The 144,179-nt window shown below is 32.2% G+C and overlaps 4 protein-coding genes across 4 annotated transcripts in view; 2 read left to right on the forward strand and 2 right to left on the reverse strand.

Moving 5' to 3' along the window:
• Positions 1 to 3,599: 3,599 nt before the first annotated feature.
• LOC137933104 (uncharacterized) lies at positions 3,600 to 10,197 on the reverse strand. The gene has a single exon (XM_068776895.1). The coding sequence runs from the start codon at positions 10,192 to 10,194 to the stop codon at positions 9,913 to 9,915; it is 282 nt and encodes a 93-aa protein (XP_068632996.1). The 5' UTR covers positions 10,195 to 10,197; the 3' UTR covers positions 3,600 to 9,912.
• Positions 10,198 to 10,209: 12 nt separating this feature from the next.
• Positions 10,210 to 86,141, reverse strand: heca (headcase). Its single transcript, XM_068776894.1, has 5 exons — positions 85,493 to 86,141; positions 56,096 to 56,192; positions 14,150 to 14,338; positions 11,300 to 11,488; positions 10,210 to 10,476 (listed from the first exon to the last, which is right to left on the reverse strand). The coding sequence occupies exons 1-5, from the start codon at positions 86,080 to 86,082 to the stop codon at positions 10,306 to 10,308; spliced, it is 1,236 nt and encodes a 411-aa protein (XP_068632995.1). The 5' UTR covers positions 86,083 to 86,141; the 3' UTR covers positions 10,210 to 10,305.
• Positions 86,142 to 133,928: 47,787 nt separating this feature from the next.
• LOC137932655 (phenoloxidase-activating enzyme 1-like) lies at positions 133,929 to 138,700 on the forward strand. Its single transcript, XM_068776283.1, has 7 exons — positions 133,929 to 134,113; positions 135,281 to 135,483; positions 136,337 to 136,523; positions 136,608 to 136,716; positions 136,941 to 137,128; positions 137,520 to 137,612; positions 138,354 to 138,700. The coding sequence occupies exons 1-7, from the start codon at positions 134,062 to 134,064 to the stop codon at positions 138,665 to 138,667; spliced, it is 1,146 nt and encodes a 381-aa protein (XP_068632384.1). The 5' UTR covers positions 133,929 to 134,061; the 3' UTR covers positions 138,668 to 138,700.
• Positions 138,701 to 141,873: 3,173 nt separating this feature from the next.
• LOC137933074 (uncharacterized) overlaps positions 141,874 to 144,179 on the forward strand; it is a 3,699-nt gene continuing 1,393 nt past the window's right edge. The window contains exons 1-2 of the mRNA XM_068776830.1: positions 141,874 to 141,964; positions 142,985 to 143,161. Coding sequence (XP_068632931.1) covers positions 141,887 to 141,964; positions 142,985 to 143,161 — 255 coding nt within the window. The 5' untranslated portion in view covers positions 141,874 to 141,886. The remainder of the gene's footprint in view (positions 141,965 to 142,984; positions 143,162 to 144,179) is intronic.

A 144,179-nucleotide genomic window follows, 5' to 3' on the forward strand; every position in this document is an offset into this window, starting at 1 on the left:
CAAATAGACTAATTTAAAGTGCATTTTTTGCTATTATACCGCTTCAGACAGTGGGCGTTGAGTGGTGGACATTGAGTAACTAGTATCAAGAACCATACGATATTTAATTTGAAATATTATTCGTATAATTTGTATGGTACTAAAACATGGTCTCGGCACTGACGCGGAATTTTTCTACAAAATCTAAGCAGGTGTGAGGCAATCCGTAAAATAACAAGAGTATTCGATGTAGCATAGTTTTTTGAAAAGTAGAAGTGTCAGCCACATTCAACCGTTACCAAGCACCATGCAACAGTACAGCGCGTAGAACGGTTTGCGGCTAAAGTCTTTAGAGTAGTCTGGGCCCATCTAAAAGGTAGAGAAACGACCTTGTTAATAGACCTAGAAGACGCAGGATGCTGGCCGCTTCGAATCAGGCTTATTGAAATACTTTTGGCTATCAATGAGTCCCATGGCTGAAACGATGGCAATAATAATCATTATTTGTATATTTAATTTAAAAATTACTTCATTAATAATTACATGACAGATTTTTTTACCTCATAGCCTTACATGTATATGTTAAGATATAAGTCCATAACATGGTCTAATATCAGACTACTCCGCAATTTCATTTAAAACTATATCAAACTTGTTAGATGTCGCTGGTGTTGTTTATACAAGATTATTTAAACAATACTAAATACTGATTGTATCACCTTATAATGATCTTTTTCTAATGAAAGTACTAAGCTTAGTCTGGCTGTTTATATATAGTTTTTAAGTGTTTATACTATTCATATATACTTTTCAACAATGTTTATTAATCTCATGTTCAAATTAACCTATTCCTTTTGAAATTGTTAAAACACTAACGTGTTAATAAGTTAACCATTAAGTATAAATGGACACCAATGTACTTACTATTCGGTGGACACACCTAGTCTAAAAAGTTAATTATTATTATTAATTTTTAAGCTTATTATTATTATTTCACAACGACTACCGAATCAAATTAAATGGTGAGTACAGTTAGGTCATTGAGATAATTTCTTCAATAGTTTTATATGCGACTTTATAAAGTGTGCTCATTTTAGTGGTACGTATGTAATGTTAGTATAGATTGATAAGAAATAAGTGTAAAAACTTCAATTGGTGAATGTATGTATAGCTTTATTTACATTTGTATAAAGTGATCACAAAATATATTACTCGTGCAATCATTTATTATTTTCTTTTGAATGCGACAGGGCATGACTTTTGGGAGTACTAATTCTGGCGGAGCAGATAGTGAACAAAATTTATTTTTAATATGCAACAATCTGAACTTAAAACACGCTTTTCTTTACTATATTATCATTATGTTGTTTATTAACTCTGAAACCATTGATGGTATATAGGATGTACCATATATTACAGCAAATGAGATACATATTCAGTTTTTAAGAGATCCTACATGTATTTCCAATCAGCCTGTATGCTGGTAAATTGATTGTTGATAATAATGTAAGAGCACCTTTTACCGCGGTATGGAAAACCGGCATTAATTACCGATTCATCAGCTATTATAGTATTCCGATTGACGAATAATAGCTATGGTTGCACTATCATCATATACGCTGTATATTGGTTCGATAGATGATAGTGCAAGTTAAGACTGACACGAAAAATATTGCACTATTTTTTTAATAAATCGAGTCGATTTTGCGTACCGCGGTAATAGGTGCTTTAAGCTTCCTCTTTGTATTTTAAGCGAACAAAAATTATAGTGAATGTGTAAATATTTCACACAACCTTAGCCCAGAAAATTATATTTCACCAAAACTAATATAGACTAACTATAGTATTTTTATGCATATTAGTAATATTTCTCTTTATTTATATTATCGCTTTGATAGAATTGTTCAAACTTTTATTTAAAATATTTTAATTAGGTCAATAACTTGATGTAATGTGACTGCTTATAGGTTTATATACTTTAAAAGTAAGTGTATAGCTCATTTAATGTACTGTGCATTCTAAAAATCAAGTTTCTGAAACAATATAAAAATTTGGATTTACTACGCTTTAAAATTAAATTATTTTGTTTATTGTTTTGTCTGTTGTTATATGTTAATAAGATGATGAAAAAAATATTAATGGAGTGTGATTACCTTATACAGGATAATTGAAAATAAGTTTGTAAGTTTAAAATCCTTTTGTTGTTAATTGAGCGATATATCCTTTCACACCTTTAACTACTTTAACAATCACTATGTATAAAGCAAAGTATAAGATTTGTATTGTCCAAAATTTATTCAATATAGCTATAAGGAATTGGGTGTATCAAATAAAAAACTCATTAATTTTTTTTAAGTCTTTATTTATATTTTTATAAAGGTTTCATTGTATTTATCGTAGGTATAGTGTCATTTGAAATATATTTCAACGCTAATTAGCTTTCCAATTAGATAATGTGTAGTAGGCGTATACGTACATAACTAAAACTGGTAAGTAAAACATAAAAAATAAAAATAAAACATTTTGCTGCGCACAAGACACAAATCAAACAAAAAGCTTAAGAATAAATAATGTAAGTTGAATGCAATAAGAATTAATGAAAGGTAAATGTAACTAAGTATTGGGTTATTCATTGTGCATAAACTAGATAAAGATAAATTAATATAAAAATAATCCTTAATTGATACTTAAGGTAAAAGCTGCTAAACATAAAACGCGACGCACCAGCGTGCTGTGTGAGCACACGGTAAACGATTTTAGATTAAACTGTTTGTATCTTGGCCATCTACAATAAAAAACGCCCGTGGTTGGTAATAGACATCACACATACAAGTGTAATGTCTTACGTCAATTAGAACATCGTTTTTACACATATTTATTACATTTTAAATATCGACAAGTAGTAAAATTAGTTCTTATTTGTTCCAAAAGTTTATAATATGCCACATAATTGTTTTTGGAGCAAACTAGAATTACAAATGATTTAATAATAGGAAGTCGAATATTTGCACAACCCAGTCTCCGCGGAGACCGCGACGCGACTGCTCTCTAAAATAATTTCCAGTCAATAACATTCAAAACAAAATTGGACTAAACAACAAGGAATTTGTACTTTGGGAAATGTGATATTATAGAGAATCGACTAGGTCCTCATCAAATGAATATTAAATACTTAATAAACATTGTATTCATAATATATAATATAAGCAATATAAAACGTAACATAATCGGAAATACTAGACGATAATATAATTCTGCTAAATAACTGAAGTAATTCAGGTTTATCGCCAGGGTTGTAATGGAGCGAGTTATCGGCATGTCCGATCGATGCGGCGACAATCGCCCGATAACATCTTGAGCCGATGGGGTCGACTAGAAACGGCTGGGAGCGATCTCGGAGGGTATCGCCGTGTGAGACGTCCACTACAAAACTGACAATACAGAATTGTCTAACAATATATTATTAATCGAATAGAATTAAAAAACTTCGCTATGTTTTGTACCGAAAAACGTATCTAGCGTAGTTCCATCAAAATGATATGCTTGCGAACAGCAACACTTTGGTTAAGATCACAATCGCAGAAATGCTGCCCGCCCCTCGTCCCTAAACAAAAACAACGAAATGTTCCCCCGCCGCGTACCCACTACACATTCTGCTATTGATCAGTGTTGGCCGCTTGTTCGGTAGTCCTGCCTTGTATCCGTATTACATTAATTATAAATGTCACAACATCAAGCCGGTATAAAAAACACTAAGCCTAATAAAACTACTACCTGCGAAAACTCTTTTAGAGTAAACTTACAAGCTACGTTCGTAAAGTAACACGAAGCCCGTCGCTCGGACGGGCGCAATATCAGAGTCCGTATAAAATATAACATGTTTTTTTTTTCTCCTTAGTTTTATTACAATTTTCCGAAACAACCTTATATGTAGTCACGCTTTACCAACATTACAAAATAGACAATACATCGCTCACTATCGTTATGCATTATAGCTTTTCAATATCAATATCAAACGGAACTCCCTTTCGATTAAATACATCTTTATATACCATTATATTCTTATCGTCCTTAACAACTATATCCTCTTTGTGCCAATTCCTTACGCATCGACTGCGAACGTACAAAAATATACGTAGAGACGTATCAATGAATTTAAAAATAACATTAATTTTTTTCAATGGTATAATAAGTTATAATATAGTGAATATTTCAAACGACTTAAAATTAGTTGAAGCACTTAAAACTTATTTTAATTTATCCGATTGGCGTTTCCTTACTGAGCAACTTCGCGTCGTTCCTTCGTTTCTTTAGCTCCGAACCATATTTCAGAAAAATTGTAAGTAAACGAGAAGAGATCATAATCATCATAATAAACCACTTAATTTAAACCACACTTAATATTACGTGTGTAGATAATTAAATGTACCTACATAAGAAAAAAGGGAATCTTCAATAACACTAAAAAAGTTATATTCATTCATCCAAACATACTTTGCAATACAACATAAGATCTAGGTAAAGTATGCTTACAAAATTCGAAATAAATTTAACTCGGCAAAAATTGAAGCATGGAGAATTATTTGAAAATCTGCATTATTTATTTGTCGACGGGGAACATTTTATACTTGCCCGAAAGATGGCGTTAAGTATTACAGATTTAGAAAATGTTTAATTAGGTAAGAGATTACAGCGAAGATTAAAATAACTTTTACAAAGCATTATCAAATAGCAACTCACAATAGGCGTTAAGTTCTTAACCTAGTTATACATTGACCTCGCTATTGTGTGTCCAATATCAAGAAGAAATTATGCTAATAAAACTTGCAAAACTCTGAAATCAAATTCAGCTCGATCCGCTACAATTACTTCTTGACATTGTAAACACGTGCGGTTTTTACACAATAACTATTATCGCTGTGATACACGTGTGAGATCGAGTCTCAAATGTCTTATAAAAATACTACACCTACGATTCCAGTAAAAAACGTACATTAATTGATGTTTACGAATTAATACATAAATATATTAATAGAAAAAGTTATCACTAAATTACTTGTTACCTTTACGAAAGTACAAAAGTTTCTTTTTTTTCCTCTTTAACGTTATTACAAATTATGATGACACTCATACCCTGATGCACCCCGCGCATTACGTAGTAAACGTTAATCTAATTGCCACGCAATAACTTAATTATTATCTTTAACCAATTCGTAAGATTATCACCAATATAAACCGTACATACAAAAACTCTTCGTGTTATTTTATTCAAGACTTATAAAAAGCTTTGTTTTTTAATCAAATTTTATCGCGCGGTCAAATTTCGCAGCGGCTTGGAGGCGAATTTAGCGTCTCATTGGCAACTGTACCTTTAACAACTTTCGAATTTGTTGATGAGACAACTTGAAAGTGCAATTTCAGCCTTCGATGGGAAACTGAAACCTGAAAGCGTCAGCATCCAGTTCGTACCAATTGGTTACGTAATAATGCGACCGAGCGCTACATTAAGCCCTAAACTACACGTGTTTAATACAAAAGGTTAATAATACGTACTTACTACAATAAGTGTAGAAAACATCGAGTATCAAAATATAATTAACACGTTTTGATTTGCATCTTTCACTAACCAACAACAGCCGTATACTAGAATCAGCCAATGCGTTTTTTGAATTTTTTGAGCTTCAAATATGGACGCCGGGTGTCACTCGGAGCTTGAATGTCACGATTGTCAACTACGCGGGCTTTGCCTGGCAACGCCAGCAACGTTGCTTTAATAAAACGCACACAACCATGCTGCACATATCTACTCATAATGTTCTGTTCAACACTTAGACCTCCACTGGGTTCTATCACATATATGTTATTACAAAATGCGGACAGCAGTTATATCACATATCGCTGAAATGTTGAAGAGGGAGGTTTGATGCGGCGTATCGTTAATGAATAACAGAACTTTATAAGAAGACGCTAGACCTACTGTTTAACATTTCATGTTGAAGAGTTGTAGGCTGACAACACTGCGAATTAATGTAGACATAAAAAGGAAGATTTATGTTAATTGAACGTACCTATACGCGACGCAATGCTCCGCGCCTATGACCAGAATGTACACGATACTATAAAAAATACTCGCTCTACGCGAGACTACGATTAGGCAATAAGTAATACAATGAAAGTAATGCGATGATTATAATTATGATCACATGCACACATCCCATTCACACCAATGTTATTATCAAAAAAACCCTAACGTTAATAATAGAGGACTTAAGTGGAAAAAAGATCCAGATAGCCTAGACCCGACCGCAAGAAACTGCCGTGACTGGCATTTCCTTAGATCGATGTTTTAATACACTAGTAATAGTAATAAAAAGTACGAGACAAAGTAAATATACTAAAAGTAAATACGAGATATAGATTATTTTTATAATAATTAACAATTTTCACTTCTAAACTTACCAACGAAAGACAAAATTCATTTTAAAGCAATACAACTTAGTTACTTGTTAGGAGAAACAATCGAGGATTATGTTTAGGATTTACAGCAACTATTTTGTAAAGATTATCTAGATCAGTGTTAATTTTATAAGTATTTGTTTTACATTATAAAATTTGCAAAAGTAACAAATTGTTTCTTTGTACTTTTAAGCATTTCACTAAATAACACCACATTAAATTTAACATGAAGTAATTCGAATGTCGGCGTCTAAATAAATTGTCATTAATTACAAAATTCAACAAATATGTGCAAATAAACTAAGAAGTTGGCAACGTTCGTGTAATTACATTTATAAAAACTGAACAATTAACCGAGTGGCTAAAATATGAATAATCAAACACATTTCGTATCACTTTGGGGGTTAAATGAACTATGGAGTGACGCGATAGCATCTAAAAGAGAATAAAATCTATGTAAACCATTGTTCAATGTTGAAGACTATTGGAATAAGTAACAAAATTAAAGAAAGTAATCTTGACAAACCGTGAAATAATGAAAAGATATACCATCTCTATTGCAAATAACTTGAAAAGAGCACAATGGAAACATTTAAAAAAAAAACTGTAATAAGAAATCAGTAAAAACTCTATTTCCGTAAATAATAACGGTTTGTCAAGCATATTCTAGAACAGGTGTTCGTAAAACATTAAGTTGAATCCGGTTAGTATAACGTACTCTGCAACGAAGGCGCTTAACTTACAATTACACGATAAATTTAAAGATAAGAGAAGGTACTTTAGAGAATAAAGGAGCATTCTTGTACCACTATAATTTTCTATTTTAGTATCTAGGGAGGTAATGACAAAGATTCATTAAATGGAAACGATTATAAAATATCAAAAAAGAAAAAAATACCACACAAGGGACCGATATATATTGTTTTCTAAGCTATTTTAGATTACGAAATATAATGTTATTCGAATTTGTACCAGATAGAGGGTAGGGTAGTTAATCTGATATTTACAAAGCGCCGATGTAAACACATCTTAACGTCTACATAGATGGCTTTGTATTTGACTATTAAACAATTACGTCTCTATAATTTGTATCGCTTTCGCTAAATAAACGAATTGTAATGTCACTTCACTTTCTTATTTGTACATGGCCACCATCAGATGATCTGGTTCTTTTTTTTTTAATATTTTTCTAAATATACCAACAACAGCTCGTTTAATTTTTTTCAAATACTTTATTGATTACATACATTCAATTACAAATGTACATAGATTAAACTTTTTTTTTAAATATAATTCTATATTCGAACGAGCAAACTTCGATAAAATTAAAATTGATTAACATATGAAGTGTCATTACAACTCGCTGAAGTTAGTTTAAAATAATTAGGGATCTTTGATATTGTTGAAATTATGTACTATCGATTTATGGCTAATCTAGAAATATGCAATAATATATCTCATTAAATATTTTTAAGGTCAGCATCTGCATGTAAACTGCGTATTTACAATAATGTTATATCGTGCTATGATATATGTTGTTTTAGATATAATATCTTCAATCTTAAGAGTAACTTCGAAGCGAAGGATTATTAAAAATACTTAAAGGGGTTACTACAACCATACTAGACGAACTGGCTTTGGTGGTTGGGATTAAATATTGTATTATGACTTTTCTACAAAGGCCATTCTATACAACATATTTCTATTCATAAATACACAAATTTATTTTCTTTTGTAGATTTAAAATTCGTTCGTGAATTAAATATATTTCATATGCTTTTTTTTTAAGTTTAACCAACAAAGCCAGTTCGAAGCCCACTCAAACAGTGCCGAATGACAAAAATGATGGTTTATGAAGTGCAGTGATGCGGATGATAGCGTAATGAATGACGTGTCGATGATGACGTAAGATCTGGGTGTAATAATGTAAAGGAGAGGAGTGGGTTAAACAAGTCTCAATATGACACGCAAATGTATGGATGCGAGGTGTTAAATGGTAATGACAAGGCCTCAACCCCCCTTACATCCCAAATAAATTTCAACTACACCCATCTTGTGTCACAAAAAATTTTAGATTCAGTCGAGAGCAAAACGGTCTTACGACAGACAAACCCGTGCCAGGTTTAGACCGCAGCCTTTATTAGTTTTAAAAAAAATAGTAAATGGCAGTTTTGATACGTTAATTAGGACATTGCGAAAAATTTCGTCTAAAAAATTGTTAAGTCTTCTTTTTTATTATTGCCTAACACGCGACGCTGGTCACGCCATCAACTCGTTCGAGAACGTTCTAGAACGCTTACCTATCCGCACCACTTTGATCACTAATCCCTAAACACGCACTAAACTAGAAGTTTATCACTTGTAATCACGTTGCGAGTAAGTAGTAAGTATCAAATGTATCAAAAATCTTATCTAATTCTTCATTTAACGTTAAACAGTTATTGAGTAAATGTGCACATCACTTACATATATGTTTATTAAATGGTGAAGCGCTATGCTTACAAATAAATAGACATCCAGATTAATTATAAGAACTCCCTTAACCTAAAAAAAAAAAAAAAAACCAGCCGAAGCCGAATATTTTCATTAACGAAATAAAGTATAAAAGTATATTCTACCGCGATTAAACATGGCTTCAGTGGTTAGCGGACTTCATTTCTTTATTTTTAATTTAAAATTTTGTTTTTTTTTTTTACTGATGATATGGCACTATTCCGAAAAGTATTATTTTCTCACATGCATGTTTTCCGTTAACCACTGAAGAAAATAATATAAAAAAAGAACAAACGCAAAATAAAGACAACAATATTCCGATACATAACCTTACAATATATAATGACAAGCTAATCATATTATTGGTGACACAGCAATGACTTATAATTAAAATCCTTTACCATAATTAAGTGAAAAATTACAATATTACGTAAATGAAAAGTGATATTAAAGAAAAATAACCTAACATGGCATCTCCAACAAGTAGATGTCGCCTCCTGGTTCAAGTGCCATTTGGTGGGAGGAAATAAAGGATCGTAAAAAACCTACGAAAATATTGTATAACACTTAAGTTAAAAGTTAAAAATTTTGCTAAAATAAAACATAACTAATAAACTAAATTGAACTAAACAACACGCCACTCGAACTCCCCTATCAGATAGGGTGTATCAGTATCACTGAAAACGAAGGTAATCAATAATTTAAGAAAAAAAACTCCCCTTTATCTCCTTCAAAAGGAAAAATTCCCGATATGGTTCAATCGAAATAAATGACACAAAAATGCAATTTCTGGCGTCACTACACCGCTAATTTCTGTTTAAAATCAACATCTACCTTATTTAATCAACAAAGTGCAGTAATAAAATTAAAATAAAATCAATAGTACGATCTAAACCGATGCATAAAATTATTTTCAATAATACCAACTTAATTTAACAAAAATTATTACTAGAAGAACGTCCATTCACACCACCTCCAACACCCTTAAGCGATCTGATTGAGATATTCCATGAAGTCGTTGGAGAACAGCTGCATGTGATGCGGCTCCGGGACATGGCGGCGCGGGGCCCCGCAGTTAGCTGGCGCAATGGTCGGGGGAGCCGGCGGCTTGGGCCGAATAGTAGCCAAGTAGCGCTCGGCAAGCGACTCGCCCAGGCTCATTGCGAGGGTCTCTGGGCTCAGCCCGAGCAGCGACAGGGACTCCGTGATACTAGCGAGAGCGGGGGCGAGGTACTTGGATTCTTCGGGGTCCGGTCGCGAGGCCATGCTGGTGTTGACTACGGGGCGTAAGGCGGGTGGCGAGGCGCGACGAGGAGGGGTGGGCGCGAGCCAAGCTTCAGGGGAGGTGCCGGGGGAAGCCCCCGGCACCGCCGTCTGTTATGGCCACTGCTGGAACAGCGGGAAGGCCCGTTTTGTGAAGCAGTAGCCGAGCGGCTTCACGAAGTGCGCGTCCAGCGTCCGGCAGTGCGGGCACGTCACCGGGTGCGAGTAGTCCGAGTAGTTGAGCCGTTGCTGTGGGTGCAGCAGTGGCTTGTAGCAGTTGTTGCACTGGACACAAATAATACATTCATGTACACCAAAGTTTTGCATGAGTCGCGACCCATAGTGGTCACGAAGTTTTAACGAAGGGTACCAAATTTTAGGAATGCCAAGTTAAAGTGACCATGGGCAGGTCACATATCGTGTAGAACAAACAGCCGCTGGGGCTATATGGTTCTGAAATTGAAATCTTCGACCGGCAAGCGGCTTGTTAAAGTCGTCGGAAGACGCTGGATGCAAGGCGCTTCCAACCAGTCCTATTGGAAATCTATGACGCAGGCCTATGATCAACAGTGGACGCTCTATGGCTGGTGAAACAAAATTTAAGTAAAGTGAAAATAATATTCAAAATATTTTTTTTCAGTCCCTAGGTCTTCTTTGGGAGTATAGCTGTACTGAATATAAGAGGTGCAATAAACTAAAAAAAACAGTGATTAATTGTTCTCACGCCTAGGCATGCCTCATTTCCCATGAAATCGTTCGTAATAAGAAGTCCATCTCACAGTGACCAAGTGAAGACATACTTTTAAACGCAATAGTTAAGATCGGCCATCAATGGAGTTTTGTCTTATCGCGAACGGGTTGTAGAAGCGGAATTGCTTATTTTTAACATTTATTCGATTTATTTATTACGAGATCCTTCACAGCTCACAAATTGATACATAACAAATTATAAACACTAAATACACTACATACTTAAAACATGAAGAAAAACGAAACTGAATAATGTATTATGACGGTTTGTATGTTGAGTCTGTTCCAGTTTTACATAACATGTAACTTAAAAGTGGTGTAAATCGTGTGTGTAGATAAAATAACCAAAAAGATTAACCTTCAATCTTTCAGCGCAGCAGGGAGTCGCCATAAAGATGTCATAAGAGTACATGGTGCCGAGAACAAGGGAAGATCCATCCCACTTCTGGCCGCAGAATCGGCAGCGAATTGTACGCTCAGGATCATAGCGCTCCAAGCATCCCATGCACACGCACGTCAGATACTGCGTCCGGCCTTCTACCTTCACCTGCATATAAACAATAACACCAATCAATTAAGAAGCTCGTAACATTAATAAAGAGAAAAGATTTAAAAAGAGACTTGTGTAATTTATGTATCAATTAATACAAGTAAACACTATGATACACAAGAAATAGAGCAAAAAAGGGAAATAATTATAGTTTTTACAAATAAAGGCGAAGACGTTAAACTTTAAGGAATACAGATAGTAAAAAAATTACGAAGCTCTTTCGATAACGTAAATAGTAGTAGTGTCTTTAAAATGTGACAAACTGGCCCGTTCAAAATGTATAATTTCTCTCATAGCACGTATGAATAATTAAAAAGGAAAATACAAAAAGCAATCTATTATAAAACTTGAACTATAATTGTTAATTTATGCCCTTATTCCCGTTTCTTAATTCTTATATCACTAGTCAGTTATTTTTGTGGGGTAATGTAACTGATAATGATAAATCATTTGTGCTACAAAAGACAGCTGTTCGTGCTATCAATATATGAGAGGTGGTGACTCTCCTAGGGAAAAGTAATGTCTACGTTAAATAGATGTACATAAGATTAACACTAGAAATTAAGATACTTAGATACTGTAGGCTTCATAAAATTAGTAACTATTTTGTGGGTTACTATGGCATTAAAACACACTCCCGTGTATTTTCTCTAATTATCGCGTAATAAATTTAAGAAGTTTATTAAAAATAAGTTTGTAAAAAATCCTATACAGCGTAAAGAAATAAAGAACGTAAAGAATTGATCTATTACTGCTATAAGTATCGTGAAGGTGATCACAGAAAAGGTTTGTTGGTAGTCCTTCTCAGGTGAAAAGCCCACGCGACCTGTTGCGGTTGGAACCGTGATCGCATCAAGTTTTATTATTAAAGTGAAAGTCAATTTGATTTTAGTTCATTTAAAATGTCGTCTTTCAGCATTACTTTAAGCCTTAGTCCAACGGCTGAAATGATAATGATCTCTAAGTAGAAGTTTTGAACTTCATTAATATCAGCACCAATTAGGATCACGAAAAAAGTGCAAAAATACGTCGACTAATAGAAGTATACTCGTTCGCTAGGCAATCGCATGCTAATTCTAACATTAAACAAACAGAAGCATCCGAGAGGTATCACATTCGTCTCCTAATTCCTTGTATAAACAAGACGAGAAGTTCCCTCAGCGTGCGAGCCCAGACGGCCACGTTATACTATAGACTTAAATAAACTGCGGGATCTTATTTGAGTTTACGAGGGGTAACTTTGTAGCAATTTAAAAGGGAGGAATTAAAACAAGATACGTTTTATTGCTGTTTCCAAACAACACTACATAACACGTAATTAAATTAAGTTACATCTACTTTATCAAAGTTTTAAACTCAAAGCTTAATCCTGAACTTTCTCTGGTTATTACCTAAATTATTCATACTCGAAGTACATGTTCAAATAAAAAAAACATTCTTAATTATTACTCACGTTTTTTTTTATTACCAAAATAAAAATGAATATTTATTTAACCAGAGTTCTATCATAAAGTAAAGGAAATTTTTCTACACAGCAATCGTTTAATATCGCCATTCATCCCTGTAACATCCTTTTAATCTTTTTTAAATTACTTTACTAAATATAATGATTTTAATTACTTCCGGAAATATTGCTAATTAAGCTCATCATAGAAAAGATCAAGTTGCTGGATGTAAGCAGCATAAGACTGCCGCGATCTTTGCGGGGAGCCTATGCTTTGCAGTGAGCCTCTTTTGGCTGAGGTGATGATGAAGATGAACTCATCATTCTATTCTATAATATTTTTTTTCTCAAATGATTCAAGGTTTATTTATAACTATCATTCCCGGAACATGTGTTAACATTTTTCAAGAGTGATTACTTTAAAACACCATTTTCAATCACAGTTAGTTTTTTAAACATCTTACCCGTTACATAACTAGGTTATTAATGTTTAATAATCGATTACTTTTAATTTTTGTTTAACTGAAGCTCCATCGCGTAAAAATACATTGGAATTTTTTTTCAAAAATGTGTTCTGGTGTTTAAAAATCATCGCACGGAAGCTTCGTATACGAGTATATGTATATCACCCACTTAATATTTATACGTCATTATATCGAAACAACGATTGCATAAAACTGTGCTGACTTTTAAACTGAACTCAAATAAAATATAACTATTAAACATTATAACATAATTAATTGTGTTTAATTGTTAATTGTATCAAATAATACTTATATTTCCTTATCGGTATCGTCTGCGCCATGAATAACCGATATCATGACTATTCTTAATTATATATTATAAATATAATAAATAAAGTTTATTTTTATCAATGTAAGGTAACTGTTTTAGATATTTATAATACAAAAGATATTACCTCAAAAATTAATAAATAAACCGTAGATAAATAACGCTTTTTTGGTATTCAATTTTGTTAAATGTTTGATAGTTAAAACATAGTGTTGTTTTAACTATTTTCCTTAAGATTTTCCCATTTTTTCTTTCTATAAGAATTTCGCTCGTTTCCCCCATACGGATAAAAATATCGCCGAATCGGCCATCTCTCACGATTAATTTTTTTATTTATATAAAGAATTATTTAGTTCTTTTTGAAAACTAAATAGCGTTAAAAACTTAAGTGGGTAGAGATATAAAAGAAAATAAGTTTATACCTCAACAGCGCTGCTGGTATGTTGGCGGGGACTGAGGAAGAAGGTTCCGTCCACCAAAGGGTAGCGGTCGAACACGTCCAACGTTTCTTTGCACAAGGCGCACGAAACCCTCGGCTTGTGCTGACCAGCGAGGGTTGACAGGATGAATAGTCGCGTATCGTCATTGCCATGGTTGCCTTCGTCCTCGATCTGTAACAAAGAAATTACTATATACATTCTGTAATCTCTAGAAACTTCCATGGAAAGTTAAGTTGATCATTGGCCTTATACACGCGCAGTTGTTAAAACCGTGCCCGCAGTCACAATATTTCATATCCCTACATTTACATATTGCGATTAATGCATACACCCACGACACACCGCAGAAACTCTCCCTTCATAATAACGCAAGTAAATGTCTGCATAAAGTTGAATAATGAAAGGCTGAAAGGCAATTACGCTGAATTCGGAGTCGAAGTCAAACAAAAGGCTCGCGAGCGCCGCAGAGATCGATTGTGAGCGCGATTCGTTCACGTACGAGCAATTTACGAAAGCGAATAATAATGAAAGTTTAACGAGTTACTGCAGCGGGCTTAATTAAACATACTATGAACTGCCAAAGCAACCGGCCAACCGATTTGAATATGTACAACACGATGACAATTTTTATTCCGCTATTGCCCACAATTAGACGTTTACATCTAACAAACAATGATTTATATGACATTAATACGAAATTGGTATTGTAACAGTTGCTTCTCAAAGCATATTTAATAAAATATTCTTTATGATGTGAAAATGTCAATTCTCATATAAAGAAATAAAGACATTGCTACAATTAAAAGAAATAAAAATAAACTCCTAGAGCCTTAACCTCATATACGCATAGATAATAAAATTCCCTTAGATTTCATAGCTTTTGTAGTTTCAAACTTTCGTTTTTTAATATTAAATCTAAAATAAAAAATGATATAATAAAATAAATTTTATTACAACTTATAACATTTTATATTTGTTTGTGGAATCTTGTTTATAGACTCATTAACATGGTCGATGTTATAAAGAATACATCAAACATTGTTAAATTTCATTTGAAAAGAGCAACTGTTCAGTTTCTGGTCGGCTCTCCTTAGCAGATGAGCATACCGTGCCGGCGGTAACTTGCTACTCATAATGTTAAAATAATTGATGATTCAAAGGTGCATGTAAATGCCTACTTGTATAAAAATAACCTGAATTTCAATTATAATAACACATTTGGCAAAATGTCATTTACGCGCGAAATGCGTTGCGCATATTCAGCGAGCAACAACTCGCGCATACCAGAGAGTTTGATGCTAACATTCCTATTATTCTATTATTAGAATGACGTCGTGACACCAGGAACACATAAAACGTTGCCGGCGAGAGCGTTGACCTGAGTAAACTCAGTATGATTTGCAGCATAGGACAGTGCAGTTTGCCAAGAGACGAGCGGGAGGGGGCGGACCATCCGGCATAGCAAACACTGTGATATCTGCTTCCCAACTACGACGCGAAGATCGTCTATTTCAGTTAAGAGCTCTTAGTTTATGCGACTTACTGCGACTCTCGTGCAACTGTTAAATTCTATTCCATTTGCAAATTGCGATCATCGCATTCCGGTCGTCAATTTTGCAAATGATAAATAACTGCTCGCGTGAACCGTCTGTACTAGACACGTTTGATTGATTTATTCCGACGAGCAACAGCTCTTGCCGCGGTTACTTCATGATTGATAACGTTAAACAGACGCTTGCTCTAACCTGACGAATTATTGTTGAAGTTGATGGTTTCATGTAGTGAATTATGTGCTAAAGCCATTAAAAGGACGCGCCAGCAGGCGCCTTAGGACTAATGAGCGACAATTGAATTATTAATCGTCGCGCTCGCGAAAGTTTAGTGAGGCTGGAGGTCGCGGCCGACGAACTCGGCACGCAAGCGCAGTCTCGTGCGACTTTACTATTGTACACGAAATAAACAAATCACTAAACCATTAAATGTTATGTCATGCTATTCTTCCATAATAGCAACTATCGACTACTAAACATGATTGTATAAAACAAGTTATTATGGACATCTAACAGTAAGTAGAAAGTTCCTGTCTTCATCAAATAACGAACATACAGGACTCTCAAAAGGCGCAGACAATCAATCCTAATTCTAATTGCGTCGGCAGCATTTACATAGTGCAGAGAAACTTGGCAACATGTAAACTTAATGCTCTCTACGCTGAAATGTTTCTCCTCAACGCGAATTCAATGGCAGCGCCGCAAATGATCTGTACAAATTTATAAACCTTAATTAAATCTTTGCAAACAAATTAAAACCGGATTGAATGTTGCGTAAGTTCCGCGGCAAGTATCATTTATACGTCAGTCTATTCGTTTGTCTCGCTGTTCAAATAACAAAAGCGTGTAGAGCTCGTTTCGGAAGAGACGAGAGGAGTGGAGTGCGCTTCAAAGCTCGTTTGTACTCGACGTGCCGCAAAACGAATGTATACACATTAAAACTTTTCGAATTGAAGGTGACGCTATAATTGAACAGACGGTGAAGGTGCCTCCCCAAAAAATGGTGCGCTTTTGCTGCATGGAATGCGGACATGGAAATTTGCAACACGCAAACAATTGTCCTCGGCTCTGTCCCCTTGTCTGCGGCTACTGCCTTTTTCTCATAATTAAAATCCACGATCAAGTTTCTTACTCGCATAGCAGAGGTTAAACTCTTTAGTTTTTGTTTACCCCAACAAACAACTGTAAGTTACTCGTGTTACATTGTCAACGTTCGCTTTTGCATTGTTCCTCGTATTTGTCTACCGACTGTAATGTTTGAGAACGAGCTTTTAATATAAAACGTCGCCAACCCAAAGGTTGGATAATGATAATAAATCCGGATTGTTCCCAAGGGCGGCTTATTTTTAATTAGGCAAATGAAACTTTTCCCATTATATTCCGTCGTCGGAACCCGTAGCGTTAGTTCAAATAAAAATTAAATACGAAAAAGCGAAACGTTGAGCGGGAGAGAGTCGGGAAGCCGGCGTAAAAATGAGAAGCCTGCCCACAAATCCAATTAGCGGCAACAAGACACCCAATACCCCTACATCCAATAGTCGTGAAATATATAATTGAAAATTAAAATGTTCCGTCGCAAACTATCGCGGCTATTTATCGACGGTTGGCTGGGAACAACAATCATCGTTGTCTCCAAAGATAATAGAGTGGTTGGGTTAAGACTGACAAGCGTCGACGTTGCACGAATAGCAATTTTTCAGCGGTGCCATTTCGAACAATAAGTCTGCGAGCAGATGGTATTTGCGGTGCTCGATACATTTATGCCGCCAGTCGCAATGCGTTCCGCCTCGTGTTTGCCATTGTCTGAGAGCTTTACGTTAATACTCTGCTCTTTGTGTCAACAGATGCTTTCTACTTTAACACAATGTTAAACAAATAAAATCGCATACAATAAAAAAACACAAAACTGAAAAGAAATTCGTGCTAAAAATATGCAATATTAAATTTCATCCGAACGATATTGGTTTCGAGTTTGTGTTGAAAATTACAGATATCTACGGAACCATTACTCTCCGCTGTAACTCGCCCGAGTCTCATCAGTATTCGAACTGTCAAAGGATCCAGCGGTTTATGTAAATCTCGAGCATTTATTACTATAGCAACTTTGTAAACGTCGTTACATGGGAGCGAGTTCAGAGAATTTATGAAGCGGACAATTTATTAATATCCGCGTGAAGGAGTGTTATAAAGATATGAAAATTGAGCATAAAACTGCTGGGAATGCAGGCCCGGGAGGAATGTTCGCGAACGTATTTGCCGACGAAATTCCTCTAAAATCTTCAGCGATATAGGGTGTCGTAAAAATTCGCGTTGTTTCACACGAAATATTTCCTCGCGTGAATTAGCGTCACGTCTTGAACATTCCACACGCGACGTAGCGAATTTCGCGTTCAACAGCTCACATCGTGCTATAAAATTTTCATTTAAATTAGCACCACATAAATTTCATTTATTATGACAAAGCGGTACTGCGAGGAATCACCACTTCAACCGGATCAAAACAGATTATAGTAACAGTCGAAATATAGCTTTGCAACACTTCGCGTCTAACTTATAACTAGTTTGATCCCTTTAAACTCGAAAAACTATATGTCAATCATTCTTATTATTTCAAATATAGGTGTAAATCGTGAGGTCTATAAAACAAAGCATATTATTTGTGGTTAATTAAACGCCACGAATTGTAAAAAAAAATCATCGATTGCAACGAAGCTTGCTATAGTAACGCTCAAAGGTTTGTTATTATACTAATAATAATCTCGACGAGATCAAACCAGGAACAAGATCCGTAGACGATTAAACCTAACAGTGGACACTTTTCCCATTTCCTAGTAAGTTGAAGTAACAGTGGGCAGGGCATGTCGCGCAAAACAGATGGCTGCAGTAACCTGGTTTTAGACCACGGATTAGCAAGCGCAGCGAAGAACATCCGCTTTCAAGGTGAATAGTCAACCGTGTTAGTCGTCGGAAGACGCCGGAGGCAGTCAACTTCCAATCAGTCCTTTTGGAAATTGAAACGAGAGATTGGTAGACGATAGATGATGGCCGTTTCCATACACAATTTTTTTACTATAAATCCTTAAGGGAGATCTATTTTCAGCAGACAACCTACAGCTGAAATGATAATGATGATAATTTATAATTTATACCGTTTGAGTTTGTATCGAATAGAATAAAAACAACAAATACATAAGAAATGTTCGCCTGTGTTTCCGAGTTAAATAAAGTAAGATCAATGAATAGATCGCGTGTTAGATATTGATTTTTAAGAGGTCTATACTTTTAGACACTAAAGGACATTTTTAATAAAAAGGTCTGACAAACAATCAAAAAGTTTTGAAAAGAATTGATTGCCCGCTTGCAAGTTGCATTAGGACCTCGCTGAGTGAATAATGCGGACAAACAACAGAAAGAACTAACGTTTTAAATATATTTTGTCGCAGTCGCGACGTCTCATAGTGGTTACATGGAAAATTACTTATCCTGACTTAGTTTTATCGTCTGTCGTATTGTTATGTTGCTTACTAAGCGTTCAGCTAACGCGTCATTAGTGCCACAAGATAATGCTCGGCTACAGTTTATTGCTGTATTTTTATAAGAAACGAGCTTTGCAGATAAGCTAAACAAAGTACAATATTTGTTATATGAATGCACTTGCATTATTTTATAAAGACGTTTTAATAGTCTAAGCGTTGAGCATTGTTAACCAACAATTTCTGTGTAAGAAATTTTTCTCTTACGAGTAATAAAATTTGTAATTGTCATAACATAATGATTCTAAATTAATTGAAATAAATAATGGAAGTATGTATGTATTACCGATGTAAATTTGCCAGAAAAAAAAGAGGTTAGCCAAAAACCGATTTTATAAAACTCCATCCAAAACTGGGCGTATATTAAAAAAATATAATTTCAAGCTATAACTCTTGTCGGTATAAAACTTAGCGGAATCATTTTTGGCACGATTAAATTTACTTACAATGAATTTTATGAAATTACTCCACAAATGACAGCGCGAATTACGAAGGGGCAAGAAAGAGGTACAATTCTTTAAAAACTCGTACCATTCCTAACAACACATAAATTCATTATACGTCTTCGGTAATGACTTGGCACGAGTACTAAAGCCATATACCTAAAAATATACCGCATACAGATTATATAACAAAGTAGCGAATCGATAAACAAAAATGATTCACGGCCAGTAATAATGGCGCAGTTGATGTAGGTCGAGGGATGCCTACAGTGCGACGAGCACGTCCACCATTCTGTTTACAAATAACGCGGTACTCATCGTCTGGACAACATATAGCTTTATATGGTATTGATACGTTAAAATGTAAATATGAAGCTTAAAATAGAATCAACGGGAACGAGTAAAGTACAAATAAAACAATACGCACTGTTGTTTTGATAACCTTATTATCGCTTTGTTTATCCGATGAAGTGCACTTAAATATATTCCGTACTTTCAAAGGTCGAATATAATTGTCACGAAAGTCATTGCTTTTGTATCATTTCAAAATAATTAACTAAAATAACCTGTATATCTTAATTATTTGTATTCAAATATCTACAGTTACTCTTTTTGATTAATTATAACTACACGATACATTGATTGTAAGAAAATAATTCTGTATCAGCTATATTTATATATATATGATATACGATATACGATTTATTAACATTATTATTATATCAAAATAACAAAAAAGTAAATCAGAATATTATTTTTTTGGAACTTAGTAAATAAAATAGATAATAATCTGAAATAAAAGTAACATGACATAAAAATGTAACAGCGGTTTTCCGTTTTGTTCCCACGAGACAGTGAATTCATGTTACAGGACACGAACGATATACTAGATTTAAAAAAAGTTGCAAGTCCTTGAATATATTCTAAATATAGAATTTGAAATGCGCTGTTAAAACACAAGCCTTTTTGCGCATAAGGTGCCAGCGCATTGAGATAAACAATTGTGAATCTTCTGTCACGATACGACTGTCTTGTTCGTTTTGCGCGATACTCGAATGTAACAGACTCTTACAAATAAACTATATACAGTTCATACTTGAGAGTCATGTGTGCATCTCCTTATTACTTATAATCTATGATTTTTTTTATAAGTGTTAAATCACGAGATAGTACATGTTAAGCAACACATTATTTTTACCGGTATACTTCATGAATATATAAACTTCTGTACTGTGTAATTACGTATATTACTATTGCTTAATTGCAGTGTTTTTTCCTCTATTGTTATCTTGTTTTTTTTTTTTTAATTTAGATGAGTATAACATTTTTGTTTTACTAAAATTAAATGTACATGATATTGCACATATGCACCAGTTTTAAAATTTGCAATGTTTTGTATAACTTTGTGTTTACATTCTTGATATGTCTTATAAATTAATTAATAAAATAAATAATATAATTTTTTTCTATACTGTTATCGAACAAAATTATCGGTACGTACCTATATTTTATAATTCAAACACTGATATCATAAAAACATTTTAAGCTAATTTATCAGTTTGATATGATTCAATCATAAATATTAGTTTTTGTAAATAGATAAATACACTCAATAAAAATATCATAAGATCCTAATTAACAAAAGAGATAACTTACTGTATCATAATTATAAAATTTATTAATAACTACGCTATGTTTATTGAAACGAAAATCCATCTGATTCGAGCAAATACGAGAAGACCGCGGAAGAATTAAAAAAAAAAACAGATAAAACGACCGACTATGGAATAAGTAACCAATATAGAAGGCCAAACAAGTAAGACTTTTTCTAGGAAAGTTTGCAAACGATAAAGACTAAAAGTGTGTGTTTAATATTCTAAAGTAATAATTGTTTACTATTTATTTAAGAATGTAATTATATTGTAATAAAAATAGCGATGAGTATTGAAAAGAAAACCAAGGATAAAAAACGACGAAATATTCAAACTAAAATCAATCTTTCTTAGTAATTGTAGCCTAGTTAGTCGTGTTTTGTGTATAAATGTTCCTTGGTACATATTAATATATTTACTAATGATTATATTCAAATTTGTGTCAAAACAGAAATGAGGACATAAGTCGAAGAATTGCTCGTCTAAGGTGGCAGTGTGCAGGGCACATCGCTCGTGCAACCAACGGCCTTTTGGGGGAAAATTTCTTGACTGGCGACCACGAGCCTGTCTAGGCTATATTCGAATGTTGATGCGCGCTGTTAGCCGTTTTGGCTTTTACAACTTCATCGGACTCGGGGCTCGCGGATCCCAAAATCCGCGTGCTAATAAACTAACGCTACGAGCCGGTAGAATGGCGTGGGTTGGCCCTCCTCTAGATGGACTGACGACATAGTCAAGGTCGCGTGTACTTACTGGATGCGGCGCAGGACACACTTCTGTCATCACCACAAGATGATCCATACCTTGAACGGGATTTTTTTACATGACCACACATCGTGTTTAAACGTATTTTAGATTTAGTACTACTATAAATATACAATATAATTATAGTACTATATAAATAAAGAAGTAAATAAATAATAATCGTGTTTACATTACGAGAGAAACTTGAAGAAAATTATACAAGAAGGAAAGTAAACAAATAACGCATTAATAACTCAAAACGTATCTCCGTATTACGAACGTTCTGGTTGTAAAGCATCGTCTGTGCTTCGAATATCGTGTCCAGCCACGTGCACCGCCCAGCTGAGTCAACACGACGCCGACTATTCGAAAACATGCGATATTTCCACCGTTAATAATAAGTTCCATTATGCTTTAATCGTTCAGGTTTTAGTGGAACGTAAAATGGTATACATTGCAACAAAATCGACAGTCGCGGAAGATAAATACATGCATGCACGAACTTGTTGTTGAAAATATTTTTATACATTTACACCACGTTTTACTCACAGACTATTATAGATCATGTAATTTGATTTATATCGTCTGATATATCACTTTTTTTATAAACACTATTGGTTTGAAATATGCTATATACATATACAGAATGATTGGTTATAGGAAATAGCTTAGAGGTAAAAATATTGCTTATTTGCCGTCAATTAATGTTCTGTAAAACCTACCCAAAATCTATGGTTACAAAAAAAATAAAAAGCGTAATGATAATATAATGAAAAATGCGTTTTCAAAATTCTGATAACTACATATTAACATTATTTATTCTTCACTATTTGATCCTATAGACTACTGGCAAAAGTTAATTGCCTGTCGCATTTCAATAGAAAAAATAAATTTATGCAACGTAATTTGTAGTGATCAGATTATACTCGGAAAATTGGAAATAGGTGTATGTAGCTTTAAAGCTCTTTGCTGAAATGCAAATGTGCTGTAATTTGGCAATTTTAAAGCCTTTACATATATAGCCGATCAGCCTTTATGTTGCGCAATATTTATATTGATATTAAACTTAAAAAGCAAAATATGGAGATGGAATGATAAACGTAATAATTAAGATACTTATATAGAGTACGTTATCACTAGAGTTATCTTTTTAAATTTAAAATCGAGGTAATTAAAAGTTTCTTTCTACATACATAACATCCGGTCCACATTTAAATAAAAAATGTATTTATTTCAAGTTTTTAAGTGCTGGTCATTTATAAAATTCAATAGCAATAAAAAGCAAAAAGAGATTCGGAGATAATTCGCTAACTCAATCGTCTGGAGTTTCCAAGGCTAATGTTTAATCAAGCGACTACACGAAATTAATTGGCTGTACATCCAACCCAAATGCCGGATCAGACTAATCGGATTTCTAATATTTGATCTATTTTTTGTGAAAAACTTTCGTTGACAACTCTTATAATATATCAACAATATTATATCAACTTTAATCTAATGCTTCTAAGTATAACAATATATTAGTAAAGAAATTTGTTAATGTTTGATAAAAATTAAATGCCATGACTTATAATGTACTGTTAAAAGTAATAGAGACCTGCCGCAGTCAAATAAAAAAAAAACGAGTGTAATTTATTGCAGGGTGAATATTGATTTAATAATGTAATAATAAGGAACGATTTCACACAAAATTAGGATTTTTATTTCCGTACGCAATAAGATTATTAATTATGTGATTATATTTTCATTTTAATGTGTTATTGATATATATAAATGATCTTTTTTATTTACATTACGAAAAGTGTATTTTTCTAATTTACCCTCTATTTTTCTTATATTATCTCTTCATAAAAACCCTTTAAATGCTTTGGATAAAGTATAAAATTTTTTGGTGAATTGATCGTGCCACTTCGTCTTAGCAACATTTGTCAAATCATTTTTATATAAATAAAGATCGGTTCCAACGATTAAATCTTTAATTGCAATTTATTTGCAAAATAAATCTTGAAAGTTTTTAAAAATTTTCCTTGGTTTTAATTTTTTCCGCGACAACATGACACTTGGCCCTTTGACAAAAATATAAAAGGAAGTTCGAATTGGATTATGCCCTTTAGGACCATACAAAGGTCGCATTTGAAGACAACTGAAAGATATATTATCAGCACGAGATAACGAGTATAAACCAAGTATTTGCCGTGCACTGATAACCCTGCACTAGAGAAGCGTCACCCCGAACCTCTGTTATCAGTATTGTTTTGCAAAGTTGCCAACGGTTAGCCTTGTAAGCTTATCATTGCAACGAGAACAAGAGCGACAACAATGATAATGGCGAAATTAATAAATAACTCATAAAAAGTATAAACATTGCGATTGTTTATATATACAGGTGGTATCTAGCTGATAAATATGCTCAATAAAATAATTTATAAAAAAAATTAAAATTTACGATCTGACACAGCGCTTTAAAGCGACAAAAGTGATAAAAATCACCATGTTATATGTAAAATATAAAGCAAGACAACATTCGAATTCCGAACATTAAAACGTGACACAATTTAACGATGCAATTGAAATACAAATGGAGTATGGGACTTTCAATGCGGTATGCGACTTGTAAACAGGAACAGGTTGACCGCTGATAATAAGGGACTGCTTGTACGAGAATTTATTGGATAATACGTGTGTAAAGTGAGTAAGATTAAATAAAATACACAGCATCCTAATGGAGATAGTAGTTGAACTTCATCGTAGTGTTTGTATTTTTGTTATGTTTTATTACGCACGTAATAAAACGCTTTAATATATTTTTTCGATCTATAACTTTTTTAAAAAGTCTTAACTTTTATACTGTTTATTATCGGCAAACTTAGAGTCACTTAACAACTCACGAATAAGGCTATGCTCGAGATTTCGCGTCTAAGTCGAATCAGGAATGACGTTGACAAATCTGTTTAGATGAAGTAATAAATAAGGTAACATAGTACACTAATAAAGATGAAAGTCTAGAATCAATGAAGTTTACCAGTGTTTACTTATGTAAAGAAATACATTTTTCTCCCTTCTGGCCTCATTGGCAAGCCCGCATTCGCTTAGCAAGCTTTGCAGATCGATTAGATTTCTCTACGAGATCAAATTAGGAATGAGGAGAAACGTACACAAACGAAAGTAATCGACAAAGCCCAGCGAAATGGAAAAAATAAATTGGCAGTGAACAGGCCACATAGCGCGCTGAACAAATGGCCGCTATAAAATTCTGGTAAGAAGACCACGGACCAACAAGCGCAGAGTAGGACTTCCAACTTTATGGTGAACAGACTATCTTGTTAAAGTCTATTAGAAAAGTATACAGTCGAATTATGACCAACAGTAGACGTCTTACCGCAAAATAAAAATGATAATGAATTAGCCAAAACAAATAACCATGGGATCTTGTTTATTTGGGACAATTTTATAAAAACTATAAATAGTAATCTCATTAATAAATCATTCATCATTTCATCCTTTCATTAGTACTCTTGTTTGGATATCAAAAGACTCTTGGAATACATTTCGTAGCATCCTTTTTAACGGTGGGGTACCATAAAAAGAGACATTAGCTTATTACTCGATACTCACAATAGTTCTAATGAATGCAACAGTAACGCAAAAGGCACGGACTCGCTAACTAACAAAATTGCTCACAGCTCCGTGCCAGATTGGGGACTGTCGTCGTCATTTTCTCATTTGCATCAAACCATGACACTTAACTGATGGCGTCAACGAATTTGAAAACTAGTGTTGCCAGCTGAATATATAACAGAAGTTTTTTTATATAATAATTTGCATATAAATAGTCAGACGGACTTACTTCGATGTCAACTAAGGTAAAATGATTTATTACATAAAATAATTTAGTTATATATAACGATAAATTTATACAATAACCTATCAAAAAACCTAGGACTACTAAATAAATAGTAGTTTAATAAATTAATTATTATAACATTGTCATAGATTTATTTAAACTTTAAATTTTTACTGTTTTTGTACGAAATATATATACATGATAAATGCAACGAACCAACGAACGAATCACCCGGTATAAGTATCGGAAGAACACAATCAACATTTCTTGTGTACGATTAATCTAATATTGTACATATCCCACGTGATGTGTACATATACGATAAGGTATAAATAGAAAACGAGATATATTTTATTTAATTAAACATAAACACTGTTTAATTAAATTACCGATGATAGTATATTTATACTCGAAAATGAAATTGCTAATACTATATTTTAACTTATACCTGGCTACCCATACACGTAGCTAATTCGCATTTGGAATTTTCAAATCGGTAAAAGCTTATATGGGTTAAATGCGTGAGGTAACCATTTTCGTTTGTCACGCCTCATGACGGCATACGTTAAAAAATTCAACATACGTCTTTACAATGCAATAATAATATGACTTAAGGAAAAATCTGATATAATAAAAATTGAAGAATAAACTTGATGTTTTTTTTTAGTGATTCATTAAAAATCATAGAAAAATTAATCACACAATATTCATTGCTGTATCAAGAACACACGATATATTATTACATTCTTAGAATATTACAACACAAACGCATACTGTTATCAAATTATGTCATATCGTGTACTGTGATAATAATATGCTAGTCGTAGATAAAACTGTATCATATATGCCACCAAAAGTTTTAGATAAAATATTCCTTAATACGTATCAATCTTTATGTAGATTATTTTTTGTTTTAACAACCTAATTTTCCACAACATTTTTTGGCCAAATTTTTATGTCCTTCACAGTCGCTCAACGAGTTAAAGAGAGGGTGTTTGGGATTTATCTATGAAATCGAATCATTGAGGAGATCTGTAGAACGAAAGTATCCCGAAGTAGTCCAGTAGATTGGCATGTTTAAGTTACATTGAGCAGGCCACATAGCACACAAAACCCATTGCTGCTGGAGCCTTCTAGTTCTGGGGTATAGTAAACGTTTTTACTTGCCATTTTATCATTACGTTATTTATTATTTCTAAAAAAATTATTATCTCTAAAATCATTAATTTTTGCAAAAGATGTATAATACATTAATTGACAGCAAATGAGCTACATATCCACTTCTTTTAAGTTATGTGTAAAAATATCCCTATATAAAATCAGTCTGTATACACAGTATTCGGTAGGTAGTAATATATGTACTCAAATTAGTAGTCCGTTATAACAAATTAAATTAATATCATTAAGTATAATTTCTTAAACAAGTAATTGTGGTTACATGGATAAACGAATAATCGCCCACGTCTCGCCTACGTATAATTGAAACATCATTTATTCAACTCATTCTTAACTGTATTTAATAACGATAAGACCAAACACGCTCGACCTTTGTTTATTTAGATTTAAAAATAAACGAAGTAAATATAAATCCATGTGTGAGTCTCCATTTGTTTGCGCGGAAAATTTCTAGAATATTCGTTTGGTGTCAGCAACAGTATAGTTTTAGGTAAGCTTAAAAACAGACATATTAAAACCACATTAAAAAGCGTTGTAACGATGAGTATTGTCATTCTATATCTTATATAAACTAATTGGTTATGGGTGCATTTGCTGTCAATTAATGTATTATACACATTTTGTATGTGGTGTACCCTATCCAAAAATCAACAGTTTCAGAAATAAACGCAAATTTTAAAAGAAAAAGTAATTTCAAAATACGTATTTTACATATTAAAATAAACGATTGTTTAATATCTATTTCAGCAGGTTTTGTACTGCCTGATATCGGTCTTTCACATTCCTATAGAAAAAAAGTAATGTATTTCAGAGTGATCACTTTATACAGGGATAGTTGAAAATTTAACATTAAAATAGTGTCATTTATCAGCAAATAAGCTATACATTCACCCTTTCACTGTTTTTATTACGTTTTTATTTCAAACTATCTATCTTATATTATACATATAAAACTACACAGTTTTGTAATAAACCTAAACCCAAAATATATCGAAGTAATGACTTGAATCGTGATTACATTTGATAATAGATGTATGAATAGTGGAAGAGTAACGTTATTAATTCATTTGTTTTATCTAACTGCGTCGGTCTGTTTTGATAGTACAAATTCTGTCTTGGTAGCTAGTACGATATGAACACCAGAGTTTGATATGCGTAATTACATGAGCTACTTCGACATAAAAACGGATTAGAATAACAAACAATTACCATATATGTAACACATGAATCATACACAATTAAAAATGAATTATACATGCTGTGTGCGGGTTGACACGACGGGTTGACGTCGTTTCGGTCACGTACTGAGCGATATTAGTCGGCATTCATATAAATGTATTTAGATTGTACAATTCCGCGCGTAAATAACGCAGTTTTATGTGCAACTCACACTTAGGTACACGCACACATAGTTAACAGTAAACAGGCGTAGGCAAAGGTATTGATAAGGCGGCCGGTATCGCGGTCGCCGGGGATAACGGCCGAGCCAAGGCGAACCGATCGGTTGTAATAAACGCGTCCCTTACATAACACGCTTTGCGTTGCGACAACTCTATTCAGACGATTCACAAACCTAGGGCCGGTTCATACATAACTACTGTTTAAACAAATATATTATAAACTATTTTTCGACTATTCTTCCGACCACCTTTAACAGTTTACTATCTGCAGGAAAGAAAACGTCATCTCGAAAAGACAATTTTTAGTAATAAATTTCAACTGTTTTAAAAACTAGAAAAATAATTTAATTAAGACATACATTTCAAAAGTGGAGTGAAAGATTTTTAGTGTTTCATAATACGATATAAGCATAATTATATTATTTTTTACGTAGCTACGTGAACAACTTTGATGAAAATTATGAGATATAATAGGACTCATCACTAAAAAGATCGTAATTTTAAAAAAATGCAAAAACGGGTTGACAATTTATTAGAAAGAAATAGCAAAAATAATTCTTTATAAATTTATCTCCAAAAATTTTTAGTTGTTCAATTATAAGCATTTGTCCGGTCGTCATTGCAAAATTTTTTCATTTGTTTATTATTAAAATATATCTATGGTTAAAAATAAAAAAAAAGTCAACAATCAATTTTTTTCACACATAAAATGCTCTTAAATAAGGAAAAACTATTATTATTTTGATATATTAATTACCCAAAAAGATAACGTTAATTGTATTATAATGGATAACGTCTAGACATTATTAATGAGTATTTCATAACATACACGTATTAAATTTCTTAATTTATTCATATAAAGTAAAATAATAGGGAAATGTGTTGCTAACGGAAGATATCTATCTATGGGGATATTTCATACTCGCCACGTTTGACAGGCGGGTTGGCAATGGTAGTGGGATTATGATAGGCAGACGACGCTGCTGACCATCCCCTGGAAATATATTTGCGGGCAGTGGAAATCCCTCTGAATTATTTAAGACTGTATGCTGGAAATCAACCTGCGACCTACGATCGCAAGTTTCAGTCCTCCTCTACAGCTGAGCTACCACTGATCTTCTTATACCACAGAGTACAAAATTAAAAATCACTTTATTACTATAATTCTAGCGATGTACAAAATAGAAAAATGTTTTTTGTATGTAATTGTTTTTTACTGTTAAGACATTAAATCAACCAATAAAATTATTATTCTGATATATATTTTATTTGACTGCGACAGGGCGATAAATTTTGACAGTAGCCTGTTGGGACAGCTTGTTGACAGTAGCCAGCTAGTAAGAGTGATTGGTTATAAGTGTATACGCTTTGAATTTAGCTGAAAAGTGAGGTATACATTCACCCCGAATGTATACCTCACTTTTCAGCTAAAATCTTTTAACTTTTAATAATGAATGATGCGTTGGAATGCGTCAGGCCTATAACTTCTGGTAGCACAAAGTCTGTAGAGACGGATAATAAACAATAATTAATTTTAATATATGGTACTACGAATTTTGAAAACAATTTTTTTACATCACGTTATCAATCATTATGTACATATTAAAATACTTTACAAAGATTTACAAAATTACACACTTTAATAATGAACCATACGATGAAATTATAACTGAAATTGCGATTACATCTGATATTTAAATATATTAATAAATAGTAGGAGTATAACATAGGTGATAGTTACGATGCGTAATACGGAGCAAGCGCAAGTCAGACCGCGCCTTAAACCATTTCTATCGGTCATTGTACTCTAGAAAAGCTATGCGTTATGTAAGTTAACAAGTTGTTATCGCTGACGGCACTCTTCCAAATGCATAGAGATAAAACTTCAATAGCTATTCATTTAAGTATTACCGGCGAAAAGATAACAATTAACTGGCATTGCTTACATGTACAGACGGAAGCTTCGAGAACAATGCAATCAGCCGTTGCCCGCAGATTGTTGCTAGGCGCCTTATATACGATACTTCTAACATCGCACTATACTGTACATATCTGTACATGTGCTCACTAATTAATTTAAAATTAACAGCCAAAAATAATAAATACTTAAAATTTATTTTTCGTTAAATTGATAAAAAATACATTATACAAAGCAACAGGGAATTTAATCAATGGAGTGATTATATTAAAAATATTGTTATTGAAATAGGTGATACGTTACTATCATCTTGAAAGGTCTTTTAAAAAAGTTGTCACATGACAGTCCATATTTTTAATTTTATAGGAACAAAGTTTTATTTAATATCTCAAAGTTATACATTTTTGCAATTAAAATATAAATTACAAGTTATAACTTGCCTCTATCAAATAAATACAGCTTTGAAATTACAATCACAAGTTTACTTATAAGATATTTAAAAGCGTTCACGTCGTTTCTTAGGATTCGCTATATTGATTTAATTCAGAACGCCGGATTTTCCCGCGTGCGTGACTCAAAACACATTTCATTGGTTTCTACAACAAAGGTAATTGGTTATAAACGATTTCGGAAATGTAATCATGTGACATACCAATATATTGTATAAATAAAATAAACGAATTAAAAAACTCTTTATCGATGCATATTCACTAAGAGTTACACAAAATACGTAATGTCAAAGAAATCAAAAAGAAATTCACAGAAAAACATTTATGATAAGTCCCAAATATTCAAAATAAGGTGGAACTGGTTTAATTAAGGCATCACATGCGTTGGTAAAAGCGGTTGGCCTTCAAATTAACATGTTTAGTCCAACCGTCCTCATAATGAATCAATTATTATTAGATTAAAATGCAAATGAATGCGCCTTTGGCAATTGTTATGTTTCAAAAGAAAAATTACTTTCGATAATTAATTTCATATTTCGAAAACGTAATAATACAAAAACTTAAAATGTACATTATTAGATAACATATGTATTTGAAATAGTCAAAATAATTCAGAGCTATTTATTAAATTAAAAATATCTCTTAACAATAATCTTTTCAAAATGTAAATGTAATAAAATATTATATCACTAATACTGATTTTATTATGTACAAAACGTTTTTAGAAAAAAAAATGTTTACCTTCCGTTTTTCATCTAAATAAACATTAAAATTTTTTAATAAAAAGTTGGATCCCTTTTTCTTAATTTTTTTTATGATCTTTCATGATATTTTAATGATATATAATAATAATATTTAAACAATTATTTCTTCTCACATTTTGTAGAAATATTTTTCTTTTGATTAAAATAAAAAAATTGATTCTAAGATACGTATTCTAGCACATTTAAATATTCCCATAAATAATTGATATTTATTAAAACATCGTGGTCCATTTTTAAGATTTCAGGTTTAATAATCTATACCTATATTATGAACGCACACTTAGTATTCAATGTTTCATAACCTTACAGTCGGTCCAGGAGCCATAAAATAAAGCCTACTATCCTCGATTCCTCTACGAGTACAAATTTGGAATGGGGAGGCTGCTAGACGAATGTAACTGATCTAGCCCATCAGATAGGCAAGATGAAGTGGTACTGGGCAGGTCATATAGCGCGTTGAGTGTTGAGTGTAGACCTAGGGCCGGCAAGCGCAGCCTGGGAGATTCACTCACAGGGTTCTACGGATGCAGGGCGCTTACAGTGTGTCTTATTGGAAATCTATGGATGAGACACGTCCAGTTCTGGATCTAGGTCGCTCTACGATTGAATTTACCATAATGATGATAAGGACAGCTACGAAGCAAGATTCAATAAGACTTAAAAATATACGCGACATTAATTTGGTCAGCTCTCAATAAATAAATCTATGTAAAAACTTATAAACACAAGCTGATTAATTATTCCATTAATATATTAATAGTGACTAATCAGTTCGTGTAAAATAATACTGTAGTATTATTTAAAGAATAGTAAGGTGAGACGAATTCCAGTAAATACAACTTAACTTACGACTCTCAAGTAATTGAGAGTATAACGAGATAAAGAGTTATTAAAATTTCAAACGTGTTGGCAAAGTCGTCGTGGAAAATGCTCGCAATGTTTAAAATAGGCCCCTTTTATCTGCAGACGTCTTCGAAAACGGTAAAGGATTTTAAGAAGGCAAAATCGTGGAAAACGAAATAAATTCAATTGCAGTTTACGCTCAAACCCAATGCGAGGGAACGAATAGCGAAGATAGAAACATTTAGTATTTATTTACTGCACACGGTATAACTTTTATCTCTCATTCACGTTTTGTAGAGAAAATAAACTATAGTTAACACGTTTGTGTACAGGATGATTGGTTAATAGCAAAAAGCTTTTAAACCTATTTCCAATTACCCCATAGGAAGCGATCACTCTGAAATATGTTACATTTATTTATTTTTGCATTCAAATGAGTAAGGCCAACTTTTCATAGTACAAAATCTGCAGAAACAAGATCAACAAACCAACTGACGCTATTTGTAAGACATGGGCTTCGCCCAAAGATCGCCAGTCTTGTGCTGCCCGTGTCCAGTGACACAGAGTAAACAATTTAATTTTAACACCTACCCAAATTTTTTAATTTTCTTTTCTTACTATATTATTACGTTATTTATTATTTTTAGAACCATTGATTTTGAATAGGGTGTACCATACCAGTTTCTTCCTGCTTCTTCTCCATATAACACCTCTCAAAGCAGAGTAGAGTCAAAAATAAAATAGACTAAAAAAATAAGTTTACGATCAATAAGAGTTCTGTTAAAAGTTCCAATGTTGAATAAATTCATGTTATCTTTATATTATCCAATTTAATTGACAGCAAATGAGCTATACATCATTTCTTTAAAGTTTTTACACCTATAACTCTTCACCCTGTGCGCATATAAGTTGCGTCGTTATAATTTCGGTTTAAAATAAAGACACTGAAAATGTCTTGTTACATCATAAGATGCCACATAAATTTAACACAAATCTTTAAATGGTTATTTGAAAGTTAAAATAAACAACTGTTTAAGGAAAAGTATGGAAGAAATATTAATGATTAAGTTCAATAACCTCTGTGCAATTTACAGAATGGGCGAGCGAGCGTGAGGTGCGGTGCACCCCGATATGGCAGGTGTGTTATGTAAGCGGCGCAATCGCACGTATCGCTACCAAATGCCACTACGGTGCTCCTAAGCTGGTTCGCTCGGGCCAAGGCCTTGCAACAATTGAAAGTACATGTCGCCTTTTAGTAACTTTCGAAGTATAAAACTGATTAAAATAAATTTAAAATATTTTTAGGTTATTATTTTAAATTAAAATAAATAACCGAAACCTGTAAGCTTCTTTATGTCATCATTTCAGCTACTAATATCCACTCCTGCAAATGGGCCTCCACCATCGATTACCAATAAGACTGGTTGCAAGTTGACCACATTCTGCGTTTTCCGCAGACTCTAACAGGGCCCACCTTATGGGTAAAAAATATGAAATAACGTAATTTTGATAACGTACAAAAACATCTATTACAAAAAACAGTTAATTATGTTAAGTATGAATGAAATATTAAATCAAATACATAGTGAAAATATGATCGATCTCTTACGCCTGAAATGATGACATATTTAGTATATATATTGTTCATAAATTAATTATTAGTGTGTAGTAGTTTTGAGTTTTGAAACACTAAATATAAGAATTGTATCGAATGTTAATAGTTCAAATGTTTTTTGATATATTGCATATGGATTGTCATAAGTCACTCTGACCGAAGTTAAAGTCGTTAAGGTACCGTAGATTTTAAGAGCGTTCAACATTAAACATAAATTAGATAGTGCTGTCTAAATACAGAAGGACAGCGGGAGGCAGGCGACTACCGGGTGGTTAGGAACGACGAATAAGGAAGAGAGGGATGGTGTATAGTCTGTGGGGCGACCGAGAGGGCGGGAGGGCCTGCATCGCCTGCACACAGACATCGATCGATTAGCGGTCCTGCCACCGCCCGCCGCCAGCCAATATCGACCTTTGCTTTCGCGTTTAAAACTGGCCAATTGTTGCAATACAATTAATTTGTTTGCCATTGAAATGATGAGCCACCCGCATGCGCTTAGCGGTCAAAGTCGTGGCTATTTTTATGGCAATTTAAAAATAAAAATCGATATTCACAATAACATCCTACCTTTTTTCCAAACATTTTTTTTCATTTATAACGTATCTTACTTTAACGATATGTGAATCTCGGCACGAGCAAGTTGTAAAATCCCGAAATTCTTGAAAATTGTTTACTCTGGGGTAGACATATTTTCTAAACACTTAATTAACAAAAAGTATTTATTGAGGGTAGACAAATATAAATGACTTGCTTGTTGGTGGATATACGTAAAAATGCATCGACGGCAAATAGAAGAGATACCTGGTTTATCGCTGAAGAAGATTTCGCTGTTATTCGAATATAAGATTCTCTGAAACTGTGTTGTATTGAATGTTTGCTGTGATCTCCAAAATTTTATTACAGTAAATCTGATAAACTTTTAGAATCAACCTGATGTACCTCAAACAATCGATTTATGAATATTTGAAGTCTTGATGGTGGGTATAAACGACGACGCACCAACCGGCGTTACGCTAATTTTCTAGATTATTCGAAACTCTTGTGTATTTGTAGTGCGTTTTGATCATCAATATTATCATATCAGCTGACAGGCGCCCACAGCAAGACATAATCTTCGCCAAAGATCGAAACAATGGTCGGTCTTGCCCTGCGCATCCAGCGACTTCCCGCGATCTTATCTATGTCTTTGTCTCACATAGTGTAATGTGATTATTTATAATTTACTGTAATATATAATTTTGTAATAATCGAAATAATATTAATGAATAATAGACATCATTAATATTATTTCGATTATAAAGTCAACTACGCGAAGTCAGCTCAAATGTCAGGTTAAGCTGACTTCGCGCAGTTTTTAGAAACACAGCTGTGACTGTTTCTCTATGTGTTTTTGTCGTTTTTTTAGCTAGACTTATAACTAAAAATTAATAATGAATATAATTCAAACAACATAGATTTTTAAACATAAATGTCTACCCCGAATAATCGTACAATATCTTTATTGTTTATGCGTCTATATTACGTATTAGGTACGTATAATCAATGTAATGTTTCTCATTACACAGAGCGCGAAGCCCCAGGTGTGCTGCTTCGACTTCATCTCACGTTCGCGATGCCGGTGATCACTTATTTAACTTCGAGGTGTCGTGATTTCATAGAGCAGGCGACGCGCATTTTTTATTTATGAAATTTCTTTTGCAATAGCCGACGTTATGGAATAATTCCGATATGGCTTATAAGTATGCTATGAAAGATTTCTCGTGGAACATTCTTTAATTATTTCTGCTTCGACTTCTCTTAAGGTTGTAATTGAAAATATTTATTTAATATATATGATATATTATAAACAGGTATTAAGGATAAAACGATTATTGTAAATAGGTTTATTAAACATTTCTTAGAATTTTTAACTATGTTATAGGATTGACGGTAAAATTTCACAATTATAACATTAAATCATCAGTCGTTTAATTTTCATTATTCCAGTTAACATATCATCAAAGCAATAAAACGTTTAAGCACCTATTGGCGCGGTATAGAAAGACGACAATAACTACCAACGTATGAAATGTTATCATATATTCCGTTTTAATAACAATGCTTATAAACAGTAGTATATCGAAGATAAATGTCATAATTTGTCCGAAATATTATTATGTTAAGTTTTACAAAATATGATCATAGCATATCGGCATACTTTACATCGGCAATAATTGCGATAATGCATATCTCGGCAATAGGTCCCTTAGCTTTGTATTAAAGGAAAAATTAATAATTATCTCTCGTTTCCTTTGAATAAAGTGTTAACTTTAGCACTGTTAAGTTCAAGGTAAGCACTAGATGATTTATAATTTTCTCTGGGCTCCATAAAATAGTAACTCTTTTTTTTGGACAACTGCGTATTACAACACACATCCATGTAGTTTCTATGCATTGTTCTGTAATAAATTTAAAAAATATCAAACCAAAGCTTGTTAAAAATCTAGTAAAATTTAAGTATTTAAAATGATTCTAAAACTTAGGTAGGCTATTGTGACTTTCCACAGAAAATAATATCACCCATCTAGGTTCTTTCTTCTCTGTTCAGGTTGAGTTTGGTTGCTTTAACTTGAAAGATGCCATTACAGGGAAGCTCGAAATGGTACAAGTTTTGTCAAAATTTTTCTTTTATAGCATTTCTCTCATAATGTTAACAAGTGGTCACCGTAAAGGAGCAAATGTTTATAATATGTACAAATAAATTAATATTACAAATGGCAAAGTACACAGTAAAAATAATTTAAAATATATTCCGTTTTCTTAATTACTATATTCCCTACGTGGAATAAAATAATATAGTGTAATCAGTCAATACTAATTAGTAATAATTTATCCAGAAGTTCCTGACTTAGTTATCGGCTCGGTATTGCCACATAATTAAGTGTTCTTCAACGGAAAATAAAATTTTGCATTTAATTTAATTTGCAAAAATTCTAAAAAAAACATATTTTGATTTAAATGTTCAATTTGCTATTGTATTTGTTTTTATTATAAATTACCTTCATTCCATAAACAAGATGATTAGTTATTGGTGTAATAAATAGCTTTTTACTTTTTTTTCCAATCACTCTATAAAGTGCGACTCTGAAATGTTAATTAATATATTTTTACTATTAGAAAGCCACAGGACAATAACTTCTGGCAGTGCTATGTAGTGTATATTAATCAATATTTAAAAAAAAATCTTTTTTTATTACGTTATCTATTATTTTTGAAATTTTGATTTTTGCATAGGGTTGCTATTAACTGACAGCAAATGAGCAATACAATCACCCCATTTAAAGTTACATCTGTATCCAATGAGCCTGTACAGAAATATATGTAATTAATGATTATGTCCAAACTTTGATAACCTTCAAAATATTCTATCATTGATAAAACGTTAATATCTTCGTAATATAATTTTTAGAACTGCAATAGGATGTTAATATTATACTCTTTCTTATGGTTTCATAATAAAAAAAATACCAGACCGTCAAGTAAAGGAATTTCTTATCGCATTCGTACCTAGAAAATAAAACACTGTCTAGAACAGGGGTGTCAACCTCACGGCCCGAGATTAACATTTTTACAGCGTAATCAATATATTCGTTGGGTCAGTTTTGAAAATAGTTTTTACGATTTGAAAGAGATGTCAATTGTTAGGACTTAATAATTTAAATGTCTTCTTTTCAGCTGATGGATGCCCATTGCAAGGCATATCCCCTAAACATAGCAATTGCACTGCCTGCAGCAGTAACTTCTCGCATCCTTAACTATGTCGTCAGTCCATCTAGCACCTGGCTTATCAATGCCGTGTCTACGACTCGTGGTCGACACTTGAGAACCTCTCAGCCCCACCGTCCATTGGTTGCACGAGCGATACACCTCACCCACTTCCCCATCAGACGGGCAGTTCTTAGAACTACGTTGGTAACCTTGGTCCTTCTACATATCTCCTCATTTCCCATTCGATTATTTTATCTTCATATATGTTTATTACAATATAGTAATCAAAATAAAAATATTTGTTTCTATGAACATTTATTATTTTGCGGACCATCAAAGTTAACCCCTGGTTTAGAACTTTATCTGAAATGAAAGCATGCAAGTAATGTGTAAAGGGAAAGAGAACTTGTTACAGGAAGTAGCCGGAGTGGTGTAACCGGTGACATGCGTAGAAATTATTCGAACGATAACTGTCGCATATTTTTTATGGCACATTTATCATGATTTTTAGTTTGGCGTAGTAATTTTTAAATTTTTCATAATAATATAGTTAAATAATATACCAAGCGTTTTTAAGCACAATTATCGATTTTAAATATCTAAAAATATCTCATCTCGGTAATTTATGCGGACTATGCATATTGCAGTCAGTAATAGAAGTTTTTTCGTTATGTTACTTCGATGAAATCTTAACAGGAATATCGAAACCAATAAATTTCGTTTTCAAAAATCCTACAGTGTTAAAAATTCTGATAGTCGCTCTTTAAGACAAACAAAACGTATAAATACATATAGCTTTGTAATTGTTTTTGATTTCCTTTTAAAATACGTAAAGGCGAAAGACAGTTAACAATTGATTTTTAATTATTATAATTATAAGTAACCTACCTAATCAGATCCGTGTTAATAATACAAAATTTAATACTATTTCTCTTTAAGAATAAGCGCTGGTATGAAACTCGGCGAACAAAGCTTCATCTAAGTCAACAATGTGTTTAGTTTCTAGATTAGAGCAATCCCGCTCGACACCTAAACACGGATTTTAGATAACATTCAAACTCCAACCGCACTGAATATAAATGAGATTTTAGAACGCCACAGAACCCGTCTCAGGGCTCTTGTGCATAATTACTAGACATTAGGAACCTTCAACTGCATTTGAGACACGATTAATCGCTTTAATCGACGTTTATTATAAACTCCCGGTCAACATTGAGTTTGTTATTACTTTTTTGTGTTAATAAATCCGCTTGTACCCCGTGGGGATAAAAAATTACGTTCTTTGATATCGGGGCAAATCCGCGGCAACCAATGGGGTGCTCGTGGAGGGATCGCGTGTAGAGGGGCTCAAAACGCACCCCCGCTTCCCAGCTGTTTGCTTCTATTGCGATTTCAATGTCAAGTCCGATCAATACCGGCCGGGGATGTAAAATTTCGGCTGCTTTCGGCGTTTTCCGGGACGCCGGCACCCGAAGCCGCGGCCATACTAACCTACCGTAACTCGGGGTGCGTGTTCTCTAGACGATCAATAGCCGCCTAGTAAGGACCTGGCTCGATTTATAAATAACCTCGAACTTCACCTCGGGCGCTGCCATAGTATTTCGTAGCGAAAGTGTAGAAATACACCCAGTTACGTCACTGAAGTTAAGGTCACAATGAATACTGAAGGTAATTGATAAAATTTACATCCCAAGTAATACGAGAGATATAAAATATCAATATTTTCGAATGTGATCAAGCTATGTAATGCCGAGTGCTCATTATTTAGATGAGATGCACAATCTTCGATGAAGAGAAAGTTTAAATATCTCGATCAAACGTGACAATCGACTATTGAAGTAAATATTTCACTAAATTTCAATGTAAATCGCTCCGATTCGGGCTACGGTTTTGCTGAATATCAAAAAGAAATTGCGGGAAAACTGTTGGAGAGGAACTTGGAATTCGAAAAACAACGGCATTGGATTTCACCGCGTATATTTTAAAGGCAATGGAAATGCCAATATCTCGGCGCTTTATACCTCATCAGTATGCAAAGTGCGAAGTTAGAAGCTAGAAACTAGAAATATCCAAGATTGAATTTCCCGTTCCCGATTTAAATTCAAAAGATTAAAAATAGTACAGTCTACAGCAGAAATTAATGAAAAGAATACAAATTCAAGAGCGAGAAGATAAAGTGTAATGATGCTGGCGCGCTATTACGGAGAGTAAAGCGAGGAAAAGCGGTGGTATTAAGGGACGAAAACGAGCGGTTCATTACTGCAATACCGGCAATAACAATACGGCTAATAGTCCGCCGCGATCGTCTCAATCCCCGCTTCTACTTAAAAATTTTCACCGGCAAATCTTTGGCTTCTGGAACTAAGTAACACAACCCTTTTTTCTTGACTGTACCGGCCTCGTTTTAAAATTATACGGTGTCGTTTCCATACCATAACTCATAAGCGTATCTTACATGATCCGACAAAATAATACGCGCCTATGCACGTTGACAAACGACTATATACTTTACTTAATATTACGTGAACACTGCTGTTTTTGGACTACCGCATGTACCAATGAAACGATAAAATGACGCGTTATCGTCAGCATTCTTGCCACAAGCAGCACTTGATCATAACCTACAAAATATTGACTCTAAATCTATTAAATAATGGTTAAAATATGTGTAATGTAAATGTATATGGTAAAATACGAGTTTCATGCAATCCGTATGTGCTGCAGACAAAAAGCTAATTAATAAATAATTTACAGTCAAAAACTGTGTTCAAGGAAGTAATTAAAGTAAAGTTACACATTGCAAACTTATATAGAATCTTAAGTTAGTGGGGTAGGGTATTCGATATAACCTAGTGGTTTGACATTGGGGAGGTCATATAACAGCCTATATGGGCCTGACTGAAGTGGAGACCACGGACTGGCAAGGGCAGCATAAAACGTCCGCCCACAAGATGGACAGACGACCTGGTTGAGGTCACTGGAAGACGCTAGATTCAGGCTGCTTCTAACTGGTCCTTTTCGAAATCTGTATGAGACAGGACAAACAAGCAAAGTATATGAAACTAACCGTAATGAAACTTTACGCGAAAATAACAAGTATTTGACCACATTGATATTTAACAGAATAGATTTCTTATGAATCGTTACAAAACACCTTAAGGTTGAAACTCTGAAGATCAAACTTAAGAGACACAATTTGATTGTAAACAATTTAAAACTTTTCTAACACCTAAATGTACCTTAGTTCTAATAATAATAGTTTATAAGAACACCTATATTTGCACATTTTAGCGATGTATGTACTTTTTTTCGTCAAATATATATGTGGAAAATAAAGAAAAATATGAGGGTTGCCTTAACAATAAATATCCTTCGGCTGGAATTATGATGAGGATAACAAGTTATTAAAATATACAATACTATGTAACATTAATGAATCTTGTAATTATAGTAAAATAGTTGTTTTTAAGAAGTGATATTTCTACACAAGGAATATATTTTTCTTCATTATTATCTACCTATACGTATAAAATCATTATAAAGAAATAATATTATTACGAAAAACTTTAAGAGAGAAAATATTGACCTTGTGGTAACTTAGATTAAGACGAATATTCATATATTATAGTAAAATAAAAACTACTCTCGTATGCATTATTTTAAAGATATACACAAAATCGTTTATCTTGTTATTGATATATCGGAGGGTATATACATATCAATTTATTTGCGTGCTATTTTCATGTAAATGTAATTGCATCTAGTCAATAAAATCGCACTGAGTAATGCAGTCTGTAATAGCAAACGTAGGTACATCGAATTCCTAAGTACAAACTAATAATCATTTACAAGTGAACATTGTTTTGCGACAGAAAGCGTTATGTTTTAATATATTCCGTCAGGCCACTATTTAACCGCTTACCGTCATAACATGCACGACGTGTGGGTAGGTCACGTAGACAATGACATTATATATTTTTTTATTCGCGTTTCGTAACGACATACCTCTTTAATGACTAATTTAATGGGCGACTTGAGTGCTATTATTATTATGATTGCTGCAGTGTTTAAAGTAGTTGAAGTAAACAATTTGTTTATTTTCATACCTACGATTACTCTATTCATTTATTTTAATGATCTCCGATGGAGGACTTTACGTTACATTTATATAGAGTATATTATATGAACTGTAGCTTTTTTTTTTGATGAATCAATTTCCAGACCAGACTGAGTCTTTCTTTACAATAATAAATAATATTTGCCTTATTTTCTATTATCCTTGCGTGTTTATTTTTATTATAGCCAAGTTAATTTTTGGAATAGATTATCTTATTTTGTTTACTAACTTTTTTTTTTCCTTTTTATTGTTACGTAATTACATTTCATAGGTCCCGTCACTAAAAACCGCAATTATCGGTTTTAGTCAAAACGAAAAGTTCATTTGCTATAGTAATAAATCATTCACAATTAGTTAATTCACGGATAAACTAAAGCAATATTACGTTTGTGTAAAAGTTTGGTTTGTTTCTTTAGGCGTCAAGCCAACCAAAACTGGATCATATAAATTCGTGTCTAAACTTATACTTCTTGTAGTTAATAGGTGTTTTTGTAGCTGTTAAAACTGCCGTAATTATGATAAACGACTGTTGAAGTTTCGACAGAACTCGAACCGTACAATTTAATTTGTAACGTATTATTTTCTTTGACATTATTTTTATTTTAATATATACAATACACAATCATTGGTTTGCTTTAAGAAATGTCGTTTTGATTTATTGAAAAGCGTTTTTCATAGCTATAAAAGTGTCAGTTACAGTTATTTACCTATTACTTACTTCATAAAGTTAGAAGTCTTGTGGACAACTGTGTACAGTATTATAATACACTCATATAATGTCTGGGAAATATTATGTTATCAATTTAAGACGTTAATGACACAAAAGCTTGTTTAAAAAGTTTTATCATTCATTATAATTATTATTCACACTTAATTTTACACTAAAATATAATAGTCTAATTATAGTGTAAGGGATTTTTAAATGAAAAATAGTAGTCGTCATTTCAGCCCATAGACGTTTATTGCAACGCATACTCTTCCCCCAAAAATGTCTATGGAAGATATAACGTACTCGCCTCGTTTGTCAGGAGGGTTGGTGATCGGAGTGTACATTCTCGGTAGTTGAACTCGCAACTTACGACCGCCAGTCTCAGTCCTCTTCTGCTAGGCTACCACTGTTCAAATTAAAGCTACGAAAAATGAATTAGAGCATTAAATGTAATTTAAGTTTGCGAATTCTATTACTGTATTAAGGATATTATAAGTGCCCAGAATAAATAAAACGCTCTTCTCAGATCAAGGTGCGTTCGGAACCTTCATAGCTTTAGGTTAAAAAATTCCATATACAGGGGGGCAAAATATGATTTTAGCTTCCATCAAATTTAGTTGTTCTGTCATTCTTACGTACCTGATTTGTGTATGATAATTTGAATATATGTATAACATTAAGTTTTTACATCAGAAATTATTTTAATTGTTCAAGATTAGATGACTTACATTGTATGTTTATTAAGTATTATAAAAGCGTTGTTAATTTTTATTATAAACCAAACAACAAAAGTAAAGTTGAAACCCAACGTGAATTGGCGTAGATAGCTATTGCAGGTAATCTTTATTACATAATCAGTGATTATACATTATTTAAATGCATTTAAGATGTGTGCTTGATTACGCGGAAAAACTATAATCAAGGCATGGCGCTATCTTACTCGACACAGCAATTTATTAAAGCAATAATGTATCGGGGCCACACCTCGCAATTATATTTTGATTATGTGGATCGTTTAGAACAACACGGACTGGTATCACGTAAGGAAACTAGATACCGTACGAGCAGTTTTTATAATCACACATTGCGTTTTATATTTATCGCCTTGTTTATTATACAGGACCGCCAAATAAATCGTTTATTGCATTTATACATAAGTGATTGAGATAAATCGATTTATATTTTGCTTTGAAGTATGTATGGAATTTTAACAACAATGACAGTTATAAGTTTGTAAAGATTTTTGTTTTAAAGAGAGTTTTTAGTTAGCAAAATTGTTTTCGTGTTTGAATTAATAATATCATACCAAGCAGTCTTTATTTATTTATATAGTCATGCTGATCTTCTGTGAAATAAATTACCTGTGCCGATTAGAAGAGCCAAATTTATGACTAGCTTGATGTCATTTAATGTATGGTACTCCCTATCCAAAGATCAAAAGATTCGGAAGTAATAACGTACGAGTAATATGGTAATAAAAAATATTTCACCGAATTCTCATTTCTATATATTAGAGTTAATTATTACTTACAATCTGTCCCTGTAGATTTTATAGTATCAGAAGTTATTGACTCGTTGCATTTCAATAGAAAAAAGTACATATTTAAGAGTAATGAATTTATACAGGTTAGTTGAAAATAGATGTAAAGGTTTTCTGCTAGTAAATGAGTAATACATTTGCCAAGTTAAAGCTTTTACAATTATAACCAATCACTTGCATATTTATAAAAGAAGTAATTATGCATACTGTCGTCGTGAAATGATTTCGAAGCATAGAACGTTCACAATCGAATGATTGAATCGCAGGTAGCGAGTGCGATACGTAACAAATCGCACAACAGCAGCCATTAGTATTTACGATTCTATGCGCTAGAGATTTGCAAGCTGCAACGCAGCGACGTGCGCTGTATGTGGGGCGAGCGCGTGCAACGACCCCACGCCCGGCATCAGGGTCACTCGCGACTTCACGCTCTCGCAAACAGACACGAGACCACCATTGCATAACACCGTCACCGTATACCGCCTATTTACGATTTTATTAAACCGATTTTGGCACAAACTCAAGCACATGCTGCCCGAACGCTATTAGCGCAGTTATCGAGATAATATTAGTGCCTGCAGGGATCAACGACCGCTCTAGTTCTATTCTAGTAACCAGTCGCAACGACAAGTAGTAACAACAACGTTGTTTCGTGGAAAGCCGATTATTATCGTTGGAACAGAAAATCATTATTGCAAAATTCATAGTTTTAAAGTTGTGTTTTATTTCATATACACATTATAATATATACACTTATAAATAACATTTGGCATTATCTATCTCTAAACATAAGAGACTTCACCAACTTGAAATTAAAATTCCAAAAATTTTTCAATATTCGATGGATTACATCTTGTTGGATGATAAATGCCTCAAACCTGAGACGTTTAGGCGAAGGAAACTTAGCGCGATTATATAAGTTTTTTTTTTAAATATATGCCATTACATATGTGAAAAAACCATTATTCCTCAAGTATTTTTTTAATATAGCCATATAAATTTTCTGAATATACTGACTCATCACGATATCTCTGAAGACTGAAAACTTGTAATTTGGTATGAACATTACTTTCAGCTTATATAAACCAGCTAAGAAATTAAAGTTGCAAGATATTTGAGGAAGCGTTTATTATGTTCGCGAAGTGAACAGGGGTAGCTAGTTATGTATATTTATACACAATCTATAACGAAATAATTTAAATGAACATTAAATTAAACCAACGTTTAACTTGTTATTATTTTATTTTAATTACATTCATAACTTTTAAGTTAAGCCATAAGATCTATTATCAGTTAAATACTATCAATGTAAATGTATACAAAAACTTTATTTATAGTTTATGATGCTTATATTGTTAAACACTGCTAATTGTACTGCATTTTGGGATATCACCATTTATTATTCTTCATTTGATCTAAGCACTTTCCAACAACTCGTATCTATTCATGACTGCTGCACAGAAAGTAACATCGTACTCGTGAAATAAAAATTAACTATGACTAATCCTTGAAGAAGTATTTTTATTTCATAAAATATTTAATTGAGTATATAGATCAAAATTGAGTAGAATATTTATTTTAGTTTAAATTAAATTTAATTAGATAATAATTTTAAGTGGAGTTCGTAGCTAGGAATTTAGTAGGAAGTAGAAATGATAATGGACGTGTAGAGAGGCATTCATCTATCATATCTGGTCGCACACGCGGCGCGGCGTGGGTGACCGGCGTAGGACGGAAACTTGAATGCATTCACAGCCGTAACCGCACTACAGTTTGATAATGTACAAACTTATTTCATTTACATTCATACGTATAAGAATGATATACATGGACACTACAAAAAACTATGAATTAAATGTCCTTTACTGAAAAAGCGTACACAGTTGTCTATTCTTCTCCTTTTTAGCGGAAAAATTCCACTCAAAAAACGCCACGTTGACCGCACTTGCCCGATACCAGCGACCTCCCGCGACCTATACTATGTCCTTCGTCCACCTAATGGGGGCTTACCCATGCCGCATCAACCGCCTCATGGCTGCATAAGTGATGTACCCTTCCACCTGCCACTTCAGACGAGAAATTCTTCGAATTACGTCCGCAACTATGACGGTAACTCCTTAATGACTCTAAATTATCATGCAATAATTTTAAATTAATATTTAATTTTTTATCGTAGCGATCTTTGAGAGGCTTGTGCCTATCAATGGAAGCTTAGCTGACGTGATAATTATGAAGAATTTTAAATAATTCATCAAACAAAATATAGTTAAATAATCTTATAAGTGGATCTGTACTGTATAAGTGGATCGCTTTCTTATCCGTTAGGACAACAAGCTGTAATTTTTTTTAAATAAAGCTAGTCGTAATACGTAAGTAAAGTTTAGCTAAAATTTCTTCATTTTTCGCTTCACTTCAATTCTACAATAAAATACAAAAATTATTTAATAAAAATGATGAAACTATATACTATAAAACTCAATAATCAATCTTACGAACTGCGTGTGTTTCAATTAATGTTCGCGGTATCTTCCTTCAATTTTGATACATTGATACGACTCGAGCAGGAGGTAGATATAGAATAAACAATTTCCTCGTTTAGGTATGTGAAGTTAAACGTAATTTACGCTAATGGCGATCTGCTTTCGATCATTTTTATCAAGATAAAATTCACTTATTGAACTTTGGAACTCATGGCAGGATTCTTATAGATCATAACTTTCTTTTAAATTCAATTTATTTTTTATTCTACGCAGTTTCGCAATGTTCTTTAGTTGTGGAGAAGAAGCTTACGATCTTCCACAACAACAAGAACTATAAACAATCTTTAAAAAGTTTAAGAAGACCGATTTATGTATATACATTTTCTCTCAAATAAAACTTAAATGTACACAAAATAAAGCGACGTCATTGCCATGGATTCTTGTAATTTAAATGTTTATATCAGATGTTTATTTTTAATACGTGTTTTAAATTTAATAAATGGTAGTTTAATTAACAATATAATACACGGAAAAACTCACATTATTTTTGATCGCATTCGATAAATAAAAGTTATTTATATTTCGTTTTTATACCATAGATTTATATAAAAATAATCTTTAGTGACAATAAAGCTTGAGAATGGGTTACTTTTGCTACTTTAATACAGATATTTGTGATTTATCACAAAAACACTTTGGTTTTCTTAGATTAGGAAGTGGTTGTTGAACCTTGGTAGCTTCGTATTAAATAAGCTTTTTATATCGTACATAAATGATCACTATAGATTATACGAAGTCTAAAATAACATAAATAAACGTATAAACGTTCCGAGATAATATAACCCATCGGCTATCTATAGTGAATATTCCTTGGCTATATTTTCAACGGTTTAAAAGTGCGTCAAGAATCGGGGCCCATAACATTAGCAAGATATGTAAACAAGGCGCTTATCGAGATTGGTTTCAATGCGCTGCGATGCTAACAAAAACCGGCTTAAGACTCGTTGCCGTGTGTAGAAATAAGCTTGCGATAATTTAAAAAAAAAAAAAACTTGATCGGGGTATTACACGAAATGTTGGAGCGGACAAAGTTCGCACGGACTACCATTTACAGTGAGCCGTGTCGAAAGCTGCGCTGTGCTTAGAAAACGTGCATGAGTGCAACACATCAGTTTCGCCATCGGCTCTGAATGTTCGTAAATTCCGATCGACTTAAGGGTCTACTCAAAACCAATTACTTATCACGCATCTCTGCTAGGTAATAACGTACGAGGTCTTACGAAACGTACGATGTTTAAAACTAGTTCGCGCGGCGAGTTATCATTGCGTTGCAAGTTTTTCTGCTGCATGAAAGTTGCCCCGGCGGACCTATCGTGCAGCCAGCCCTATTGTATCTATTAGCCGCTACTTTCTCATTTCTTGCCGTTTACGGTCCGTTAAGAAAATCGAGATACATTTGTTCTGCCTATTTGTAGCGTCATGGGGAATCGTACCGTAATTGTTAACGATTATTTTTATTTATTTTTCTTCATTTCGTACTTTAAAAAACAGTAAACAGTAATTTTTGCCGTTAGAAAAAAATTACTTGAACATACGTTTTGTTTGATTCACACAAAAATGAAACAAAACATTAGATAGCCTATCATTTTTATATATTTTTGTCTATTTCGTACTTTAAAAAAACAGTACCATATACTTTTTCCGTAAGAAAAAAAATAATTAAGTTATTGGTTGCATATACTCGAAAACTAAAATAAGTACTTTTAAAAAGTGTTATAATTGTAATTAGTCATTTAGGTCTGCAAAGTACATCTTTAATTAACGTATATTCCGTTAAGTTGCATGCTACGTTGCTTACATTTTGCGTTTTCTTTAATTGTTTTCCGTTATGTTTAAGCAAATGCAGAATTTTTCTTTCGCATTTGTATATTTCAGACTCTATTGTACTTTTTAACCGTTCATTTTATATTGTAAAATAAAAACAGTGCGTTTAATTTGTAAGTGCTGTATATTTCTTTAATTCTGTCTGGAAGAAATTGTCGTTAGCGATGTCACTGCCATGTATAAATATACAACTAAGAGCGGATTACTGAATACATCACAATGTTACTTCTTCACAAAAGTTATTTTAATAAAATAATGAATGAATAAAGTAAATAATCAGCCCGTTGCATATTAAATCAGTAAATAAAGTTATTATGTGTTTTGCTCTGAAATCAAGACGATGGTTGAGAAAAAACGGTGATAATCCATATAGAGAGCCTTGATACGAGTGTCGGATGTCGACGACGCGTATTCTGTTACGCGAATGTCAGATCTCTTCGTATCGCCGACCGTATTTGTATAAATAAATCTTGCGTTTTCTAAACGCACGAACAGATTGTAGATAAAAAATAAATGTTTTAATTTTTAAATAAATCATAATTAATATTTAAAAGCCAATTTAAGGCAATTATAAGACGAATAGGTCAGGAGTATTAAAAATGGTGGGACGATAATAATAGCTTGAGACATTGTTTCTGCCGATGCGGAACTGTTAACAAATTGCCGTTTAATGCCAACGGGTACTAAGAAATAAAAGAATGTAAGTTTTTTTTTTGAACTCTTATGTTTGTTTATGAAATTTAAATACCGATGAGACAGCAATTTATATTTTCAGACCTTCACGGAGCAGGAAATTGGACATCATAAAAACGAAGTTTTCGCGACAGTGTCTTTAAGCATTACGAATTCACATCTTTAGTATAAATTGATGTAAAAAGCTTTTTAAAATTTGCAACAACTCGTGAAAACATCTTGTTTGTATGTTGTATCGAGTATAATTTAATATACACGTACCTTTTCGTTTACGGTTGGCATCCGTGAACCTTAATTCACCTGCGAATATAACGCTGACTTGAAATTTATGTTTACAAGAGAAACTTCTGAAGTAACTAATATTTTTTATAACTGTCGCTATTTTAATAAGGACTACAATAGAGGCTAAAATATTTTTTTATCTGTAGTATAATTTACTTAAAAAACTTAAGGAATGTATCGATTACTTAAAGATTGATAAAAAAATGGATCACACATGTCATTCGCGATCTGACCAGAAACGTTCAATCAGTGACAATATTATCTGACGTGTACATGTGAAACTACCGTGATTCAATGAGCTTAAGGCGCGTCCTATGGGAGCAAAACCGGTCCGCGTGATCAATATGCTGGTAGATTTCAAGCCACCATAAATAGCAGAAACGGTCGATGTTTTAACGACGCCGTCCTGCGAAAACGTGCTCCGTCTGACGTTGTTATCAATCAAGCTTACATTTTGTAATACATTGTATACAACAGTAATTATTTCTTATATACGCCACATTATCGTCGTTTTCAAAACCAATTTCAAATATTACCATATTCATCAGAATTTTCACCAAAAACATAGGGTCATTTTTATTAAAAATAACAAAGCTATTTTTTTACGTAAACTAGCTAGGCCGCGGTGATATACCATCAATTATTTTGGAGCACACTTTTCGGCAATTTCTAGTAAGATTCTTCACAGATCATGTTTCTGACTGACATTTGCTATTCAAATTTTGACGGTATTTTGTAGTCGCCCTCGAAATGTATCTTGAAATATGAATAGTTTAAAAACTCGTCACACAAAGGAATAAATTACATCAAGAATACATCCCGTTAAATAATGTTTGTCCATGTTTAAAACGCGAATATCAAATTTAATAAATTGTTACTTTTAAATGATACTGCAATATTTCTAACAGGTGTATCGGTAATGTAGGTTTATAATACAGGCAGAAATGAATTAGGTGTAAAGGCTTTATAGGGGTGAATTTTTAGCTCATTTGTCAGCAAAATGCTTTAAAGCTGTAACATGGATATCCAATCATTCTGAAATATGTTACAATGATTATTTTTATGGACTGAATTTGTGTGGCTACATAAATTATTTATGAAATCAATGTTTGGAATGCCTAATTCAAAAATCAGTGGTATTCGAAATAACATAGTGACAGTATAGCAAAAAAAGCGTTCGAATGACCACATATTTAAATTAACTATCGTTAACTATCTGTAATAAAGTTTCCACCTCTAGAAATTATAGACCTGTCGCATTCTAATTAAAAAAATGTAACATATTTCAGGGTAATCCCTTTATAAAGAGTAATCATAAATAAATGTAAAATCATATAGCAAAAAGTGCTGACAAATATATTCACCCCTTTTAAGCTATTAAACATATGACCGATTCTGTATATTGAAAGGTTCTTGCATGAAAAAGTAATAAATGAAATGTTAAAATAACTAAATCAAATACTAAACGTATTTTAATCGAATCATATACATGTACTTTGAATATAACAGACAATCTATGGCAGCGGAAATTGGATACAACCTCCACTTATAACACTAAATTTACACACAAAAACACGGATTTAATTTAGCACACACAAATACAAATTTGCGTAAAGCAAAGAGTAACAAAGGCTGGCCTTTAAAATAAATCATTCAATGTGAAGCAATTTTCATTGAATTAAGGCACGCAAATGAAATTTATGATTTTATTAACCCTCATTGCGGCTGATGGAATTTGAAAACAAAGGTTATAATTTATGAATCACATTGCAAAAGTTTCAACGTGGTTTTTGTTAATGAATCTTGTGACCAGTAATAGTAGTGAGGCCAAATGCATTACATGAAGAATTGGGCGCGTTTTGACGAAACTCTTTTTAACAACTTTGCTTATTTTACTTACGACATTTGTAAAACTTTATTATCATCATTTCAAACATAGAACGGATATCCACCCACTGTTAAGAATAAACCTCTCCTATAGATTATTAATATGATATTTGTAAGCGGCCTGCATCCAGCGACTTCCAAAGGTTTTACAATAGAAGGTAATTGAATAGTTGGCATTTATTATTAAAGAAGTAGAATATTTTAATGACTGCCATTACACAAGTCATTACTGATAAAACCTTGATCGTTATACGAGTCTAATAAAAATAAAAAACTGAGAGGAATTGTTAAAAATCTTTTTTTGTACAGGGTGATTAGAAAGATGTGCAGACGCTTTAAAGGGTGAATTATGATAAAAAAAAATCAACATTTTCGAAAATAATAAAAACGTTATCATATTATAGCACAAAAAAGGATTTTTAAAATTTGTACTACTACATATCAAAATTAATTATTCTTTAGAGATTTTATACTGCCAGAAGTTATTCTCCAGCACACCTATAAAATCAGTGAACATTTTAGAGGGCTTTATATTTGTTATTTGTCTTCTAATAAACTATATATTCACCCTTTTAAAGTTTTAACTACCTATTTCCAATCATTCTGTATTCACACGAAGTCAGAAAAGGCATACTGACCATTGTCCATCACCCTAACCCGGAGCAACTCGTAAATTTGCATTGGCGTTTAAAAAAAGAAGTCGCATATTCTGCGATTTTTCGCGCCAACATCCAAAATGGCGGACAATCGAAACGCTGCGCTTTGGCTGGAAACAATTAGTCAATCGGCGCGACAGTAAAAATATGCTTACTGCAACAAACGTCGGGTAGCAATAAATATCAAACAATCGCGGGTTAAAAATAGACAAGCGCGTCGGCCGGTGCAATGACCGTAGGTTGACATACAACGAGCTCAAGGCCTGCAGAGATTAGATACCAGCGCCGCATAACAAACATATAACGAGCGACAATTGCAAAATAATTCGACGTGAGCGCTGTACGGTAGTATAAAATCAAATGCTTCATTGTTCGATATGTATGGCTGGTCGTTGGCAAGGAAAAATGTTTACTCCAGGGCTGACGCATCGCTGCGATCCGTCGACGTTAAAAACATTATTAGACTGTCTTTGCGTACAATTATGAATCACTGCATAGACAAAATAACACGTGAATGAAATATAATAATAGTGAATGTGATTATATTTCATATTAACAGTAATTGTTTACCTGTTACTAGTAATAACTTTTAATGAAACTAATAAGATCATATGTAAAAGTTAATTAAATAAATTAGCCGGTGTACGTTAAAAAAATAAACAGAAACTTAAAATTTGCCTGGTTTAGCACAAAATATAAAGTTTTATATTTTTAACCTTAAGATGTTTCCAATGTCAAAAGTACCGTTATAATTTTATATTTGAATCTAAGCATACACTTTAAATTAATATATATGTATTAAATATCAACAATGTGTAAATTTAATGTTAAAAAAACATATTTTTTTTATAAAATAAAGACAGATCTCTTATTGGCGTCAAATTGAATCTACCCCCGTTCTGATAATAAATGTCCCAGACCTGAGAAGGATAGGCGAAATAAAGCAGGACTACAGAATTTCTAATAAGTATATACAATTACATATTTAATTGACATTGAAATAGCTCGGAGGCGGACACATCATTTCCAAAATGTGTTTCTTCTATGAAGTCATTTACGGTGTAGTCTTACAACACAAAATTTCTTTGACATTTTTTAAATCTAGCAATCAATACAAGCAATCTTTGAAAAATTCACTAATTTAGATAGCAATAAAGCCACTGAATTATAAAAAAGCGCAAAAGCGGGCTGCAATGCAAACGCATCGTAAACATTAAAACCTAATGTACATATGAAATGTTTTGTCGTTTCAAATTTCAGTCCTTGATTATAAAAATCCACAACATATGCGAGTGTGCGTAGTGTTTATGTAAAAGAAGCCGAAAGCGGCATCGCTTGGCCCGGCAAAGCGCCTAGTGGCACTATTAAATTACAATGAATTTACGTTTATTCGGTTACGAAAACGTATACGTGGACACGGTGACCATCATTTTATAACCATGCTTTGAATTTAAAATATTTAAAAAAAATAATAATATCATCTTTACTATCAATTTGGTTGCTACAACCGATATAAAATAACATTATTGTTAATGATTAAGTATCATAGGGTATATACACATTTTGTAAACGCCTGATTGTTAAAAAATAATTCATAGAAGATGGATGTACATAATAATAATTAATATTTTTATGCAAAAGTCAAAGATGCTATACAGAAACATACAGATTCAATTATCGTAGTAATTATAGACAGACAGAAAAGTTTACGGTTTTAGTAATGAATCTTGATGTGTTATTATTGTCATTAATTTTAAGTTCTACCCTTATTTTGTAAAACATTTTTCTATCTTTAAATAGGATACAAACACGAACAGTGAATAGAATTTAATGATGTAATTTCTTACATTATTAGTTAAGCTGTAAAAAGAGAAATCCAAAAAAAACGAGTAAATTCACCTTGTCACCCTAACAATGGTAGCAGCCATGCGGGCGCCTTCAGTGACAACACTTTATCGCGGAAAGTGTCAGGCCAATGTTTTTATGGCAGCAACACCAACAAAGGTAAACTTTGCAAGTCCCAACCTTTAATATTTTATTATTAAATCAAGAGATAAATTTCATGTCGATCGGTGCCTTAAAAAATACATACACATATCTACATGTTAAAATCTGAATAGCCTAAGTAAACCAAATGTTTGTTTTGTACTAGTTTCATATAATTTTAGAATTTTTGTAATAAATCTCCGTTTCAGCTCATAAAGACGCCCATTGCATGGCAGAGGCCTTCCCCAAATATATATATAGAGCGGGATGTAACATCATCGGCTTGCTTGGCGGACTAGTTGGCGATCGCTGTGTGGCATTATAGTACGCAGAACACGCTGCCTATCCCCTCGAAACTTGTTCGTGAGCAGTGGCAATCCTAGGTAATTTATGCAAAGTGAGAATTATTGAGGATTGTATCCCGGGAATCGAACTCGCGACGTGCGATCGCAAGACTGTCTTCTACCGCTTGGCTAGCACTTTTTGTAATGAATATCCTTTATACAATATAAGCGACTCGTAACTCTATATTTTTAATCGATATTTTATTATCTGACGAAACTTGGTTTTAACTTAGTTGAAACGCGAATAAGTTATCTGACTTTATAATAAAATTTAAGTAAAGAAAAGAATAATTTAAGTAATGTTTTTAAGTCTGATTTCGCTTTAAAATTAATGTTTGCGTTCTAATACTTACATAGCAATTTAGCGAGTATTTTTTATTTCACAGACAGAGAAATATTTAATTACATTTTTAATCCCAATCCTAGTGCCGTTAGAAACCTCTTTCTCCTTATAAAATAGTTCTTTGTGTAGTCTTATAATACGTGTGTGTTAACATTTAATGTAATACATCAAAATGTAATTAAATGTTTACTAACACATTACATGGTTTGATTCTTTACTGACCCTCTAGTTGGTAACCACAAACATAAAACTTCATTGACACGAAGTACTTGAAAAATAAATACAGCGGATCACACTAATATTTACTGCAGTAAACCTATTGACATAATTCGAGGGCCGTGACTTATTTATTACTTGTAACTAATAATCTGGACATATATTAATAAGGAATGATTTATATGAAATATGCTGAAAAACAGAAAAAAAACTTGATAATTCTCTTCGAATAAGCGCCTTCTCATCATCACTATTTGAACCGTAACGTCGGCAGCTGGACATAAAAAAAACTGTACGCTGTATATATGTAGTTTGAAAAGAACGAATTATTTTAAAAACTTGTACCAAGATTTGACAAATTAAAAAAAGAACACGCATGTTCTTATCAGAGTAATTATATTTAAATGATAGTACTCTCTCTACCTTAAAAAAAATAATGGCTATTAATATTGAATTTACAAGATACAGTTTAAAAAACACTGGCTTGCTATAAGCTGTACAGAAATGAAATTGGTAAAGTTATTGTGAAAATCATCAAACTAGCTTTTAGCGATGCATAGACTAAAACAGTTTAATTAAATTATTTTATGGTTGTCATTAAAAACGGCTGATGTAACAACAAAAAAAAATATAGAAAAAAGGAATTTGGTTGACTGTACAAATATTATAAGATAATACTAACAATACTATTATTAATATGTTAAGAAACAAAAACTTACGTAATCCAAACCATCGTTTACTTTTTAATCTGTACATATTTGGACTTATGAATTGCAATGTTGGACACGTATTAAAAATTAAAGGTCATGTTAACAAAAAAATTCCTGTACACAATATTATTACCGCGACATTTGCCATTTGTCTGTGATAATTTATGACGAAATGAACGCGTGCCAAAATTGATGAAGCATTTGAGACATAACATAAGGTTTATACATAAAAAAAAATGTACCACAATATTTAAATTTTTTAGATTTGCTTATTAACAAAAATAACCTGTTTTCTTAAAGTTGTTTAAAATTGTTGAATGTTCTAATGATGTTTGACGAAGCAAAAACAAACGGTACGAATTTGTTATGTGAAAATGTATATACACAGACAACGATCACTTACCTTGATCTGATAGGAGTTGACTTTATGCTTTGGCAAATGGTTGAAAGTTGAAAAATCCAGTCGCCTAGAGAATATGCCGTTAGCACCAGCACCGGCTCTGTAAAAAAAAATATATGTAAACATTCTGTCCAATAAAATCTAAAGAACCTGTAGTTAGAATCAAAATAAAACCAGTTTAGTACAGGATCGTTTTTGTTTCTTTTTGTCAGCACTATCTCTAGATAAAGAAAAAATAAAAGTAAATTTATCCGTTGTCTATATCAACTAAGAGCTTCAATGTATTCATGGAATGATTTTTTACCATTATTCGGTAAACCGGATAAATATTTGTAATAAATATATGTCTTTAGATACGAATATATAATATCTTAATATAGTGCTAACGAGGGAATTAACAGTTTATAGCACTCGGTAAATTACTACCAATAAAATAATGTAGAAATTAGTGTTTAATAAAGTGAAAGTCTTAAATAATATTGTTTATGTATATACATTTTTGTTGTATTTACCCATTAGAAAAATTGCATATAATGATAAAACGCTCTCGTGACTCAGCTGGGTGAAGAAAGATCCGTATCAAATAGCAAAATCCCTCTCCCAACTGTCTGCGAATTAAATTAGAATTGAAAAAATATAGTGCTACCGAAACTGTTATACCGCGCCTTAGGTATGCGCGCGGCGAGACAGGGGAGGGGAGTATCAGCAACTCCGTTCCGTTAGCACGCTGTTAATAATGCTCGTGGCGGTAGCGCTTATTAGCCTATATGTGGCAGACTTTTAGAAGTACTTAGCCTCCCCAAGGTTAAGACTTTGCTAAATACTGTAATGTAATATAAGCAGCGATGTAGCCGAGATTTGTCCCTTACGAGAACCCTGGAATAGATATATTCCACTCGTTTCTGATGACGTCCCCAGCCGAGATCCACTTTTGGAAGCTCATGTGACCAGTCACTCTAATGCGCGTCCTCACAATTCGGTGATAAGCAGTGTATCTAAGATCGTTACGGAGCCCTAGTACCGTTAAGGAATGTAAGTTAAGTGTATGTAGCGGCTACACCTCAACAACAATGTCTAAGACAAAAAATATATGTGGTTTGTAAATAGACATAAATCGATAGTATTGTGTGAGTTTTAGTAGATAGAAGTCGGAAATAAGGCACTGCTTCCGTAACATCAGGAATATGTTTTAATTTTAAAATGAAAGGATGCTTTTATCCTTTTTTTAAAATAAAGTATTATATTTACCAAGTATAAATGTAAAATCGGTAATGCAAAACAAAAATAGGTGTTTAAAATTCTAAAATATTGCAGCATTCGTGTAAATCAACGCGCGTCGCGTTCGGCGCCGCAAATCGTGTTCACGAAGGAATAAAGCGTGTTGTAAACCCATCTCATTATACGAATCAAAATCCAATTTGCAATAGTTCAATTTGCAAACGGCCAAAGTGACATTTCGTGCAGAGGGATTTGATAGATTTAATAATTACAGTAACATAGATTTACGTCGAACATGCAGACTTGAACGGCGGTTTTCCTCGCCTGCATTGCCAGGAAATCGGGAACAAAGACAGTTTTATTAACAGCTCTTCCCGTTGCCATTTGATTCGGGGGTTATGTTGCCTCCACTCAATCGTTCCGTATCGAATGCATTTTTTTTTATTAAATAGCAAACGACTTCAAAACACCGTAAAACTACACACAGTTATAATAATGTCTCGGAATTTTTTTTTTTTTTATATATAAAATTATACAGAATGATTGGTTCTTCGTGTAAAAGCTTTAAAGGGATGAATGTGTAGCTGATTAATGATTAAAAAAACTTTCAAACGTTTACCCTTATTACCAATCACCACGTACAAAGTCATTATCCTAAAATAAATATTTTTTTTTCTATTGGAATGCAACTAGCCAATTTAAGTTGGTTAAGTTCTTTGAAAAAATCTCCAGGGACATATGTGAACGATAAATAATTTTAATAGGTAGTAATCCGAATTAGAAAAAAGCTTTTTTGTACTATAATACTATATTGTTTTAACGTTGTTAATTATTTTTTCAATATTAACCATCGATTTTAAGATAAGAGTGTACAAAAATTTCCATCAATTAAACTGTACACTCACCACTATAAAGCTTTTTTTAAAAAACAAGCAGTACACGCAATTTCATATATTTAGGTTTGAAATTACATAATAATTATTGACTTAAAATCTATAAGTTAGTAATGGAAAAATATACGATATTAAAAACATAGGTAATATTGTCATAAAGGATGACCTTAATCATTCGAAAAAAAAAATGGAGAGGGAATATTCCACGTTTAAACTAAAAATATTATTTTTCTACGATGCAAATGTAGCGCCAAGCAAAAACGAAACACGAGCTCCCAAGGTTGCGCGAAAAAACTTGTTTTTTTCATTGCCAAGGCCAACCGAATTAGATACCGGGTCTCGTATCTCACCGGGGCGTGTCAACATAGCATTGTGTTTACATTCGGGCAGCGATAAAAAAACACTGCGATATGCTCGAGGTGAATATTTTTATCTCGATAACGAATTTTAATTTAACTTCATTTAGAATATACGTCAGAATTATGTCAAATTTATTACCATGTTACAAGTTTTTGTGAGACGTGTTTTTGATTTTAATAAAGGCAGTGTGAAAAATTTGCATATCAATATTATAGTGTTAGCAATAATTAAGGTGGTTAAGTGAGTTTCTCTTGCAAATGATTGTTCAAATATAATGTAATCTTGAAAAAGACAGTAGTAGAAACATTGCTTAATAAAATGGGCTGTTGTGTCATAGACACCGTTTGACGAGTATTCTATTAAGAAAGCTGTATATTGAGTGTGTATTTAGATTTGATCCATTAACTAATTTCTTTCTATTGTATTTTTTTTTCGGTATACAGCAGAACATGTTTAGAACAAAAGTCGATAATTCTCAATACTACTATAAAAGCAAAGTAATCCTTAGATTATTATAAATATAAATATTATTACATATTTATAATAAACAAATAATATCTAATAATATATAATATTATACATTTTTATAAAAAAGTATTCCCACGATGTGTTCTATTAAACTTTAACACCTTACATAAGTTTAAATTATACTATATACATTAATGTGTAAGCTGTTAAATAAAAAAGTAAGGGTTACTCATGAGAACAAGGTAACGGAAGTGCGCTTGGTTTAATGTAGGTAACCTTGGAACGCACAATGCCACAGTTATTTTGAATTTATTCAACGGAATAGAATACATAACATTGTTCTTGGTATTCGTTCATATATATATGTATATACCAGCTGTCCACTGCCGGCTACGTGTGGCACAGTCTTTTTGTAAGGGTAATTGTAACGAATATTCTAACCAACTTTTTGCCAATAACAAAGAGATACAGTTTGAAAACATATATTTTTCAAATGAACGCCCCTCAACTCTTATGGCTGTAATTTTTAAAATTCCGTTCTTAGCTGTGCTCTGCTCGGCGAAAGGAATATTCTTACCAAATTTCAAGGCGTTAAACCTTATAGCGGCAGAGATATTGTGATGAGTCCGTACATATGTGGAAATCTCTTTCATATATATAAATAAATAGGAATAACTTTAGAGAAATCATTAGATGTTTACCTAGAGATTCGCAATAATAAGTTATGTGAAATAAATGGAAGTGTAATCAGTTTTATTCTAGGTAAATTAAAGTTTAATTTCGAAAATAACGCAATTCAAAACCTTGTTTACCACACAATCCGTTTTGAATCGACAGATAGCGAGTGCAGCATGGCGAACTTGGCCTTGGACGAGGAATAAAAATAGCGATGTTGTGTCGACTTGATTTTATATCAAAACTGTGGGCGTGTGCGAAAACGACCAAACTACATGCAAACGACGCGGGCGCACACATAAGCCATATGAAACGTATGATGACAGCGTACCCTGTGTAGTTGTAATTTATTGTGCAATTAACTCATAATTTTACCTGACATTTAAGGATACCTATAAATAAATTCAATAAATTCAAACTCAAAACATCTTAATTCAAGTATGCATTTTCACGTACTTTTTAATCGTCAACTATTATTAACTTTTTAATAATGTCAGTGTAGTCTGTCTGTGAATAAGCTTCCACCTTTTATGCTGGTGATCTGATGAAAAGTGGCGGCAAAAATTTCAACAGTTGCTCGTTTTTCATTGAAATTTAACAATATTTAATATGTATTATTATAGTATCTAGCCTGTAAATAAATCAACAAAATTTCTTTTGTTTGTCTTGTATATTTAAATACTATAAATAAATACTTATAAGTAATTATTTATAGTATTTTTAGAAGCAACCGCCAGATTACAAATTCTTTGAAAAAAAAAACATTTTGCCAGAATATCTTTAACTTTTAAGTTATTAAAAAAAGTTTACATATTTCAAAATGTTATATTTGATTATTTCTCGAGTATCCATATAGTCGCAAAATAAAGTTTCTATGTATAAAAATATAAAAAAAACAATTACGAATTCTCATTGTTTTACGCCACAGATACATACGTTGAGACATTAGGCAATAAAATGGCGCGTTTAAAGATTGTCTACACAACGAAGCGTTTACCGTGGCTATTACTTAAGCCTTAAAAGCGATCGCTGATCGTTGCGTCTCGTTCATTTTAAGACGCATTATTACATGACACAAATGCATTTATTCATATTATCATCCAATTAGGTTGACCATTAATTTTCAATGACCATTTGTACATAGTAGTGTAGGTGATGAGTAATTTCCAGGAGTCCAATTTGATGGAACATGAACTTCCCGATAATGGCATCTTATTTAAAGCTATGACGGTTCCTAACATGCCCTGATCTGAAAAGAGCCCAAACAATCCTAGACGGTTTTTAATGACCACTTTCAGAATACTTTTAATATCACTTAAAAACCCTTCACATTTTAATAGAATTTTTTCACAACTTACAGCCCAGAGTAGGTTATAACATGCTTATCTTTTTTACGAGTGCAATCTTATGTATAATACGATTCTTCTTATATTTAATTATAACCTTAAATACATTAGTGAAGATTATATATATGTTTTGAAATAAAACAAACACAGCTTCATATAAAGGCATAATTTTACAGCCACGGCTAAAAAAATAATTACAAAAATAATTCTTATTGTTATCAACATTTTTTTTCGATACACTCAGCCCTAAAATAATAAGTGAGAACAAAAACTCACGAACGTCACGTCGCAACCTTCTGTGAAACAAACTTTTTAAAACAATATTTACAGAAGCAAAACAAATCGAATGAAACCTTCATGTACATACTAACGTATTGCAGTCGGTGACAAGAGTAAATAAATTCAATTAACAAACGTCTACAATACACAGCAATAATGCGATGCTAAGACATCGTTAATTACAATTCTTCGAAACGGCACTCGGGGCCCGCAACAAATCTGTCATACGAATCAATTTACGACGCCTTTAAACTATCGTTTAATATAGAGCGTACAGAAGCGAGTTGGGCTTAGTGAGGAGATAAGCCGGTGTGTCTATTGTGGATTGAAAGTAGACGGGCCGGTGGGAGTAGCGCGGGAACCGGTCTCCGGCTTTCCCATTGAGAGCATGCGAGGCGCGTCGTGCGGGGGTGTCGCTCGTAGTGATAATATATCATCGCTATTAGGACGACTACTGAAACTAATTCGTATAATAAAGTTAACTCAGTTTCTCCTAGGGTCATGGTAATTTAGCAGGAAAGACAAACACATTTAAATAATGAAATAGGAAATCAAAATGTCTTCGTGCCTCATTGCTAAGTTCACGGTTACTCAACAGAGCATTAAGAGGGCTCTGTTAGGATATATCTACGAGATCGAATCAAGAACGAGAAAATTCGTAGATTAAATTAACCGACATAGCCCGGTGCAAGTTACATAGCGCACAGAACAGATGACCTGAGAGCTCGAGGTCCTGGAGTGGAGATCGTGTTAAAAATCTCACCTTAAAACATCCATCCAACGTTGACATGTTTAAGGTCAATGGAAAACAAGTCAAGTTCGCATTTTACCCGTCTTAATGGAAATATGTGGAGGAAACCTACGTCCTGCGGTTGTTCACTTTATGGGTGGACGCCAGAACCTAAAGGCCCCAGCGGCTATCTTATATGAGCGCTATGTGGCATACTTACATTTCAACTTACTAGTCCGCCGGGCTATGTTCGTCTGTCCTATATTGGAACTCGTAGAGAAATCCCTAGCGTAATAAGATCTCTATTTATCGGTTCCAATTATCGAGTGCCGAACAGTGTTTTAATGTTCAATATTGATTTTTCTATGTAATAAAGCATTTATATATGAATAAACGAATGGTTTGAAAATGAGCTCCATACAACATTTATTTAACAACCGTCAAGGTGCCTTTGCGCCAGTCAAATACCAAAATAACGTGCTTCCAAAATTATACGCGTACATATTAGTAGATATACGAACGTTGTCACAGCTATATATCTGTATAGATACAGAATAAAATCCTCACGACTTTAATAAAAGAACAAACAAAACATGGTATTTTATAGACGTGTTTTTAAATATTGGTAATCAATTAATTTAATACAATATTAATTACTTATCATATTATTTTTAACATAATATCTTTAAAGTCATTCGTGTTATTCAATAGTTACAAAATGTACATCAAAAAGGCATGTCTGGTTAAAAAAGATTAGTTCAGTGTCTGTTCAGAAGAGGCGATCTACGCTCCTCACGACTTTAACGAACGAAAACAGGTATTTAATTGATGCGTTTTAAAATATTGATGATTAATTAAATACGTCGATAACAATTAATTTTATTATTCAAGCAAAATATTTATTAATTTGTTGATATGTATCAGGAATTAGTTACATTAAATGTGCGTTAAAAAACATATGCATTTTAAAAAGTTAAGATTTTTTTATTATATATCATAACCGACAAAAGAGTTAATTTGTCTTTGTTGATAAACATATCAATATCATTTATAAAATTACACTGAAATTTGATCTTTTAATGCTAAAAGATCTTTATCAAAGTTTACAACTGCACGGGCAACAAAATTCGTTGTTTAAAAACAAATGATATTATGAATTTGCGTGCAAGGTCGACGCGTTACAAACACCATTAATACTTGTCAGCTTAACGCTGGATATATTGCGAAATAATAAATGAATGCTAAAATATTCTGTCCTAGGTACCAATCGCGTTATATATTGTGTATCTCGATGTTATGGCAAATCTGAAACACGTGATCACAATAAAAAATATAACAAATCAAGGTTATAAATAAGATATTATGTAAACGGAAATATTCAAATGCATACTCTAATTTATAATGCCACTTATATTTTTTACTAAATCAAAAAAAAAAGTGCTAATAAAACTTGCTCTAAAGTTAGAGAGGTGTACAGAAAACGGGGTTGTTTTTGTATCAAATTTAAATTTATTTTAAAATAAAACCAAAAACGCGCGCGACCTGTTTTTATTTAAGTGAGTCACACTGTTTTTTCTGAAGAAACATAAACGTTATTGTCGCTTTATCTTGATTGAGTCGTTCTAATGTTATTATTAAAACAGAACCTTCATTTATTAAGCGACTGAACATTAGTAGCATATGTTGATTATAATGAAGGGCTGGCATCTCTTCAACAAGAGATTTCTAAATATAGAAGGTTTAGAGACTAGATTTTTGGTAGGATTATTTCTTTCGTCGAGAAGAATTCTGCTAAGAACTGATTTCAGAAAATTCTACCTGCATGCGGCGTTGAGTTAGTTATTAATATAACATAAAACGGTTTAAAAATAATACGTTACTCAAACTTGCTAAATTTTATTTTGATATAGATAGCTTGTGGAAAGCTTTACTTTAAATATCAGTAACGGAAACACTAAGAGGCAAACTGTATTCTCATTATAATGTAAATATAAAAAAAAAATATCAAAACATTCGCGACGCAACTTGCACAGACAACAAAAGCGAATAAGAGCCGAGCAGAGCGTTGTAAACAACTAAGACCTTGGCCTCGGTCGCACAATGGGCCCCACTAAATTCGATTACCTAACATTCGAGTGTTGTTTTGCTCACGATTTTTACCATATAAGCTAACTGCGCCGTTAGCTCCCCTCCTGGTCGTTTTTAAATTTGTGAATACGACACGCAGGTCTTTAAGATCAAAGCATTGATACGGGTCTTAAATGCCAGTGCTGTTTTTTGTTTTAATATTAACCTAAATATTTCGAGAGATTTATTATTTACACATTACAAATTATGAATTATTTATAAGGATTTATTATAGATCTCGAATCTTTAAAGGCTTGAATATACAGCTCATTTGCTTTCAATTGATGTATGGTATATTTTATATAAAAATCAATGATTTCAGAAATAATAAATAACGCATAGAGTAGTAATAAATATTGTTTTTAACATTCGGAATACTGTATATTAATTGTTGTTTACTATCTGTCCCTGCAGATTTTGTACCGTTAGAAGTTATTGACTGGTCTGTCGCATTCCAATGGTTTCCGAGAACTTTAAACTAAATAAATGGATTATAGCTATACGTTTACTTTTTACCGGTATAATCAATCAACATATCTTTGTTCTTCTTGCAATTAAACCATGTACACATACACCAAAAATATTGAATATTTCGGACAGATTAGAAATTTAAAATACTTCTATGTATCACGAATGTAATTCATAGAAATATTTTTAAATATCCGGAGACCGATAATATTACAAAAATTAGTTCTAATAATATTCCTGAAAACCATTTAGATAACAAACAAAGAGGGTTCATGGTCCAAACATAAGCCCTCATTAGGATTCCGGAAAGTGTTCCGCGTCGGTAACAAAGGCGCCGATCACTCTTGTATCGGATAAATTCAAGGTAAAATTCCCTCATTAATTCCATAGACTCGAAATATTTCTTTGAAGAACGACATTGGATATGAACAGAATGGATTTTGTGTTTATAGTTATTCTGCATTATGATGTAAATGTTGGTACAGCTAGAATAATGAATAACATACGGATCTCTGAAGATTAGTTGAGATTCAATTAATATTTATCTGGTATTATTTTAGTGATGACATAGTCGCTATACAACTTTACAAATCTTACACATCATCATCATCATATCAGTCGCTAGAAGCCGCTGCTCGGCATGGGCTTCCTCCAAAGGTCTTCACAACAACCGGACTCCCCGCGACTTTAACTGTGTCGTCAGTTCATGTAGTAAGGGGCCTAACCCACGCTGCGTCTACCGGTTCCTAATCGCCACTCGACAAACTATCGGCTACAACTGCCGTCGTATATGAATCTTATACGTACCTAACATTAATTATAAATGAATATTACATTTGCAAATAAAATATATAAACTATGTAACTTGTTTATTTCGTGGCATCAAACCAGAGAACAACACAGACTACAAAAAAGTGGAAAAGAAAATTGACACTTGATATATGTCACCAAACGTAACATTCCGTTTTATTAAAAATAAGAACATACAATTATTACGAGTATATAAACAATTCCTGTGGCAAATTTTAATTACAGTCTTACAGTTCAGTGTTCATTCCGGCAATACTGTCATGATAAAACTCGGCATACGAAATCAGCAGACAAGTTTTTTACAAAAAATTAATGATAACATTTTACAAGAAAAGGTCACATAATAATACTTATTTTTCGTTATTATGAAAAATATCGGAACGTAAATGCTGCGTATGTTCGTCTAGTATTATTTTCTATATTGGGTTAAAAGATAATTATTGATCGTTATTAATTATTTAAAAATTATGTACATTCATTTTAGGTCATTTATTTGATGAAGATCTATTTTTATGTAATGCCCGCTGTCTTGTTATTTTTAAGATACACATTTTTGTGTCGTATCTTCAATGTGATCTTGTTATTACACATTTGTTATGAAATCTTTTTTAGAAAACTTAAAAATAAAAATAAAAAGTCCTAAACGGAAATTTAAACCAAAATTTATTGTTTTCGGTTGCAATGAAAATAATACCGGGATAATTTATTTACACCTACCAATTTTATATTAGGATTAAGAGTCGGAAAGTTGAATTTGGAAATGTATCCAGATCGTGTAAAAATAACCGTAAAAAAACTAAATAGATAAAAAACCTGAATCCAAATTAAACAACTTTTCCTTTATTAAGTGTACAATAAAAAAAATCGAATGCTTAATTTATTAAACCTGTTTGGGCCTCACGAACATAACAAAATGGCTTCTTTTAGCAATGGACCGTAAAAGATCATTTTACAAATGGATAAAAAAGTCACGTTTGATATTTAAAGGAAATTGTTTACTGTAAACATTTTTTTTCTTTTATATAAATTTGCATAATGTCGCGATCTTTAAAATAACGCAATTATCTTACAAAAATACATGTTATAAAACATTTTATATAAAACTAAACAACAAAAGATCAAAAGTGATTACATTACAAAATGTATTCATGAATATTTTACAGAAAAATAACCATAGTGATAAAATGAAACGAAACAACTTATAACGAACAATACATTTTAATACTAAGAACTAAGTTTCAGGACAATAAAATCGTAATAAAAATTATTATTTTTCGATGATTATATACAATATACAAGGCAATTACTAGTAGATATAAAAACTTTAAAGGGGGCTATGTACAGACTATGTTATATATGCTGTCAACTAATGTATTATACACCCTATTCAAAAATTATGGGTTTTAGAAAACATAATGATAATAGAGTATAATGTAGTAAGATAAAATGAGTTTTGTTTACTTTCGGTTCTTGAAGATTTATACTGCCATGGCTATTGCGCTGTCGCATTTGAATAAAAAAAAACAAATCTATGCAACATAAGTATTTCAGAGTGATCACTTTGTATAGGTGATTGGAAATAGGTGTAAAAGCTTAATCCTGTAACCAACCACCAGCTATAATATGACATGGTTTGAAAGAATATGTACAATAAAGGAGTAAAAAATATTGTCAGTTATTCTAGCATTAAATATACTCGAATTCTTGTCCCCCTAACAAATCCATGTTTATTAACCAGACTCGTCGCAAAAGGAGTCAAACATTGCTTTATTGCCACTTGACAAGAGCCGAGCGCAGTCAGTGCACATTAAGTTAGCACTGCCGATACTTAAAGCGCTTTATTTTGCATTGCTTAGTGTTTAGCGTGACCGACGTTGAACTTGCCGTTTCCAATAACACTGTTAATATAATTGAATTTTATTCAAAACAGTTCATTAACCATTAATCAAATAACCCACAAAACTTATCGCAATTATGGGAGATTAAATGCAAGGGGGAGAAGAGAGGAAGGGTTCAAAAAAATCTGACGATCACCTTTAAGATACTAGTACTTCGTTATAGATATCTCGAAACATTATTTTTAGCAGTGAGCAGAGCTACCGTGGTGTGACAACAAAGAGGGGAGGGAGTTAACAGAACTGAAATTTCAAGTGACATTTTATGGACGACCCCTAAAATACTAATATGTGTAGAATAAACTGTATAATAATGAAGTAACTAGCCAAGAACTAGAGACTGGTAATCAACTTGTCTTTTTACGCGATAACATTTACAAGTGACATCTTACGAAGGTAAAGGTTAAAGTAACATTTAAACTCATCATAATACTAACTGAACTAAGTTATTTTAATCTTGTGAATCGCTTATTTATTTATACATACATTGTCTACTTAAGATCTTTCACAGTTTCACGCTTATGTAAATTGCCGGAACAGCCTAATTTAATGGAAGCTAATAAAATCAGATTGAGTTCCACTAATTGCATCATACAGTTAAAATCTACGAGGGTTCCAAACGCATCCTGACCTTGTCCTGACAGAAGAACCCACAAAGAACTTGGGCGATGTCATTTTGCGGTCACTTTTAAAATATCCTTAATACAGTAATAGAGTATTAAAAAACACTTTTTCGCAATCTTTACATTAAATTTTATGAATATGTTTTAAACAGTTATTAAATTGTTTCATTTATTACAATGTAAATTTTTCATTACAATAATATAAATATATTGTATGCCGCTTAGAAAATAAACAAGTCAACAAGTTTAACATGCAATGGTTATGTAAAACGTGTACGAAGTAATAATATTCTTACAACTGTTTTTGTATTGTGGATGGTTAGTTCCATGAGTTTATGATTTATATCTTCCTAAGATTGTGGTTGGCATTTTTCTTGTTTTATTTGCTTATTTCAAACCCTCTGAAATATTTAAAACGGAATTATGCCTTCTGCGGATAGAAGGAATTTAAAGTGATACTTAAAAGGAGAAAGAGGTTTAATGCACGATCTAAATCAAAGTTACGAAATACAGACAGAACTGTATAAAGACATGTGTTCGACTAATGAACGAATATTAAACAGTTAAGTGCTCAATTTGGTAGCAATAAATACGGATCAATTTCCGATATTACATTTTGATCGAAGCAACTTCCACTTTTATCTTTTAGTATCACTTTTCGACCGTTCATTACTAAATTTAAATGGTTAAATTAATCAAAATGTTAATGCACCTAACTGACATTTTTATTAAACGTTTTTTGTAAGAATTTATATTATACAATATAGGAATATTATTTGAAACTTGTGTGATTTTTAGAAAAACTTATTTGTCTATTTTATAAAAGTATAATAAGCCATATAGAAAATATATGAATAATAAATAGCCATAAGTATATATAAGTCATAATGAAATGCAGCTACTGGCAAATAAGTTACTGGCTCACAACATGCACTGTCTTTCATATAATTTAATAGCTAATTTACAATTCAAGGACCAGTAATAAACTAACATAATTCTAGCAGCGACATAGCACGATTCTGACCTACCCAAATAGTTGATGAATGCATTCAGAACGCAGAATAACTGATTTAGAAAACGCTTTTAAAGAAAAATTTATTAAACACGACAAAACACAGGATAACTGTACAAAACCAACAACTATGACCTACGTTCTGATGTACTTAGTATTAACGTCTAGATGTAAATATCAAATGTAAAATGCAACTAATGTTAGAATTGCAAATATACATTGAAATTTATTATTGAAAATGAGATTTATTCAAGAAGAGAATTTATTCAAGCAAACATAAATAATGATGTAAATTACAATAACATGACTCATATGCGGATTTATTTTGTATTTAATATTATGGAATATAAACATAGTGTTAATATTTTGTCTGTGGCCCCAGAGGCGTGCAATAGAAAAAAAGAATCTACGTGTAAAGCAGTCTAAACATGGAATGATGTTGCGAAGCTCCAATGACGATATTTTACATGAAGTGCAGCGATAATAAATTTTGATATCAGACTGACAAGTCAACGCATCCATAAATCTAACGTCTAATCTGTACGTCACGTTCAGCCCACCGCAACTGATACTGGGAGATTTACTTGCACGCATTCTACTGAAGGGCCATCTGTAACGAACATTTGAATTAAGTCCGCTGCCAACCCAATTAACATTACCAAGGAGACACTTTAAGAGGGTTATACTCAAAAGAGTGCATTTGGAAATTTAACCCTGTCTGGGAAGCCACAGCGAATTTAATCAAAAGACGACAAGCACTCCCGACGGCGAGGGTCATAGGAAGGTTTTTAAAATTAGACTTCGTTCCTGGAAAAGTACAAAAGTATCCTTTTTCAATGACTAACTCATGTCTAATTAACGCTATAATTCTGTCACACCGAACAGGACTACAGCCAAAGTAAATAAATTACGTTATTTATACAAGCTGACTGGTTATGAGTGTAGAAGCTAGAAAGGGGTGAATGTATAGCTCATTTTTCAGCAAAAAAATTAATAAAGCACATATACTTATTTCCAGTCGCCGTATATAAAGTGATTACTCTAACTCAATTCTTTTTATTGGAATGCGACAGGCCAATAACTTCTGGGAGTAGAAAGAGCATTGATAGATAGTTAATAATAATTCATTTTAACATGTTTTAATCAGAATTTAGAAAACATTTTTATGTTATATTAACATTGCGCTATTTTATCTGAAAACATTGATTTTTAGATATGATATACAATTACCTGACAGCTAATGAGCTATTCATTCACTAGCTGAAAGCTTTAACATCAATAACCAATCATCTTGTATAATTTCAGTACAATTAAAATAGTTTTTAGGTAATTTATTTGAATATACATAAACAAAACTGACAAAACTAGATTCATTACAAGGGACAAGAGGAGATCGCGTGACCTTTGGACAATGTGCACTAGTCCATGGGCTCAATGAACTACTGAACTTTACGTATAACGGTTGCCATTACAACACCACATTCCCTACGCTCGCCGATACTTACCTTGTGAATTATCAACTGGCTTAGTGCCATATTTCAATGCGATTGTTATTTAAATAAGTTAATTTAATATCCAAGCATGACACGTTAGTTATGCGTTGTGTACACAGACACATTCTTCGTGAACGACCTCAATTAAGTCGCTTTATACGATTGATACTGATAAGTTCATGGCAATAAAGCGAATAAAGAATCTAATTTTAGATTTATGATATAATATTGCTTTTATTATGAACACAATAGAAACTTAAGTCGCTAAAGCATTTTACGTAATTAAATAGTGTACTTGAAACGTCATGGCGATTATAAACGCAAAGTTTATTAAAAATATCTATATTGTGTGTTAAAAAAAAACTAATAAGTTAATTAATATAACAATTCATACTTATCGGATTCAACACAATAGATATTTTATATTTAAATTAAATCTATTTACATTTCATTTGTTTATTCTCCATTTAAACTAATCCCAAGTTTATTAATTAGGGCCTTTTACAAAAAACATGGGTGTTCATCTCTTTAACTTTTTTCGAAAACTGCCCATTGCCATCTGTCATAAACAACCTAAAATTACAAGAAGAAGGAAGAAAGCAATAACTTTGCTTTCTTCCTTCTTCTTATTTCTTCGTTTTTACATTGTATTCAGCCTCGTTTCATAAATTATATATAAAATAAACAGGCGGTATAGCGATAAATTTCCTTACCTTCCATGCTACTCAAAAGGCTTACAGCAGGGATTAAGGCATTCTCGCTTCAAAAACACCAACATTACTCTTAATAAATGAAAACAGTTTTAGATTAATATCATCATTGTATCGAATAAACGTGTAATTTAATTACTTAAGCGTAAATAAGTAGTACGCTAACAAGAAACTTATAGAAAAAAATTTATGTAATTCATAATTGAATATGTGAATTCAACAATTTCTTTCGCGTATTAATTATATACGGCATAGTTCAATGTATAATTTAATTTTCATGTAATATAATTTGTTCAATTAAACTTACTACTTCAAATGAAATTTAAAATATTTTTATTAATGTAGGCATTTATACACTATTTCAAATCTTTTTTTTTAATATTATTATTAATAAGCTACCATCGGCTTGGAATGCTAATCTGCTGAGAATAGCAGGCCAGAAACTTAAAAGTTGCTCTTTTAAATGAAACTTAACAATTTTTAAGTGTATATTCCATCAATCACGTAAATGCGACAACATACCAAATACCATTTCGATCAACTAAAAACTCTTTGATTCTGTAATAAGATCTATTTAGTATACTTCAAATTTTAGAGGTAAAAATGAGAAAAGGAGGATCTAAGATATCTCGAGGAAGTTTATTATACTATGCACTCAGACCCATGAAGAATTCGTTAAGTTTTTGTAAACGAAATTTAGGGCGTTGAGGGTTTATTTTTATTTCTTGTCGGTGTCTATGTGCCGGTCAATATTTTTAATATAACAATTCACATTTTCGTGCTCACACATTATGTTATTAAATATGCACTGAGAAACAAGACTGTTTTTTTTTTATTTTAACGAGGGTAGTTTGCTGAAACTATTTGCTGGGATTTGGCGTCGCTTGCATGTGACCAGATCATGAGCGATTTTCGAAAGTCCATATAATGTGAAATGCAATGAAAGTGGCCTTTGACAGCGAGGCGGCGTGGCAACGTCGCGTCGTACGTATATTTAGCCCGGAACATAAAGCTTCGCTTACAAATTTAATTGCATCGACGATCGCCCGCCGTGCGACGCAAATAGCGACGCCACGGCCCTGAACCTACCCGAACTTTCTCCCGATGCAGTCGGAGGGATGACTCTGGTCTGACGCACGTTTGTGCTTTCTTTGTTGCTAAACATCTAAGCTCGAGATTAAAGTTATTTAATTTATTCACATTACGATAATATATTTTTGACGCATTTTCAAATTCCGCCGGTGTGAGAAATTAAGGCGTAGAGAACGCTTAGGTTAAAACCTCTTTTTGGGTACTTTGCTGCCACAGGGGGCTTCCTAGGAAGCCTCGGCTCGGGCCTCTATATATTAGTTTCACCGGATTCGTATACTTATGCGATCGATTACGATCTACATATTTATTGGTTCTTTTGGGAGATATCGATATTGTGACAATTTTAACCTAATAGTTAACTTATATAACTATAATAAAAATTAGTAAGAGCTGTATTACTAAGTATTGGTTACAATTGTGTGATACCGTGTAATTGAATTATAATTAATAATTATTATAAAAACCGATATTCGCCGTATGCAATTTTGGAAGTTTACATACTTTGATAATTATGACCAAATAATCTTCTTTCTACAAATAAATCATAGCTTTGTTGTAACCAATATCCGGCACTTTCGGAAGATTTGGATATCTTGGGAAGCGTGAAGTCAAGTGAGCAGGCAACCTTGTTAAGCTTTTTGAAAAACCCTGGATCCAATCTGCTTCCTACCGCTGTCTAGCATTTTTATAAAACCATTTTTTTAAGTCAAGTAAATAAATACAAACGGCACAGACATTTGCTATTCTATTAACTCATGGTTATTCAAGCTTTAAACAACGTAACGATATTACAAACACTAACGTAACAATACAAACACTACACTAGCATGCAATACATCTGCATACAAAAATCACATATTCACTAAATATGACTGATTTTGAAAGTTTCATGCAATGCTGACACTTGCATTATAACGTCGTCCGGTTCGTCGGACAGCGCCAAAAGTTGCAGCAGTGATTTTAGCAAATTATTTGTTAAAACATTCATAATCCGCTCGGAATGGTTACCAAACGTCGCTACACTATACGGATGTCGCTACTAAAATAAAATTAAAGACCATTTAATATGTAAAATATATTTTAAATCGGGAAAAATGCATTTAATTACAACAAAGCGACCTTGTATCGTTCCTTAATTTATATTAATTTAATAATAAACATCTATAACCAACATGTCAGCCAATAGACGCCCAAAGCCGTCCCCAGAGTTCGTCACGATAGCCGGACTCACGCTGCCCGTATCCGTGAATTTCTCGTGACCTTGAATATCTCATAGGTTCACTCAGCGGGGGCTTACCAAAGCCGCGTCCACTGGCTCGTGCATGCTATCTAAGAAAACAATTCACGCTTTCAAACAACAACACTTATAGGTATAAAACTTAGCTAGAATATTTATTAGCATAATAAAAGTCACCAAGAATGGTATTGTCTAAATTATACCCTTAAAAGGCAGTGCATACCATACAAACCGGGCGGATGACAGCTAGTAATAATATAAGTTATATAAATGTTATATATGTAAATATCTTCTGTTGTTCAAAGTTCAAAACATTTTATTTCCATAGGTTTTTTTACAATTTCGTTTTAATTATATTTAGATGACGGGACACAAATAAGTTAAAAACTTTTCCTTTAAGGAAGTCGCATCAAAATTTTTTAACTCCAGATCTGGTACCTTAATTATAAATCTAAAAAATAATGTCGGTAAACAAACGCGTTGAAATAAAAGTTAATTGAACAAGTGCGCAGTACCGAAATTGTGAGCTGGCCCACGCCTCCCCACACAGCACGTACAATACACTCGAACACATCTTCACCCGACACCACTGTGCATAATCACGTGCATTTGCAATTCAAATAGCGGGCCACGGCACTTTTTAAGCTTTGCAAATGTAAAAACGTATTGTGCGCGCTCCGAAGTTTTGACGCCTGTGCGCTGTTGAAACTTGGTGCAAGGTCGCGATGCTTAAACTGCGCAGTAGTGAAAGAGACGAAAGGGAATCGGGGGTATTCGGCTGCAATTTATGCGGACATGCGCCGTTGCGTCAATGACGCTCAGGGCCGGACTGCAACTTCAAAGGGGCCCGGAATACTTACCTATCGTGCCCTTTAGCCAACCAGTTTTATTAAAAATAATGTTTACGGACTCACAATATTTGTAAGAAATATACAGTAAAAATGTAATCCGAGAGGCTAGTACGAAATTGCTCTTCCGATGCATTTCGAAGAATTTATATTATTAGAAATCAGTGCCAAGAATATTAAAAGTTAGTGATCTGATTTTATAACATAATATAATAGAACAACATTTATAACAGAATCTTCTTTAATAAGATTGAGATAGACCTGAGAATAGTAAAGTAGACACGGAGCCTACATATTTTACAATAATTGTTATAAAATGCGGGTAGAACTAAAATTATACATAACCATAACATGTATTAAGTTTCAGCACTAAAACTGCGAATTTTTGGACAGATTTCATATTACTGTAACGAAAGTATAAAATCTTGGCTATGAGTAATTTAACATAGGATATGTTGTTTGTGTCTTTTTATTATTATTTAATGAAATAGAATTCTATCACTATTTCTTGAGTCCTAAAAAATCTATCATAGATTTGAAATTTAAGTCAATTGTTATAGACGTTTTACTCTAATGGATTATTGAAAAAATTCAGAGCTTCAATACACTAAGTCATAGAAAAATAGAATAATAATAGTAAAGGGGTCTTCTGGGAACCGAGTTGAGAATCGGGATCTCTGAGACTTAGTATCGAGGACGATAAAATTGATATTAACAAAAAATTGTTTTGTAAATTGGGACTAACTGTTTTGATAGTAACTCACAAAAGGATATATCTTGTATAACACAATTTAAAGAAATGTATTGAAATACTTTTACATTATAGATTGAAATTACATAGACGTTTAATATTGCTTTCTGTTTTATGTAGTTAATAACGTTTAAATATAATCTAGCATAATTATGGCTGTGAACTTACAAAAGGCACAGTTTTGTACTATGTAATATGAAACTAATTTTGTGCAACGTGTATTTAAGGACATTAGAATACTAAAACTATGTGTATTATTGCTATTGTATCGAATTGCTTTAGTACATAAATTAAGCCCGGCCCGTGTTTCAATAGAATCTTGTTGTTTAGTATATTAACGCTATTAAGACGTTAACACTAAAATATTATATTATATATATTAATATTATTAAAACTAAATCTTTTCAACAAAAGCAGGCGTTAACTATTATGTATCATATTATGAATACACTATTGAACAATTCACCCTCCATCAGTTTACGAGTTCGTGCCTGATGAAGCTCTAAAAACGGGAAGTACACTAAGAACCCCCATTGAGGCACTCTACGTAACTGCGTCACGGATTCCTAACTGCGCATTAAACAAATTTTAGTTAAGGACGAGTGACGTAATTTTAAAACCTACCAACAATTATCATGACAATCTTCGGGGGAGGCATATGCCATGTAGTGGGCGTCCATTGAGTGAAGCGATGAAGGCATACTTATATATACTAAGAAAAACTTTTTTTTATTTCATTATTTTTTCAACCATAGGGCGTCGACCAGTAGACATGTCGCCTCAATAAATTTCTGTCAGAACCGGTTGGAAGCGTCCCGCAAGTCTCTAATCTTATCGATCCTAAGATATAGTATTATATCGAATTTACTGAATATTTAATAAATTCGAAGCCCAAATATTTGTATTTTAAAAGCCCGATTCATTTACGCGTAACGTTGTAAGATAAGAGGTTATGTTTCTTCAAATCGTCCTAATTATTGTATATTTATAACTAAAATGATAATTATATTTTTTTATTTATTTAACGTTCAAAAACCGTATAAGTGTATATCAAATATAGATACATAGATTTTACGAAAAATATGTATTGTCAATAGCGTTAGATAGGAACAGTAAAGCTATGTAAAGAAGTGACTCAAACTATCTATTTGTCTGTTTGGTTTAACACAATCAAAATGTCTATATTTGTGTATTTGTATCACTTGACGATACCCTTTAACGGCCTCCCCTCTTCGAGTCTTCACGCGCCACTGAGCGTTATGACTCATGGCGACGCGCCTTACAACGCTTAAGGAACTGTTACGAATAAAAATCACTGGAATTTAAACGAATAAAGAAATATTTGGGTCAAATAAAAATTTACATCATTACGTAAGTTTTATTATAATTGTTTTTGTTATTGTTTAGTGTATACAGTTTTCGAAAACAAATGGATTTTTGACCACAGATGAATGTTTTCAGTAAATCTACGTATAAATGTAACGAAAGGCTTAGCTCTGTTTTGTAAAAACAAATTCCAACATTTCTTAAGCTAGGTAGAATGGAAATTTATTTAAAATATTTATATACAAGAAATGTAACTAGTCAATAGTAATTTTTATCGGATATTTAATAGATTTGTCTGACTGTTCTGGAACATCCAGGAACTGATCGTGTAGCACTCTCCTATAGATTTACAATAGAACCGGTTGGAAGCGGCCTACATGCATTCTGGTTAATAAAGATAAAAAGAAGTGTTGAAAGTATTGACATGAATAAATTAATAAATATTTTTTACAAAAGAAATATTTGTTCCAATACTTAAAGTTTTACTTTCGTCTGTGTTTATTTACTAAATATGTTCAACTGGTGCGGTTAGGTAGAAAAACGCAAACCGTACACAAACTCGCACGCGTAACCTTGGCCTTGGCTTTTTCGATTATTCGTCTCATATTTTTTGTAGCGACAAAACCGCCAGTTATGAAACTTAAGAAGGAAGTACGGAGCCTTAACGATAGTGTCACTTATGTTGGCTCGGTGGGCTCGTCTCAAGGTTACAGCCGACGTGATCAGACTGCTTTTTGTGACAACAATTTCGCGAACCGAATAGACGTCTTCCTGTAAATAAACCAGAGCTGTGTAGCCATTGGTTGCAGCTCTGTAATACGATCAACTGATTTTATTTTATTAGCTAGAACGGAAAGTAATGACGCTTTCTTTAGTTAAATTCACAAGACTAAGTTTTTAAAAAGTTTTTTTTTTTCTAATCAACAATATATGTACCATCGTTTTAACAACCTTTTGCCATCTAGTATATATTATAAATTTTCAATGCCGAAGCGGTAAAAACCAATCGGTTTTTATTTAAATATGTCGACAAAAACGAAATTATTTTCCGGTCCCCCTAATAGATTAACATCTACAATATTATGTGAAATGATAAAACAATAAAAAACACAAGACAATTAACAATTTCAATGATAAGCAACCACAAAATACGCACGATGAGCATAAAAACTATTTTTTGAAAAAAAAAATCAGATCAACCATAAAACTATTTACATACTTAAAATAATTTTAAAAAAATATTATTATATAAAGCTACAAATATACATAATTATATGAATATTCATTTAATGAGAGTTTTTTTTTTCATTAATTACATGTCCAGTCCATGTTTTGTAAAAAGTGTTAATTAACTTAAACCGGTCTGCTATAAACAAAATTCTTAATTTAAAAAAAGTTAATTAGAGATAAATACAATGCATACTAATGCGTATCACAAAAATAAGTAAAAGTCACACGTGAATATACGAGTACAATACACGTGTTCTTTGGATACTAATTCGTTAATGAATATTGACCTCATGTTTCATAACTGATTGGTTACGGGTGCAAAATATTTAAAGAGGTGCATTAAAAGTTTAATTTCTGTTAATTAATGTACAATACACTTTGTTTGTAAATTATTGGTTACAGAAATAATAAATAACGTAATGATGATTTAATAAAAAAAATATTTAAAATATGGTTTACTTTATATTAAAATAAATCATTGTGTACTATCACTCCCTGCAGATCTTGTACTGCCAGAAGTTTTTGGCTTATCGCATTTCAATAGAAAAAAATAGATTAATGCAACATATTCCAGAGCAATCTTATTGTAGGTCAGATTAAGTACAATAGCATTTTAAATAAACGTAATATATTCCTATTTTTAAAATTTATTTTCGGAAAAAAAAGTCCGTGAATAAACAATTATTTAACAATAATCGCATCAATTTTCTTTAACAAAAAATGGCGAACCTTAATAAAGTTGACATCATCGCTTGTTTATTTAAAATACATTTGCAAGCAATCATCAATTCAATCGTTTGCGTCTCGCAATCGCTCTCAAGAGCATTTCAGTTGCACTTTATCATTTATTTAGATAGACTTTGTTGTTCTCTGATTATCGCTAGCGTACTCGCATTGACTTACTATGTTCAAATCACTTATCTTATTATAAACAATGGTCATGGTTGTCAATAAAGCAACTATAAAAAATCTTATTCGTTAATTTTGCACTGAGAGTAAATGAAGAATCATAATAGATAATACGATCATAATTTCTTTAGGCAAAAACATATATTAATATAACTTTTTTTAATGTGACTTAAACTGCTGCCAAAGAGGCATTTATAGGTACCGAGGGTGTGAGAGGTTTTTAACCTAGCAAACCTTTAAGGCTTTCCAGAGAGCCTAAGCTCGGGTTGCTACATACTACAATTTCACCGGATTGGGAGGCTACCGAGTACTTAGACCACTTAGGTAGACGCTCCATGGAGTGGCCAGGTAGATAGACGCCCACGAAGCGACCAGGGAGTGGACTATTACTAGTCAATACAGTAATACCCCGCTTCAAATGCCTCAAAATTTATTCAGGTTTGGACATATTGCAGAGTATAGACAATAATGATGTCTTGACCATCTGTCAAAAAATTAAAAACAGTGTTGGGTGTTATGAACGTATTTTACAAGAACGTAAACAAAACGTTACCCAAAAGACAATAGATGTATCTTTCCGTAAAAAATAAGAGTATGTATTGCATAAAGTGTTCCTAAAATTAAAGTGATTGATTAAAATGATTTGTATTTTTTTGTAATAATTTTTGACTATGTTTAATTATAAACCTCGTTATACGCGAATTTCAGTTAACGCAATATTTTTTGGAACGTATCCCTCGCGTAAAGCGGGGTATTACTGTACTATTATTCTAGCGTCGATTAAGATGATTTTACTGATCATTACATTTCTATAATCTACATGAAAGGACAGAGTTTTGTCTGAAATAATTTAAAGTACAAACAATATTTTAAAAATGTATATATAGGTTATTTACCTTGATTTAAAGTAAACTTATATCCTCCAACAGAACTCGCTTTACAGAAAAAATAAACGAAAAATGTGAAAATAATGTAAATTTTATCTGTGCCCACAATTATTCTTGTCTGATCGTTTTTTTTTTTTTCAATTCATAGCCCGACGTTTTTATGTACGTAATCAAACGCATTGAGAACGTAAAAACATATTTTTTGCTTTTTAAAACTATTTCTATTTAAAACAATCCGCTTATTAAAATTAATGAAAACACATTGATATAATATAAAAATATTTCTTAGAAGAATATCACAGGTTAAAATAAAATCAAAATATGCTACAGCAAATGTATAAAAAGTGGTATTAAAATATAGTTAATGAATAGATAGATATAAACAATTTTAAATAAAACAAAACAGATAATACATTAACCAATATTATCGCATATTTTTCCTCGTTTAACTCTTGTGTCAAACATTTTCTTTGATAGAGACTTTATTAAATACGACTATTAATTTAATGAAAACAAAGGTTACATTTGTATAAAATATAAACATCGCCGTCTGTCCATTCACGACATCAAGACCTTGGTTAAAAACATTCGTATATAAACAGTTACGTATTGTTTCGTTATAAGCAAATGATAAGTAATTAGATGCTTTGCCTAATAATACATACTGTAACCGAGACAAAACACCTCTGCGCATACAAACCGCTTAATTATTTAAGTTTTGATTGCATTCATGAAAATATATTTACGTATACGCATATATAAACCTCAAAAATATAAATAAATACTGCTTAATGGACTTCAAACATGGCCATAGTTTACTTTAATTTTCAACATCTATGGATTTTTTATTCTTTTAATAGCAACTCTGTTAGCAGAATTTAAGCTCACGCTGTTTCTTGTATCATCAAAAATTGTACATCTTTATACCAATAATATTTAAAAAATATCGTCAATATTTTAGGTATCTTTTCACATAGATGTATTACTTAGTATACCACATCTGACACAGTAGAACGTATAGCATTACCTTATTCCTGTTTGAGAGAGCCCTCACTAGTGGTGTAGGCGGGCCACTTACAGTCGGTTGAATGCCCTGGTCATGTTGTTACTGGTACAAAAGAGTTTCACTATGACTTTCGTATAGTGAAGAAAATAACGGACCATTACACTTACCTGCGGACCTCCTTAACTATGAGAAGAAATAGAATTAATCTGCTATCTTCATTAACGATTATTATCACAATCGGCCATTGTTTCGATAGGAAATAGAACAAGTCAAAACTTGTCAAAAATATGTTATAATATTTTTATTTGTTATTGACGTCGTCTTAACATACACGTTATAGACACTTTAATCATATTTTGAAATTAACCAAATAAAACAGAAGGACTGTAAGACACTAATGAAGTAATAAATACATTTGGTTTAGTAAAACTGCTATTAACTTTTAATAACAAATATAGATTTTTGAAATAAGACACGCATTGCGTTACAAAGCAAAAATTAGAGAAAAAAAGTGACAGTTTTCAGTGTTGCTGCTAATGTCTGTGTTGCCAGAATTACATAATATTTAACCGAATAAATTACAATTAAAACCGAAATAATTTAATTATTTTATGTTCTGTATCAAACACTTATTTTAAAATGAAGAATATGAATGTTCGATGAAATTTAAAATTCATGAAATAAAAAAAAGTATAACACGCACAATCGAAGCCGCGTTGTCCCTAAGTGGATTCCACGAGGTTATTTTTCGTCTCGCTTTTATGGGTCAAGACAACTGATAAATAAAAGAGTCGGACGTCATGCAGACTTCGCCCACGATTCAATAAAGCATGACGCTATAAAACCTACAGCTCCTACGCTGAACGCTTGATTAGAGATAGAATTCACATGCTACTTACGACTTGCAATTTCAAGATAAATGTTTTGTAAATGCATATGCAACTGCACAGAGACTATGTTCATCATTACAACTGTAGAAAGTCCACCGCTTGCCAAAGACAGACTACCTGATAGTCTGTGGTCCCCACTAGAGAATCACAGCGGCTATCTGTTCGTAGCGCTATGTGGTTTGTCCACTGCCTCTTAACTTAGCAATCAGCTGAACTATAACGTTTAGTGTCGTCCGTCCACGGACCTCCTCAATTCTGGTTCTATCTCGTAGAGATGCTACTTACTAGGTTACATAACTTTTTTTTAACCATTGACAAATGCTTTGCTCGTCCCCAACTTCACCGGGTTAATTGTGATAGAATACTAAAGGTACTTAGAAGTATTTGCTGTAACAAAGTTAGATTAGCTTTTTAGATCCCTTGGATAGATCTGTTACAATTTACCGGTTTAGTTTAAAATAAGAATGAATGTAAAATCCCATTCATTGTCATATTCGGTTATTAAGTAATTATTCTTGGCCTCTCTATCCATGTAGCCTTATCAAGTTGACTGTGTTGAAATGTTAGAAGGTCTAGTTTGTTAGCCCTTCGCCGAAGGAAATATATTTTAGATTGCCGTAACTTTTATGCGGTCGTATTTAAAATAATTATACCATGTGAACTGTTTTTCAACTCTTAAAATTGGTGTATCACTGGTGGTAATTTATCGATTTATGATGAGAGCAAAAAAGATTTCCATTTGTCAGTTTTTCAAATGTAACTATTTTTTTAAAGTTTTTTGTTCATGATTTTCATACTAAAAGTGACATTATGTGCTGTGTCGATATCAGTGCCATGTCACTTAATACTTTTCGCTGTTTAGCGCTATACATATAAACAGTAATCAAAGTAAGTTTTGTAAACAATTTCAGATCAAAGGAAATCGATACATGACGATAAATCATTTATCCAGGTAAAAAAAAAAAACAACCTGTGAATAAAAAATTGATGAAAACAACATTTAATATAAATTAATGATTGCAACAATCGTCATTATATAAAGGAAATACTTCATTTTGTTTGTCTGCGAGCGTAAATAAAATATGGAGGCGGAAATCGACCGAGGAGTTAAACACGTATTGTGGTCCAATCCCGATATACCGGTCGCATACCGTAATAAATAGCATTTCATTTCGTACAATACAATAAGCCAGTAGCGTCAAAAACCTGTTTCAATAGTAAAAGCTTTAAAAGCTGCGACATTATCGTGTGAGATGCGTTATTATTTATCACAAACAACGTGTTATTTGCGTGTTATATAAATTTCTAGGAGCACGTTGTGGTTATACCCGAAAATTATTGCCATTTGAGAAAAAAAAAATTTAATACCGCGTGTAAATTAGTTTATCTTTCATTCTACTGTAACTCTAAACGGAAAGGAGATTAAACAATACTTTGATGCATTTTTTTCAAAATCATGTGCACACCAATAGTATAACTGCATCCAACTTTAACAAATTTTTAAAAATAATAATTGAGATGTGTTGAAGAAACGTAAGCTCTTGACATAAAGATGCAAATTTTCAAACTATAGCTTTTATGGGTATCAGTATTTGGCAAAATATTTTTAGGTATGTCTAAAAATTTCCAAGAATTTATTTTATTAACTCATACCCTTAAAATGCAGCGAGTGCCACGAGCGCGAAGACAGCTAGTAATATTATCAATTACATATACAAACAATTGTGCAGAATTAGCCTAGCAGTAGAGAATTGAGGCTTGCGATTGCAGGTCGCTTGTTCGCTGTTATTATATATGTCGCACTGTGCAGTATGCATTTAGGATTGCCATGCACTGATGATGGGAACTAGCGTCCTTTGCGAAAATGCGATCGCCAGCCCGTCTGCAGAATATGGCGATTATGGAATATCCTCCTATAGATATCTTTAGAGGACGTCACTGTCTTTCATTAGGCCTCTTTGGGCTGAAACGACGATACAAACTTCTTTTGTAATTACAAAAGAAATCATGTACAATATTTTACCGAAATATAATGAGAGAATTAATTCACAAGTAGAAATCTTTTCTATTTCAAATTGAAAAGTGTTTTATTCCGTAGAGTATAATATTATATTATCTTGCAACTGTGTATATTCTTTATCTTTTAGTTCGTAGTTGTCAATTTACTGAAAATAATATCGTCTTTGATTTGACATTTGAAATATAAGTGTTTACACAATTAAAACCTCAAGTGACTAAGTAAAAGATCAAATTAAACAATGCGGTTTGTCGTAAACAAAGTAATCTCGACTCGTTTATACTTAAAGGGCTTATCGTAGGTGTGCCATTTTTATTTATGCACATATACACACAACAGGAAGTTTGTAATCACTTCGTATCAAATTAATGTATTTATTTAATAAAAACAATACCAGTAAATGTACACATTAATACAATTTCGTTCGTTATCGGAATAAATTCATGGCACCCGCAAGACTATGTTTTTTTAACGATATACGAGCCTGTTACTTAATCTTATAGCCTTTTAGCGTATGAATGGTACATTGTTTTCTTAATTTAGTCGTGTTAATTTAAATATGCGTAAATAACCTCCTCCATAATATTAATAACATGCAGACAATAATTCACATATGTATGTTGACACTTTTTTCATAAAGGAGATTTACAATTGGATTTTCAAGAATAATATTGAGTAAAAAAAAACTCTCTTTAATTTTGCGGGAGAAACCACAACAATTAGAAGAGGCAGCTGGTGGCAATTTCGGGAAAATGCATTTTTGCAAGTGTCGACAGGAAGCGGAAACCAGCTGTGCACCGGAGAGTGGTTAATGCACGGAACCGGTGAAATTGCATTTTTAGGGCTCCTCCAATTTTGGGCAGTGCTCTGCGAATGTACGTAAATTTAACACGGGATAATAAAAAACTTAGTTCTTGGAATATATGAACAACGTGTCGCACTTCTTTTTTAAACATTATCAGTTGGTATAATTTTTTATATCCCTAATGAGTATATAAACATTTAATGTATAAAGAGATTAAATATTTACAAAAAGCTTGAAACCATTAAAAAGGGGGAGACAGGGAAAGTGCAATAAGCGCAATAATTGTTCATTTACAATGGGTATTTAACTGCGTAACACCACTGACGTCGCCTATTCTAGCAATTTAACTCTTTTGATAAATAATTGTCGTAAAAACGAGTTTTTAGGTGCTAGAAATAATGACACACTACTTCAAATGTACAGACTTTTTAATTAATAATGCTTACGGTATGAATGAGAGATTTTTTTTAAAATAAAAGGGTATATACATATTTACATACGTTTTAGTACGCTGAATATTACGATAAAATGTCATAGGCTTTTACACAATTATTGAAAATTACATTATTTTAGGTGAGATATTAAGCAGAAACCTTTACCGAACTTAAGTATATAGCTTTACTCTTTTTAATAAGTATTATATAATTCTTCAATAAAATTAATAAATAACCTCAATTAAAATGTTTGAATAAGAGTAACCAATATTTTTTTATAATTTTATTTGTTGTCTGTTGTAATATATTTTTATTCAGCCATTCCGAGCGATACCTTTTTACATGTAATGAATGCGAGTATGCCTGTCATTGGGTTCGGTTGGTAACCAACTATCTCTCAATTCAAAGCGGGCTAGAGCCGGGGCCGGTTTTCGAACGATCTAGCCGGGGCCCGTAAGTAAGCCTTCAAACCAGTTCCGCGCCAATTATGTGCTGGTGCTATTCGATACGATATAAACAAGCGGCAAGAAATGCATTCAGCACGCTGTAGGCGTTGTAAGTACAAAACATCTTAAGTAGGTAGAGAGATATCTGCGAAGTGCGATATCACGGCATTAACGCCCAGGAAACATGATTCAATTACAATTTTAACCATCTGTTCCTCCTCGTATTGTAAACATGAGGCGACTGGCAACGACATGTTTTCGTTGTAAACGACTTGTCTACCTCGTATTAAATTATTCATGCTTAAAGACAGACGTGTTGATTATAAATAGGCGTATCATACCTATGATTAGGATTTTACGATTATAATGATATATATTATAACAGAAGAAGACGTGGAAGTATTTAAATACTCACCTCACTCTGTCAGAAACGATTTCTGGTTTGGAGTTTCTTTTAGCTGGAGTGATTGCGTGTGGGACAGCGTGCGTGGGACTCGTCGACGGTTCTGAAGGGGCTGACGGAGGTGAGCAGGAACCCGAGCTGGATAGACTGAATGCTCTGGATCGCACGTCGGCCGCCGCCGGTGTTCGGCCCGTTCGCGCTCGTCTGCGACGCTTCTTCTCTTCGTCTGCCCGTATAATCGCACCAGGCGGAGCCCAGTCTAAGTCTTTCTTTAAGTGTCCTCGACCACAACGGCACCCGCAAGCTTTGAATGCCAGGTCGTAACCTTTCTTGGTCCACAGATTCTGATGGCGCTGGCGTTCGGACCAGGAACGCGCTCGGCCACAGGACTTAAGATAAGCGAGCACGCCGGCCTCCCATTGCTCGAAGCACTCTCGGTGCATGTAACGGCCGACGGCGCACGTGTCATTGTTGCATAGCACGCGAACGGCATCTTCAGCGCGAACGGGCTCACGGGGGCGAAGGCACTCGCCGGGTACGCAGCAGCCCTGAGAGTCCTCCGCCTCGCGCTCGCCGGTGGCGCCCTGCCGTCGCGGGGCCATGCTCGACTCGCCAACGAAATCGAACGTGCCGCGGAAAGTCGGAGCGCGTCACGCGAAACACATGCTTACAGGAGCGCGCGCGGCCGACTAATAACCGCGAGTGAACGAAAGCGAAATTTCAAGAGCGCAGCGCGTCGCCGCGCCGCCGCCGCGCCACCCGCTGCACGCGGGGCTGACCTTGCGGAGCGCGGGCGGCGGGGGGCAGCGCACGGGGCCGCGGGGCGCGCGGGAAGGACGAGTGGAGCGCGAGGGGCGCGGGCGTGCAGCGAGGGGCGGGCCGATGCGACCGCCGCGCCGGGTGGGGAGAAAGTGCCTAGCGAATTTTCACTTTCGCGCGGTAGCGGACGCGACAGCGAGAGCGGGCTGCCCTGCGATTGTCAGCCGATGCAAGCTAAGAAAGCTTCATTTCTAAATCCCTATAATAGGGTAAACATATGTATTGCTGCAATTATAATAACTGAGAAGTCTATATCTTGACGATGATATATCTATAGTGGCTCGTTTATTATCCATGATATTATAGCTCTCTGTTGCGATCCTGGCTTAAATTGCATGATACAGCAATGACCAAAAAAGCACATTAACTAAGTTATATGAATAATGTAAGAGGCATGTTCAATCTAAAAATTTTAAACCATAAGATAATTATTAAATAAAATAGCTTCCACTTTTATTGATATTATACGATAATTATAGATAATTCATAATTGAAAATAAAAATACAACTTTCGCGATTTGTATCACTTAGTGATCACTTAATATTGATGGTACTCAGAAAATTTGAAGAGATATAATTATCGTTTCGACCCATACATCACAGTAAGGCATAGGTCTCCCGCAAAAATATCCATGGGGACTAATTATCATTGTCACGCTTGGCAGGCAGGTTGGCGATTGCAGTTTGGTATTTTGAAAGAAAAAAGAGAAATTTGTTAGTAAACATCGGGAACCCTATATTATTAATGCAATTATTTAACATTGCATCTAAGGAATCGAACCCGCAGCTTATGGTCGCAATTCTTAGTCCTCTACCTTTGAGCACCATTGACAAACGATAAATTTCTTTCTTCTTTTGCAACTGCTTGCAAATATATTATTTAATAAATATATTATTAATAACACAGTCAATTCTATGGCTACGATTTCGGATTTTTCTCTAATTTTATAATTATATCGCACATTTATATGGCCAGTTATGTTACATTAGTACTTCAATAGAAATGACTGAAAAACGCGATGATTTTTTTTATTTAAATATTTTTTACACACAATATTGACAGATTTTTTTTTTTCATTAAGCATAATCAAAAATTTAATAAATGTTTTTAATCTATCAATACGTTTTAATGTTCTCATCTACATAAGTAAAATTAATGTATTGATTGTCATGTGTTGTTATAAAAAAAAGTATCAATTGGGTCACGCTTAATTCTAGTTAATGCAATGTAAAAAGGGTAACCTATAAATTCAAATACCTACACTACGATACTATTTTGATTATAAACTTAACGTTGTAATTAAAAACAAAATATTTAGAAGACGTAGACCTTTTAAAAGTTTGTCGCTAAAATAATATATCTAAAACAGGTAACTAAAAAGTGGGTAATTGTAAAGAACGATTATTATTACGTTACAAAACATCGCTAACCACCTGTCAAAACTTAACGCGCCATTTCTGTCCTTACGTAATTATGCAAATTGTTTTGATAAAAACGGGTAGCGTGTGAGGCTTGCTAAACAAGTTTTTAAGACGCATATTCGCCAACGAAATTAAATCTTATACATCGAAAAAAGGACATTATGCAATTGTTAATAACACTTTTGCGATTTATTTTATACCGTACTGTGCATTTGACGCGTTTTTACTAATTAAGCGCATAATTATTTAACTTACATTATGCAAACATTTTAGCAATGTAATATCTATTTACAAAACAATAGTTTCCTTATAAAACAATTATTTAATAACATAACACAGGATGAATTGTTATGTTAGTAAAAGCTTTGAAGAGAACAATGTGTTGCTCATTTGACAGCAAAAGGCTTAAAAAGCCTTTATACCTATGTCCAATTTCCCTGCATAAAATTATCACCATGAAATATGTTACATTAATTTATTTACTGTACTAATGCAAGCCAATAAATTTTGGCAATAATCTGCACGGACAGATAGATATTTAAATAATTTACATATGAAAAATAGAAATTTTAAAAATGTTTTTCTCACTACATTCTCATTGCGTTATTTATTATTTCTGAAGTTATTGATTTCTCTATGGGGTGTACCATATATTAATTGACAGTAAATAATATACACCTTCATCTCTCTAAATCTTATACACCTGTTATCAATCATCCTGTATAAAGTAAACCCGAGTTGTATTACAATGGAGAAAGACAAAAACAAGTAGCATTTATCAAGATTTTTTATGTTTTTCTTTGTTTTTAAGTGAAAATCTAAAGGTTGAGGTAGAAACATTCGCACAATAGCTTGTTTACAGTAACATATGTAATTTATGTTTTAGTCGAAGCATTATTAACAAATTGACAAGTAGTGATAAGTACAAGAAGTTATAAAGAAGTTTTTGTTTTACATTCATAAGAAACTGTGGGAATATATAAAATAACATGTTTATGTTATAACACCTGTTTACTTAAATATTATTACGTAATCACTACAAAGGAGGGAAGTGTACGAGTATTTCGAGTGAAAGCACAAAAAGGGGGTTTATTAATGTCTTACAACTGAACAATCGCAGCAAAAAATCTCTCTCAGAACCCTTTCATCGTTTCGTATTATTAAAAATAAATAGACCTTGCATTCCTGTACCATTCACAGGCAACGCGATCAACTGTTCAAGAGCGCACGTGTATTCACTCTGGGGTGGACGTGTATACAGTGTAAAGGGCCACAATTGTCCGGTCTGTTCCTTCAGAACCGGTTCAAGGCTGGAGGGCTCGAGTGCCGAGAGGGAATAAAGAAACTAGTGGCGCAATGTGTGACCCAATTTTATGTCTCCTTACGTACCTCCAGGCCAGGTGATAGATGCATTTCATTACATCGCTTAGGGGAGTCCAACACGTGTATCGACTCGTTCGAATTCCACCACGACAAACTTTTATTTGCGATTCATAAATAATATTATTTACGAAAAAGACCTAAGTTCTGTTGTAATAAACATTAAGTTCTTTATAGCTATCCGCTTTTATAACTTTGTAAAATTGGAGCGACTCAACTGAAACGAGAATCAACTATATTATTATAAGGCTTTTGTCTGTTAAGAAGCCCGTACATCTGTGTGTGACCTCTGAATAGCCATTGAATATTTATAGAATTATTACTCATAAAAGTTTTACGCGTGTAACACAAAAGTTTTTAATATTTTTATTCCAATAAATAGGATGTCGACGACGTTTTGAATTGGTTTGTTATAATTGCGTAAAAGGTGCTATTGGGACGTCATTAAAAATATATTTATGTCGTGTTTTATAATTGGAAATGATAGTGATCTAAGTTAGAATTTAAATTAGTTTTCTCCACGGTACACGTTTTCTTTTTTAATTCGTATTTCAAATTAGAACCGGACCTTTCTTTAGATTAGTACGTACTCTTTTCTCGTGGGTATTCACACATTTTTTTTATTTTGTTTTAATTAGGTAAGTCAGCAACAGAACATAAAATACGTTATACAGGTTGATTGGATATAAGAGTAAAAGCTTCAAAGGAATGTACGTATTCCAAAAAAATCAATGTTTGAAGTAATAATAAATGTCGTAATGATAATACAGTAAGAGCGTTTTCCAAGTTCGGATTACTACATATAAAAAATAATTACTGTTTACTCACTGTCCCCCCAGCCATTGTACTGTCAAAAGTTGTAAGCTTGTCGCATTCCAATAAAAAATGAACTTGATATTTCTTTTTCTTAACAATCATCCTGTATATACCTGACACAACATTTCCGATAACACTACGTTGCGCGGAAAATCTCCAGAGTTTTTGATTGCATTGTATAGATCAAGGTTATACATTTTATGTAAGACAAATAAAAAGAAAATAAAATAAACCCCAACATAATCCAATAAACATTAGTTTTATTTACAATAGATTATTACCGTTTGTTGTTCCGTAAATTAAATCGTGCTAATTTTCTAAACACTAGGTTTAGATTAGAGTAAAAGGCCTTCTACATCCTGTCAATTCCAGTCTATGGAATATGTAAAAATAAATAAAAAAATTAAAATATGAATTGTATATGATAAAACCAAGGAGAAAAACTCTCGTCGTAAATATTCAAATGTATAAAAGTACTAAATACTCGTTGATTGTACATGGCTGACTAGCCTATACAAACGGACATGTATAGCTGGTACTACAGTAGATTACAGTTGTTCTAAAAAAATCCTCGAAATCTGTAATTGGCTGTAATAAGTGACAATCTGTAAAAAAATATTTTCAACTAGTGACATGTCATAAGTGCATACGACAAACAAAGAAACAAAGCGAAGTAAGATTGTTGTCCGTTGCAAAACTTTACATGGACCCCTATTTCCTTTCGCCAAGCGGATGCGAAGTCGAATACAAAAAAAAAATTATATAGACAGTCTGCAAGTACTCGCAACTTCGTTTGCACATAATAGCCGATGGTTCCGTACACTCTCACGCGGCATTATGTTGTTACAATGATTTACAGATGAGCCAACGTCTAGCCATGTCAGTGCGGACGTAGTTTGTTATTCAGACTGGGCCAGACCCGACTGTTATTGTCCAATGATTCATTACGCGATGATTTTTAATAGAACAATTCACTCGAGGCAAACTATTATCAATATTTTCGGCACGTATCACATTGTCACTGTTCACTCTCAGATAAAACCTATAATTTAGTTAATTTATTATTTTGTTTATTACTTTGTGTACATACATACAATATATTAATAATAATAATGATAATAAATCATTCATTTCTTTGAACAGGATATTCTTTATACGTTATATAGTCCTATGTTTTAACACTAGAGAGTACAATGTTACATTCAATTTATAAAGTACCCAAAATTTAATGAGAGAAAAAACAACAATACAAATTTAAAAAAGATAAACTGATGATATATATGTGTTTATATATATATATATATATATATATATATATATATATATATATATATATATATATATACATGTAAGCAGTAGGTAGTCAAAAATGGTCAGTCAATTGAATTTACTTTAAGGATTACAATTATATGGTTTAACTATTTTGTAAAAACACATATAGTGAACAAATGACATTAAACTTTATGTACTAATTATAAAAGAACAACAAATTCTTGATATTACAGTCGATACTGATTATTATTATTATTCATGATAGAATACCATGCGGTAATAATTCATTAAATACTATAGTAAATTTAAAACTACAATTTGAATATTCTACAACGGATAAACATGATTAAAAATTTGAGATATTAATAAAAATAAATACGCTAAACTTTTTTTATTTAACAAAAGTGCTTATATAACGTACGTGAATAAAATTTTTACAAAAATTAATCGCTACTATTCATAAAAGTTTACTTTGTACATTTGTGAATAATTCTAAAATTATAGCGCGGGTAAAAATAAATTAAGTGAACGATAAATATAGGCGCGGAATGCAAATATGCAAATTTTTATAAAAGAATACATTCGTATTGTTTTTAGTGACCCACATCTAAGGGATAATTGAGGAATAAATTGTTTAATTATTACTTTTATAGGTCACTGCATAATGTTAGCAGGTGCATCGAGGCGTACACCTGCTGTCAGGAGGGGCTGTTCAAGGTCTCGCTTTGCGCGAGTTTTTTTTTATTCGTTTTACCACCACCGTATGCTCATGCCTCGACTACGTTTCAAATGAACAAGTTTTCGTTCGACGCTTTTTTCGTGGCCACGCAATCAAAAGTACCGCTAATACTGTATGAACTTTGTAGTCTTTTAGTACACTGTAAAATCTTTGATTAAAAATCCTTAATTTTCCTCGTCATGGACAATGTTTGTCTTTTGGCATTTACATGTTCACGGATTTGACGCGGCAAAATTAAAAGTGCTCACCTAGAGCATTTTTACAAACTTTAACTATGATTAAAGGTTCTATATGGAGCCTGGGTTCGGGCCGTTCATCGTCATTATTTCAGAAGTATGAATTCCACTGCTTAACTGACATAAGCCTCTTCCATAGAATTCCAATATGACCAGATCGCAACATCCAATGTCTTCTGATAATATCAACAAGGACGTCTGTTCATGTGGGTGGACGGTCTACACTGCGCTGGCTAATCCGTGGTTTCTTATGTTCTGCATACTATGAGTCCTGTCCTGGCCTGGCCATTACCACTTCATCTTGCCAATCTTGAATAGGCCCGAAGGTCGAATTGTCGCTAGAATAGCAGAAGAGGTCCAATATCGTAATGTAGAAATATTAGTGTACTTAAAGCCACAACATACATCAAAAAAAGTTTTAATTGTTCCCATTATTTATAAAAAATGCAAATAAAATTTAATATGCGAAAGCAATAAACATGAATTGCTTATTAAATACGCAGTGCAGTGGGATGCCAGTCAAAAATATGTAAATAATATTTAATATAGAGTGAAGTTCATAAAAGCGTCGAATTGCGTACACGGTATCGTAAAATGTACATGTCGGCATTTAAACAATGAAGGCCAGTTGTTTAAATAATTTAAAGAATTGTTATTATCATTGGCAGTCGCTTCCTTCACCTTTGTGATTTCCTTAGGGCTTTTAGTGTTTGGAAATTATACGCAGTTTCAATTTTTTATATGAGAGATGCGTAATGTTGCCCTTTTGGCATTTACAAATTCCGCGGGTTTGAAAATGTAAGCCGCAGATGGTGCTTAGCTTAAACATCGTTTAGATAGCAAAGTTCGAACGAAGGCTATAAGCTATATACTACCTTGTTATCGAATTTAGATTTTAAATTATATACTTTGGTTTCGTCTCGAAATGTCAAGTAATAAAATCAAAAAACTAATAAATATACTTGAAATATTTTTTACTTTGATAACTGGCAAGAAAACTAAAAAAACAAAGTAAATTTGACGTTCCATTAATATCAAGCGATTAGTGCGACACTATCAAATTATCACATCAGCTCCTTAAATGACTGTAGCTTTTTTTATTCCAATAAAATTCCTCTGATCGATGTTGTTGAACGGTGTTCGCGCAAGTATGTAACGCTATACCTATAACAACCCCGTAGAACCGGTAGACCTTGATCTTACAAAGGGACCCTTGTCGATCTGCCGGCAAGCTAACCTTGGGTTATTTTTAAACCTCGCTGCCTGCATTCGAATCCCGTCAGGCGACTCCTTCCGAGTGTTACATAATGCGAAATTATAGTTTGCATTTTTTGCTTCCCATCTCCGTGAAAAGCGTGTGGCCCTGTCATTTCGGTTTTATAGCTTTTGTTTTCGGCTCGCACATATTTTATTTCTTTTCATGGAATCGTAAAAGGAAGAGGCAATGAAGGGTTAGCGTTTTTGTATAGTGGAGTGGATTATTTATGGTGCGGAATAATGGCCGCTATGTGCACTGCGCAGTATCGGGGACAGCTGCGGTATCCTTGAAAATTTGTTACTTATGTTTTTATTTACATAAGCCTCGAAACGCGTAAAGCGTTAACACTTGTATCGAAATGTCTCTTATTGTTTATATAATTAGTAACTCTTTATTCCTAAAAAAACCTTTTATGCATTTAATTATACTATTTGTGTCAATCTGACATCAGAACCGTGCACTGGGTATAGGCCTTCTCTAGCTCTGTTCAATCTTCTATGCTTTCATTTACTAATTCTTTCTTGCTATTGTTACTGTTCCGTCGCTCTATCTATTACTTGCCTCTTCTACGTTTACCCATTGGTCCTTCCAATTTTTCACTACTAAATTCCGTCTTTTATTTCCATATCTTGACAGATATCCCGCCACACGCCTGTTTTGGATCAATGCATAATTTTTAAAAATGTATATGAATCCTTGTTTTCATGGTACAACTATATATCTTTCCATCAGTTGTTGAGAAGTCGTCAGTTTTGATTTTATTTTTCTGATATAGATTCACATTTGGCTGCCGTATGTGAGAGCTGGAAAGATGTTTATTGCAGTTTCTTCCAGGTGGAAAAGGTCGATTTAGACTCTAAAGTTCAGAATTTTTTTGTATCTTTCATATGCCCGGCGTACTACTTTCTCTCCATTACTGTCTCTTACAGATATTAATTTTCCTATGCACTCGTATATGTAGCTGTTTATATACTGTTATTATTTGCCATAGGAGTTGACTATATTGGTATTTTCATAGTTCATTTTAAGCTCAACAATAAGCTCATAAATGAAGCTTAACTTTTTAATGATTATTATTTTATTTTATTATATTGTTTTACTTTCAAAGCCTTCACGCTTTCCAGCCAGTTGGTCTCCACACCTCCGTGCGTCTGCTCTGCTCTAACCAACGCTATTATCACGGTGGTTTGCCTGCATTCTTATTTTTTATTGTGTCGCTTGTACACTGTAAGCGAAATTGGAGACCTTATAGAAAGATGTTTTGGAAATGCCTGGAACCAGTTTCGCTTGTTGGCTTTGCACATTCCTGTATTCTGTCCGATTTAGGAATTTTCAAACACATTCGCAAGAATCTAATCATTAAAAGTATTTAACTTAAGTTATTTATTATAACAACAATCCATTATGTTTATTTGTTGAATTTTTATCAGTTCTTAGTAATATTATATTTCAATTTTGCCACTATGGCGCACCAACAACACAGTTAACTTATAATATCTACTAAATTTACATTCATATAAAATCAACAAATTAGATGTTTGTAAGGAAAAAAAAACAATGCAATTATAACAAGGTTAAAGATAACAATAAAAGTAAAAGGTAAGACAAGGCTAATTTATTCAATAATAAATAACTAAATTATAATAAATTATTTGTTGTTCTGAAATAGACTTTGAATGTAAGCGCAGCTTAAAAAATTTTCACTATTACTTTCTTAATAAATAAATAATTCTTAATAAATGAATAATTAATTCTATAGATTAAAAATTCTCTGAGAACCTTTATGTTATAATACTGTATTATGCTTTTTTACAATTTTTTTAAAAAAAGCTTAACATAAAGCTTCTTTAATCGTAAATAAATTAATTATATTGTTATATGTTTGGTAATATACTCGTACCTAATGTAGATGCGTGTGTGTAGGAGTAGCAGAGATTGTTTACATATAGACGTGATGGCAAAATAATTTTTAAGAAATAAAATCCGTACGATGTTTCTTTCTAATTTATAAATATACATTTTCTGCCACTGGACACCTTTTAAAGAGAGCGGTATTTATTTAATATTTTATTCAATCATTACAAACCGCGAAATATTACTTTGTAACACCTAACTTATATTTTATCATAATTGTGATTTGTTATGTTTTAATTGATCACGCAGCTATGTGTTTATTTAAATAAACGATTACTTCACTTATAGTCATTAGTATAAAAATCGCTGTCGTTAATAAATAAACAGAAATTGACTTACAAAATAAACATGCCAATTCCAACATTCTCTAGCCAATTAGAACCGGCTCTTTTTAACAAACCAATAAAGCCAAGCCAGCCAAGCTTTGAATCTCGGCTACGTTCCCATATCGAGTTCGAATCGATAAAACCACTATGTTTTTCTATAAAGCACGTTTCTTGGAACCGTCAGTTTGTGTTGCTTCTAAAGTTTCAACGCCCTCTTGCATAACAGCCGATCTTGAATAACACACATTATACCCGAATGTTAGCGTGACCTTATTTACTTAATTCAGAACCGTGTAAAATTCTGTGAATTATATAGAGTAAAAAACGTTCATAATATTTTCAGATTAAAAAAGATTGCTAATTATTTGATTTAAAATTGGTACTTTTCCGCTTAACCGGGCGCAAGCGAAAAATTATTCCCAATATGTATAAATAAAAAGCGGATGTTGTTTTGATATATGGACAATAAACTAACAGTCCGTTAGGTTATATTAGTTTGGCGCCCGGCCAACGTACCTTAAAATTTAACATTTAAGTTAAAGTAATAAATATTGAGCTACTTTTAAATTTAATTATTATTAGCAGGTTATAAACGAACTGGAAAATTATTTCAATAAAAAACTTACGAGTTCTAATTGTTTATCAGCGTATTGTCATTGATTTATTCCGTTTATTTCTTTTTAGAAATGTCCCTCGATTATAACCATCTGTAAATTTGTATGCGTATAATGACAAAACTTCTGACATTATAATTAAATTTTATTAAAACTGTTCATTATTAAACTGTTATATTTTTTGGATTATACTATACGGCTTAGTTATGCTTTTACGTATTCAACATTTATTAAATATAGCTATTATTTACAGGGTTTTATTTACAATTTATTACACATTGAAGAAAAATGCTACAAGAAAATTTTATGTTAATCAAAACTACGACAGTAGCTTTATCTTGATTATTTGTTTTTATTGTTCTGACACGTGTCTTAAATCTAACTTAGCTAGTTAATGTCATAATCATGGCTAAACGCTTTATTATTATTAATATTTTTTATCTGTGACCAATTTGCTGGCAATAATTATTATAAACTGATTAATAATTATAAAATTTGTGGTATCATATGCCATTGATTTTATGAGTAACATATTGTTTTTATTACTTTTGTCGTTTACACAATGTGAGATACAATGACACATCAGTCAAATAACAGTGTTAATATTATCGTTATAAACAGATAATATCATATATTTAGTCATGCCAAATATATCGTTACAAAAAAACAAGAGTTTTTTATTGTATGTAATATCTACTATAACTGAGTGTTAGTTAAATACCTTTTAAAATATTTAAAGTTTATTTCAAGTGGTATCTATTGGATGCAATATAGTTCTTCAAACGTTGAGGCCATTTATCATTAGCAGCACGCACACTTTTCTTTGGGAAAATCCTGCACTGCCACTATTATGGATTGTAAATCCAAATTGTTTGCAAGCTTCACTCTTTGAAATTGACCTTACATCATAATCCAGTGAATTAAGATCAGGACTAGATGACGGCCAGTCTTCAGCTCTGATAAAATCCGGAACATTCGTTTCTAACCAAGACCAGGGAGATCGAACTTTATGAAACACACGTCGAGTCTTGCTGAAAGGACTACTCTCGGTTATTGAACATGGTGTTGTTAAGGGGCTTAACTACCTTCTCAAGAATGATATCTCGATAATCTTCTGTCGTTTTTTATACCTCTTTCACAAAAATATGGCTCAGTCACTTCTTCATAGCTGATACTCCATCTAACCATCATTGAAGTCGCATTATACCTATACAATATACTCTGTTGACTCATTGGGAAGTTTCTTTAGAGCTTTCAATATAAATAAGGTAATTTTGTTTGTAAAAATATTGCTCAATTGTATAAATAATCTCAAGCGAAAAATATTTTTTTTTCTGAGACTACCGTTTTGTTTACCACGTAAGTAGTTGTTTTGATTTTACCACTCTATTTTTTTTAATTATCAGTTAACAAATGACGAGTGCGTCTCTTAGTTCCGAGTCATAAATATAACAATAATTCATTATAATATTTTAAAATACGGGACATGATTCTGCGTTCTTCATCTCTCGAGATAAAATCTTTTACCTTCGGATAGGATTTTTTAGAATTTTTTCTCTTCCTGTTTTGGTGGCCGTTTTCGTATGAAAACTACATGGACGGATAGATCTTTTTTTGCCACAAAAAGAGAAGATTTCGCTATACATATCAATAGCCCGGGCCACAAACAATTGACTAATACCAGGCATATGGAGGATTTTAAAAAAAAATTGTGTTTGGCAACTTACTTAATGTAATGCAATCACAGCAATTCAGTACTAATTATCATCTAGCTCCATTAATATCACAAAATATTTTGCAAAATATAAGCGAGAAAGGAAGAAAATACAGTGAACAATCACGTAAAATGACATTCCAAATTCAAAAGTAACATTTGGTTCATTTTTAATTATAACAGTATTTATGACCAAACTAAGAATAATCAATTGACATATGGTCTGTATCCCTTTACTGGTTGCAGGAACTTCATGAAGTTACAGTATTAATGATTTAATTATTTTACTTTACATTACGACAAAAAAGAGGAAAAAAAAATCTCTACTAAATTAGTATTTATTCAAATGTTTTAATGTAACAGTTTCCCGTTTTATCATTAGAAGAAATCATTTTTTTTGTAAATACCTATTGCTGTTTATAAACATGAAATTACATAAATTAAAAAAAAATCAAAAAATTTAAAAAAAAAAACCTACCCTTCATAGAATACATAAACAACAAACTTATTTGACAGTCAATTAAATTATTAATAACTTTCGTTTTCTGTCCTTCTTCGCATCGAAGTTGTGAAATAAATCCCTCCCGTTGATTACTAGCATTCAAAAGGCTAAGTACACTCATTTAACGAAGCGCGTTAACGGCACAACACAATGTACATTTCGAGTTTCATATAACATTGCAAAACTTTAAATATGTTTGCCTACAGTTGGCGTACCACAACCGTTAATAAACGAATAAATAGATAAGTATGAAAAGTAATAGGACGTAATAAAATGAAATTCTCACTAACTTAATGAAGTAGACAGCTGATTCGTTTAAAGGTGATATGTAGATCTAACCGGTACTACGATGTTTAGGAACAAAGAACCAGGACCGAAAAAATATATGGAGTCAGAAATTTAACAAAGAATTTTATGATACTGGCAGCTTCTAATTTGAGTGATTTTTATTAAAAGTCGCCAATTATTGTGGTATAATTTTAGTGTATTTTTTTTAAATCGGTTTAAATAAAAAAAATTACACCAATCATTAGACTGCTAATGTTCATGCTGTCTGTGGTCTAAAATAAATTTTAATGAAGTTTTTTTATAATAATCTAGTTATATAAAGCAGAGATTGTAAATTAAAATTTTTGAATACGTTAGATGTAAATGATTGGACAAAAGATTTATGTATTCTCGTCTTACATTCAAAAGCGTTGCAAATGTCTTTTATATGAAAGAAATGTTGCCAATCTGAAACTGAAAAATAGTAATTTATAAATTAGGAAATAGAATGTGACCCTGTGATTAGAGATTTAGTTGTTTTTTATTAAATGAACGAAAAACGAAAATGACTTTAATCTACTGTTAAATTCGTCCTTGATAATTCCATCTTAAAGTTCAAGTAAAACGGTGAATGTTGAATTGAAAAGTTGCAGTCTTCAGTTGCTCGGAACGATTCTTTAAATATATGGAACAATTACGTGCTAAAGTATCGAGTTGTCTCTATATTCTCTTTGTTTTATGTTCTCACGCCGACCGGGCCACATGTTTTTGATCGTATATTTTTTATCCTTATTCGGCCAGAACAGTAGTCTCATGACATCACATGACTAACAATTAGAACACAACTTTTGAACGTAACTCGTGTCTGTAATAAAACAAGATTTATTTATTTTATTTTATGGTCCATTATTAATTTTAAGAGTGACTGTTTTGATCTATGTTTGGAAGTCATTAATCGATAAAATCTCCGTACAACAGTAATAAAGACGCTATTATTATACTAATATACTGGAATATATTGGGTATATATGTAAAAGCTTTAGGGGTGAATCTATAGTTCATTTATTAGCAAAATGCTAAGTGCTAAATTATTCGGGAATATGTTACGAAATTTATTTTTTATTCGATAACAATAAGCCAAGAACTTCTGCCAGTAAAAATTGTGAAGTCAGAATCAGATGGTGAAAAATAATTTATTGTAATATTTAAAATACCAATTTTTAATACGCTTTTCTTTACCCACTCATTATTATTACATTGTATAGGATAGGGTCTGCCGTACATTAATTGACAGAAAATGACCTGAGCATTTATTTCATTAAGCGTTTTCACCTATAACCTATCACCCGTATTAACACTGTATAAAGAAAAGAACTAAAAGTATTTGAATTAAATATAAATATTTTTAAAGTTTCTTGCTAAATTGAATTCTCCGGTTCGAGCTAAACAACAGAAGGAAGTGATTAAAGAGCAATAACATTTTTCTATTAAAATATTCTTTTGAACCGCCGCTCGTAATCATAGCGACAAGAAAAAATACGACGCCAGTAAAATTATAATGGGCCGCCTCGTAAATTCCGCATTTGAATAGAAAAGTTACATATCAAAAATTTTCAGTGATCCGTGTTTTACGAGTTTGTCGTAAACGTGTACTTAACAGAGAAAATAAAAGAGCCCCTTCAGTTCCTCTTTACGTTTAAAAATCTATGTGAGCATGTGAGGGGAGTCATAATCAGTTTGCGAACCTTTCGTCTTTATGGCAAACCTTTATACAGCTTTCATCCATACGGATGCTTTGCGGATGTTTAGAAAGTACTAGAAATGTAATACACCTTTGTGAACAGGTTTCTAATATTAATTTTGATAGAACATTTTATTTCTATTAATTTTATATAATACTCTTTGAGTTATAATTACAAAAGTGGTCTTATCATTGAAGTCAATTGCTTATAAATAACCATAGTATCGAAATAGAAGGACAAGTAGAAGGTAGTCAACGTGTACAATGTATTTAAAGAGACAAATTCGTACATATATTTACTTATTTACATATAAACCGGAATGCACAGCTATGAATACAAAATAAACAAAAATGAATAAACAATTTGATTGATGTTTGCGATTGCCTAAGAGAAAAAAAAAGAAAATTAAAAAAACATAGGAATGAATAAATAAACAATTGCAGAGTAAAATATTCCACAAATATTTTCTTAAAAACATTTCTTAATTTATTAAATATATAAAATTATATTGACAAATCTCATGAGTCCAGGAAACTTACTCAAAGTTAACGAAATTAATTATTATATACTGGTGAATGGCAATATGTATGTGTAAACGCTTAAAAAAGGAGAACTCATTTTTCAGCAAAAATGTTTAAAATGATTACGAAAATGTTACATTTTCTTTCTATTACAATGCGACCAGCTAAAAACTTCTGGTAGTACAACGTCTACAGGGACAAAAAGTAAATAATAATTAATTTTATATGTAGTTATAAGAATTTTTAAAACCTTTTTTTAACATATTATCATTACATTATTTATCGTTTCTGAAACCATTAATTTTTTACAATACAATTTTGTACAATACAATACATTCACCCTTTGATGCCTTTACTTCTCGTAATAACTGATCACCTGTATCTAACAAGAATATCGGATAATATTACTTCAATACTACTTATGTTTGCTGTCTAAAAACAATATTCGTAGACAATAAAAAAAGTTATTTGTTTAATTTATACATAAAGCATTATCACATCATTAGCGTAATGAGTTGCCAAAAGTTTGACGGTCACATAAAGTTTATATCATAAATTTAATAGTATCTTAATTAACTTAAAAATATATTTAAATGACAGTTTTTGCTGGTAGGTACTTAATTTACTGCTGTTTTAATTGTATTCAATTCCATCAAATCATAAATTTTTGTTATATTAAAACTTAAATAAGGATGAGAATCTTTTCAACTTGACTTTATACTTTGTTGTAAATATAATTTCTACGAATTCACACCTTGTTAAGGCTTCAATCTACGTATATTTTTTACGGTTCAATAACCTTTTACTCGACCCTTGTATTATTTACAATTTACGATAGAATACAAAATATAATATTAATATTTGAAAATGTTCATAAATCGAATATACATGACTATGTAATATTTGCAACTTTAAAAAAAAATAACCAAAATTAAGTACAAGATTACTGGTAACGAAGTAGTTATTGATTACTTTTACCAGAAAAAGTAAAAATTTGTTTTATTAAAGTGATAAGTAAAGAATTCAGTAGAAAAGAAAAAATGGCCTATTGTGTAAAATAACAAAAATCGATAGTAATAGATTTGCTAATTAAGATAGTAAAGCTTTTAGTAACAATGTAGTCATTAGAAGGCGATATCTTTACAGGACATTTATCAATTCAGGCGTAAAACGACCACTGCTTTACATATGCCTCTCCCAAAGACCTTCAATAGGACTGGTTGGAAGCTGCCTGCAACAAGTTCATCTGTCAACCTTGTAAATGGATGTCTCTGTTCCAGAACCTTAAAGTCGCAGAGCCCATTTGTTCTATGCGTAATATAGCCTGCCCACTTCAACTTGTTAATTCACTGACCTATATCAGCATATTTCGTTCATCTCCGATTCAGATATGAGTATAGCCTTCTCCATGGCACGATCAGCGACTGTGAGCTTGGCAATAAAACCTACAGTGAGAGGTCACGTGTTAATAGGTCGAGTTATAAATTTCTAGTAAAATTAAGTTAATTTCACATTTTCTTTATAAAGAGGAAGTTGAGTAATAGCAAGTTTTGGCCTTTGAAAACTCAACTTCTTTTTAAAGAATTATAAATACTTGATGAGTTTTGGCCCTCCGGTAATAAGATCCCTATTGACGGTCATAATAAGATTTACTTAGCTTTGCCTCACGTAAGGATTATTTAGGTGTAGTAACAATACATTATGTTCCCTCCAGGGCTCCCAGTGGAGATTTTTTTGTCGTTGCGTCTTTCTTTAGTAAATTACATTGAAATGAGTAAATAAGTGAACAAGCGGATCACAGAGATTGAATTAGAAAATGTATTAGTATAATAAAAAATCTGTCCATTGATGGAAGTTATAAGGGTGGGGCACAATACAGAAGTCGAAGACTCAATACGTCTATGACGATGACAGAAAGGTAGGCATCAAACCGGAAAAAGGATCACTTTTCCTTTTGATGTCACATCAAAAGCCGTGTATTCAATATCAGTCCTATTTGAATATTTTTGTGTTTATTAAATCAGGTGTGGTTTCAATCTAATCTTCACTATGCTATCTTTTCTTTGTTCCTGCCAAATAGAAACTGAGATCAGTTTTAAAAATAAAACGAGTTTCGTGGTCTAGAGTAGACATGAAAAAGGTCAAAGAGAAAATAATCTTGGAAGAAAACACGTTACGAAGATTTCAAAATTGCGAAAATGAAAATAAATAACGTATTTAACACTACCAAAAAGTTTTTGTACTTTTTATAATAAAACTTAAAATATTTGGAGCCAAATACATTAAGTAATTTGAATTTCTTTCGAGCAGGTGTAAGTAATAGTGGCGGAAAGTTTTTTGTGGCCGGCCATGAACATTGTGGTTGTGGCATAATTTTATTTAATTAAATATCCACGTTATGATATAAATCAATTATTAGTTAAAGCTGGGTCATCCTTTGATATTTAAATTGTTTGTATGGAAATTAATTAAAATGGTCGTTGGAAAACTGTAGTCAAATTAATCATTATAAACCATTCAGGATATGATCTAAAATATTAATTTTTATTTTTGGTGAATGCATTAAAATCTAAAAATAATTATATCCTAAATTAACTGACGTCGATGTTTTTCTTTTGATTAATCCTTTTGAATAGTAAACGATTTGTAAATGAAGTGAAACTACGGAATTTATTTAATACGATTGGTCGATCAAATGCATGAGATTTAAAATGACATTAATATACAAGTGGAGTGAAAATAGGTGTAAAAGCTTTAAAGTGGATAATATATAGCACATTTGCTGTGGAACACCTTAAAAAATGCTTTCAGAAATAATAAATAACGTATTGATAATATAGTAAGAAAAAGTCATTTATAAATTTGGATAACTATATTCATATGAAAACTAGTACTGTCCCTGCAGACTTTGTACTGCCAGAAGTTACTGACCCATCGCACTCCACTAAAAAAAATAATGTAATTAATTTCAGACTGATCACTTTAAATAAGGTGATTGAAAATATGAAAATGAAAAAGGGCAAATGTGTATATTCATCCCATTGTCAATTTAACTATCTATTACTAATCATCCTATATAACTACTATTAAGAAAAACTGTCAACTATGCAAAAAACAACGTTAATAGTTTTCTTTTTAGTTTTTTATTCTAAATTTTTTGTTTACATGTGTATGTGAATCACAGCCATCATGTATTATTGTAAAATTTTATTAATATTATAGATATAGTAATTTTCTGTGCAATTTTTGATTTTTTAATAATGGTAGATTAGCGTTCAATTGCAACTCCGGCTGTTAAATGTTAATGCAGCACTTGCTTTCAGATGAAATTTTTATTATTTGGTTTTGTTAAGCGTATGTTTATTTATTCATGTAGCTTATTAAAGACTTTTTATTGTTTGAAAATCGAATTGCGAATGTTAAACAATTTTTTTATGTTAGCGGTGGTTCTAGATGAAGCTACCTACAAATACCGATAATTGGTTCATTAAAACATTAAGACATTATAATGATAGCTGCATTTATAAACTTTGTACTGTCAGAAATTATTGACCTTTCGCAGTCAAAAAGAAAAAAAAAAATCAATCGTATTTTGTAGTGAAAACAGTATTTATTGAATTTTTGTTGTACGATGATTATTCACAAAAATAGTTATTCTATTTTGTACACTTATTATAATGAAGCATAACAATCAATCAAGTCAAGTAAGGAATAAGATAAAAGAGGATGCAGGCCTCTTTCAACTGGTCCAAATCTAGGAAGGAGGCCTATGTCCAGCAGTTGATGTTTTATGACTGAAATGGCGATGACGACAACGCAACGCGTCTTTATATTTTTATTTACTGTATAAGAATTTACTGTGTAAGAAAAGAACATTTATGTTTTTATTTTCCTTGTGAATTATCCATTTTATCTCTCCATTAAAACCTTTGCCGAATTTGAAGAAAAATATCAAAAAAATGTATTGGCCAAATCGGTGTAGCCGCTCTCGAATTTTGTGCGTAGCAACATTTGTTTTTTTATAGATTTACTTTCTTAACACCGTCTGCACTGGTAGTTTGATAACCGCATCTAATTTTGAACACTTGGACATTACTTTTGGTGGAGCGCTCACCGCAAAATCATATTTCGCCTCCACACTCTCTCTTGTTTTACGGTTTTTTCATTGCAGCCGCTTTACGAGCAGCGGCGATGGGCGGCACTCTTCTTTTATACTCGAGTAACAGTATTCGTAGCCGAAGATCGCGTGTTTGATACTAATTAAACGTCTTCATGGATACGTGATTCGTCTGAGCTCGGTGAATAATGCGCTGTTTGCGTTGGTGTTTTATCGATGATACAGGGCTGGCAGATAAATACAGTATCTTACTTATGCATAGTTGGAAAACATAGTTTCTGATGACAACTCAAATAGTTCAGTGTATATGCCGATGAAAGAATGATTGAAGCAATTTATTTTCAAATCATATAAAATTATTTTTCTAATAATGAAAGTTGTAAGTTTTTTTTTTCTTTGATTTGGGTACTTCTTTCTGTGTAGGCCAGCTCCAGCGTATTCCATGTGTCTCTGCCTTTTATCATGTTCTTTCAGTCCTTCTCTGCAATTTCCAAAATATCATTTCTTATTTATATGTCTGACCAACTTTTAGACCTGCCCATTTCGTTGATAGAAGTGTTCATCATCGCATTTTTACAGCGCGCGATGTGCCCAGGCCGTCGCCACTGTGATCTGAAAAGCCTGATTGAGTCCACGCATTATGTACTTTTTTCTATATTGTCATAAACATTTTAACAGAATGATTTTTTTATATAATATTTATTTAACATTAAAAATATTATATGTATTAAGATAATATTTCATGTTATTTTAAGATTATTTAAAATACTTAAATCTAAATATAAAATTACAAAAGTAAAACCCATGTAGTGTACAAAACTCTGTCGTCTTTGTCTAAAAAGAAATAAAATGTCAACAATGTTCATTGAATGACTACTTTGATATTTAGCACCATAGATTTAAAAAAAATATTTATTTACACTTATCACACCACAAATAATAATTAAAAAAAATAATTTAATTATTATAAATTAATCTATAAAATATAGACAAGCATGTTTAATACCAATCGTCTTTTTATGTATTTTGTATAAGGGTTACGACACCGCCAGGTGTTGTCATTTATGTCGAAATTAAAATTGTATGTGTATAAGCAATATTGGACACTGTAAAGGTATAAAGAATTGTTTCTAATAAAATATACTAACATTTTTCTGTCACGTGATCTAAACGCGATGTGAACAATTCTTCAATGAAAACCACCCTATGATCACATAAGACTTAAGAGAATATTTGCTTTGTTAAGTGAACACCAGTGTAATAACGTATAATGACAAGCGCCATGGAAACGAAAGTATAATTACTTTTTTAAAGTAAATTTCGATATAATAGTCATCAGAAATTTTGCACACACGGATACACCCAAGCTGTTATATTAAAACGTAATAGATTTATTTAGCGAAATGGGCAATGAATATATTAAAGCCTGTTTTTCAATATTGAGTTCCGTTTTCAAACTTACCACGTTTTTTAAAATAGATAATTTGGATTCATTGTATAAATATATATAGAATAAAATAAAAATAAGACAGAATATATAAATTAACAGATTTACAAATAAATTGAATAGACATATATTATACATTATCTTAAATAGTTTAAATTTGTGTTAATAATAAACAGCAAATAAATTTTTCATTTATTGAAAAAAAAAATTCACATATTGCGAGCGAACAAAGGCGAACTTGCCAACCCTGATTCGTCCCGCCGCCGTAAAAGTCTCAAGGCTTCATTCCTTGCTCGTATATTTGCATGTGTTAATATTTTACGTGTCATTGTGAATAGTGTTTTTGCTGAAATAATGACATATTGCTACAATCACGCTTCGGTCTATAAAGTCGTACTTTAATTTAGTCAAGCAGTTTTCACTTTATTTTATTAAGCTACACTTAATATATGTATATATACTATACATACATCTTCAAGGCATATATTTAAGCAATTTAGAAACCTATTCACCATTTAGGTAATTCATGGATTTGAACATGTAACGATCGAGTAAGATGAATTATCTAAATAAATATAAACGTGTCGGCATATGAAAAGATGATATGATAAGAAATTTAGTATTAACAATTATTTATTTATTGACGAATCGTATATTAAGTAGTGTTTTCAATGAAAATATTTATTTCCTAGTAAGGTTAGGTTACTATAACTTCAATATACTTCAGCACTACTACTACTACTACTGGCCTTTACAGTCCACGGCGACAACTATACTTCTCAAAACACCTCACCAACACAGATGATGGCCACCGAGATGGTTATAGAAAGAGGAAGTCTTCGTGTCTGCAGAAGATACTTTTCCCTTCGTCCTCCCAGATATAGATATCTCGTGCAGACCCGAAGACTCCCTCTCAAAATCATCAAATATTGAAATTCACACGTTGCATTTATTTTAGAGAAAGTTAATCATTACTTTAAAAAAGTTTTCAGTGTTATGGTCTTGTTTCTGTCGGTCGGTCTAATAAGAGGGCACAGCATATAAATGTGTAATAATAATAGAAGCTTTATTTAACGGTGATCATACTTTTTTTTTTTAATTTTCAGTGCGCAGAAGTAAAATTTCAAAAAAAGAATTTTGATTTTACAAATAAACTTTTTTAAGACTGTGATGAAACACCACAAAAACCTATTTAATTAATTTTTTCATGATGTTTCTATATATAACTATAACATAAAGAAAATTCTTACCGAGATTCAATAAGTATCTAAAGTGAAAAATAAATATAAGTAAATAAATCTACATTGTTATTATCACAAAAATAGGATTATTATGCATTACAGTATGTTTTCACTAGACTGTATCTGAGCATATAAGAAAGTGTGAAAATGTAAATTGAATTAAAAACATATGATGTTTTAACAAGTAAACATCTCGTTAACGAACATTGTTCATCCTTTAATTAAACGGAGTCATAAAACAAACACTTGCATCTGTGCGAGATTATAAATTTAGCTTCTTATGTCATCTGAGATGTTTTCAAATTAGCGTCGATTGTAAAACTCGATCGCTACGAGCGACTGTAGATTGGAAACACCTCGTCGTGCTCAGCGGGAGTTCTATTCCTGCTCCTGACACAGCCCCAACAACTCCGCGACACGTTTCTCAGAAACATTCTAATTTCTTTAATTATCTATAATTATGTGTCACATAACTACGTCGCCGTCTCTTTTGACTACTTTTGATTTTATTTTTATGGTCTCTCAATTCCAATATCGTAATAAATATTATTATATTTATTTTTCTTTTTTTATAAATGGAAATCGTAAACCTAAAAATTGCGTGAACGATTACTTGTAAGTTTTTTAACAGTACAACACAATAATTAAAGTACACGAAAATGATTTCCGAAGCTATAAATAACAACGCTAAAAACTCCGCATCGGAGAATGCAATATATAATATTTATTTTATTGACCATAAATAACCATAAAGTTAATATTATTTTTAAACGGCCCTTAACATGCTTGGTTGTTAATTGTAATTATAATTAAAATATCGTTATAATTTTTAAAAAAATTCTTTGGCGATTTTAAAATTACGTCCTACAATTCATTATATAATGATTATCCCTCGAGGTTATTTACACAATAACAATAAGTGTTTTTGACGTTATTTAATATGTTATAAAAACAAGTAATTTGATAAGAAAGTTGATAATAAAACGTTTATTAAGACTCCGATGGTGGTTATCATTAAATATTACATGTAATATAAACATAAAAGAATATTTTTCTCTGCCCGATGCTCGAAGGCGTGTATGAATATTTGTCTTATGTCTGTAAAAACAAATGCAGCCGCGAATCCATTTCATCATTCGGCACATCGTCAACCATGCCGCGATGACGCAATGATCGCGCTCTCACCAGAGCGCACAAAGAAACACGTGAAGGAAATAATATTTTTACACTTTAAATTTATTAAACCCCGCCTGTCGGAGGCGAAGATTTACGTGATATCTGTCAGCTTGGCAGACAAAGGATCCTTGTCCAAAAGCACGCCGAATGATGTCACCCAACCAGGAGTTGTTCCCGACGCGGTCACTAATTATTAGAACAGCTTTTACGGTAGGGTAATCGCGTTCTGTGATCGTTTTCAAAGAAAAATAAGAAATATGCATGTCAGCGTACGGAGTTTATGGCCCGTTGTTTATTGTGAACGATCGAATATTATTACCTAGAACGAATTCTTTGTTTATGCCAGAATTAGATGGCTGGATAATAGCTAAAGTTCGTAAATCGTGTTCCAAGCCGTAACTCAGAGAGACTGTTCGAATTAGTTCGGATTTGTTTTTATAGAACAACAGAGACAAGTTTACAACAAAGTAATTTAGTTCTTGGAATAAATATATTATATGTTTTAAAAGAAACGTTTCTCTTTTGTGGGTTACAGTCTTAGATATCGATATTAAAAGTAAACATTCCAGTTGGCTGTTAACTATAAATAAAGCCTAGATAACGTTCAGAAAACATCTTTCGCTAGATTAAAAAATAATTTCAAAGAATGTGTTACTACATTTAAATAAATTTATAGAAGATAGCACACCTCAGGAATGACGTGCTCGCCTACAGGCTGTTTCAATGTTTTCTTAAATATGTGTTATTTTATCATACTACAAAAAAATTGTCCAGCTGATTTTATTTCGCCTGTCAGGTCTAAAGCATTTATCATTCGATTATGTTTTAGTCTCAATTTGATTTCAATAAGAGATATAATCAATCGTGTGTTGAATAAAGTATTTTTAAATTTTAATTTTTGTTTTCAAATGAATGTTAGTTGAAGTTAATGTCGAACAGTTAGACGTGACAAATAAACCGTCTAAACTTTCTCTGTAGACTCAACTAACTACACACGGCTTTAGATAACTTTTATTCAGTTAGTTTGATTAATTCATGAGTCGTTTATGTTAAACACTTTAAAACACTACCGAGATAACGAACAAGTTAAATGGCCTCGCACCTCGGTTTAATATAATGATCTTAATTAACGGTATTAAGCGTGGAAATTTATGTGATTATCTATCTTATACAGAGAGCGTAACAAATCTCCGAATGTGTTATGACTGGTTAGATTAAGCTACCGACTGTTATCTCTTGGATCACGTTTAAGATCTTGCACGTGAATACGTTGATGCAAGCTAAGTGGGATATCAAGATTTTACTACAGAATCTTTTCTTGGATTTTAAAATCAAATAAATTTTATGTTACCAAGACATATATCGTTTATATCGTATATACAAGATATGTTTATATAGGACGATTGGTTATTGGTGTAAAAGATTTAAAAGGTTATACATTTACATACGTTCATCTCTTTGTAGTCACCATCTACAAAGTAATCACTCTAAAACTATTGTAATGTGGCCGGCCAATTACTACAGGTAGTACATAGTCTGGAAGGATAGATAGTAAATAATAATTGTTTTAATATTTGTGTAATCCGAATTTTGAAAACGCATTTTCTTACTATACTCTATTTACGTTGTTAATTATTTCTGAAAGCATTGATTTGAAAAGGGTATCCGATATTTTAAATCACTATAAATGAGCTATACAATTACCTTGTACATATTTAATCAATGTGTAGCATTTAACTCGGCTATTTTTATAATTAGATTATTCAAAAGAATTACAATTAGAATTTTGTTATAAATAATTTTAGAATTCTAAGAAAATTATGTAGTTTTTAATATTTATTTCATTTTAAAATTAATAACTTCTCAATGAAATATCTAAGAATAAAAATAATTTGAATTTTTTTGGTACCTAAATGGCACGCCAACCTCACTTCATTGTTTTGATAATTTAAGATCTAAAATTACTTCATCAAAAACTTTTGAATTCCATTCTTCAAAAATTTCACAATTATTTTTTACCGTCTAGACATTAACATACATAATTTTTTTTACAAGTCGTAAACTCAGCGGCGGGGTTGCTAACGCCTATATTAGGTAACTAAATCCATTTAGGGCCTCACAGAGGCAAAGTAAATCACGGTCTATGACCGTCAGTTCGTCGAACTTAGTTGAGAACAATCGTAGCTTAGATGTAAATTAAATCGGGTAGGACCGGAGTCGGGTGGGTCCGGGACTCTCTCGGCGTCTCGACGAGTTCTTTTTACTTTCCTAACAAGTTTCTCGCACTCAAACGTTTGTCACTTGCAAGGGCCTCCTCTAGTTGCTTACGAAGTTTAACCTGCCCGTAATGACGTGAGAACTTAATACGGTCCAGCATCTGAAAGTTAATAAATTGATGTAATTACAACTTTTTCTAAACATTTTTAAATTAATGTTATAATAAAGTTTATAATCAAGATAAAATATTACATACCCTCTACTTGTGGACCAACTCCAGACTTAATCTCCCAGTCCGGACAATTTTTTTTATAAACTATTTATACTCAGTCTGGCTGTAATGTCTCAATGATTTATGTTTGTAAGGTCCCATGTGATCGAAAAATCAAATTTCAATGAAAAACCTTACAGAATGAACGAAAGAAAAAATTCAAACAGTGTCCCTGGTCGATAAATAAATACAATAGTTATAATTTTGTTAAAACGATTTTGTATTTAGAAACCAAAATAAACTGCTTCAATGTGGTTATTATTACAATAAATGTAAATTTTGTAAGATATTCTATTGCAAAGCCATGAATACATCGTTGATTTATTTTAAATAGAACATTTTACAGATTGAAGTTTTAGAGATTGATTCAGACTATTGCTCGGTTTTATATTCCTTTTGTTCTATTGTAAAAATTCCAGATACATTATAAAGCTTTAAATATTGACCAGTCAATGTTATATTTGAAACTATATAAGTAACGATACCTTTTATTTTACCTTACCACCTTATAACTCATGAAACTCAAGTATTACCGTACCTAAAAGTACCTTTGTAACAATTTGAAAACAAAACCCATTAAATATAAGACCAACATTGTTGAACCAAACTAGAATAAATCAAATACATTTAATACCACTTTGTTATTAAGTATACCTTAAAAATATTTTTTGTTCTTCCAACGGACTGCTTCACAATAAGCCAAAGATAACAAGTAGTCATTTGCTGTTAGTACGGACAGATTTAGTTCAAGAAATTACAGATATTAGTAAAACAATAGCTACAGGAGCAAAGAATAAGACGTGATAAAGTGTTATGATTTAATTTGATTGTAAAGACAATTAAATCTAAAAGTTTATATTCTATAACAGTTTTGATATATCTAAATAATTTATAAAATGTTTTAGGAGTAACTATAAAAAGCAAATCTGAGCCGTGCTGGAATTACTTCTGTCGATTTGTTTATGAAGCTTCTAGTATATATAATACTTACCCTATGAAATATTGCTGCGTGCCGTTTTTAAAAAAAATCCTTAGCTGTTTCTTGATAATTTGAAATTTCTTATACTTTAACATTATTTCACAGTTCATGTTATTGCATTAAGTAATCAAAATCAATATGTTCAGAACGATGTAACATTAAAAAGTATATGATAATAAATTGTTTTATGTGATCACTTATTAAAAATATTATTTAACGTGTAAATAATATTTTTAAGAAAGAAAAGGCCTAACAATACTTACATCTTTTTATTACAATACTTTGTTAAATGAAATAGAATTTCATTTTTATTAAATGTATATTTAAATGTAACAATATTATGTTAAAGTTAATATATAAATTAGCTTTTTACAATGTACAAATCAGATTCCAAAGAGAATCTTTCCTATATCATGGAATATGTATTGATCGATCTAAAAGAAAATGTTGAAAGTGCAGACACATGAGTTTCGTATAGCAAGACGCTGCAATATGAGGAAACCTATTTGGGAAAATTGGCTGCCAACACGGCTATAGCGTTTTGACTATATTGGGTGAAAGAAAGCTTCATAGCGCAGCATTACCTGAATTAGAACGGCGCACTCGTTGAGACTCGTTCCGAGAAACCTGCTCCATTTGTAGTTTTTTTACATTATTCATTTATTGCTTTTGATCTAAACGAATTAAATGAATATGTTACAGAAGCGCAACATGTTAAAAATTTTCATTAATATGTAAATAGATTTAGATATATTCTATAACTTATACATACTGCTTCGTAACAAATGCAACTAAATAATTGTTATTGAAATTATTCCGTATTTTATACCGCTGTTAAGTATACAATTAACAAATAAGACAAATATACACGAATTAATAAGCGAAGAGAGTATATAGAGATTTATAAGCTATTGTAAGTACGTATTAAATGATGTAATCAATTAAACTAATAAGTAATTTAATATAATCTGTAGCATATATATTAAATATATGCTGCATGCTTAAGATAATTAACAATGTTTTTATTTTGAATACATTGTTGTTATATAAGCTAAGTAGGGTTTTGTTATGAAATTTCACTGGATGAATTTTAATTAGAAAGCAAAAATGAGAAAAGTATTAACTTTTTTAATTGTGTTTTAAACGGTAGGCCATAATAAAGTAAACCTTTGTTTTAATATAATTTTTTGTAACCAAAGCTTCGATAGCTCAATGTGTAAAACTCCATTTGATTTGGTTCCAGCAAGACAGAGTTACCTGTCACATATCTAATGCCAGTGTGAAGGTCTCACGAGAAGAGTTTGCAAGAAAAGTGATTTCGGAGATAGAGAAAGAGAATGATGAGAATGTTTGACATTTGACAAGATTTGTCACTTTTTTATGAGAACATCTCAAATGTTTTCTGTAACTCTCCGAAAATGTATTTGAAATGAAACAAAACCTTTGGAAGAATGTTCTCGAAAGTCTGGAGGACACCTTGATGACTTTATTGATAAAATATAATTTACAAAACAAAACATGTATTTTTAATATTATTTTCAAAAGTGAACTAATAAACTCTCCTTTTATATCATATTCGAAATATCCATCTTGTTCAACGAACCTAATCAATGCTTCGAAATAATTTATTCAGTACAATAAATTTTAGAGATTGAGGAGAGCTTTCAGACTTTTGTGAGTTTAACTGCTATCTTGGTTTCTTTGAAAGAACCTTTAATCTATGTGATTGCGATGCTGTACGATAGCTGAGTATAAAACATGAAATACCTTTTCAATGCGACGCCTACGGTTCTATTTAGGCAAAAATGAGTGTTCTGTTTTATTTCTAGTAACATTTTATTTCTGCCGCAACTTTGTAATTTAAATTTAAATTCTTTTACTTTATGCATTCAGTTGTCTGGAATTTTCTGAAAGTTTTTTAGGGGACCGCTATCGAACATATAAAAACGATTTTAACGATACAGATAACATATAAATTTGTGAAGAGACTCACGCATTAAGTTTTGCCGTTGTTATGCTATTTCGAACATGAACCATTTGAACGTCACCAGGGTTTTGTTTTAAAACAAAATCACATTGAACACCGGCTATGAAACAGAGCAGTTCCCAGAGAATTTTCAGCTTCTAAATCTGCTAATTCGAACTTTGAACTACAAATACCAGTTAGTTTCGAGCTATAATAGTTAGATTCAAAACCCATAATTGAGAATAAAATTTAAGCTCAAATAAATAAAAAAGCGAACCAATTTCACGCACAGTAGCAGAAATCCGGAACGTAAAAATTGTGTGCACTATTATATTTATTAATAACTTGATTATAATTAAAATTCTCTTCTTTTTAATATTTGTACAAAGTCGATATCAACTTTTCGGTATATTATTGAAATAAACGTTTTGATTATTTCATTTACGTCTGTACATCTCAATAAATTAATAATATATTAAAATAGTTTTATTAAATTAGTCATTGTCATCTCTTCATAAACTTTCTTACTGTATAAAAATAAAACAATTATTTTTCTCTACTTACTTCCTTCTATTTAATATTCACCTAATTTTATTAACGTTTTACAATGATAGTTTTTAGTTTTAAGTTGATTTTCATAATCCATTGGATGTAGCTAATCATATAACTAAGATATTTGTTATATATACTATACTTCATTATACTATATAGTCATATTCGTTATATATAAGCTTAATAACAATATATAAAATATATACTACAGTTCATAATTATTCTTACTTGTTGTTTGATTACTTTTTTACACTCGAAGCTATTTAGTGTAATTGAATGTTAATTAATATTTTGTCTTTAATTTAAAAATAAATAGCCAGTCAGATCGTCTTTGTTAAACATATGCGAAATATTTACCAAATGTGACCTTAATTGTCAAGCAAACACTTTCGGGCAGGTTAAAATATTTATGCTTCTTCAGATATTTACCAAGAACCATTGCCAATGCAAAAAACAAACACAAAAACGGTTACTCGTACTTATTTTGGTTATATAACTCCAAATGACTCATTTCTCCTGCTTTCGTGTGGGGTAACTGCGCCATAACATCACTCTGTAACCCCTGTAAGATGACGTCATCTACTATTGGCATGAACGCAGAAAGTTGCTATTCATTTTTAACAGGCGCACATGTTGATAAATTGTCTTACGACTTTATATAATCTCGTATACACGACCGCTAATATTTAATTATAATTTAGTTTTTAGATAAAACATAAATATAAAGGATTTTGAGGAATAATTTCAGTAAGTTTAATATATTATAGTAATACATAATAATCCCGCTCACATCAAATCTAAAATTATTTAAAAATACTTAATCTTTTCTGGAGAAATGTGTACAGTATTACAATACACTTCCATGTTACGTTTTTAAATTCTGATGTAATAAATTTGAAAAATTCCTTAAACAAAAACTTGTGAAGGATTTCAGCGATAATAAAGTCTCGGTATGCGTTGCTCTACCGTAACTCTTCTTAGACGCCATTATAGGGAAGCTCAACCAGTTGCTAGTGCGACTTTTGTTGCATTTTTCTTATACCGTACTAAAATAGTTACTGTAAATCATTCTATGTGAATTATACACAACTAATATGAATAAATTGAGGAATATATTCTTTTCATATAAAACATAACTTTTTAAAACGATTAATATAAAACGTTATAATAAAGTGTGTACATATAGTTATTTAAAAATCAAGTGTTCTCGTGAAGTAAATTTAACAGTCTGTAATTGCCATATTATAAAGTTAGAAATTTTAATATTTTGTTTTTATTAATCCTAGGAATCCTCATGATGACACGCACTATTCAAGACAATCTGATGGTACATACAAAAGATGGTACAAATAAAGTTTCATTAGATATTACATTATTTACAGGGGTCCGCTTGATAGATTTTGATTTAGTGCTTTTGTCCGCTGTCATTTACAGTATCAGTGGATGTGAGGTGAAGCCTTAAAAGCAAGGCCTAAATAAATTTAGAGCAGAGAAGCCTATGGGAATTCTAAGGTACTTCGACGTGGTCATTTGCATTATACAAAAGTGTAGCTAATTTTCAGATGAATAATATATGGGATACCGTATCCAAAAAATTATGATTTCAAGTAGAATAAATAACGGAATGATAATATAACATATTAAAGTTAATTATTGTTTTCTATCAGTCCCTACAGACAGTACTGCCAGGTGATTGCACTGTCGTGTTCTAAAAGATAAAATAAATTAATGTGTTCTTCTAAATACTAGGTCACTGGAAATAGGCGTAAAAGCTTTAAAGATTTTTGCTTAAACGTAAGCTATACATTCACCCATTAAAGCTTTTCTTCTGTTTCTACCAATCACAATTTCACTAGACTGAAAGGCCGTCAAGCGTTTGGGCGGATGCTTGATGGAGTGACTGAACGCAAGGCGTGGCCTGTCAAATGAGACGCATTTAGAATTTCAAACCTAGACTGTCCGCAAGAGCGGCACGGTTCGATCAGTTCATTAACTGCGCAGTAATTATTAGTAGTAAATGAGTTAAAACTAACACCAATGAACAAAAATAGATTGATACTTGTGTATCACTGGTTAAGTAGCTTGAAACTTCATCGTAGTTGATTATTTTATTTAAAAACTTAAAATGAAATATGTCTATATACACAATTAATATTTAATAAATTTATACAAAAGTAATGATATATTTACTTTACGGGACTACCGGTTCGTAGTTGTGATCACCCACCACACGTGTGAATGCCAACTTGGTACTCTCATATGCTTGGCCCTAGCTATTTTTAAATCTAAGTGTGTAATTCTGTATAATAGAAAAAATATATATTTCTTTATCATATCATTGGTGTAAAAATTAACCCTATTTTACCTTGGATACTCCCTAACTTGAGATCGACATTACCTATTTCATTAATTTTATAAGTTTCCCTTATACTCTGTATAAGTTTCTAACGACAAAAGAAAATGAAAATTGTACTGAAAATGGAATGATGGTTAAAACTGCGCATTTGATATTTCGCTCTGAACTTTATATAGTTGTTTAACATATTCATCTAACCATAAATACTGACTAGTATATATTGATTAAAAATTTAAATAATTTATTGCACGATTAACAAAGTAATCCGTCTGAAATGTGGAAAATTATTTTTTTTTCTTCTGGATTACGACACGCCTGTAAACTTCTGTCTGTATAAAGTTTGTAGTGACAGGTAGTAGATTATATTTAAAGAAGTAAATGACGTAATCGCAAGGTATGTATTAAAATAAACTAATATTAAGCTTAAAATGAAACAATAAAAAATAATCCTCAACAAGCAAAATGAACGTGAAGAAACGGCAGCGGTTCCAATAGTTTAAAATTGCAAGCGTGTTTTTGAAAACCTTCATCGTTGTTTGGAAGAATATTTCTGTAGTTCGGAGGAGAACGTGACGATGTAACATTCGAAAAATATATCAAATTCCTTTCCTTGTTTAAAAAATATGATATCATCAAAAGGACAATGTTTTTTTGATAATATTTTTATAAGTAAACGTTATTATAGCCTATGGTTCATTACATTTATAAATCCTAAATTTGTATATTTAATTACAAAATCTTTTGTCAGAGTTCAATGAATATAACCATGTAATGAAATAATTTACGCTCATTTAAATTTGCGTCCATTTTAAAATCAAATAACAATGACATTCAGGGCCCGAATGTTAATGTGAATTGCAAACGGGGATTCGCAATAGTTGTTAATTTCTTGTTTTGAATCCCGCGACTCTAGACACGGACCAGAATTAAATTATTATTGCATGTTAATAGTTACAGCTAGCGATTAAGACTTACCACATTGCGATATCATCAAGAATCGCATGGTTAAATGGTAACCGGGTTTTATAGCTAATATCTCCGACAATGCGACATAAAGTTGGCATAACAATATAACCCTTACTTCTGCTCGTAATTCTAATGCTACCTTAGACTCTAAAAGCTATTCGGCTAAAGACATAAACACTCCCTTCCGACCGATTTCCTTCTGCAACATGCAGGGGCATAAGTATAAAATGTGTATTTTTGAAATGGATTTTTGAGTGCCCGAAACTTTGATGGCTAAGTGTTAGAATTTACGTGTCGTTTGAATAGCGGATTTTTACATCCTTTTCATTTTTATGATCAATGAGTGTATATTCTAATAATCCAAATGTTTCTCTATTATCGACCTTATCGACTCAAACAAAAATGTTAGATTTTTAATATTTAACTATTGTATATATGTATGATATTGTTTGTAAATAAAAAAAATAGTTTTATATCGCATTATATCTTAAGACGCTATGTACTTATTATAGTAATAGGTCTAGTACTCTATTTAGCGTTTTTGTAGTCTAGTCATAACAAATATGCGTATTGCTTCAACTTATTTATTTTACTTTTGAGATATTAGGAGTTATATAGCACAAATGCCTTTGATAAATTACTTTCTCAATTACTAATATTTACTTTTGAATAATAATAATTTGCACAAATTACGGCGGTTTAAAAATAAATAAGTCCGTTAATGAAAATATAAAAAACAACATTTGTTAAATATAGAAAACGCTTTAAAAAAGGGGAATAAATTAATAACATTTCGTGTATAAATAATGATAGTTAAGTATTTTTGTCAAAGGTAAAGTAAAGTTAAGAGATAAATTGAAAAAGGTTTAAGTATCATATTAGGTAAAAAAAACCTCACACAAATATACTATCATATCCCTTCCTCTAAGTCTCATTGGCAAGTTCACAGACTCTTAACGAACAATGAAGACGCCTGTGTTTGAGGTTTCTCTACGAGGTCATACGAGCGAAAGTATATAATGTAGCCCAGGGGATTGGCAAGTTGAAGAAACAGTTAGCAGGCGACATAGCGCGCAGAACACGTGGCCTGTGGGGACTTAAAATTATGGCGTGGACATCACAGACAGGTACGCGCACCGTAGGACGTCCATCAACAAGAAGCATCGGTGACTTTGGTAAGTTCATCGGAAAACGCTCGATGAAGTCTGCTTCCAACACGTCTAACTTGAAATCTATAGGGAGAACCGCTGTAATTATGATAATGATTACAGATTAATATAATAAGTTATATCTAGTAGTAAGAAAAATGTGTAAATACAATATGGTTTTGTGGTCCTGTAAGCTTGACATTTATATCAATCTATAAACAGTTATCCGATCCACGAATAATCTACGTGCAATAAAGTGAAAACGGGTCTCAAAGTTTATAGCGATACAGATTTTGGAATGGATAACTTTCAATATCGACTTGTACGAGAGTATCTCAGCAGCTTTACTTCGAATGTATATTCTATCTGTCTGCCGAATCGCTATACGGAATGGCCTTATTAATTCTCCTTTATGTCTGGCTGAGCATACACGTATTACCGATTTACGTTAGATTTTACAGTGTTAGCTTTCTTTATACCTCTATAAAGTGTGGAGGAGTTATAGGAGGCGAGTGAGGGCCGTCCCTTAACGTAATAACTCGTTTTAATTGTAGTCAAGCTCGCACCTGATGCCGGGAGTAATTGGATAGAAAGTAATTCCTTTGTTTTGATGCAGCGCACGCCGGGTACCGGTTTAATGGATGCCTTTCGACGGGATCGTTCATATTTTTGGAATAAAGGGCTCCATCATTGATTTCGGGAATTTTAAAATTGCAACGTTTGCACTAACGATTGGAATTTTTATGGGATTGAATTCACTCATCAATATTTCACGTTCATTGTCCGCGAATAGATATTCCGTACGAAATCTTTTGTGAAAATAAAATTAATCCATTAATATGATAAATCATTTAATAAAGACAAACTCTTACTACATAAACGATTGTTATCTTCAATATAATTATCGAGGTCCACTACTGGGCATATATCTGCTCCACAGATATCCGATATATATAGTTAGAAGCGGTCTGCCTCCATCGTCTTCCGACCATCTTCACAACTGTTATAATAAAGCTATAATTTGAAAAAAGAAACTAATTATTACGTCACTCTTAATTTGTATGTGCAAAAGAAAAATATTGCTTTATGTTACTTTTTTAATAATATTTATCTTTGAATTTTTTATCCTATGAAGTCTTATGTTACTACATGACATGAAAGAAATGCGTGTAATTGCGTGTAGATGATAACCTTATATAAATTTTAAGAGTCGATTTTTAATGCATAATATTTTTATTTTTTTTCGGGCTATCATAATATTGTCTATATTCGCCCGAGAAACGCTTTTAAACAGTTTTAAGAGCTTAAAATGATTTGAAAAAAATTTAATGCGGTATTTAAATAATGAATATTATTATACACGTCAACGTAACCGCGTTGTCCAGTCGTGTCATGTTTGAAAACTGATTATTTTAGGGTCGGTTGATAGATGTCCACTGCAAGGCCTATGCTTCTCCCAAAGATCGCTATGAGAATCGGTCGTGTATTTTAAGATAGACACATATTTAGTAAACACCTGATAATTAAAACGTTACTGTTTAGATTTAACGAATATAATTTGCTTGTTGGAGGATATAAATAATGACGCACCGACGGTACTTGTCGACGGAGCAGTGGCAGCAGGTAAGGACTGAGACTGTGGATGCGAGAGGTCCGATTCCTGGCATACAATCTTATGTAATTCTCACTATGTGCTGTATTAATATAGCATTGCCACTACATACAAACAAGCTTTCAGAGGATAAGTAGCGGCGTTCTCTGGGTAACATAAAACGACACTGCGATCGCCACCCGCGTGCCGAGCATGGCGAATATGTTAAGTCTCCCATAGATATCTTTGAGGGAGACCTATGCTTTGCAGCAGTCTTTGAACCATTTATTATATGATTATTTTCCAAAGTAAGAAAAGGACCAATATTTAGCCACTTCCGCACTTCCGCATGTGCGGAAGTGGCTAAATATTGGTCCTTTTCTTACTAAGGATCGACTTCCGCGAGGTAACGCCTGATTCCATTAAATATTGATTATTTTCCAATTATTGATTTTATTATAACTTGAAAATAGATCTTGCAATATATATGAAAGTGTGAATGTCGCTTAAAGCTCTTTTTTATGTTGGTTGAATAGCAGAATTGCCACGTTGATATTTGAAAACATTGTTACGCTGTTAGTTGAATGTAAGAAGATTCTCGGAAACCGTGTTTCTTTGGAAGCGTGTGAAATTACCTAGTACATTCACTATTTTATTGACAAATGCTTCATTTCCGTAAACCAGAAAAAAATATTTTATAGGGGAACAATAATGTTTTTTTTTTTTCTAGAAAAGAATTACCGATCATAAAATTTTAGATATTCTGTTGTTAAATTAGAAGTAAATTTTATCTATTTATCTAAATTACAAATACATTCAGATGTATGATGAATCATATTTAAAACAAATTAAAGATATTTTTATTCTGAAAGGTTCTTGATCTTATATAGTAAATATGATGAATATTTATTTCTATATGTTAAAATATTTATTTTTTCATATTATAAAAATGTGATTTACTTAATGGCATCAAAGGTGGCTACTGAAAAAAATATTTCTGTAATCCAATAAAATACATTTTCTTTCTGAATTTTTTTAAATTAAAAAAAAAATTATTAGAAAATATCCATCAACTCACAAATAAGTACAACTATATTTCAGCGAAAAACCTGTTAATCTCTGAACCGCATTTAATACATATCTGGGCGTTCGGATATGCAATCGGCGGGCATCATTACCGGCCCATTTGCTAGGGGCCAATCTGGTTAAACATTGACGTTAAATAATGATTCCTATTTCCGTTGGTAGAGTCGCCTGAACATGGCGACGAGCGAACTTTTCACTAATGGAAGTAAACAGGCCATGATTATGTAGCAGAGTACTTAATATCGTTTCTGGGAATGTTACTTTCTAAACTTTGGTGATTAAAGAAAGGTTTCCTGCAGAAAAAAAAATAACATAAATTTTAAGTAATTTTTTCAATTATATGATAACAAAAATTAATGAACATAGAAAGTAATCAGTTTTTTTTTTGGTTTTTTTAAATTACTTAATTTCTTCTCACTAGGTGATTGGGATTGATAACAGGTTAAGATCGTGTGAAGTCGCTGGATGCGGGCTAGATGCTATTGTTTAATATTTTAAAAATGAAGTACTTTTGTCTTTTGCTATTGCTATGGATACACATAAGAATCGAGTTCGTTATTCAAAAATTTGTATTAAAAATTTATGAAAATATAATGATTGAGTAGCGATTATTAATAGATATTACCAATTCAAATTTATACAGCTGTTTATAAATACAACTTTATATATTTTGTTTAATATTTCAGGTTGGTTCAATTTTACAATATCTATCCTGTATAAAAATCGAGTGGGTGATAGCTTTTATAATCTGTGATGTACCCGTCTATCTCATTCGGAGACTCGATTACAGTTGATTTATATCTAGTGTTCGATGCGCCGACGTAGGTCGTTTGTATCAATATACTCTCGGTCTGAAAAAAGCTTTTAGCTTAAACGTATACAAAGTAAATTGTCCTGAGATAGCTATATACTATTTTTATTTTCAATTCAATACCTGAACATTGGCAAACTACGACTTAGGTCAAAGAAAAAAAACCCTTAAAAATCAATGATGAATTTGATATTGTTTAAAAAAACACTACTTTTATATGTACACGGAAGCAATATAATACTTAGATTACCAGTTAATATTAAAATAACAAAACACAAAGAGGTAATTTATTACCCATAAACCTTATCTAAATGGCAGGATAACTATAGATGAAAAATTAAAGCAAGAAGTAACATTGTACAAATCAAGGAATCAAGGAACGAATTGTCATAAATAAAACTGCATCATTTTGTGTTATATTTGAATTATTTAACTTCAAATAAGGCATGGAGTTCAAAAGAGAATATCAAAAGACTTCTAGAAATGTTTTTATTTTACTGAAGAATGTAGGACTAAAATTAGAATTGGAATTGAAAGGTCAAATGCGACCAATAAAAAGGATAAAATAGATGGTTAATTTATAATAATGGGTAAAGGAAAGACGAAGCATGGACCTTGGGAAAAATTGACTCGCAAGGAATATCAGAGGTTGGACAATAAGCACCTCCGTAAAGCAAATGTTTTCTTGCAAAGGGCCTTTTTAAGGTTTAGGAAGTAACCGTCCAACAGACTAAACAACTTAAAAAGTGGTGGTGGGAATGACGACTTTGTAATGATTATATTAAATACCTCATGTGATCTACGGATTTTAGTTTAGTCTCGGCTTACTCAAGGTTAAGGTGAATCTAAGATTGTCTCTCGCATTTCATCGTGATGAAGAGTGCGAGACCTCAAATGAAATGGAGCATTATTGAAGAATATAAAATTACATAAATTATTGGTTTTTCTGCGTTGGGTTTTTACTGTGTTACATTACAGCCGATACATAGTATATAGCCGATAAGAAACAGTAATGCAATATTACAGTAACATAAAAAAATCGTACTTGATTACTTTATGCTCTATCAAGTAAGCTTGCTTTAGTGTGAACTCGGATGTCCAGTGGCTTGTACGAATGGATTCTTATCACCCGTTTTTAGGGATAACGTTTGATTTGATTTGATGCTCATTTTAGCAACTTAAATAGTATTTCAACATAGACTATTCCTGAACAATCTAGTTCATACTGGAATTATAACGAGGCTAATATTACTGAATTATACCACAGAACCGACCACTATAGAGTGGAATGATTTAAAATTCCACGATTATGTAAATTCAGGTGTTAAATTTTTTAACGATACATTGTATAATGTAATGAATTAATAAATCTATCTGAAAATTTCGACTAAATTATAAAAATAGTTCAAAAAAAATATGATTACTTAAATAATTAGATAAATATAACCGAGGTGAAGTTAGGAAACTTTTAAATAAAGCGTTTAAACAATAAATAAAGTTCGTTAAACAAGATTTTGTATATGATCACTAGATTTTGAAAATATGTTTACGATAGGACGAAGAATCGGCGTCAACATAGATCATTTATTAAAAAGTAAACCTGTAGAAGACCAAATTAGCTCAGTGGTTGACGATAGTTCAAGGTTAAACCCAGAGACAAAATCACGATGCTACGGATAGTGGTTGACAATAAGCATTAATATTGATTCTGTTAGTGGACATGAATTACCTAGGGCTATACTATCTATAATATCTGTCACAATACGGCAACTAAGACTACTAGCTAATTCTATATTTGTATAATCTGACACTCCAGTTTTGTATCTATTCCGTAAATGAAAAATTTGCTGTTACATCAATGACGACTATTGGTTCGTTAACCGGTGTCACTAACTTATAATGCCGATAATGATATTAAAACGATAAAGTGTAATATGTAATTAACTTATGTTTATTATGCTAATACATTGTTTAAAGTATTTTTTTAAATTTAATACATTGCCATGTTGTTGTTTCGGTATTTAGTTAAATTTATTTTGATTTTTCGTTGTAATGTAAGTTAATATTGAGTAATATAAATGTTATGAAAACATTGCTGAAGATAAAGATATTAAATCTCTATGAATCATAGGTAGACGGCAGCATTTGTGCAAATAGAGGAATCGTAAAGAGAAAGAATATTGGCGACTTTAGAGAGGCAATAAATAATATTTAGGAGCCATCGATAACTCTTCTGACATCGGTCGTTACAGCTCCTGAGGTACGAGCGGCAGATCACACAATATTTCAATATTATCACGCCGTTTTATGTTTACGCATAATGATATATATTTCTAAATCGAATCACAGACACATTTTTCTCTAAAATTTCGAGCTTTCCAAGTTACCTTTTAAGTAAAACATTTCCACTTATGTTTTTTTTTCACGTTTTCACACCTATTTCATTACGTGGCAGAGACTTTATATAATATAGGGTTCGGTTTGATTTTTCTACATATTATTACTTATTCTATTTCTTATTTTTTCCACCTGTTTTTTTATTCGCCGCCTAAAACTTCTGGAGCCAAATAGCAGAATTTTTACATAGGGTTTTTCAGATTTCTTAATTTACAACATTTTTTTTATAAAAAAACTAATTTCTTATTTAGTTTTCTTTAGTATCGGCCTTGAAATTGAAACTTTTTTAACACTTTTCATTTAACAAATATCCTTTTTTAATAATTTCCTCTTAATTTTACATTCGACGTACTTACTTTACTGAGTAATCACGATTTTTCTGGAACCTGGCTTAGAGACTTGAGATTTGATAGAAATTTTCTATTTGCCAAGTGAAGGTCAAGGTGGACTCTGTGGCCATTTCTCGAAATTTCACACGCAAGGGGTTGAGGTGGCGCCCCTTAAACAACATGCTTTTATATAAATCCTTTTATGCTTTGATGTATGTAAAAACCTGGCCATATTTTTGCGTCAGTTTAAAATTACCAATAATGGATGTGTACTTTAACTTGTAAAAATGTACTTTAAACTAAGCAATGTAAATATGTAATCACATTCTGGCTATAATGAGACATCGTGTATATATTTACCCTATAACAAGATAAATAATCGAAAAAGTTCTTCAAAAGCAAAACTAATAAAGTTAAAATTAGAAAAAAAAGGTAACCTTAAATTCTTCAGTATTTTTGAATAAAAGTCGAGAGTATTTGTAAAATAACAATTAGGGAATGAAATGTTAGTTTAACTTAAAACTCTAAGACTTGAAAGTCTTCGTAAAATGTATTGCCGATTTATGTTTGTCTTGCTTTATATGTTACTGGCAGTTCCGTTCATGTTCAGTTTATTTTCTTTTTCATATTTCTAGTGTTATTATGAACTTGATGGTTAAGCACAGCGTATTCATTACCTTCATTATTATATTTAAAGCAAAGAGATGTTATTATAAAGATACTAGTTTCAATCAAATTGGGCTCTTAGGGCAAACGTTAACGACTTGCACAAATTATCACTACAATGATGAAGAGCCCCCTCTAATTTTCAAGTCATAATGGTGATGTTGATATTTGTTTCAACGGTTAAAATTTTCTTAAATAACTTTTATAGTTAGTCTAAAGTTAGGGTCAACTTTTCCCCAAAGATTAACAAGCATTTAGGTGAAACCGGACTGATAATAGTTTGGTTTTACATAAATGCACGTTCATTCCTCATGTCTGAATGTATAATACTTTGGAATGTTGTACATTTACCTAACGATGCGCCTTTGATGTCCACATAAATATGTAACGAGTCAATTTAAGGTTGCTGTCCGACAAGGGCCACGTCTTGTTAAGAAACCGACTACAGGACTTTCTTCTCGAAAGAATTATTCGAGTAAGCTTTTGAGACAGTCGAGGAGGCCACAACCTCTCCGGGGCTTCTATCGTCAATTTATCATTGCATCTCAGTGTGAACTCAACCTTGAAGGGGTTTACTATGGAAACTTTAATTTTACTTTTACGCGTTTAAGAGATTTTGTTAGAAAAAAATATTTTCAAAAAAAAATTTTTTACATCGCCTTAAAATTGTATTCGTAAAATATACAAAAGGTAGAACTTAACTAGGTATTAGTCTTGTGAAAAGCGCGCAACGGATCTGCGACTAAGTAACCATAAAGCGGTTAATGTATTAAAAAATTATGACTCTAATGATCAGTATTATTAGAACGATATACCAGCTTGTTCTTTATATATAGATTTTTAAATATTATAGTAACATCTATGTAAAGGACCTAGTTAAAACAAATTCAAAAACATGACGAGTATTCTAATAAACAAAAAATGAATATTACTTAACAACTTAAAAAAATTCCCTTAAAAACTTCTTTTGCAAAAAAGTTCAAATATTCATCCATTACTACATTAAATTTCTCTGATAATTATGCTTTTTGTTTCTGAGTAATCTTTTTATGTACAAGTGCAATATATATATATATATATATATAAGTATATATATATATATAAGTATATATATATATATATAGAGAGAGGTTTATGACCAGCAATGTACTTCCTCCGACTGAAATGTTGATGAAGACATGAAAACCCCTATATCATTCGTTTTATATTTAATACAATTTAAGAATTGTGTAGGCTATGTTTGTATATTATCCCATACATTTAGCAAAATTTATAAAAACTAAAAAAAAACAGTACTAATAATATTTTTTTGTGATTATAACCGCCATTGAAAATACAACTGTGAATAATGGGCGTTTGATAAGGTTTTTAACTTTTAATTGTTTATGTACAACGTGGATTCCATGATTAAGGACTTAACAGTAAGAGTCAACGAATTTGGTTCACTGTCCCTGTTTTTGTATTTCCTCGAATTTTTTAGCTATTTATGGTTGTTGAATTGGTACGTGTAAGAAAATATGTAATCTGATATTTTTTTAATGTTAATAAAAATAGTTTTTATTTTCAGAATTTAAAGTATACCTCATAATAAAGCGTTTAGCACTTCCGCCACTACATTTTCTGAACATATTAAATGAAAATCCGGCAACATATTATAAATATGCAGAACTTGTATTCAAAGATATAAAGTCAACGACGAGATTTAGCGGCGGGTGTCGTTTCTCACACACTACAGTTTACTAACAGATTTAAATTAGTGGTAATAGTGTATAGATGTTTAAAATTTAGTGCCACTTTATTACGATGAAATATCACATAACCTTATTTTGTTTTTCATTTTTATGGAGTTATATAGGTAAGTAAAATACATAAAATTATACACTTATCCCTATTTCTACACAGAACAATAGGTGTACGCTAAAGCTGTTTAAAACAAAATGTCTGTTTTTGATATGTAAAACTACGTAAAACGAAATAAAGTTAAATAAGTGAATATTAATACGAAAACACACTCAAAAACTACTCAAAACAAATCATAGAACCTATCTAGTAAATAATATCTGCGTAACTCAATGACGGTATTGTTAGACTTTTCTTCTGGGGGTAAATTCCGGTGACCTTCAGTTAATATATTAGTTCGAACTAGTATTATAATTGGCCGTGATGATGAGCACTGTAAAACACTCAAAACTCTGGAAAAAGACTCATCTAAAGATCAAAATTGATAGAAGGTAAGGAAGGATAATTTATGAGTGAGGCATTTGAGGAACTTATCATAGATAAGGAAACAAGTGAGGTATTTCTTAAATTGTCGTTTCAGTCTATAGACGCCTACTGCAATCCATAGGCCTCACCAAAAGATATCTATGGGAGGGTGTACCATAGTAGCCACGCTTGGCCGGTGGGTTGGTGATCGCAGTGTGGTATTGTGGTACGTAGATGACACTGCTGCTCATCTTCTGGATACTTGTTTGTGCTGTGGCAATATTATAATTAAAATGCAAAAAGTGGGAATTACATAGGATTGTACTCAGTGAATCGAACTCGCGACTTATGATACTATGGACTGACCCTTATTAATCGAACCCTCGACATATCGCTAAAATTTATTGTAGCCAACACCAATTGACTTTTGATATCCACGACGATTTACAGTTTTGCTACTAATTAACACGCAACGAAAACATATGAGTGTATATTACCTACATGTAAAATAAAATTATTGGTGGACCAAACAAACATATGCCTAAAACCTTATGACGATTAGCACATAGGAAATGTTAAATGAATATTATGCTCCTTGCCAAATATAGTTTTATTAACACTCGATATTGTTTTTATTCCTTTTAAAATTAATTACTCTAAAAATTTTTAAAGAAATTCAAAAGAAGAAAATTTTTGTTATTTGTAGTTTTTATCAAGCCTATTTGCTTGCCGGAGAACAGCTTGCCTCTTACAGACGGCTCTGAAGTGTTTATAGCCGTTTGGGGAAAAACCTTGAGCGGTAAGTTTAATCACTGTAGATTTAATTGCTTAATGTTACGAAAGATTTTAATGTCTCAGTTGTAAAGTCCTATTTGTAAACATTATAAAAGAAACAGTGACCACAGATGACACTAGGATGACGTACATTTTAAAAAGCTTTCTACTTCATATGTTTATTTAATAGAATAATATAACCCAGATCAGAATTTTTTTTTAATTTGACAGTGTAATATAAAATAGTCCAAACTTTTTCGTTTCAAAAGCACATTACTTGAGATGCCTTTTCAGCGGACTATACAATGTGGTCTGTTATGGAACTATGTTACAAGATAATATGTTTTTGACGAAGTCTTAGATATTAATTACAAAAAATTTTAATAATTTATTTCAATAATGTTATTTTGTTATGTAGAAAAGGGCAGTTCAGTGAAACTAAAGCTCGGCGTGACAATATTTAACTGGACAGAATGTTTGCAAATATATATAAAAGGTGGCATCGATTTAACGGATGAACAAAAATGTGCCGGAGGCAAATTTGCAGAAGACGCATGCAGTGGCGATTCCGGTGGTCCGCTAATGAGAAAGAAATCGAATAGAGTTACGGTTGTGGTTGTGGTGCCGTTCAGGGCAGGGCAGGGATGGTTGGTCCGATGTATACACCTCAACTGCTACTCCAACTTGCTAGTTCGTTGTGTTAGAATAATTACTTTCGTTCATCTACGAATCTTCTCATTTCTGACTCGATCTAATTTTTGATTGTTGATATCATTGAAAAATTATGAAATTCTTCAGTATCTGCTATACAATTTTACAGGTTTTTCTGTTTTCGGAAAGTTTTATGAAGCCGTTTACGGTCTTTTGTAACTGCGTCAGTCCAACGACCAGGTGATCGTCCCCTACATCTTTTACCTTCTACGTTACCGACAATTATGTGGTTCTCTAAATTTTTTGTGTTTTTCCGTGCAATGTGGCCGTTATTATGGCATTAGGTTACAAGAAAATGTAACAAACTGTATATTGTTTGCGCACGTTTGAGTCCCTTCTTAAAACAATTGAAAAGGTGTAATTAAAAACAGAAACACAGCAGTAAGAATAATGATTAACTGACTGTATTTTTATCATTAAAACTTTTAATTGTTAAATATTTAAAAAATATTTTCACAGTTTCAAATCAAATCAAAATAATTACTGAAAATGAAACATCCGAGTACAAGAATGAGAGGAATTTTTTACACTTACATCTATAGTTAATTTTAAATAATTTTGCAAAAGCTAATTATATATACAATTATTACATGTATGCAAAATTTATTTAATATTAAGAAATAACAAAAAAATAACGAGTCACTGACACGATAGAAATTTTATAAATCGAGGCGTTGTATAAAAATAATTATAAATCACATTACACTTTTTCATATTAAATCTCAGACATTATTTTGACCCGGCTTACATTGCCGCTCAAGTGACGTTAGCAGATTTAGTGGGTCAATTTTGCAGATGGCGCAAAGCCTTAAACTTCTTAGCTCAAGAGAGTTTGGAGAATCTTGGCTTGTTCCGCTTGAGACAGACTACAGTTTCATTAATTATGAAGCCGCTGGGTTCTTAGATCGCTTCGGTGGAGACTCCATGGAGTAACTAAGGCTCCCGCGACTTAGGGCTTCCGCGAGGATATTTCGACTTGGACAGACACTCGTCGACAATAGCGACGTTTAGTATTCCAATTCAAGGGTGGTCGGAAAAAAAAGTGACGGAAGAAATTCCAGAAACGCTTCTATCTACAATGATCGGGAGATGGCGACCTTTGTAATACACGAAAAGGCTTAAATTACAAAGACCATGCTTGGTGTTTGAAAGGGCTAGGATGAAATTAAAGAATAAATATTACAAAGATTTACCAGACAGCAACATCTAGCGAATGAATTTTAAAATTAACGAATGGTAACTTCAGGTATTAGCACTAGTACAGGTAGTAAATAAATTCCTCCCACTTCTTTGGATTGTGTACAAATACGTACTAAATATAAATACTTGAATAATTAGATAAGTATAATTGAAACAAGGGTTAGTCTGGTTTGCGTCAAATTAATAACAATTGGCGGTCCGAACTAGAAAATATTGCGAATTTCATGTCGTTTGTCTGAGGTATTAGAAATAATACACAGATAAAGATCGACACAGTCGTAGCTCAAACTGTAAATTTATTTTTACTACATAAACATGAAATATAACATTTTGATATTTAGGTTAATCAATAAATGATGCTTCGATTTACCTAGTAACAAGCAAATACGAAAAATTGGCACAGGAACTGGGGAGCCAAACGCAATTAGCAGACGAGACATGAAAGTTAATGTCGTTAATCCTTAAGCGAATTGCAGAAGGAAATTGCGCTCCACTTGCGAACGAATTGCTTGATTGGGCACTGGGTCGATTAGTGACAGCGACAGTGTTTAGTGTGAATAAAATAACTTTCTCATTTTACAAACTGTAAATATAAGTACCATATATAAACGGTGATTGGAAATAGACGTACAACCTTTAAAGAGATGAGTGTATAGTTCATTTGCAGCCAATTAATATATGGAATACTCTATCTAAAAATCAATGGTTTCAGAAATGATTAATAATTGTTTACCATCTGTTCTTGCAGAAGTTATTGATAGATTTCAATTAAAAAATTAAGTAATGTAACATGTTTCAGAGTAATCACTTTAAGGTTTAAGGAATAGCTATAAAGCTTTAAAGGTTTTTGCTGACCAATGCGCTATCCATTCACCCCTTTAAAGGTTTTACACCTATATTCAGTCACAATATAGATATAAAAATATTGAATCCAATGACACGCGTACATGTAGCCACGAGTGAACTAGACAACTACCTTGGTATGACATAAAAATAACATTAACAATTTACGTTGTGGTATATTTAATTTTTATGTATGCAGAACAATAAAAGAAATTTTATTTGACGAGTCAGTAAATTATAAGTCATTAATAAGACGTTTAAAAACGAGATCGTATTTGTTTTGTAATAAAATATCTATGTAGAATAACCTAATCTAATATTCAGTATTTTCGAGAACAACATTCACCATTAATGTGTCAAAAATTCAACCGTGGTTTTAATGTTTTATTTACAACGTCTTCTTTATTGTCGATCAAGGGCTAGTTTTATTTTTGGATCCATTAATGCGTTTTAGTTAATTTTTAGGGTTATAAGTTTCGCAACTAGCAAATCTGTTTTTAATTTCATTCTTTCTACTAGAGATGGCGCTGAAGTCACCGAGGCGTTCAAGTAATAATTTTAAGGTTATGTACTTATACCTTACCTTATATTAACATTTTTTGTTAAAATCATTATTTGTTTTAAAATTAATTTTGTTTAAAAGATTATAAGATTGGATGTAAATTCGGTGCTAGCCAACTATAAATGAAATCTATTTTATTAAATGAAGGAAAATACTTATGTTATTCACATACCTACTTGTACCACAGAAACTGGTAAATCCACAAATGACGCATATAAACAAACCAGATGGAAATGAATATCTCAGTGTGCTTACAAATACGGATAGCAAATAATCAAGATTTTTACGTTATACATTTTTTTTTGAAGACGTGTTGTACTATCGGAGATGCAAGTAACTGCTACCTAAAATAGAAAATTGTAGCGTGTAGAATTATATCATTTGGTATTTGGTAGTTCATGTATTCCATTAATATTAACATATAAATTTAGTAAGCATTTAGTAGTAGTTTACACTGAATTGTTTTTAAAGATAAACTCTTAAGGAAAATTCGTAAAATGGATCGAGATTTTAACATAATTATGAAATTAATTAAAATACGGTACTTTTATTATATTATTTGTGATTTTGTCCGCTTTTAAACATGTAACATTACTATAAATAATGCGCAATTAGAATTTGAACTTCTTATTGTTTATTTCTTATGGTTGACATTATTATACGTTAAGGACAAAAAATTGGAGAGATGACCATTTTTGTGACTGTCTTTCTTTTTATTAGTATCTCAGTTAAAAACACCACTTAATAAAAACAGATATTTTTTTAATCTTTAATTTTGAGTTCTTTTTTTCTTAACCTTAACCAAGCACACCAATCTACAAAATATTCTTGTCGCTTGTGATTTTGATTCCGGCTGAAATAGATTGCGGGGTACCTACATCGAAGAGACGAAATTTCAATTGCTTTGACGTGGACTCTCTCTTTGGTTGATTCTTGGTACATTCCAACTACAAATTTCTCTGCACCACAGAGTCTACAGTTAGGACAATCCGATATTTTCATCAATTACGAAATTTTTTTTGACGGTATGTGTCCAGATTTACTAAAATTCATTTTACTAAATGTCTATTATTGTCTTTAAAATCGGAAAATCACAGTATACTTAGGTGTTCTGGTTGTGCCTGTGTATCCTGTGACAAAAAATCCTACAATTTTTAAATTCTCAAAAATAATTATTTTAGGTTTAAAATAAGTGTCTCGTAAGGCGTTTAACATTTACGTTAATACATTGACTGACCGTACCAAACGCGAATCTGTCTACATATAAATATAACGAAGTTGACCTTTAAGATCCAGTATAGCAAAGCGGACGACCGCGAGCTCTCGCTGTGTTTTGTATAGTTTTTTCACATGCTAGAGATTTTTTATAGAATCAACTTAGTGATGACAGTGAATTGATACTTCGAATTTAGTGCCTTTTATATCAAAATGAAGTACTGTATTGTTGTGTTTTGTTTTTCGTTTTTATGGAGTTATGTAGGTAAGTAAACGATTGAAACTAAAACCTATATTTTGTTGAATATTGTGAAGTTTTATATGTGTGCTATCAATTTATCATTTGTTTAAAGGTCACTGCTTCTGCTCATACGATTAATAATAATGAATTGTGTACATTTATATTTAATTTATGTATTAATCATAAAAAAATACTACTAATTCCTAAACAAACTTGATTCAGTTATGTAGTAGAATGAATGTAGCAAAGTGGCGAGTTTAGACAATAAAGAAACTGGATTGCGTTTTAATGTACTTGAATATCATTGAGGCTGACTTTTCCTCTTTCGTGTTTGAATCAATTTACTAAACTGGGTATTCACAGGCGTGTGTTTATTATTATAAGATAGATGGCAAATATAACGACGGAATATTTAACGATGTCAAATTTTGTTTTTGTAACATAATTTACCTCATTCGAATATAACAAGGAAAAGCGTGAATATATAAACGCGTGTTTTAGTACTTTGAACTTTATGGGCATTCCACAAAAAATTAATGTTTAAGTAAAACTTGTGCAGGAGAGATGATTAAATGTGATTTTAAGATAACAAAAGGTGCCATTTAAATTTTAAATTATGCCGAAACTTCTACAGTATGTAAAATATATAAGTAAAATAAATATAAAGTAAAATCTTTAGAAAAACTTCTTCAACATGTATACGTGTAAATGTGTCTAGAAGAAAAAATGGTAAAATTATGCTCGATGACGTTTTTCGTCTTTCATATATCCTGATTGTTAAAATCTGTGGTCGCCAACATCAAATTACTTGAGCCATAGATAATTAATAATTTTACAGTCTCGCTATATTCTGCACTAGGTAGACCAACATTATAGTAGATTTGGTCTGCGCAAGACCGGTCATAATGGTGATCTAAGGCCTCCCTACGCCTTGCAGTGGCCATATAGCGGCTGACATGATGACGTAGCTATTTTGGATCCGGTTATATCTCTGTCTGAAGCTAATCTATAATTAAACATAAGTGTTTTTAGAACTGATAACATCATATATATAGTAGTATGCTCACTGCTAACATGGGCTTCCCTCATGGATTTCCAAAGAGACCTGTTGAAAGCGATCAGCATGCAGTATCTTCAAATAATCTTAACAACCATTAGCAATATTTGAAGCTTAAATAGACAACTATTCAGTTTCAGAATCATGCACAACACCACTCGGAGCTACGAGTGTTTGTGTATCTCTTTACGATTGTAAGCAGTTGCTATCTGCTTTTGAAGAAAGGCCATTGAGAAATGATGTGGTCAGCTTCCTCAGACAGTCCCAATGCGGATTCCAAGGGTACGTTCCGCGTGTCTGCTGCGGACCGTTACCCTCACAACGACCTTCAACCACGGTAATTTATTGCAAGTATAAAATAATTTAAGCTTGAAGCAAATCACAATATTTTTAAGAGCACCTCGGACTTAACAAAGAATTATTTCGATCCATAACCCCTATTCGGTGAAATAAATAACGACCCCAGTCCAAGTTCGGGGATTCCCCCGAGTTTAGTTGCTATAAATATGCCTAGGTTTAGTGTTTAATCTATAAACATCAGCAGACAAACACTAGCAATCTACGCCCGAAAGTCACATCCATATGTTACTGTAAAAACCAGTTTTTAGCAAGAACGCGTTATTAATACGTAGAGGTAATTTTTCTAAGTGCCTTTGTTAAGATTAGAATGAACTAATGTTCAAAATTGAATATCATTGAAAACTATCATTTGGACATTTAGTTAAAAATTGTAATTTGGGTTTGAAAACAATATATATGTAGTTTAAGAAATATATATCAAAACGATTTATGGCTTTATTATTTACAAAGATAAAAATTTTGATTTGCAGAGAAGGCGAATATATTCTTTCCAGTTCATTTTTTGGTTTTGATTTATGTACCTCCTTTTATTTTTTAACAGATATTCAATGATATCAGTTAATTCTAGATTTAGAAAGGCATTCCGTAATAATTTCTTTTGAATAGGGAAAACCCGTTCTTAGAAAAAACTGGTTTTTACTGTAGAATGGACGACTTCAACTTTCAAAACATAAGTTTATGGAGCCATGTCTTTGTTTCTTTTTTAAATGTATTTTTGTTGCCCAAAAAATATCATTTTGCGGACAGCGTGTAACATTATATTTTGAATAATCTAATTTTATTTTTATTTGTGTGGTCAATACAACAATAAAATTACTATAATTTTTCAGCTGCCACCACCACCGCAGACAACGAAACCATTAGTCGAGGGTGTAGTTGATTCAGTCGTACCAGAGGATTCATTTCCAACACCTCAAGATAAGTGTGGTATAGATACAAACGGAGACAGGATCTTTGGCGGACAATTCACAGATTTAGATGAATTCCCCTGGATGGTTTTACAAGGATATTTGACAAGTAATTTGATTTTACAAATTCTATTTTTTTATAAACTTAATATTTTTAAATATGAAATGCATCTATTATTATTTCTTGTTTCAGAGGCAAACAAAATGACATATCAATGCGGAGGAGTTTTGTTGAACCATCGGTATGAATTAACTGCCGCACATTGTGTGGTTGGCGAGATCGAAACTGCTGTTGGTAAACTGTAAGTTATACATAAATCATCATTATCTTTATGTTAGCCAATAGACGCCTAATAACAGGCTTTTTCCATAGACTGCCACGCTGACCAGTCTTGCGCTGCTTGCATTCTGCGACTTCCTCTATCTTGTCCACATTAGTGGGGGCCTATCCAACCCAACATCTAAATATTAAAATAAATATTTCTGTTAACTTCAAAAACATGTAATGTTTATGTTTATATTTAAGGAAATCAGTTCGTTTGGGTGAATATGACATACAAACTGAAATCGATTGTATTGACGGAGAATGCGCTGATCCTTATCAAGAAATTGCTGTTCTGTCGGCGCATCCTCACCCAGGTTTTGTTGATGGAAAAGTTAATAGAGAAGATGATATAGCTCTAGTGAGGCTCGCACAGCGCGCTAAGTATACATGTAAGTATTTATTGACTGCTTCTCTTTGATTACAAATCCAGCTATATATCACTTTCTAAACTTTTTGATGAGATGACACAATACTTCCGTTATTTCTTAAAAACTTAATTTAACTGGTATTATTTTAACACAGCTATCTAATTAACTATAATGTAACAACACTAGCTGGTTGATTAGTTAACATTATACCATTTATCACAGCAAAAAAAATATCTGAAATCAAATTACTGTAAACATTATATTTAAAGTCAAAATATTATAACTTAACAAAACTTAAAACAACATTATAGTGTTTAATCTTAGTAAGTACCTCAAATAAAAGTTCATTGTAATTTTACTCTGTACGTCTAGTTTTATATTCAAATTTTGTAATATTACATTTTATTTCCAGTCTTTGTTAAACCTATTTGCCTGCCGGAGACCAGCTTGCGTCTCTCAGAAGGCTCTGACGTGTTTGTGGCCGGTTGGGGAAAAACCTTGCGCGGTATGTTTAATGACTATAAATTAATACTTTAATGTTTCGAATGACTTCAGTGTCTCTGTGATAAAGACCCAATCGTTATCAACATAAAAGGCTATAACTGCGACCTCTGCTGATACTAGAATATTGTAGAAACAAGGTCTAGAGTTTTTTTTTTAAATTTAGTGGTATATTACAAGAATCTAAAACTTTTTTTTGACTCAAATGCACACTTAAGTAGTCTTTTCATTATCAGAAATAAATGTATTGTGAGTGAATTACACAAGATGTAACTACCAATTAAATTACTATTTCTCACGGAATCTTTGTTCATAAAGTTGAAAACTAATCACAAAGAATTATGAACATAATTGTTTCTGGTAATTTGTGCTAGCATTTAGTAGTGTATAAAAATAACATCACGATACCTGTATGAAAGCTTAAATATATTCAATCATATGGCTGGTAGCAAAGCTGTTCATCATTTTAGTCGTAGAACATCCACTGCAAGGCATATGCCTGCTCAATAAATATTCAAAGAATCAATTGGTTAGCATCCAGTCAATCCGCCGAGGATCTTAAAAAGGTCGTCTGCCTACGTGTCTTCCAGAGCTTTAAGGTACTAGCGGCCATCAGCTCTGTGCGTTATTTGCTGTACTGTATTATGTCCGTAATTGTTTTTATGTAAACTTATGGTACACAATGTAATCGTTACAAATTTATCAAGGTTTATTCGTAATTTTATGTGATTATTTTTTATTGCAGGAAACCGCAGTCCAGTAAAATTGAAGCTCGGTATGCCAATATTTAACAGGGCACAATGTTTCCAAAAATATAAAAAAGTTGGTGCTGATTTAACAGAGAAACAAATATGTGCCGGTGGCGCGTTCGCCGAAGACGCATGTAGAGGTGATTCAGGTGGTCCACTCATGAGGAGGAGACCAAATGGTGTTTGGGAAACTGTGGCTGTGGTGTCGTTCGGCTATGGGTGCGGTCGTGAGGGCTGGCCCGGTGTATACACCTCAATTGCGAGCTACTTAGACTGGATAAAGAACACAATGCGTGCAACCAACGTTTAGTCAAATTTTTAAAATAAATTTGTTCAACTACTATATTTGTTATCTTATTTCATATTTTACTGATTCAAATTATTACCAAATCTTAATTAGAATAAAATTCTGTTGCTCATACCATTTCATTTATGAACGTGATCTAAAGAAATAAATATTTGAAAATAACATAAGTGTTGCTAACAACAAAACTAAGGATTATAGTCGAGTTATCGGATTATAGTCAATTTCATCGTTTTACATTTAAAGCTCAACATCCTTGTTTAAAGCCTTAAATATAACATAAAATAATTAATCTAGATATCAATGATATCATTATGGAATTGGGTTACAAGAAATTACAATAAACTGTAAATGATATTTACGTACGTTTAAGTCCCTTCGCAAAACAAATGGAAAGGTGTAATAAATTCTAATGATATTGCCAAATAGGGAAAGGATCCCAAAAGCCATCTCATATCCCCCATACTCTACGGAACAAAGATATTCAATTAGTCGTAGCGAATCATTTACATATAGGTGTCACCGACAATCAAATTAAGTTGAGCAGAGGAAATTCTATGCGCATAATTAAATCATTTACCCTTTAAAAGTTATATGCGCCTGGTGTCCATATCATATCGTTTTGATACTCCCACATGCAATAAAAAAAACCTTGTGCGAGTTAAACGTATTTTTATCTCAACACTAACTGTCAAAATTAACTGCATTTGTGTATAGTAATGAGAGAAAAACTTCCTACTTATCGTTTATTTACCTTGATATTTTATAGTTGCTCTTAGTTAAATAAATATTTATTACACCTATTAAAGGTAAAGGTTCATGGATTGATAATTTGGACGATTTCAGTGAAAAAAAAAATCCAAATTGTTAACCTACCTAAATCGTGCAATACATTATGCAGATTGAAAATTTATAAAGAGAGAGGTAAACAGATATAATATTGTAAAATGAATTCCTTTATATGTAAATTAATTATTACAAAATTTAATCGGGTTCTAAGACAGTTAGCTATCTTTACCGATTGATCAGGTTGTCTAATAATGTAAAGTCAATCTGATATCGAATGGCACGTATTTTTTATAGTTATTGCTGTTTAGAAAAGTAAAAGAATTTTGTGAAACATGTGATGTTATTTATATTACTATGACTACAAATTTTTACTCATTTAATTGGTGTTTACTATTATTATGTTATCGCAAATAACATAAAAATACAAATTACATGAAAACATCGCTTCATGTTAAACTATCCAGTCTCTAAATTATGTTTTTACTTGACTTTGCCTTACGAGTATGTAGGAATTTGCGTACATAACGGACGTAATAAACAAGTTTTTTTCAGTGTCAGTAAAGTGTGAATAAACTTTAGCAAAGTGACTTTACTTTTATAATGCGTTTACCTTTGTCAGGGTTCGTTAAAAAAAAGGAAACGTATAATAGAGTTTGCCGCAAACACGCTGTAAATCAAAACGTTTAATACATTCATTTATTCCTATGGAAGATAACAAATAGGAATAGGGGAAACTCCAATCGGAATCTAAAAATTACGACAGTTTAAAAGTAGGCGTCATTTACATAAAACTACTATCGGAAATGATATACTCTCAATGTGCGCCCCATTTATTTGTTTCATATGATATACTATTATACATAGAGTCATATTTATTGTATGGATTGAATCAACCCCAACTGTTGTTTTATTTGCGTGAAATTTACCGTCATGTTTGGCATTGGATGTTGTTATCAAAATCAACTCGGGTTTTCCACGAGCGCAATAAAATTAATAACTGATAACAAAAGGTCATGTAGTTTATCATTACTCTTGTTCATATTAAAGTCGTTTAAACAGAGCTTGATAGATCTGCTGCGAGCTCTTTCTAAGTGTTTAACCTTTTGAATTTGTTAATTTACAAATAGAGTTACGGCAGACGCTCTTAGACACGGTTTAAATCAAAACAGACCTTAAGCATTAAGTAATTAATCTAGCTTGTTATATTTTTTTGTCGATTACTTATGATTGACTTAGAGGTTTGACATTTGACACTTGACACTTGACACTTGAGGATTTTTAATTAAATTATGATCTACTATTACAATACAAACACTGCATTTAATAAAAATTCTTGTTTAAAATTTGTGTCTTCATCTAATCGTGTAAAAGATTAATTTAATTGTACCGACTTTATTCATTCCTCTTTCGCAATACAATCAATTGTTCTCTGAAACGCATTCTCCCTTGGTATTAGGATGGCCAGGAATCGTCATGCATTCAAAGCAAGGGATTGAATGCTGTTGCTTGACATTATATTATTTTTGTATATGTAAAAACAAAAACACTTTGTTTTTTATATCTTTTTATATTGTTATAATGTAAGTATATAATAGTTAGGTTATTTTAAGAATACTTTACTTTTTATATCATTACGAGTTATTTATTTTGCCTGTCGTCTTGAATTACACATACCAAAAGATTAGCTAGCAGTGAATGTTAACAACATTAAATAATTTCAAGTCAAATCTTGTCCAATACAAACATTCAAAAATGGAAGTGTTAATTTTAAGTATAATCAGAACTCTGAAGTTATAGTTATTGTTATGCATACAATATGTCAATGACGTTTCAGCGTGAGTATTTTGAATGATTTTTTGGAGAATGTCAATATTATGCGGAAGACGCGACAGTGTTTTGGTTATAAAACTTTATTTTTTTGGCTTAAATAAAAAAAAAAAACATCAGGTATATAGGGACAATTTTTAAATTAATATACACTAACAATTAGTGACATAGCTGTTCGTAATATTAAAAAACATCAAATATAATTTTAATAAATTACTTAATCTTTGACATTGCAATCATTTTGAATACTTTCAGACAATATAGGTTCATCGTAATACTTCACCCACAAGCTGAGTCGATCTTTGTCAGTTGTCAGTCACTTAAATAAACAAGAAATTGATGGATTCGAAAAGAAATCATCGTATTGAAATCACAGAATCACAGTGAGCAGTAAACATGACAACAAATATTCTAGATAACCTTTTAGATAACTGAATAAATGCAATCGCGTGTTAAACGCTTGTTATAAGAACACATACACTTCCGGCTATAGTATATACATCATATCATTTCTTTTTATAACAATAATTAAGATCTATATCATTATATTTATAAAACTGTTGCAATGTCGATTGTTATTATTTTTTAACAGAGATCATCAATATCAGGATGACGTACATGTCTGTGAAAGTACTGAGTTTGATTTTAGTATATTATGAGTTTGTATATCTACAAGTTAATGGAGAAGTAAGTAATTTGATTTAATTAAACAGTAATGATAGATAGATGCCAATTGTAAGATGTTGTCTAAGATCGCCCTGATGACTGCCGGACTTTGCCGGACGATGCTCGTATTCAGCAAATTCCCGAGACTTGGACAATATTGTCGATCCATCTAGTGAAGGGCTTAGCTCTATTGCGTCCACAGATACATGGTCGTCACTACAGAACCTTTCGGTATTGTTGTACGGCACGCATTTTTTTCTCCTTAACCGATAAAATCATGTCAGACTCCTCTCTATCATTCCACTTTGTTTTTAATTTCAGATTAAGGATTGTAGGATATGTTGTATCGAATAGTAAAATTATAAAAATGTTTTCAACTGTTTAGATTAAATTTGTTAAGATAATACTTTACTACCGTAATCAATATTTCAATCTCAATTCTTAGAGGCAAAAGGAATCTTAGAAGTGTGTTTGATTTTCGATTTGTCTTCTAGAACAAAATGCAAAAGCAGAGTAATTATAAATTAAATACTAAGTAAAAAGATAGAGTGGTATTTCTAGTGCTTCTAGTCTCCTTTTTTTCTTTATTTTTATAAAATAACAAAAAATATATTTTACCTATTTCGTGTTATTAATGTAAGTTAAATTTATATTCATGCAGCATATAATGAGCAGTGATAGTCCAGTGGAAGAGTATTGAGATTTACGATCGCATTTCGCGGGTTCGATTTCCGGGATACAGTCTGATATTATTAATAATTACTATTTGTGGATTGATCATACAGGATTACTCTGCTCACAAACAAAGAAGAAGTGGGCAGCAGCGTCCTCTGCTTACCATTATACCATAATCCGATCGCTAACACGCCTGCCAAGCGTGGCAATTATGGTAAATCCCCCATTAGATATCTTTGAGGGATACCTAAGTCTTGCAGTGGAGGTCTATGCACTTAAAAGACAACTCAATATTAAATTATGGGAACTGACGCAGTAGTTGTTATAGCGTTGTTATAAAATGTTATAATTTATTTTTCAATGAAGATCGTTTACGAAGCAGAGTTCTCCGAAGATTTTAGAAGTTGCAAGAATTTTGACAATAACCACGTAAATTGCGATAGTTTTAAAATTGACCTCGTAGATGGCAATGAAGATGAAGAAGGAGGCATAGGTTTAAACGGCGACCTTGAAGTATTACAAAGTGTTATAGAGGGATATCAGGTAAGTTTATTTATAAAGATATTTTTATTAGTAATTTCCTCGTGTTTTTAATTTTTATAAAATGGATTCATAATGGTTACTTGTAACATCACTTAGCTGCTAGTTCTAGTGAGCTTTGGAGACGTTTCGTTAAAGCCGCTCAAATTACTTATACGGATTGGAAGCCAAGCAAGTGTAGCAGACCGAAACCGCTGTACCGCGCCTTAGAAAAGCGCGGCAAGGCAGGGGTCGGATGGAAGGAAGTGGCTGTTAATGCCCTGTCTCGCCGCATGCATATTGCCTCTTCTTTTAATCCACGCTACAGTGATTTCGTTAGAACGTTAGTACTATAGAAGTAACTGTGGTTGGGCGTAAGCGTTCTCCTGATGGAACCTCGAGTAGGACTGTTATCCGAAATGCGATTAGCGTTTCAAGCGTCCGAAGGGGGTAAAGAATCGATCAGTTTCCGCAAAATTTCTACAGCTGCACTACCACTTCGTAAAGTGTTAGCACTAAAAGAAGTGGAAAAAAGTTCGACACCACTTCCATTTTTAACATTATTCATATGTGCAAATTAGGAAGTATATATAGAATCTGTAAATTATTATTTATACGTGAATTTAAAACTAGTTCATTATATTTATCATTACCATCATTACAGCTTTAACCCTTTCCACTCTAATGTCGAGTGTCACTCGACACTGATTTTGTTCCACAAGCTCCACTGTCGAGTGATACTCGACATGGTGTAATACTTCTTTTTGCGGAAAATTCTAAAACAGGAAAGATTTTTGTTACTAAAATATTTGAATCACGAATGAATGAAACATATTCTAGAATCGTAAGATACTATAATTCAATTAAATTTTATCGATGCTACATCGATAACAGCCTTAAAGTGGAAAGGGTTAAGACGTTCATTGCTGAACATTGGCCTCCCCCATAGATTTCCAATGAGGCCGGTAGGAAACAGCCTGTGTTTAGAGACTTCTGAGAATCTTCACAAGATTGTCCTTACGTTACATTCCAGTACTTTAAG

The sequence above is a fragment of the Battus philenor genome, unplaced genomic scaffold (genome assembly GCF_028537555.1).
Source record: "Battus philenor isolate CCGP_79_NKW_IND1 unplaced genomic scaffold, ilBatPhil1.0.hap1 SCAF_12, whole genome shotgun sequence".
Classification (NCBI taxonomy): Eukaryota; Metazoa; Arthropoda; class Insecta; order Lepidoptera; family Papilionidae; genus Battus; species Battus philenor.

Excerpts from the sequence above, each read along its gene's own strand:
- LOC137933104 (XM_068776895.1), bottom strand. The coding sequence starts at position 10,194 with ATGGCCTCGCGACCGGACCCCGAAGAATCCAAGTACCTCGCCCCCGCT.
- heca (XM_068776894.1), bottom strand. The coding sequence starts at position 86,082 with ATGGCCCCGCGACGGCAGGGCGCCACCGGCGAGCGCGAGGCGGAGGAC. Across the intron at positions 14,339-56,095 it reads TCAACTCCTATCAGATCAAG|ATCGAGGACGAAGGCAACCA; the intron begins GTAAGTGATCGT and ends TCTTTGTTACAG. Across the intron at positions 11,489-14,149 it reads ATACCAGCAGCGCTGTTGAG|GTGAAGGTAGAAGGCCGGAC; the intron begins GTATAAACTTAT and ends GTTTATATGCAG.
- LOC137932655 (XM_068776283.1), top strand. The coding sequence starts at position 134,062 with ATGAAGTACTGTATTGTTGTGTTTTGTTTTTCGTTTTTATGGAGTTAT. Across the intron at positions 136,524-136,607 it reads TTTACAAGGATATTTGACAA|AGGCAAACAAAATGACATAT; the intron begins GTAATTTGATTT and ends TTCTTGTTTCAG. Across the intron at positions 137,129-137,519 it reads ACAGCGCGCTAAGTATACAT|TCTTTGTTAAACCTATTTGC; the intron begins GTAAGTATTTAT and ends TTTTATTTCCAG.